The sequence below is a fragment of the Ursus arctos genome, unplaced genomic scaffold, assembly GCF_023065955.2.
Source record: "Ursus arctos isolate Adak ecotype North America unplaced genomic scaffold, UrsArc2.0 scaffold_1, whole genome shotgun sequence".
NCBI classification, from domain to species: Eukaryota; Metazoa; Chordata; class Mammalia; order Carnivora; family Ursidae; genus Ursus; species Ursus arctos.
In genome coordinates this window covers 81,106,615-81,250,793 of record NW_026622763.1, presented here as the reverse complement: position 1 = coordinate 81,250,793, position 144,179 = coordinate 81,106,615, and the positions used below count along the sequence as shown (strand labels likewise).

Sequence of the window (144,179 nt, the reverse complement as noted above, 5' to 3'; positions counted from 1 at the left end):
AATAAAGATAACTGAAATCAATAAAATTGAAAAGAGTAAAACAACACAGAAAATAAAAAAATATCCAAATCATATATAATTTTTCAGGAACACGTCTCTTATATACAAAGAGGAATACCCTCATACAGAGATCTCCCTTATTCACTCCTGTGTTATCCACAATGAACTATCCGTGAGTAACACTGAACACATTACCTTCTGTGCTTCTCACTTTACGAAGCAGGATTAGTATTCCCATCTATAGATGAGAACACTGAGGCAGAGAGTAGTTTATGACTTATGCAAGAATCACATTGCTGGTGATAGCACGAGCACTTGAACCCAGGGCTGTCTGATGCTCTACTCTGTAATGCACGTTCTCCACCAGCCTCCCCCACTTCACTTGGACTAATGATTCTGACACAGAATTTCCATCATGTCGAGTTTGCTACATTAAGATTGAAGTGTATTCACAAATGAATAACTGAAATGTATGAAATATTCACATTGTATGAGTTTAAACATGACACCCAATAACCGAGCCCATGTTGGCTTATCCTTAGTGGAAAATATTGGACACTTTATCATGTTTAAGTACATGATGAGGGATTTAATTCGATTACCCAGGGTCTTAAAGCTAGAAGAGTCTGTATAGATCATCCAGAATCCTTTCACTCAGTTTTGAGATGAGAAAACCCAACCAGCTAACGATTTGGTGAGAGCCACACAACCAATGAGTTGTGCTGCCAAGGAGAGAACCCAGGCCCCCAGGCTTCAGTATTCCTAGGTTCTCTTCTACAGCATCCCTAAGCTTTCACTTTCCCAAATCTTTTTTTAATAATATTTTTTTATTATACTATGTTAGTCACCATACAGTACATCCCTAGTTTTTGATGTAAAGTTCCATGATGGAATCATGGAACTGCACTTTCCCAAATCTTACAGCCAGGGATCTAAGCCCTCTGCCACATCCTGATTGCCCTTTATTTTATAGAACTATTTGTATTGAGTAGATATAAATCAGAGATTTTCAAAGTCCAGCTTAAATTCCCTGGCATCCTTAAGGCACTCCATGATTTTCCTAATGAGAATTAATTGTTCTTTGCTCTCCACTTAAATTATACTTTGAACCTCCATTTTAGCACTGAATTCCTTCTGATTTATATTCATTATTTTTGCTAGTGTCCCATTCTAGATTATAAACCCTTTAAGGACTTGTTTCTTATAGCCTCCAAGCAACTGGTTTGCTCTTTTGTCCAGACCAGGGGTTCAACGTGTATTTATTAAATGAATGACTGAATAATATAATCATATTTTAACATTTTCTAGGATATTTTAATTTTAATTTTTTTAATCAAATTATAGTTGACACCAATGTTACCTTAATTTCAGGTGTACAACATAGTGATTGAACAACTCTATATGTTACGCTACGCTCACCAGCTGCAGCTACCATCTGTCACTACTAATGCTATTATAATGCCATTGATACTATATGCCCTATGCTGTACCTTTCATCCCTGTGAATTATTCATTCTGTAACTTGAAACCTGGTTTTATTAAAGTAGAGTAGTAGAGTGAGTATTTCTTTAAGTGTTTCTGTTTAAAGGTGTGTCTCTCTAGATTTAAAAATAAACAAAACTGTGCTCATCCCTCTATATTAGTACTTTCCATATTGTGCTGTTTGTTGTCTATTTACTCATTTAGAGTGTCCTCCAGCAGAACGCCAAGTCTGCACAAATAGGCTTCCTTACATTTGTTCCCTCCCCTTCCCTAACGCCCAGCACTGTGTCTGATACAGAGCCAGCACCCAAGCATCCAATAAATGGGAGATAAGTGAATGAATCTCCTCCATTTCACAGACATTCATAGGATTCTTGCAGTTTCAATCCAAATCTTTCTGAAGCATATACCCACGGAAGTAAATACCTCCAAACAGCTATTTTGTTCTTCCAGAGAAATTATTGTAGAATGTGTGAGAACATTCAGTGGGCAAATATGCAACATGTCTTAGAAAAAATGGAAGTGTGGTTGTCAAGGAGAAAAGACATAAGGACAAGAGTCTTTGAAGCTGTATCATTAACTATTCCCAGTAATGCTAACTACAAACCAACCACAATACTTCAGTGCCCACACAACAACACGTAATCCCTTCTTGTGCCTCTGGGATGTTTGATCAGACAGCTCTGCTGATCTTTGCTGGGCTTGGCCAGATGCTTCGTCTGGTCTCAGTTAAACAATCTCACAGGAAAAGGAGATATATCAATGTACAGGGGTCAGCTGGCTTGCAGCTGAGATAGAATACTCTTGGCTGGAGTGATTAGGCTAACTCATCTCTGTTCCACGTATCTCTAATCATCCAACAGGTAGCACAGATGTTCTTACGGTGAGGAAGAAGGTAAGAATGGGAATAAGCCTGATCGCACAAGTGCTTTCAAGCCTCTGCTTGTGTCATGCTTGCCAACAACTTATCGGCCAAAGCAAGTTTCATGTCTGAGACCAGAATTAAAAGGGAAGATCACTGTAAAGTTATGTAGCCAACAGGGAGAGGTGGAGAAATGGAGCCAGTGTTGCAAATCTACCACAGAATAAAGACTGAATATTGTTTGCTTAAATTTTTGCCCCTAGCATGTAACCGTAGGCTTGATAAATATTTTTTGAACAGATGTGCAGATCAATGGATGGATAGATGAATGGATGAATTAATGAAACTAGTTTATGGGGCTCTTAACAGACTAGACATCAATAATTCAAGTATTGACTAGATTATGCCAGCAAGAAAACATTCGTCCTGAGATTTCCACAAGGTCCAATATAATACCTGACAAAAGTAGAAACAAGCACACACTTACTGGGTCCATCAAGCAGCTCTGGGAATGCATTCCTCAGGATCCTTCTCTGATGCACATGAAGCACTTTTCAAGGCATCCACCCTTCTTTAGTTATCACAAATACTTCCGTGCAACTAAACTGAGTTTTTATCACAATTGCATTAAAGACATTCTAATATCTCCAATTCTTGCTTCCTTACTACACAAAATTAAAGCATCAAAAAAGTACCTTTGGGAAAAAAGAAAAGTATCTTTGGTCATGATTACAAGCTTTTTTATTGCAAGAGCAGCAATGCTAGAAGCCTCCGGAACCACAGCTAACCTCTGACAAAGCCACACAAAAATCCAGTTTTGAAGGAGATCTCTACTCAGGAACCTTTACTAGAGGAAGAAATTCTCCACTGGTGATTAGATTGTACTGTAAAATTCTCAACCAAAGCTGAGAGCTGCTATAGCTTTTTCCTTTATCTAAGCCCGAAACAGTATACAGCATTCTAGTGAAATGGATATAATAGAAAATTAATTCACCAAGTCAAGGGGTAAGGATGGTGAGACTTCTACATCGTACTTCTAGGAAACAGGAAAACAGCACACTTGTTCCAAGAAATAAACTCAAGATCTTTTGGTGAGTTCTGTATAATAAGCAAGTGGTAAATATTAATTGTTGATAATATTTAATGTTTAAGATTGCCCTGAGGAACATGAAAAATTGGGTACATATAGTTAGTTCAATAACTAACATTTACTGACCCTTAGTATATGCCAGTCTCTGAGCTAAGCACTCTTAATTCGTTGTCTCGTTTACTCTTTACAACATCCTATAACATGGGTATTTTCCAAATGTTCACATTCTCCTATACATATTATAGAGGAAAGAGCTAATACTGCCAACAGTAGGGTGACCTTGCATCCTGGTTTGGCCTGAGTTGCTCTTGTTGTCCTGACATAATTATTGGTAACACTCACTTCACTCTTAGAAGTGCCCTGGTTTGGATGACTGTTATGATCACCCTGGTAAAGAAACTTGCCCGCACAGCTAGTAAATGGCTGAGCTGGGACTACCAGGTGGGTCAGTCTTACACCAGAGGCGTCAATTTCACCTCATTGTCTTACAAGTTCAACCACAGTGATGACTGACACAGTCCATTCCTGGTATCTCTCAACTTAAGTCCAGAAATTGAGAATGTAGAGATCCTGAAGTGTAGTAAGACTAGGAAGTGGAACTCAAGTAAATTCTAGTTATATTCCCAAAACACTGGGAAAAACTGAACAGCCCCAAGAACTGGAACACAAGCAGGAAATAGATGATTTCCAAAGCAAAGTCCCTGAAATTAATCCTTGGGATAGAAATTAAAACATTCTTTTATATACTTCAATATCAACTGATTCATTGAATTGCTATTGCATTTATTGAATATGCACATTGAAGAAACCAAGATTCTGTTCTAGCTCCTAAGGAAAAGAGAAGACAAGTTTACAGTTAGAATATCCTTCCTCTTTCCCGTATATCTTGCTACCAGTAAATAGCAACATTTATCTCCATTTTTGCAACAGGAAGGATAGTCTGTATTTTCAAAGAAGGTCAATTTGGGTAAAATGTAAGTCAACAAAATCAAAATGCATTCTTTCACAGTCCCTCCCGTTCCCCCAGTAGTAAGGATTACGTACGTTAGCAGTACAGAAGATGTAAAAGAACTAAGGAGGAAAATTGTAGGGGAAATGCAAATAAGTACATTTCTTGTATTTATTCATGAGTAGATTTCTTGCAAAAAGAGACAATCACCCAGGTTCCTTAGATCATATTGACTGTTCTTGGCTAATGCACAAGACTAGGCATTCATGTACGTGTTCCTTATGCAAATCAAACTGGAAAAAAATTAACTTGGAGGAGTGGTTGTTTGCTTATAAAAGAATCCCCATTAAGTTCTCTTGAGAAAATATATAGACTAAATCAAAGGAGGAGGAAATAACTAGTCCAGAAAAAATGACAATAGTAGAAGTCGGCCCAAATTATAAGAACAGAGGCCAAATAAGAGTCAGGGAATTAAAAAAGCAATTAGAATAAACACACAGAGAGGCGAGAGGAAAGGAGAGATAGAAATAAGGCCTTCTTACAGCATAATTAGAGAGAGTGGTGGTGACTCAGAATTACTCTTCCAAACTACAGTCTACATAGTGAAGCCAGAGCATCTCCAAACTCGTAGGGGACACGTCCATTGTAGACAGTGACAACAAATGTCCTAGCTGCTTGACTGCTCTGGAAAGAACTGTGCAAACAATAATGCAAACCCCACCTAGGAGACAGAGAGAGAGAAAAAGAGAGAGAAAAGAAATTCAGTGATTCATAAGGGAAGAAAGGAGCTGGGTGGTGGCTCAGCCATCTGCCTGACCTTACCTAGGGCCCACCTAAACCATCCCAAGCAGATGAGACCTCCAGACCTGTAGCTCCATGGTCCCCCTCGGTCACAGAGTCCTGGGGTGGAACATTGTTCAGAATAATTTCCTTTGTACTAATATCAATACTCTTTCACTCTGTTTGCAGTGCAGAGAGACAACAGGCGAGCCCCTCCCACCTTGTTTTCTCGTAGGGCCGACAGGCACTGGCATTACTTTCTAGTGTGGTGATAACGTCTCCTGGCAGAATATTACCAAGAACTCTCATTGTCACTTCCAGGCACATTCAGCCAGGTTGAGAAGCCATCCCTCCTGAGAGGCAATTTCTATGTTTTAAGAACTGGTGCAGTTTGAAAAGACAATTTTAAAAAAATCAATGTTAATGAAATAAAGCTTATCATAATTAGAAACACATCAAGGCAAGACACTTGAGAAATGAGACTCTGTCCCCCTGGTGGCTCTCCAGATATGGGTTCCAATGGCCAGGACCCACCCAAATCCATTAAAGTGTGACTTGCTGAACAGAAAGCCCCCAAAGAATGGCATGCAGGCCAACATTTGATCCAGGCAGCTCTGGACTTCGACAGCTCTCTCTGTTCTACCAACTCCTATTTGGGCCCTCTTTTAAGTGGTAAACGTTCTACTATACTAATACTACAAATAATAATAATGACACAAAATTATATAGTTGGCATTTATTGGTGCTTGCTATGTATGGTAAGCAGTAATGATCCCTGCGCCCACCCCAAAAATGTCCTAATCCTCAGAAACCATGAATATGTTATGTTAACAGCAAGGGAGAATTGAGATTGTTAATCAACTGACCTTAAAACTGGGAGATCATCCCGGATGACCTGGGTGGGCACAGTGTCATCACAACGATCCTTAACAGCAGAAGAGGAGGGCAGACAGTCCGTGTCAGGTGGAAGAGATGGGAGAAAGACCTGACCAGTCACTGCAGGTTTTAAAGACAGAGGAAGGGGCCATGAGCCAAAGAATGCAGGCAGCCCCAAAAGCTGGAAGAGCAATGACAATAGCAAAAACCAGATTCTCTTCTGGGGAGAGAAGAAAGGAAGGCAGCCCTGCCAGCACCTTGAGTTTATCCTACTAACACGTATTTGGGACTTCGGAGCTCCAGCACCCTAAGATACTAAATGTGTGTGGTTAAGACACAAAGTTTGCACAAATGTGTTACAGCAACAATAGGCAACTAATACACAGTGCCAAACTCTGGGCCAAGTGTTTCGTGTCCAATTATCTCTCATTCTGCCAAACACTGCAATAAGGACATGATCAGCCCATTCAACCAATGAAGAAACTGAGGCTCCCGATGTTAAGGGACTTGCCTAAGGTCTCGGCTAGTAAAATGCAGGGCTAGAATGCAATCCAGGCCCGTTTGACTCCAAAGCCCGTATCTCTTCTGTATTCAAGACTAACCCATATGGAATCAAACCCGAAACGACCTTAGCTCCATGTCCAGATATGCACTGCTCCGCCCCAGCTGTTAATCTGGCTCCACAGAAGCTGAACAAAGCACAAGCGTGTGTGCACGCACACACACACACACACACACACACACACACACACACACAGAGTCAATTATCATTTAAAAATAGCTCCCTATCCAAATGGCCAAATGAAAGTATTATTTTGGTCTAATTGGTCCTCATTTATTCACTATATAGGACTCTTCTGAAAAAAAAGGATAGAAGGGGCCAGGGGTGACTTGTGAATGTAGCCTGAATGCTTGGCTGAAAGCACTTTGAATCAATAAGCAAGCCAATGCTTTGGTCTAGGAAATTTACTATAGTCAAGTTTAAAATGCTTTTCACTTTTATAATTAATTACTGCGGGTAATGCTTTTTGTTATTATTTTTATAATTAATTACCAAGCATTGCTAGTCGCCAGCAACTTTTCATACATTGCTTAAGCATACGGAGATAAGAAATCAGAACCGTAACTAGAGCGCATGTTCACGGATTACTAAAATACTCACATAAGAATTACACACTAATTCAACTACAATAAAAAAAAAAATTACACTTGAAGAGCTTATTATATACTATTCCTTCCCCTTCTGAGAAACATTTGAGCAGAAGCCTAGCATGGTTACCATGGCAACTATAATGCAAAATTGTCAGTAACTTTATGAATTGCAAATTCCTCTAAGGGTGTTGGGGATTTTTTTTCCTGCTTCCATTTATAACCATCTCATATGCATTATTCCAGCAATATGTTAAACAAGGGTTTTGGGAACTCATGCATCATTTCAAAACAAGCTATGTTCTAAATGCTCAAATTCCATTATTCTAACAAGAGAAAGCTAAACAGGGAACACCCAATTTGCTGAATATTAAATTGTCCATTGTTTTTAACTGAGTTCTTAACACATTTACTACCTTCACCCTCTCTGAAAAGGATCCAGTTAGTCAAATAAAAGGAATCACTATATTCTCCATCACTGTCTGTATCTCCCTGAGAATGGAGAAAGGGATAGTCCCAGTTTAAAAAATAAATAAATCAAAATAAAAACGTACAGTCCCACAATCTGCTTTTCCCTCCAAGTAACTTCAGTCACTTTCTGCATTAAACCTTTAATCAAGTGAATGGTCAATGTTCACTGTTGTCCTTTCTCAATGCCATCTTCTCCCATGTTCTCATTAGACCATGCAAATGACCCAGAGAAGTTCCTTGAGTGGCAAGTTTCCCAACATGGATTGTTCGTGTTGGGAGGTTAGACACTGGGAAAGAGAGCCAAAACCACTGTGTGACAATGTGAGTGCTTTCTCACTTACAAATACTTGTAATGAGAGGTGGGGGGTAGCCACATAATCATAATTGGTTCTGGTGTTAGCAGTGCCATTTCCTAGCTATATGGCCTTGGAAAAGTCACTTATGCTCTGCAAGCTTTAGCTTCCTCACCTCTAAAACAAGGATTTAAATTTTTGCCCTGTCCATATCACAAGACTGTTGCAAGGATCACATGAGATCACTTATTTGAAAGCCACCATGTCCTATTAAAATATTACTCTCAATTTTTATTTCAGATAACCAGTACTAAGCATCTCCAAAATACGAATATTCTTTATTTTCAGAATCTGATGTCAAGAAGATAAATGCTGATTCATATCTTGGGTGTCTTGGGGTTTAGAAAATAAATCGAAATAAAGGTAAAAACAAAAAGATCAGAATGAAATCCTATTTTATAAAGGAAGACCTACATTTTTGCCTCTGATCAGTTTCCAAGTTGCGAGACCTATTTGTTTGCAAGACTACGCGCAGAGAATGACTGCATTCGAAAGCAGATCTCTAAGACAACTGTACAGCCATGTGCTCACTGAGCTCAAGAAGCAACAGCATTTTGTGAAGCCAAGTGAGTCTACTGTTTGTTCCTCTCTGTGCTGTTTCGTAGCAACTTCTCGAGGTCGGCAGAATCCTAGTTGTTTTCCTATCCTTGAACAGTAGCCTTCAAAAAGGATGTTAAGTATGGCAGAACCCCTGTTAGACATAAATTATTATGTGACCACAGTCAATCAGAGAAACATGGTGGAGAAGCTTTAAAAGGCCGAGACTCTGGTTTCTGGGACTTCTTGCTCATTCCTTCATTTGTTCACTTAACAAACATTCACTGAGAGCCAATTCCACTCTATTCCAGAAAATAAAGGGAAGATTCAAATACATTGGCACTCAGGAAGAGCTCTCTGATTTATTGGAGGAGATTATACGATCTTTTTTTCTAGCCCTAACTGCATCGAAAGGCCATCAGGTCACAGAAATGGCAAAGACTGCCATGAATGGGGCAGGAACAAGTGAGGAGAGACATCCCAGGAAACACGTATTTTCAGCTGCATGGATTTAGGGATTTTCCCGGTGGAGAATTGGGGTTGGGGATTCTGCAGAGTAGAAGGCATGTGGAAATGCTTGGGAAGATGAGATTGGAATGTTGAAGACCCCCGTGGCTAGAGCACAGGATGCTGAGGATGGGCAATAACGACAGAGGAATCTCAAGGAGCAGGTTCAGGCTCAACTCGTCAGCATGCAACATGTGCAGAAGCAATGGGGAGTCGGAATACTTTAAATAAGGAAGGGGAATGACACTGTCAGATCTGGGTTTTAGGCAGGACCTTTTAGGAGAGGCAGGGTCAACCAAAACAAGGACAAGTGGTCAAAGTCACTGCCATGTGCAACAAGAGAGCCTGCTTTCATCAGAGGAGACCTAAAGCCCAATGGTCTCGAGGGCATTAAAAGCCTGGGAAAACTGCGGGAAGAAAGTCAGGATCCACCGGACCCCAAAACTTCCTGAAGAGTGAGAGAAAGTTTGGAAGAGTGTCAGCATTATCTCAGAAGGTGAGCACACAGATTCCACAGTATCTCTGCCTTTCCCACCTTGGCAGTAATACAAAAATGTGGTCGATTCCCTTCACTCCAAGTAACTCACACCAGATGCTGATGCCCTTCGACTCTTCCACAGCTACAGTTCCCAAAATCCTTTCTTTCCAGAGGTCAGGCATCTGGAGCTCATTAAATCCCACACACCAATATTTTAACGGTGTAAAACTTTTTATTTGCAGTGCTATCGAATGTTGAATTTGATTTACACAGCATTGCGTATTCTTTGTTCTGGGAGGACAGCCTGCTCACCTAGGAGCTTAAATAGTGGTTTGGGGCAAAGGGGAGGACCTTTGGCCAAAAGCTGGAATTGGATCAAGCCCCGAGTCGGGCATGGAGCCTCCAGAAAAAAAAAAAAAAAAAAAGCTGGAATTGGAAATCTAGGCTTATGCTAATCATTTGTAAAGAATGGAGAGCTTCAGGTCTTAGGGAAAGTCTATGTGACCTCCTTGTTACACAAACAAGGAAACCAAGACCCGAAGAAGTTAAATGACAGAGGTAAAGGCTGAGACTCGGGTCTCTTGATTCTCAGTCCAGTTGCCTTTCTTCCACTTCCCCTGCCTCTCTACAGTTCAAAATACAAAAGAGGAAAGAGGAGGAGGAAGTGGAGGAGAAGGAGAAGGATGAGGAGGAGAGGAAAGAAAAGAAAAAAAAAAGAAAAGAAAAAAGAAAAAGAAAGGGGAAGGGGGTCTTATCTATGATGAAATTCAAAAATGAAAAAAAAATTACGTATGCGTGGTGTAACCAGCACATTCATATCATAGTATAAAAATAGGAGAAAATTGATGAGATTTGTTTGAAAATGACTTGCCGTCTGTTTGATTGGTACAAAGTTATGGAATATATGATGTATGGCTCTTGGATCAAATCTGAAACATGAAATAACCTGCTCAAAGTCACATGGCTGGTGAGTCTAAGTCTAGGTTTTTTTCATCTGTAAAATGGGCATAATAACACATACATCAAAGTTGGATTGTTTTATTTAATCTTTCAGAAAATAGCTTAAAAGACAGTGGCTAGTATTGTGTTTCAAATATTATATATGTGGGTTTGAGCTTAAAATAGTTTCCCTGGGAACTCACCATAGAGTCATTCCCATGATCTGTCATTGTTCAAAGTATTTGGTACATTTTTCCTTCGGAACTGCTGCCAGAGCGAGCTTTTACATCTTAGGAGAAAATTATCCCTTTAAGCCTACATTTTGGCCAAGAAGAGTTTTACTCAGCTTTACCAACTTCATTCACCAATGTTAGCTGTGAGGGAGTTTTAAGCATTGGTGAAAACCACAGTCAAATGCAAAAGACAAAGTTCTGCCATGACTGAGGAGTGAGAGAAAGTTTGGAATTTGCTTCCTCAGGTAGGGGGGATACATTTTCTATTTACTGGATCAGGCCCAGGAGCCTCAGGAAAGTCACAAGCCACGGAACCAAACCCTGTTCCAGAGTTGAGAAGGTGGGAAAGGGGGTGTTGAGGACTCAAGGTCAGCCCTTGGGAAGCTAGAACTTTCTGGAACTTTTGAGATAGAAATCTTGCCTCTAAGAAACAATTCCATGTAGATTTTCACAAGCAGGAAAGATCATTCTAGCTCTGGGAATGATTAATTCTCATTCTGTGTGAGGGATAGAAGGAAAGAGAAGGCCTGTGAGGGCCACTTCCGACCCTGAATGCAAAGCAGCCTGCAGAAGACATAGAAGGACACCCGGGCTGCTCCTACCCCATCCTTATTCAGGGTAAACTTACCCCCTCTCCTCCCCACGAAGACAGACAGATAAATGCACGCACGCGCACACATGTGATTACAAATAGACTCCCTGCCTCTGAAACTTTCAGGGATTCTAGGGTTAGCATCTTGCTTGCAAATTGCACCTCAAACATTTTCATTCTTCGCGTTGTTATCATTATACCCTATCATTACACTGCTGGTTAATCATGAATAAAACAATAAACAGAGGGAAAAAATCCTTTCCCTGGTGAGCATAAGTAATTGCAGATGAATGCCTGGTGTTTGGGCTCCGCACCACGTTAACGTTCTACGCTACTATGAGCAGTACCAGAAGATGTCTTATCGCAAGGGATCAGTGTTTCTAATTGTCATGTTTACTCCTTTCAGATTTCAGCCTTGTCCTGAAGGCCCTACAAGGTTCCTGGGAGGGAGTTTGCAGCTCCGACCTGCAAGTGATGGAAGAAGGACCCTTTCTCTCTGGGAGTAATCCGCACAGGAAAACGTGAAACCAAGCAGAGGAGGGCAGAAGATTAGTCTTTAGCCAGAAGTTAAAAGAAAAAAAACACATAGGATATGGATTCTAGAGTGAGCTTAGCTGCTGGGGGTGAAGGAGCAAGGGAAGGAAATCCAGCATTTCCTTTGAAAATACATCATGCCCCTGAAAGGCTATTGGGAGGTGAAACCAGCCTTTTGTAGGGCCAGATAGGGCATGGGGCGGGAGGCGGCTCGGTTTTCTGCGGTCCCCTGCCCACCACTGTGGCTCTGCCCGCGCCGCCTCCGCCCCCAGCAAGGACAGCTCCGACTCACCCCAGAGCGGCTTGGGCCGGCCTTGGGTAGAATAGACTCCTGTTCCGGTATCGGAAGTTCATCTACGGACCTACCCTCAAAGCAGTCTAATCGCTCGCCCACTTGACGGTTCCCTCTGCCAGCTCAGTAGTGAGCGAGTCTCTGCTTCTGCCGTCTGTCCATCCTGTCCCTTCTCCCAGTCCCCCTGCCCCACTCGCTGCGCCACTCGCGGCTCCCGCAGGGTCAGGATGGAGACGAGGGACAAGGGATAAAGGCCTATTAACCGAAGACCTTGTATTCTGTGGCGATGCCTTTTGCATGTGGGCTGCACAGATGCTGGCTCCCCTCACATGAGGGAGCGGTGCGGGGTTCTTAGAGACACTGCCACCCCTTTCCCACTGGCTGCCGCCCTCTGACACTACTGTGGCCCCGCCCTGGCCCCCACAATGCTCTCTCAGGCTGACTTGAGAACACTCCCCGGACTCTCTTGGCTGGGTTTGCTACGCCCTGGCAGGAAGTCCTCCAAGGTGATGGCTTTCAGGATAACTCAAGCAGATATTACACATCCGCGCCATTCCCCTCCCCGGCCGGACCTGGAAGCCCAAAGCCCTGTCACGCTGCCCTCTGCATTGGCTCTGCCAAGGAAAGCAGCCCCAAGCGGTCTCCTGCCTTAGGGCTTTTGCAGGCTAGAGTCAGGACCCTATCTCCAGGCCCCGGAATGTTCAAAGGCCTCAAGATCTCAGGAGAATTCTGAGTCAGGGTCCCTGGAGTGTCACTCCATGAGTCATGGCTGTACCTCACTGAGTGAACAATCAGTCCAAGCCACCAGTCATGCCCTCCAGGATGACAGCCATTCCCTCTCCCTTCCTCTCCCTATACTCGGCCCCTGTATGGCAGGTGGCTCTAGCTAGGATTACAGATGTTTCTCTTGAGAATATATCAGCTCTTTGACTTAACCAAATATTTGAAGCATGATATCCATCTCTATTATCATTTTAGGCAATTTATAGAGATAAATATACTTTCATATCTATAACACATGAAGTATGGATTTTTAGATTAATTAGGATATGTAATGCTGACATATAAAAGTTTATTCACATAAACAGTATTTCCACAATACTCAGGTCAAGGATGGTCTCATATTTATAGTAAAATTCATTTCTGCTCAATTAAAGTTAATCCTGAAAACCACGTCAAACATACATAAGGCACTTAATTCTTTCATAAATTCTTATGAAAGTGATGAATAGGTGGAAGGATGGAGAGATGAAATATTTTTAAAGCACCGAATCTAGGAAGTCAACATGAAGTTAGAGACGGGTTTGGTTTCCTATTCTTCAGTATGATAGCTGTGACCTTGGGAAATGTCATTTAACCTCTTCATGTCTCAATGTCCTCATCTGTAAATAGATACAAATACGATCATCACGAAGCCCTGTTCTGAGCATCAGATAAGGTAACCCGGGAGCTCCAGAGCTACATGTAACAGAAGAGTGTTTAGTGAGATGGGGGCAGAGGTTCTGCAGCTGTGGCCTCAATTTCCAAGTTTCTGTGACTCACTTTTACTACCTGCAAAATAGACATTGAAAGACTTCTCTCCAGCTTTCCCTGCAAGGCAGTGCATGCAGGGCATATAGGAGGCCCTTTGATTTCAGGCCCCAGTAGATCTCACTAGCTGTACAACCATGGACCGGCCACCAAAACCGCTGTGCTACCGTTCTCTCAACTGTTTAAAAGGATACTGACTACCCGGGAGAGCGGTCGTAAGAATCAAATGTCTTAAAGTAGCACAGTGCCTAGAACAGAGCTAACAGTACTCAGCCTGGGCAACTGTATTAGAATCAACAGTGTCCTGTGAATTTCCAGGGAAAAATACCATGGGGTTGCCTCTCCTTTTATTGCCTAGATTCAGTCATTTCTGAATAAGCTCTGTTGCTATGGTTACCTTCCAAAGACACCACATTTGAAAATGTGTTGGGAGATAGGGATTGATGGCAGAAGGCTTTAGTGAGGGCACAAAGCAGCTTCAGCAACTGAGACATTTTAATACATGTGAAGTCTTTCTCTTGGAAACCAAAGTCACATTTTGCCAAAATGGAAATGAACTCAGGAAGTGGAGTTTCAGAAGTTCCGCATTTGGCCAGCCTCCTTCCCCCATCACCAGGACCTCAAGGACAGGTATATCTGGCCCTGAACCAACTCCTGAGCATCTCGGTTTTCTCCCCCAGGATCTGGCAGTCTGAAAGGTGTTGGTTGCCAGACAGAATTCATCAGATTCACTTCCCAGATGCTATCGCTTCTGATGCCGAATAAAAAATAGGCTGCCCAGAAATTGAGGTTGGAAAGGACAAGGGTAGCTGAGAAATGCACAGTGATATGCACAGAACAATAAAGGGCTATTCTTGTGAAAATGCATTAGCATATATATTTGAATATTCCGGGGATCTTCACATCCCTCGGATCCCATACTCGGTCCCTGCAGGGGCCAGCACTAATATCCCAGGCTAACCTATCCCCCACAGCAGTGTTATAAATGGTTTTCGATCTGTCAAAATCAGTCACGGCTCTGACAGGGAATGAATAAAAGTTGGCCTGACCACGCTTCCTGTTTCCAACTACAGCGAACCCAAGACCTGATGGGGCCTCACGGACCAGGGTATTGTACGCTCAATCCTACTAAAAAGGCTCTTTCTTCCTGGTCATTTTTTCCCAGACGTCCCAGGGAGCTGTCCTGCTCTTATTTGAAATTCAAACCACAAGGAAGTCACCTCTAAAAATACCAAGTTTCCCACTTGCCTTTTCACGATGACGTAGCACCACCTAGGGGACAGTGTCACTCGTTTCTTGCTATTTGCACAATAAAACTTCTCTTAAAATATTGCAGCTCCCCCCCTTATCTACATGAGAAAGCCACAGTAGTTTCTCCGCACACATTTTTCTAGATTCAGCTCCAGACTTATGTCAACTGGAAACCCTGGTGGACTAATTTATTACACAATGATCACTGTCAAGAATTGTGGCTCACATTTAAAATTGCCATGGAAAATTTGCTTTATTATTATCAGAACTACCAATTATTAAGCACCTACCACATGACAAGGCATGTATGTTAATTTCTAGTATATACAATAGTCCTTCGAATTGAGCATTAGCAACCCCATTTTAGATAGGAAGAAATCAGAGCTTGGAGGAGCGAAGACCCCAGGATCCCAGACCAGGGCTGTCTTACTCCTTCCACTATAAAACACAATCTCTTTATCCTAACATGAGTTGTGTCTACACGGCAGTGAGGCTGCTCATTTTATTGACTATACAGCAGAACATTCCAGTAAGTATTGTCTTTCAAAGAAGTGACTTTGAAGCTTATACTGTCATTCCAATGACTAATGCTCCTAGCATTTCTGAGTGTCTGTTGTGGGAACTGTCTGCAGAGCCCTGAGCTGCACAACACAATCTCCTGTTACGTGATGTTACATGTTTAACCAAAATATGGTGGAGATACCATGATGTCAAGGAGTGTAACTTTTTCAGGCCCATTCTCTGTAGATTTTGATTCAGTGTATCTGGGAAAGGGCCCAGGAATTTGCATTTTCATCAAGACTGCAAGTAAATGTAATCATCAGGAAAGTTCTAGAAATGCCAGCATAATGATACATGCATGTGCTTTGGGGTCAGAAGGACTTGGGTTGTGGATCTAGCTCTGTTTGCTTGTTTGTTAATTTATCATCAGAGAGAAAGAGAGCACAAGCAGGGGGAGTGGCAGGCAGAGGGAGAAGGAGGCTCCCCGAAGAGCAAAGAGCCTGAACTCAATCCTAGGACCCCAGGATCATGACCTGAGCTGAAGGCAGATGCTTAATCGACGGAGCCACAGGCATCCCGCTCTGTCTTTTTTCTAATTGTGTACCCCTAGGAAAGTCAGGGAAAGCCCTTGAGTATTAAGTTCCTCGTCTATAAAATGGTATTAATATTTGCTAATAGCCACCAGACAGGGTTGTGGTATGGACTGAATGAGATTATGGATGTGAAGTGCTCACACAGTGAGTACCTGGCTTATAGGAGTCCCTTCGTAAACGGTCATTGCTATTATAACATAATCAGCCTCTCAGCTCATCAAATTTGCCCTATGTGACTTTTTGCTATTTCCAAATATTAAATCCACAGTACAAGGATATCAGGACATATAAAACATACTACAGTAACATGTGCTTATTTAAAAAATAAACAACAAAAGACTCTTAGGAGAGGAGATGATCGTTAATAGACAGAGACAGAAATATATCATCTTTAGGGCAAGAAAATGCTCTAGAAATGAGAAAACAACATTTAAAACAGTTTGACACTCAAGAGAATAACATGTTTCTGGGGGGAAAAAAACAACCCACAACACACTGATACAAGAGATGGAAGCAACCCAAGTGTCCATGGATAGATGGACAAATAAATAAAATGTGGCATATACATACAATAGGATATTACTCGGCCTTAGAAAGGAAGGAAATGTCGACCGACACCTGCTATCACAGGACGGACCTGGAGGACCCCACACTGAGCAGAATAAGCCATCACACAAAAGGACAAGTACTGCATGATTCCGCTCACATGCGGTAGCTAGAGTGATCAAATTCACACAGACGGAGAGAAAATGGGGGTTGCCACGGGCTGGCAGGGAGGGCAACGCGGAGTCACTGTTCAGGGCGTATAGTTTCTGTTCTATGAGATGAACAGAATCCAGCAGACGGAGGGTGTTGATGACCGTGCATCAGCATGAACGTGATTTATGTACATTTACAAACAGTTCCAAAAGATGTGTATTCTACCACAATTAAGAACATTTTTAAATTAAAAAAAAAAACCCACATGGCCTTCAAAATCAAAGTGAAATTCACGTTAGAAACGTCTTGGTGGGTTTGTGTGTCTTAAACCAAGAGCACCAGGTGCGATACCCAGGCTTAGAAATGCAGAGAGAGTCCATCCTTTTACACAAGTGAGCAAGTCAGTTCCCAAGTATTCCAGCCACAATCTCAAAACCGTGACCGGCTGGGCTCTGTGTTTCTTTGCAGATCCGTCTTTCCTCACGTCACCCAAGAAATATTGCTGGGCAAGGCAGGAGGCTGAGCCTGGAAAACCTGTTCTGATGTCCCTGCCCTGGCCTGAGGCAGGGCTTTGAGAAAAATGGCTGTGGAGCCCGGTGCTCCCTGGGGAGGACCCGGAGGGAGCGAGGGAGCCCTCTTACAGCCCAGTGGCTGCAGTGGGTCCTGGGGGGGGCGCAGCTGGGAAGAGAGAGGGCCCTTCAAAGGCACAGCCACGGGGATCGGACTGCGTGGGCCCCCCTCTCGGCTACAGGGAGCAGGGTCGCTAGCACTGGATGCAACTCGATGTAAACCCCAAGCTGGTGAAGGGGGCAGTGCCTGGTTTCCGTTATCTTTGATTTTCTTTGAGGCTAGCATTTAATAAGGTAAATGGGAGATTTTCTGATGAGTCTAACTGACATCAAAGCACTTCAAAGTTTCCGAAATATGATAGCATTGGCTTTTTGTCTAATTTAACTTAAAAGTTATGACAAGATGAAAGTCTTTATGTATTTAACAGATTCCACGTCTTTCCCCATTCATTGTTTTGTTTTTTTTTTTTTTTTTTTTTTTGGCAAAAATGGGAATGGATTTCCTGAAATAATTGGGCAAAAGTTAGACGTTGTTCTTTCCCTCTTTGGGATGATGTAGGTCCTAGTGTACAGAGTTTGCCTGAGATGGAACTGGCAGAGCTCCAGAGTTGAAAACCAGAGAAGTGTGGTGACAATTGGGTGTACAAGTAGAAAATAGAGAGAGGAGGGCTGGTCTCGCCTTTCATCTGCCAGGGAACATTTATTGCTGCCTGAAAGAACCTCCTGAGGGCGAAGTACGTGTAAAACCAGCTGGCAATGTACACGGATGGCCCTACTGGGTCTCAGTAACATGATGTAGGTCTCTAACCTTGAGTGCGATTCTTTAGCGCAAAATTCAGAAAGTTTCTTTTAAAAGGTATCCTATTTTTGGCTCCACTATAGATAAGTAGATAGAGATAGAGAGATATGTTATAGTATCTTCAACAGAAACCACTCTGTCTAGCTTAAACACATGTTAACTTCTGGCCATTCACAGAAGGCTGCTTCCTCCCTCAAGGTCACTGGAAGGACTTAAAGAGCAGCCTTTAGTCTGACGTCCAGGCGTAACACTCAGACCACCAGCACAAAACCGGCTGTCCAGAGGAGCTCCAATCTCTGCTGACCGCACAGAAGCAGAGGGAAAGCTGGGAAGCTGGGAAATCCTGAAGATGCTGCCTGGTTGTTGGTGCTGGAGACACAGCATCTTCGTCACAATCCCCACCAGCAAAACAGCTGCCCCCCATCCTGCTGCCCCACACCCTGGCACCTCTGCTGTTGCTATTCCAAAAAATCAAATGCTCCACAGTCGTTGGCAGAAATAATGGTTTCCATCTCGTCTGGTCTTCTTAACCTCAAGCAGGCACATCTGCTTGAAGGAAGCCAGGTCACATCTGGAATTCAAGCTGTAAGTGGGGTCAGGAAATGGACAGACTTCGGTTTCCTGGGCCCATCAGTGAGCCACAGCACACCCATGTGCCACAAATGGGTTAAAAGTATATCAAGAGATCACCTCCTAAGCCTTTTGGCCAGTAACTTCCTCACCTAGCGCTTCCTAGAAGGGGCAGCCTGGACAGAGTGGGGCCTGAAGGCTCACCCCTCCGTTCCTATGGATAGAGATGAGAAGCATTGGCTTTCCCTGATGTGCTGTGAGGTGCTGGCTGAAGCCAAGAATGTGTCCAGTTACCCGGACAGTTAGTGAAGAAGCCTGCTGCTGGCTGAGCTGCTGACCATCATGGACAAGGGACACTCTAGTTGCTGGATGGTGAGGTGCAGACAGCTGGGTTTGGGGAAGGCCAGCTCCTCATAGGCACAGGTCCAGGTAGATACCCCAAATCTCTTCTGTTAACTTGTATCTATTTGCTTAGAGATGTCCAAACTAGTTGCACACACACACAATTAGAACTTCATTGTTATTTGGAAATACTTAATATGAAAAAATTCAATTGCATTTCAAACCCATTCAGATTATCACACAGAAAATCAACATCGCATCTGTCAATGACAGAACAAGAAGAGCTGTTAGGCCATAAATAGAATTTTCCATTTTTGAATGGTTTTAAAAATGGTTTAAAATTGTTTCATCAGCTACGTAGGTAAACCAAGTTTCTTGTCAATGGTGACTACCAAGAATTTGAAGACCTCATCGTAAAAATATCTCGATCGAGAACTGGATATAGCCATATCAAGCATGCAACTTGATATTTAACAGTAATGTCTAGAAAGAAAAGTCAAGTTTCTCATTAAGGTGTTTTAAGAATGTATTTGGCAATTTTACGCAAAAACAATATTTAAAATCTTCTCTGATACTTTGGGTTTTACTGATTTTCGTCCTTACTATAGCATATGAAGAAAATATAATATTTTGTTCTACTAAGCGCCAATAAACTCCCAAAATACTCTTTAGCTCAGAGCTATGAAAACACTTCATTTTCTATGTGCACCATGACATAAAAAAGGTCGGGCCTGGAATGGAGTAGAGGAACCACATTACCACAGAGAGAACAAGATTTCACAGTAAATGTAATTATTTACTTACTACATTAACATTCTAAACAGAGGATAATGCTCTTGGCTTCTTTCCCTTTTAAAATTTAGTTATCAGAATTTATCATATATACCACCACCACCACTATTGTTCCATCTCATAAAAAACCTGCAAGAAATGTTCAGATTATATATCATCTCCCTTTGTATGTTACCAAATCTTACTCTCCTCTGTACAGCCAGCTCTGAAAACCCAACCCCGTGACCCTTTCCCCTCGGACTTCCTCTTCCCTTCTGCTTTGAGCCTTTTCATACATCAGGCTATCTTTTGACAAACAATAATGGTGTCTTACCTTGTTAGCAACTTGGAGAGGATCCCTGTCTTAACTTCTTCGTATCCCCCATGATTCTGGGAATACACTAAGTAAGCTCTTCGTGGTAATCACTAATTACTACAATGCTGTTTGGAGAATCAAACAGTAGGAATGAATTGAGGTCAACTAATGATTTGTTTTCTGCGTAATATATACTCATTTTTGAAAATATGAAAAATATGGACAAAAATCACAATTCTATTCAGAAATATCACTCTCCCCATCTTTATCCCTTTTCTTCCTGTCTTTTTGTGCATATGTATGCATTATATAAGCTGCATTTTTTAAAAATAAAATTAGGATCTTAGTATATGGAGTTGGTGTTTGCTTTTCCATTTAATTGTAGGGTTTTCCCCACATCAAGTAAATTATGGCACATGCAGATATCTTACAAATATTAAAATGATGTATTAGAACAGTGCTTCTCAAATTTTAATGAGCGTACACATCACCTGGGATTGTTACAATACAGATTCTGGTTCCAGAGGTCTTGAGATGGGTCCCAAGATTCTGCATTTCTAACAACCTCCCAGATGATGCTGACACTGCTGGTCTGTGGACCACAATCTGAGTAGTAAGGGCTTAGAAAATATATATATCCCAGTAATGATGAACACACATAATTTTCAATGTCTGGTTCATATGTAGTGAAATACCACATGAATGGAGTGATAAGAATCCTTACCCACAATGCAGGAGTAATATGAATATTTAGCAAGTGTGTACTATGTGTGCATATAGGCACAAAGATCATTAAAAATCTAGCTACTGGGGCGTCTGCCTTCAGCTCAGGACGTGATCCCAGGTCCCTGGGATCAAGCCCTGCATCAGGCTCCCCACTCAGCGGGAAGCCTCCTTCTTCCTCTCCCACTCCCCCTGCTTGTGTTCCCTCTCTCGCTGGCTGTCTCTGTCAAATAAATAAATAAAATCTTTAAAAAAAATCTAATTACTGGTCAATGTCAATAAGTATCAATATTTCCAAGACTCTGGACTCATACAGCCAAAGGCCATTCCACAGTGACAAAAAGCAGATCAGTGGTTTCCAGTGAACAAAGAGAAAGGCAAAAAGGGAGGAAACTTCAGGGGTGGTGGGTATGTTCACCATCTTGATTGCAGTGAGTTTCATGGATAATTTATATGTAAAATCTGTTAGAATGTATCAAATTGCACACTTTAAATATATGCAATTATCAGTTATACAATAAAGCTTTTTCTTTTTTTTTTTTAATATGGGGAAGGGGAGGAGCCACAAAATGTATTCCAGAAAGGTGTTTACATTCTACCAGCTGCATATGCAAGTGCCTACCTCATCACACCTTTGGCAGTACTGGATTCTTAAAAGAAAAAAAAAAAAAAAACACTGCTAATTTAAAAGGCAAACATATCTCATTTTTTTGAATGTGCCTGGTTTTGATTAGTAATAGACTGAAATTTTTTTGTGTTGATCAGTTCTTTGCTCATTGTTTGTGTTACATTAGTGTTTCTTATCAACTTATAGGAGCTCTTTAGAAACTTGTCAAAAATATATCATTTTCCCCCTCAGCTTGATGTTTACCTTTGTGTATACTTGACGAGACTGTAATCTACGTAGACATTTTAAAGAAGTGCAAGACTAAAAAAATAATAATAATAATCCTAACACTGCTCCAAACACACAAAAGACTCAGTGAGAACACAAAATTAGACATAAACTGAAGTCTTTTCCAAATACCTAATTTCTTTCACAAGGTGGCTGATTTATTACCACAGACTACATCAGAAGCAAGCCGTCTATCAACACATCAACTCCTACCTTTCACATTCACCCTTTTGGTTGATACAGTAAAATAGGTTAGTTCCATCATTTCTACAGTGTGGAGATAGTGGTACTAAGATACAAAACATTTTGTGACCTGATCGAGAGTAGTCAGAATATGGATTTATAAATTCCCATTTTATTGATCCTCTCTCACTGTGTAAGAAATGGGCCCATGAAATCAAATTGGGGTTGTGCGGTTTGGGTTGGTTTTTTGTTTTTTTTGTGTTTTTGGTTTTTTTTGAGTCAGTTGAATGAATACCAGAAAAGGAGAATATGTAAATATTCTCCTAGAGGAATAAGTCTGTCTATCCTGAGAAGATTTCTATATTATTAAACTGTCCCTTTGCTGTACCTGGAGTCTCACAAGATTTTTTTAGACTACAAACCAATAAAGAATGCCGATACTACACTAGTATAAAAGAGGAATGCCTTTTTTATCTGCCATGCCAATTGGTACAAATGCAAAGAAACTACTTCCCCAAAAAGCAGTTACAAGTATTCATAAAATTGTCCAATCCTTCGAACATGAGCCATAATTAGCCACTAGAAGCAACAGATACACAACATTTAAAAAGTGAATCTTAATTTCTTTAAAAAAATATTTTCAACTCTCATTCTGAAGCTTCTAACAGTTAAATCATTTGGCCAAGGACACAAAGCTAAGTGCTGTCCAATCTGGAACCAGAATCCAGATTTCCTAAGACCCAAGCCAAAGGGCAATAGAGGATGGAATAATGTGGGAATCAATGACGGGGCTGAGACTCCAGGAAAATCAAGTTCTTTGAGTTTTAACTTTCTCAACCATAAAATGAGGCAGGTGGGTTAAATGATTGCCAAATTTCCTTTCGGCCCTAACCTTTTCTAAATGCAGGCTGGATAAGGGGATAAAATCTCTGACAGCTGAGCAGTCCTACACTGGAGCTTTTTTATGGCCACCCCAGGGTTCAACTCTCCCATGTTAGCTCAGGCTCACACTCCAGCCCTGCCCTATTACCTGCAAATAATTTATCCTCATATTAGAGATAAGGAAATGAGGGCCCAACAGGATCCTAATAGCAGCTACACCTCAAAGAGTTAAGTTAATGAAAAGAGAGCATAGGTGTGAGTACTTAGCTGGGTCTGGCAGAGAGCAAGATGTCCAGGAAATGCAGGTCTATATACTTGCGGTGTCTTAGCTCATCCGGGCTGATGTTAACAGAATGCCATCAACTCGGTAGCTTACCAACAACAACAATTTATTCCTCACAGTTCTGGAGGCTGGAAGTCCAAGATCAAGGCTCTGGCAGACTCAGCGTCTGGCTCATAGATGGTCATCTTCTCACTGTGCCCTCACATGGGGGAAGCCATGGGAATTCTCTGGGGTCTCATTTTTATAATGGTACTAATAGAGTTCATAAGGGCTCCACCTTCATGGACTGATCACCTCCCAATGCTCTACCTCAAATACCACCACACTGGGCATTAGGTTTCAACATAGGAATTCGAAGGTGGGGATGGGGGACATAAATATCCAGTCTCTTGCATGGAGGTACAATCATACCAACTTAACACGGTGCTCAGGATTCATGAGTGAAATTCAACTGCATCCGCAGTGAGTCAAACACTAGGTAGACAGCTATACCGCAGATCTGAACAACTACTTCAATAAAATAATGAATAAACATGATTGAAAAACAGTCTTCAGGTCTGAACTCACAACATACTCCAGCTATATCTTTAATCTTAAAGACTTCATGAAATGGTGGGATGGGGAGAGGGGAAGGAAGGGAAAGGAATGACCTCAGCAATGGCAAGAGTGATGCTAGCAACCCACAGCCTAATAAATTTGGACTCCTTGCCATCTCTGCACGGTCTCTTCTGTACGCCTCTCAGTGTGGCCCACAAACTACTTCCACCTTGAATGCCTGTTACGAATGCAGATCTCGATCTGTAGCCGTTCTGCACGTGCGACTTCATTACTTCTCACACACACTGCAATTCGAGCACCCGGCTACCTGCCATGTGGTCGACGCTGAAAAATGTGGTCAATGCCGGAGTCCTAGAACAGCTTACAGCAAGGTGCAGATGTGGAGATTTGAGCACGAGGACTGTCCAAGCCACCGGAGCTGCAGCCCAGCGCAACCAAGAAACCAGTGTTCAATGCACCGAAGCTAAGGAGCAAAAGTAAAACCTACGGCCCATGAATCTGTCAAATACCTGGGCCCTAAGAGGGAACAGGTATGGGTGGAAAAGTGACCCTTCTGGAGACACCTTCTAAAATGCCAAGAACAACATTTCTTCCACTCTTAAAGTTAGTCTTAACGATGGTGACACTTTCTGTTATGGTGAGCGGTCAGGTGAATGCCACCGACAACTGAAGTGAGTCTGCGTTGAAGTTCTCTTACGAACTTACGTCTGCTTTGACTTTAACACGTGCTTTGCAGATTGACATCAGCAGGAAGAAAGCCTTCAGTTGAGTAGAGTTTGGTCTTCAAATATGTGAGTACATCCTTCATCTCCAGCCTTTCCACCTCCCAATTATGGACCTTACCAAAGAGAAGGGAAGATCATCAGTTTGCAAGAAGACACTGACATGTAAAATAAAAACTAGTTTCGTGATCCAAGCATATCAAAGTAATATCAAGCCAACTGTTTTTTTAAAAACAACTGTTATCTAAAATTGACAAGGCAAGAAACAACATATGTTGGAGAGGATGTGGAGAGAGGATCCCTCTTACACTGTTGGTGGGAATGCAAGCTGGTACAGCCACTTTGGAAAACAGTGTGGAGGTCCCTCAAAAAGTTAAAATAGAGCTACCCTATGATCCAGTAATTGCACAACTGGGTATTTACCCCAAAGGTACAGATGTAGTGAGGAGAAGGGCCATATGCACCCCAATGTTCATAGCAGCATTGTCCACAATAGCTAAATTGTGGAAGGAGCTGAGATGCCCTTCAACAGACGAATGGATTAAGAAGATGTGGTCCATATATACAATGGAATATTACTCAGCCATCAGAAAGAACGATTACCCAACAATTGCAGCAACATGGACGGGACTGGAGGACATTATGCTAAGTGAAATAAGTCAAGCAGAGAAAGACAATTATCATATGGTTTCACTCATTTATGGAACACAAGAAATAGCAGGAAGATCGGTAGGAGAAGGAAGGGAAGAATGAAGGGGGGGTAAACAGAAGGGGGAATGAACCACGACAGACTATGGACTCTGGGAAACAAACTGAGGGCTTCAGAGGGGAGGGGGGTGGGGGACTGGGATAGGCCGGTGATGGGTATTAAGGAGGGCTCATATTGCATGGAGCACTGAGTATTATACGCAAACAGTGAATCATGGAACTTTACATCAAAAACTAAGGATGTACTGTATGGTGACTAACATAATAAAAATATAAAAAAAAATTGTTATCTTATAATTACTCATATTTTAAATGTTTAGTAAAACTACGGACTAGAAGAAAGCTCTACCAGTGAAAATTCTAAGAACATTAAAGGCCCTCTATAGGGTACAAAACTCCTTTCTTGGGATAATCTTCCTGAGAATTCATATAATATCCATTACGGGAAAAAAAAGTCTTAAATCATAGCCTATTAAGAGAAACATGCCATCTTAACCTCAGTAATCTGCACGTAATCCGTGTTTGGATACGAAAGTACCACAATGAAGATGAGAATGTTCACACTTCACATTATGTGCAGGACCAAATGAGTGGCATTTAGACAGATCGCAACATTAATATGTAAGTCCATTCATAACGTTCTTGCTCCATACAGACACATCTGGAGAGGCTGGCCAAGCACAGCTGTGGAGCTCAGAATCAAAATGAGGTACGAGAGGGAAGAGGAAGAACTCTCCTCTCACGTCCATCCAGCTTTTCCCGGCAACAAACGTCCAGCAACAGCTTCACACCAGCTCATGAAAACAAAGCTTTAATTCACATCTTTCTTCCCTTGTTTAAGAAACTCTGGAAGCTGAATATCATGTCATGGGTCTTAAATTAAATAAGAAAATGAATTATTCGCATTTTTCCTCTTAACAAAAAGGAATAAAGTTGACCAAACATAGCACTTATAAAACTCCTAGTAAATAATAGTTATCAGCTGAGTAGAAACTGCATCGTGCACAGAAATGTTCTTTTTCAAAGAAAAAATAACTAAGGTACTTATTCCAACTCCGCTGACAATTCCTCTAGAGTCCTCGTAACCAAGTTCAACCACAACATCCCCGGCAGAATGGACATTAGTAACTGAAAAGTGTTGTGCTTGCATTTTTTTCTTACCAAGATTACGTGAAAACCCATTACTTTCAAATGTCGCAATTTCATAGCAAGGAATCCTCTGGGATGGGCTAAATCCAAACAGTAAGTAGATCTAGGAACACACAGTACAGCTACTCTGAAAATGAAAACGCACAAAAGGAGACCCGTTACTAATGAGATTACATCTACAATCGTGCTGTATTCCTGTTCTTGGGAGATTTCAAAGTCTCGCTCTCTGCTGGCCGCAGTTGGCACCACTCCCTCCTGCCCCGACTGTCCTCCACTTCCTGTGACTTGGCTTCTGCAAATACTCCAGTATAGGAAGGCTACAGAAACCAAAAGCTTTTAAGAATGCTTCACATGATTATCCCTCAACCGTCTGTAAGGATGGATATATTCTTGATGAGAAAAATATCCAGATAGGAAAGCATATTAAGGCCTTCCCGTGCAGCGTTCATCTCTGATCGAAATATAATTATTTATGCTACTAGAAGTATTGATGTAGATAAACCAAATGGCAAATGCTCTCATTGTACATATTGTCTCCCAGAGAGAGAAGCGTTTAAAAAGCAGAACGGAGGGACCAAATACAAAGAAGAAAACACTAAGAGAAAGGCCAGGCTGTTAAAGAGATAAAATCTGTATGTGTAACAAAACGTGGAAGGTGTAATTTGTTTTTTCATTGTTCTTGGCCTTTTGGAAAGATTAAGTTGGCTGGGGGAAAAACAAGACCTTTGGATCCTTACTGTTTTCTGTTATACTTTGGCTGTTATCTGAGATAACATGAGATAAATTTTTTTTTTTAAAGGAATCCTCATATTCCTTACTTCTCCTCAGTACTTCAGGCTGACAGCTACTATATTGTTAGGTCCAAACAGTGGAATACCTGAAAACGAAAAATTATCTTTCACAGAGGTCACAGAGAAAGTCCTTCTTTCAGGGGAGATGGGTAACATGTATAGGAGGTCACAGTGAAAAAGATGGCCAAGGAACAAGCTAGATGGATTCAGAAAGGGGTAAAGGTTACAGAGTTGAGGTATGGCAAGGCATGCACAGACGGAGTTTGAAGTCCTACAGATTTCTGTTCTCTACCTCCTTTTACTGCAGTTATGAGCATGTCCTATGAAGCAATGAGGACAGAGTTCCTTGGGGTCACAACCCATGTCTGACTCATGTGTGTGAGCCCCGCAGGGCCGAGCAGGGCCTCTCCACAGAGACTGACTGAACATGGGGTGTGTGCAACAGGACCGGAAGCATCTGCACTGATAGTTTCAATTACGGTAACGCTGTTTTCCTGTAGTCCTCTGCTTTAAAACCTAATCTGTAAAAACCACCTATTCCATTACACAGCTCAACTCCAGTCCACTGGGTTTAAGGAATGTCTGCGTTTACACCTAAGCAGTAGATTCACAGATGAGAAGGCTCTTGGTATATCACCAGCTCTGCACAAGTAGGTCTTAGTATTGCTACTGCTATTTAGTAAGAAGTCTTTGAGAATTAAATTCAGAAAGCTCAGTAAGTGAATATATGTCAGCAACCTTTGAATATCTGCAGCAGAAGTTACCACGTCAGAAAATGGAAGCACTTGACTCCTGTTAATATCCATTCTGACTTCAAAATCTGAAAGAAAAGAATTAATTTTTCAAACATTGCTCAAAGTGATAATCTGTTTCAAAATGCACACTAACACTACCAATAATGATAACATCATCAGACACAAGAAACGATGAGCTTACCATGTGCCAGACTCTAGTCTGGAGTTTTCACGCATCATCTCGTTTATTCCTTACAGGAACCCTATGAGGCGGGCACTACGTTTACTGCCACCTTACGGGCAAGGGGACGGAAGCAAGCTCCTCGCGAACACACCACCAGCACATACAGAGCAAGACTCCAAACCTGGCAGTCCAGCTCTGGAGCCAACGCTCCACTAGCCTGCCATGGAAAACTCATCTTTGCCCGAAATAAAGCAAAATAAATAAAATACAATAGAGGAAAAGCATAGAAAGCCCCATACCAATATGATAATTGTGTGGCAACTGTATGTTTTTTGAGAAGTATCCTTCTCCCAGAAGGCTACTTAGCGCGTCTGCCACCTTCACATTTGGATATAATGCCGAGGACAGCAGCGGTGGCGGCTCCAAGTCTTCAGCCATATGACAAGAAATATCCAGTTTTAGGCAAGCAGCCAAAATACGAAGCTTTTGAGCATTCCTCTCATCACCTAAAAAAAAGAGAAAGAAAATATATAGTTAAGAACAAATATTAATGCCACGCTTAAGACATTGTATTAAGGCACCTGTATTTCTAACGATCTGTGTCTTACCAGGAGGAATCTCTCTGTGTCTCCCTAATTCCCACAGCGCCTACACTGGTGCCCGGTATTTGGTAATGCTTCAAAGTGTAAAAGATCTTTCTAGGTAATTTAGTCTAAACTCATCACTGAATGATGAGCAACACCCAGGAAGGTTCAAATGTCTCATGATAAACCAAAGCCCAAGCTGGGACTCAAATCCACGTTTCCTGGGTTTAAGGCTGTTTCCCTCACTGTCACTGCTTGAAAAAATTAGCATGTGCTGTTCCTTCTTCACAATTTGACTTTGGAATTTCCTAACACTGTTTTTAAAAGAATGTGAACTTCTCTATTCTCAGAGACATTATTAAATTTTGTACATCTAGCCGGATATTGCTTTTCTTTGTTTAATAGTAAAGACCAAAAGTCAACAATTAATTTCGTTCCAAGAGTAAATAAGTTCACTACTTTGGGAACTATTTGCTTGATCTGAGAGCTTGTGTCCTCATTATGGGCCAGGAGTGACAAAGTGATTAGGGCTGCCAAAGCTGACTGAACTCGGCTCCAAAGGTGACATGTAAGGATTCGGAAGTACAAACACCTCTGATCAAGGCTTTATAAAGAACACCGTGAACACGCAGCCTTCGCAAAGGTACAGACAGTATAAACGAAAGGAACACCGGGGATGTGTTTCTGATCCTTGCCTTCCATATCTAAGAGGCTGTCATTAAAGGAGGCTGCATAGGTTTGCTGGTTTGAAGCACCGACCTCTGACTTCACCATTTTGGGTCCTTTCCTCAGTAGCATCTGCTCTGCACGTTTTAACTCACTCTGCTCCAACGATGACCCCATTCAGAATCACAAGGTAGCTAGCTAGTGGGACTGGCTCATTTCAGTCACCACTGTATGCTGACACCATACCTGATATCAGCAGCTCATTGATGACGTCCTTTTGGAGAAGTGGATTAATAAGGGCCATGGGAAAATGGTTCATCAAGCAAAACGAACACACAGCATTCAGGAGATTTTCAGAAGAGATGTGGTGAAGATAACCAGTCAGAGAACTAGCCATAACTTCTTGGAACCTTCAGGGGAACAAAGGAAAGACAGCTTTCAAATATAAATAGAAGACAAGGTTGTGGTAGGGAGAGTAGGGTGCCAGAGAACCAATGGCTTTAAGGAGTCCAAAGAAAGGAAGTAAGAAAATCACACTGGCAGTAAGTATTCACATGTCTTTCAGGTCAGGTGGCTGATCTCAAAATAAATATATAGTCTCAATAAATGTTAGTTAGCCACCGCTACATGTCTTACACAGAGTATTTCATAGGCTGTGACTCACTGAATTACTATGAAAACTTTATGTGGCAGGTACTCTTCTTCTCATAGTAAAGATGAGTAAACAGGGTCAGAGAGGTTGAGGAACTTGTCCAAGAACAAACAGCCAGGAAGTAGCAGAGAAAGTGCTGGAATTCAAGGTGTCAGGCTCCAGAGCCTTTTAACCATTCTCCCGCATTTTTACCATGAGTATGTCTGTAAGGTCTGGAGCACCACCACAGTTTTACAACCCATCAAAATTCTCTAGCTATCAATACTCTGAGTTGAAAGAACTGCAAGCCTAACCCTACCGTGCAGAACTCAGGTTCTACAGCATGACAAAGCAGTGAAGCGTGGATGGAGAAAGCAAAGATCCAATCAGGTGGGCCCCTTGCCCAGGGCGACATGGTAATAAATGGCACAGGCAGGTTCTGACCCCAGGTCAATTTTAGGACATAAGCTATCAATCGTATTGTAAGAAAAAAATGACCAACATGCAAAGTACCATGACAGCACACAGCAAAGGAAGGAGACAGAGCAGCTTTGGGGATAAGGAGAATTTCAGCAACTGGAAAAGATGGAAAAAGGGAAGATCATGTGAAGCCCAGCAAAGAAATGGAGGCCTGCAAGTGCACACTCCGCGCTGCCGCAAGCAGCGGGCAAGGCAAAGGCACAGCGTGGCGCTTCTTCAGGCGACAGCAAGCCCGCCCTGGAGCGAGCCCTCCCGCACAACGAGGCTGCACAGGAGAAGGCCCCAGAGCAGCTGCGACATCCCACGGGCAGCAGCAGACAGCTGAGGGAGTGGGAGGCTGCGGCAGGCTAAGCAGGACTGTGGGAGTTACCGTGGGGTGGGAAGAAGGGAACAGGTCCTAGCGACAGCAGGGAGGCAAGAAACGGTGGGCTGCAGACAACCGCATGTGGCGCCTGGGTGGTAATCACCTCTCGGATTGTCTCATCCCACTCCTGTCCCTCACGCTTTAGTAACACCCAACTTCGTGTCCTTCCCTGCACACGCTCTGCTGTTTCTTTCCTCCCTGACTTGAATATGGTGTCCCTTCTGCTCAGAATCTTCTTTCCTGCTTATCTTCCTATGGTCATCTCCTATCTCCCCACCTTTGAAGATCTGCTTAGGTACCACCTCCTCCAGGCAGACCGCTTGGCATTCATCCCGAAGCTCCATGTCCCCAGGCTAGCGTCCTGGCGCAGCCCTCCTCTATTGTCATATATTCTGCATAAAATCTATCACTCCAATTTTCATGCTGTCTTTAACTGCCAAAATCTATGTGTCTACCTTACCCATTACACAGAATCCTGGCAAAACGGATGGTGTCATGGGGTGCCTGGCTGGCTCGGTTAGTGGGGCATGTGACTCTTAATCTCGGGCTTGTGAGTTCAAGCTCATGTTTGGTGTAGACATTACTTAAAAATAAAATCTTAAAAAAAAAAAAAAAGGATCGTGTCTTATTCATCTTTGTCCTGAGTACCCAAGTGCTTGGTATAGGTTTTCTGGCTAAAAAAAACAAACAAATTTAGATGACAAAGACACAAAGAAGAGAATGTCAGTAGAAAAAGATGAATCAAGAATAATGACGAACACCAAGCTGTGTACATTAAACATGCACAGCTTTTTACATGTTAATCATATCTCATTAAAGTGGTTTAAAAAACCATTTCACATAGTTTTTAGTAAATAACTGACAGAGGAGGAGGAAAGGGAAGAGAAGAAGCAGGAAAAGAGGAGGAAGAAGAGCTATGGTGACCACAAGCAAGCCACAGTCTTTCTGGAGTTCAGGAGCACACTGAGGACCAGAGATGCAAATCTGGGATTATCTACGGGTGGTGACGTACAGATCAAGAAGAAACCAAGGGACTGAAATGACAGTTGAAATGCTAAATGTTTTCTTTCTTGGGTTTCAAACCCAGGAACATACTCTGGATTTAATACACCCTCTCCCCCAGAGGCCACCACATAAATAAAATGATTAATGTACCACATGTGAATATTTAATGTACTAAGCCAAATTTTCTACCACTCTCTGCTAATCAACTTCCAGAATGCTCTGAGTTAGCCTGCCTCTGAAACTCTGCCACTGCAGCCGAAGACACCATCATCCTTTCTCTCTCTTCCCTAAAGCGTTCATTTGGTACCTCCATTTACTATCTTCCTCTGGAAGTCCAAGACTTGCCTCCTTATGCAGACTGGAAGAACAGGGAACACGATATAACCATGTGGACCAAGTTGTCTCTTGGGATGCCCACAATGAGCTGGAAAACTCCCTAACCACCCAGTGTTTGTTCTAATACTACGGAAGCTGTGTGGCTGTTTCTGGAGTTTTGATTACCACTCAGCTTGACAGTGTTTGTCAAGAAAGTGCTGGAGGTACATGGGAACCAACCTCAGAAGAAAACCAATCCAGGGGAACAGAGGAAGATAGAATTTGGGGGATCCTTGTAAGCCTTCATTAGAAGCCTATTCTGTGCCAGGTCTTGTGCTAAGTTCAGAATAACAGGAACCTGGGTCTGACTCTGGAGAGCTTCCCAACTGAGAAGCAGAGACAGGCTTACAGACAATTAATTACAGCCCTGTGTCAAGGCTCGACCAGAGATTCATATAAGATGTGTCAAGCACAGGGGCTCTTGACGGCGACAAGCAGGGAAGGCACGGAAGGCGCAGCATGAATGGGGTTTTTCAGTACAGTGGAGGCTACAGCCGGCGGCTGCTTCTCAGCTGACCTGGCACCACTTCTCTGGTTATATGCTCCGAAGGGAGGGTGTGCGACCCAAACTCAGACAATCGGATCTCCTCTTTTGGATATCTGAATCCTGAGGGAAACCGCAAGGACAGAAAGCCGCTAAGGTCAAGTCACTGACCTGATGGCAAAGAGATGGTCTGTGACTCGTGCCACTGAGACCCTCAGAACTGGCCTCGCTTGTCCCTGCCACCCCGTGACTACCCTGTAATTCTTTTACACAGGTTAACCCACTTAATCCTCTTAAAGACTCAATGTGATTAGGGATAACTTTTATTTCTTCTCCCCATTTTAACAGATGAAGAAACCGAAGCACAGATTCGTAACTCGCCAAAAGTTAAGCAGCTAGTGAATGGCAGAGCTGGGATTCAAACCTAAGCAATACGTCTCCAGAGTCTGTGCTTCTAAAAAAATGACATTTTATATACATTTTCTTTTTCAGTGAACTCAAACTGATCTAGAGAGGAGAAAAGATGTTCTGGGTGGAAAGCAGAGCGAAGAAAGAGCCCAGCATGTCTGAGGAACTGCTGTATTTACTAAAGGAAATGCATGATTGTTGTTAAAAATGAAAATTACAGGAAGCAGTAACTTGGGACCAAATGAATAGTCAGGGTCAAAACTGAACTACGAACTCAGGAGCTGAGGGAATAAACTAGGGGAGTTTGAAATGAAGACTCCTATGCTGAATTAACAAATAACATCATAAAAAGCAAAGAAACAAGCAAGACAAAAAAAGACCCAGCAAAAATAACTTGACAAATAAGGAATATTACACCTTATTTCTTGATATAGGTGACACCATGGATGTGTTCCCTTGTAATGATGCATTAAGGTTATGATGATATGTAACCTTTTCTTGAAGCATGTCATGTGGCAATAAAAAAAGAAAAAAAGAGCAAGTACATACTCTGAGGTCTGGCATTTGTAGACGTGATTGAGAGAAGAATACACATGAAGAATACAAATAATGCTCTTCATGTTCAGGGAGGCGGGGTCGGCTATCACTTTCTTCATGAACAAGTCCATCAAATCAGTATGTCGAAAGCCAAGGTTTTCAAATAAAATGAGGAGAAAGAGAACCTTTAAAAAAGAGTGAATTGAGGGAAAACTTTTTAATAATTATAGAATGCTACCAGTAATTTTTTTAGATCTCAAAAAATTAAAACAGCAATAGAACTGTCCGGATGAAGAGAATATTCCCTAAAAAGAAACAATTCTCTTTTCCTCACAAAATCTGTTCCAGTCATTCCTGAATCAGATATTAAGTTAATAAGCAAACTCTTTTTAGAAACTGAGAACCAGAGAATACGATAGTTTCCATACTTCATTTCATTTAAAAAATAAATCCTTTCTTACATGCTTTTCATACATCAGCTCTAAAAACTACCTTAAATATACCTTTTCTGAGGTTTTTCAAAATGAACAACTCAGTTTTGAACAATTCCCTCTTCCAAACCTAGACACTTTCGACATTCAAAACATGTAAAAGGTTACTCGAAAATTTCTATATTCAATATTGAGTTGTACAAATGAGAACAGAGATGAAATATACTGTGATTAAATTAAAATTTCCAGTTCACTTCTCATTTCCCTCTTGGAACTTCTCACTATTAGTATTTCTCTTTCCAAAATCAATTTCCATGGCAAACTCAATATGCACCTTGCCCTCCAAAGTAAAGTGAACCTCGTGATCAAACACAATTACTGGCGTTTCGTTACAAAAAGAAGTTTTTACCAGCTGCTTCATTAGATGTTTCTATTACTAACACAGCCCCCAAATTTAAAGGTTCTTACTCTGGAAGAAACAAAACAACTGTCCATAAATAGAAGATAGACATGATCATTTAGTAATGACATTTTATTCTTCAAAATGCATAAGCCTGTCACATCACCTGTTTTTATTATTCTAAGTCTAAAAAAGAAAAACAGAAAGACAGAAATAATCCTAATTATCCAAAGTACCATACTATCTTTTACAAAACAAACAGAAGAACAAACTTTGGACAACATAATTTTTCTTCCGGAAAGATGGTCAAAAGATTAAACGGTATATTAACAAGTAACTCCTAGACAGAAATGATAAGGGGCTATTTTTTCAAAAGTCATTTCAACATTGGAATATTTTAATCTCTTAACTGCTATAAAGCTGATAGAGAAATACCCAGAACGTCAAATGAATTGATGTGCTTCTTTAAAGTTTCTGAGGCTTATTCTAAAACGTTAACAAACTTACTTGCTTTAACTTCCAGATGTCAATAGTTGTAGCCACATAATCTGCTATTCCCTTAAAAAGATCTAAATTACGGTACCGGAGGTCTCTGCAAGACTGCAATATGCTGATCAGTACTTTAAAAGGACACCCGTGGATATTACCTTTAAGAATGAGTGAAATAAACAAACATAAATTACCAGATGCCTTTGAATGTAAAATCCAAGATACTCTACACTCAATATGTTTGTTTCTTTAGAAATAGCATTGTATTTTGTAAAAGACAAAAACAAAAAAACTATAGGCAAAAATTAAATTTAGATCTAATCATATCATCAGTTATTGTCTGCATAACAGTAAAGTTTTTAAAACAAACACATACAGTCCAGAACAGTAGGTCAGATGCTAAAAATCATGAAAGAAAAATTCTCCTTACCTATGACCATCTTACTGCATTCATCCAGAATTGTAATAGAGCGGTAATTCATGGCAGCTAATGCCTCAAACATGTACTGGCTATTCAAATCAGAAAATCTGTCTAATTCTCTCAAGGCTTTCATCTAAAGAAAAACAAACTTTAATTAATAATTTCTGGCAAAGTAAATTAAACTTCGATTTTTAAGTAAAAAGGATAAAGTTTGAACAAAATGACTCAAATAGATATCCAGGTCAAATATATATATTTTATATATAGGGGCACCTGGATGGCTCAGTGGGTTACACGTCCGACTCCTGGTTTCAGCTCAGTCATGATTTCATGGGCCGTGAGCCTGAGCCTAGTGTCAGGGCTCCCTACTCACTGGGAAGTCTGCTTGAAGATTCTCTCCCTCTGCCCCTCCTCTCACTTACACATGTTTTCTCTCTCTCTCTCTCAAATAAATAAATAAGTCTTTAAAAATATATACATATTTATATACACAAAACAAATATAAATCTACTTCTGTTACTTCACTTTAGTAAAATTGAACCTAAAAGCATAACAAAGTCCTCCTAAAAAACTGACTTTAGTAACTGATAGCAGGTCATAAGAAATTTTTTTTCAAATCTTACCCACTAGAGAAAATTCAAAATGTGTTTACCTCCAGTTTCCTTTTAAGAGCAATCGGTGCGTCTTTTCCAACACATCTTATCACAGCTTGTAATGTAAAAACACGTTCTATTTTCCAGACTTGCTGATCAGCTAGTATCCTGTAATTAGACACAATAAATACCACAATCCTAAATTCTGAAAACCAGAAGAATTATTTTAGAAGTCATTTGGTCCAGCTCCTACTTCTAGGCAAGGAAGATGAAGCCTACATAAATAACCTACCTGCCCAAGGGAGTGTAAGTAGTTAAAGAGCGAGGACCGATCCAGCAATATTTCCTCTCACATTATTCTGCTATCATGACCAAACAAATCACATCAGGAGATTATAGTGAGATATCCCAATGCATAGTCAACGAAAAAGGAAATTAAATATTATTCTCACTAACCTATGACATTAAATCAGTTGCATCAACTTTATAAATTACAAAACTCAAGCTCTTTTTTGGGCCAGGTCAGCATCATGTAACCTCCACAAAGTGCCCAAATAACCGTTATGAGCTGAATACATGTCAATGCACTCCCAGCCCACATCAGTACTATGTTATAAGATCAATTTGGAATTCAATGTTACCCACACTTTTTTTATGGTGGAACCTAAAAGAAGCATTATTTCTAGCTTTACTTGATCCAGAATCAGGATTTTAAGTTTAATAAAGTATTAAAGACTATAACTACCAACGAAGTCTCTCCCCACCCAAATAAGGCAAGTCAGCTTTCGTTTTGGTTTTTGATTCTAGATATAAATGGAATAGAGAATGCCACATGAAGAAAGCACAAGAGAGTACTTACCGTAATCCTGCTCGAAGAACGTCCACATTCTTACATGGCTCCATTGCCTCTAAAAGAGCTGACAAAACTGAAAGACATTTCTCATCACACTCATTGATACGTTCCTATTGAAATAATTACAAAAACACTGCAGATGATAAGCCCATAGTAGACTACCTCACTTAAGCAAAAGCACTGAAGCTTTCAATTAAATGATTAAGCATCAAACCAATAATTCATAGTCAGTCCACAATATACATCTTTGAGAAACAAAATGTCATATGTAGTGAATTTTCCAAATAACCAATAGACACTTTTACGTATCAACATTTTTTTACATTTACCACTGAAAACCCATCTGATATTGATTGTATTCCTCTGCTTCTGAAAAAACTTTTAACAAACATTATTTTTACTTCTTCTTAGGATTCAAGTTCAGCATGAAGACAAGTGTGGTAATATAAGAGCTACTGAGGCATATGGGGCAATTTGTCCATCCCTAAAGAACCTTAGACAGCTGCCCTCTTATAATTTCTCTATATCCTTTCCTGGTATCAAACTGTAACTTCAGTTGTGAATCTTCTGATCCACATCTGCTATCACATTTTACCACCACTGTCTGGGTCTCAAGGGGAGACCCAGGCCCCAGATCCTTCTTTCAGATCTCTTGGGTTAAGGCACTAATCTAGATTCTAGAAATGGCAGTGGGCGTAATTCAGAAAGTTAATAGTAACAACACAGCTTACTTAGTGCTCTACGGTTTAATCACAATCAATTCATACACCTCACGAGAGTAGTTGTCATGACAGGTGGGAAAACTTAGGCTGAAAGAGATATGCTTTTTCGATAAAATGGCATGACTAACAAGAGACGAAGTCTCAGGTCAAAACCAGGTACTAAAAAGAAATGGATAAGGCTGAAAGAAAAAGAAGGGTCTCATTCCCATGGGAGGGTTTCCATAGCGATTTACAATATTCCATCAATATCTGCTGTGAAAGGAAACACCCTTTGGCTGAAGGGCAAATTCACCAATGACATACTGACCTTTCATCTCTAGCTAAAATGTTCTTACAACATTCCAACAGGTCAGTGAGACACAATCATACATATATATTCTGACTCCAAATACCCACTGCCCATACCTCCCCAATGCAGATGTTCTGCTGATGTGGATACCTGTCCAAAATCTGGTAAAAGCATTACTAACCAGGTAGTGACTTATTCTAATCACTTTTAAATAACGATACAGGGAATAGAGTCTACCAAATAAACATGGATACACACACACACACACACAAGTAAAAATTCATTCGTAATAAAGGACATATGGAAATCACAGTAACATAAAAAATTAAAAACTCATACACTTAATAACTTAATTCTATAATAGGATAGGACTATATATGAGATCATCTTCAAGAAATATAAAAATTATTTAATTCTGATCACTGAGTTTAGAAGTCTGAGATGTCCACCCTTCAAAGGTAAATAATTACTTCAAAGGGTTATCATTTCTTCATCACATCTGGTGCTTCAGGGAGACCAAACAGGGCACTGACTCCCTTGTTTGAAACTAAAAGTGGCTCTCCTACCCAACTTCACCCTTCCTCCAGTCCATTTTCCACTCATACAGTGATCTAAATTATAAAGCTGAACATAGCGACACTTTACTTAAAATACTTCAATGAATCCCCAATGCCTACACACTAACTCCAAATTCTTCATGAAGGCATAAAAGATTCTTTATGATTTAATTCCACCCCCTCCCATTTCCAGCCTCAGATCTTGCCCCTAGACCCATAACCCCTCCTCCCCGGCCACAATTACACAATTCCCTCCCTCTCCCTCAAACACACAACCCCAGCAGTCTATACTTCAGCACCACTGAATTACTTTCAGCTCCCCAAACTTGCCAAACTTCTCTTCTGGATGGACAGGCAATCCTCTTCTTCAAATACTATCCCCTTCACTATCAATCTCTCACTCACAAACTGCTGGTTATTCCTTGGACTCAACTTAGATATCATCTCCTACTGAGCCTGAATCCTTGTTCTACCATGAACTAGGTGTTTGTTAATTCACCCAGCAAATCAAGACCTACAAATAGTGACGTTAACAGAAAGGTAACCTTAGGCAGGTTATTTAAGCTAAGCCTAAATTTCCTAATCATTAGTAAGATGAAAGCAGTATCTGTTTTAAAAGGCTACACTGAGGATTACATGAGGCAATTCTGTTTTCAAACTATATACTTATATCTCTGCCTCAAACACCAATCCTGTATCCTCCTCCCCATCTCCTCTTCCCATCATGAACGCCTTCTCCTAAGTTAGAAGTCTATTATACACTCTTACAAGACTATATTTTTCTTACACTGCACTGAAGGCTCTCTTGTGGCCATTATTTTGTTCATAACTATATTCCCTTGGGCTCAGCTCAGTGCCTATAATGTAGTAAAAGTATGACTTATTAAATGAATGTTGGTTATTTTTGCAATTGCCCACAAAATATCTGTCTTCTCCTTTACATTATAAGGACAAGAATCACATCTCCCAAATCTATCTAGCAACAAGTGTAGTAAATGATACATAACTGACACAAAATAAATGTTTACCATATAAATAAATGAATCCACTAGCTGTTTGACTTTAGCCAAATTGTTTAATATGACTAAATCTGTTTCCTCATCTGCAAAACTGAGGTAAACATCGACCTTGCAGGGCTACTGAGAGGATTAAGTAAGATAAGTAAAAAGTGTAGGTACTCAATAAATATTAGTTCTCCCCTCTTCTCTTCTCTCTTACCTTCAACTAACCAACCTTTCCTTGTATATTTTGCATCTCTCATTTATTACTATTAGTCATCTCTGACAAAGAAAAATGGTGCAAACTTTCATAAATTCCCATAGCAAAAGGAAGGAAAGACCTAGTTACCTTAAGGTCTCTAAATCATATATATGCAGAAATAAATATAAACTACCTACTCCACTGATCATCTCTTCCAAGGAGGATACATCTCCATTTCCCCTCATTCTTTCAAGATATGCTAAACTGTATAAAATAATCTTTAAGTCTCCTTTTGATTTTACCTGGACCACCCTCAGCAAAGTCTGTACCAGCAGAGTGTTCTGAGGAATTCCAAGCTTCACGATAGCATGAAGACTGAATAGCAGGTGGTCATAGTGCATGATCTTGGATTCTCTCATCATTTGTTTACACAGCTGGTTAAATGCAGGGTGGTTAAACATCAGTTGTTTTTCAACACGCTTCTGGTCATCAGACATCCTTTTGGCAATTATCCACATTGCTGAAAAATAGTTACTGCTGGGAAATGTAGGTCCTTCTGAAAAGGTATCTAACACATCACTCAGAGAACTACACTTCTGAGACAGGTTTTTATAGTTGACAGGAGTTGGTTTTGTTTCCTTGCTGAGCACATCTTCACCGGAGGCCTTATGATGAACTGTTATCTTCTTCAATCCATCATCAGGGTCAAGAGAGTGTTTTGAATCAAAGGACAGTCTTCTAGGACAAAGCAGTCTGTCAACTGTAAGGACTGTTTCAGTGCCTATGCCCTTTGTTTGAAAATTGTCTCCTGATCTAAAAATTAAGGCATCCTGAAATAGACATCTAATAGATGACTGCACTCCATTACCAAAGTCACTTACGAGAAGGTTTCTTGGGTTCCAGTTTGAATAAGCAATTTTTGGTCTGGAAAATCCGAAAGGATATAGCCTCATAGTTCTGTTTGTTGGAACTAAAGTACTGAATTGTCTGAGGTTCCATAAAAAGGAACCTGCTCTGTTATTCATTGTGCTATCCACTCAAACACTTTCAAATCACTTTAAAATAGTCTGTATAACACAATGCCACTTCAAGGACTGGAAGAGAAGGCATGACCTTGTTTTCCTGTAGGGGAAGGAATTATAAAAGGAATAAAAATTAAAGCAAAACTTTTACTTAAAGAAAGGAAATGAATTTAATAAACAACAAAGTGGGAACCTATGGAGACATCAACGAATAAAACGGTAAAACTACTTTACCTATACGGGCTTCCTAAAGAAGCCAGGTTACTTTGGAAGTAATCGGCGTATAAATGACGATTATTATAAAAAATAAATGAAGTGAAATTTCAGGTGAAAAGTGTTCCCACACAGTTGCCTCTTATGAAAGGGATTTTATGTTAACACTGCTTTGGCAATGTCTTCAATGAAAAAGTTTTAACGTTGACGGATACTTTTTAACATGAAGATTTAGCAACGGCCGAACCCAGGCTTTAAGAACAGGGACTGGGACAAGTAGAACCGCTGAGGAGAGGAAGCAACAAACCAAAGTGACGCTTGCATGCGGCCTGAGTTGGGAGGGTGATACAATCAGCCAGTATCACCAGATCTCATAGTGTTAGGAGCTAATCTTTCCCAAGCTGGTCCACCCAGTATTAGCCCACCTGCCTAAAGTTAAGGCCCAAGCACCTCCTGAGACCTTTCTCCAAAAGGCAAGAAGTCTACGGTGTAGCGCTGCCAAGTGGTCCGCCCATTCTCGTTGTCCACTCACCTGAGGTCAGAACCCCGCGCTTCTATACAGGCGCAGCCATGACAGTTTTCCCGCGAGCTGGGAGTATCGCGAGATTTTACGGATCCTTCATTGGTCAAAAAGCTTACTTTCGCGGTAGTCGGAGAGGTTTGCTCAGTGGAAAGAAAGCTTACCGAAGAGAACGACTACTTTCCTTGGGTTCAGGGATGAGGACAGGGGAGAGCGTAAAGCTTTAAAAGACAATGTATGATAGTGTGCCCCAACACCTAACCTCTTTAGCAGGGCCCCAGACCCCGCGCTCAACTTCAGAGTGCGCCTGCGCCACGCCGTGGTTGCCAAGAAACCGCCGAGCCGCGGTTCCTGCCCCTGGGTCGAGGCTTTAACATGGCCAAATTCGTGCTTGCGGGTGAGTGATCCCCATGTCCGCCTGTAGATCGCTCAAAACACCGACAACTGCTCACCCCCTTTGGTCGCTGGGCAGTGATTTTCTTAACTGTATTTTTGTTCTAACAATTCCAACCTCTGTATAGACCACCCCAGGCTTCTTACGCATTCATTCATCGATGTTGATTGGATAGGGTACTGTGCAAAGCACTCCCGGACACTGGGGACAGTGGGGGAAAAGGTACACCCGGGCCTTTGAAGAACTTTCAGTCTCACGAAGTACAGAAGCCTGTAAACAAGTAATTTTGATCCACTGTAATTAATGAAATGAGGGAGATGTGCACAGGGCTCTGAGAGGTGTTGCAGGAGCTGATTTGTGAAGGTCTGGGATAGAGACGCCACATCAGATAAATGCACAGAGGCTAGAAGTCTCATGGCCTAATGGAGGAACTAGATATGGAGAAAGTGACTGGACCTGGGGCTAGAATGGGAGCAGCAGCCAGATCCTTGCACCTAAAGTGTACCAAACAGAGGTGGTTGAACTGTTATCTTGAAAGCAATGAGGAGTCTCAAAATTTTTTTAAGCAGGAGAGTATCCTTAATGGGTTTGCATTTTAAGAAGCCCACCTTTGTCAGCAAATGGAGGAAAAGGATGGAAAATGTCGCTGGCATCCTGAAAACCACTAAAGGGTCTTAGTAAAAGCAGCCTGCCTCCGTCCATTCTCAGCAAGTTTCCTGAAAAAGTAGACTGCCTTTGTATCTTCAGGTCCTTCTTCTGCTCAATCCGGCTTTTACTTCTGCCTCCTTTCAGAAATGGCCTTCACCAGAGTCACCAATGACTTATACAGAAGCTGTCCAGTCCTTATTGGAACTTTCAGATGCATTAACACAATTGACATCTCCCATTTGCTTGGAAATCTATTTCCTTTGCTTCTTTATTCATTCAGAAGAACATTTTTGAGCACTGACTGAGTATATGCTGGGAAGGCAGTGATACAGACACTTACAAAGAATGTTGTCTGTGGGCCAGTGGCAGGGCAGGTTCTATAGGAGCAGTGGCAGGAGCCTTTGGTCAGGCAAAGGCTTCCTGGAGGGAGTGGGTTTTTAAGCAGAGTTACCTAGCAGAAAGCAGGTAGGGAAGAAGAGAGTGATTAACACATAGGTGGCAGGGACTGGGGTTGAAATGAGGAAAGCTAGAAAATGGAGATAGATTTAGTAGGATTGTAGCAAAGGGTACAAGAAAGAGAGTATCATAGGCTGAGGCCAGGATTAAATATAGATTCTTGTGAGCCATATTCAGTATTTCAGACTTTATCCAACGTACATAGAAGGCTTGTGGAAGGAGAGGACATAATCAAATTTGCATTTTATCTGAATGGTATTCTCTATGGGAAGAGAAAGATTAGATGCCAAGACCCCAGTTAGTTGCAGTAGTCCAGGAAGGAGATAGTGGTAGCCTGGCCTAGGATGGTAAGCAATGGAAATGGAAGGAACCGAGTGGACTGGAGAGACATTAGGGAGGCAGAAGTCATAGAACTAAATGTCTGGGTGGAGGAAGGCAAAGGAGAAGAAAGAGTTAAAATTTTTTCCCACCAGTGGTTTGGAAAAGTGGGTAGATGAGTCATTGAAAAAAAAAAGTGGAAAAGTAGGCTTAATACTCTGGATACTCTTAATTCTCTTAAATAACTGAACATAAAGAACATAAGAGAAGGAGCAAATTCGGTGGGAGAGTTGTGGCAAAATCTGTCCTAGACATGCTGAGTGTCTATGAGACATTCAGAGGGAGATGGAAAAATACAGGAAGATATAAATATCTATATAAAGCGATAGTTCTGAAGTGGATGTTCAGATTGCTACTTGAACCCAGGGAGTGGTGGAGATCAGCCAGCAAGAATGCATAGAGTATGAAGATGCCTTGAAGGGTGCTAACGTTTTAGTGGATCAATAAAGAAGTAAGAATGTACAAAGTATAGTAAGAATGACCAGAGAAGTAGGATGAAAACCTTAAGAATGACTCCACCATAGTGAGTGTTTCAGAAGAATAGAAGGCAGATGCCAACAAGAAAGTGTCTACAAGAAAAGGATCAAAATGTATCCATTGGATGTAGTGACATGGAGGTCCTTGATACCACGCTAGAGAACTGTGGTTAAAGCCAGATTGCAGGCGAATGGGAAGTAAATGGAAGTGAAGAACTGGAGATGGCAAGTGTAGAGAACTCTCTCAAAAAGTCTTAATAGAAGAAGACAGGTAGAACGCAATAGCTAGAGAGGGACATAGGCTTTTTGTTTCTTAAGACAGGAGAAACTTAAATGTAACTTGACTATGTTTAAATAGGATGGAAAAGGACCATTAAAAATAGGAATAAGATGCTTAAAGAGAGGTTAACCAATTAAGCAGAGTTGGTGGCAGTTCTGAAGGAGCAAGAGGGTGGTGTTCAGAGCCTAAGTGGTGAGGTTAGAGCGGGACAGGAGGTAGGAGCCATCTCCCATGAATGGGAGAAAGAAGGAAAGGATGAGTCCAGATGCAGACAGGCTTGTAGGTATGATGGCAGGAGGTTAGGGGATTTCCCAAATGATACCATTTTGTATGATTTGGTTTTGCTTTTGGATCACTCTTTTTTTTAAAAGATTTTTATTTATTTTTTATGTCAGAGAGTGAGGGAGAGAGCACAAGCAGGGGGATCAGCAGGCAGGGGAGAAGCAGGCTCCCCACTGAGCAAGGAGCCAGATGCAGGACTCAACTCCAGAACCCTGGGATCATGACCTGAGCTGAAGGTAGATGCTTAACCGACTGAGCCTCCCAGGCATGCTTGATTTGGTTTTGGTTTTGTAGAAAGTAAGGTTATCTCTTCTGACAGTGTGGGAAAATGGAGAGAAAGAAGAGTTTGCAAGCAGTGGGCCACGTTTGGAATGGAAATTGTGGAGAAGAGAAGAGAGTGCTGATAAGAAGGATGTTCTGGCAGAGTTGAAGGCCAGTTGAGGCTAGTGACCATGAATTTATAATGGCGCTTCTCTGCTTGCTTCTACCATGTTTCTCCAGGGGTGCCTAGCAGATGGAACCCAACAACAGAAAAGGCAGGTAACTGCATTCATCCAGGGTGAGAGGCTTTCACCAGGCTGATTTGCCAGAAACGTAGTGGGGCAAGATAATTTAAAACCTGAGCCAGACTGTGGTTTGAATTCATGAACCATGGATTTGAACGAAACAGGGAGGCTAACAGGGAGTGGTTGAGAGGGTTGATGATGTAGACGTCGCCATGAAGTGGAAGGACTCATGATTGAGAGTAACTGGGGAAGACTGTTGCAGAGCGGGATCTACGCTTGGCCCCTGCCCCTTCTGCTCCCATCAGACACCCAATCCATCTACTCTGATGGCTTTAACTTCCTGTGTGCTGACGGCTGCAAAATCTGTCTCTCAGGCCCTTACATGGGGCCTGCGCTTCAGACTCCTAGGTACAGCCACCTGCTGGGCATATCCCCTGAGATGGGCTACACCTACCTCGAGCTGCACGTGTCTGTAATCAAACATCTTACCTGTGGTTTCTGTCCAGTTAAGTGCAGGATCATCTACCCAAGCCAGAAACTAGGAGTTATCCCAGACTTTTCTCTCTCCCTCAGCTTCTCCTCCCCCGTGGTACCACCCCCCTCAACACATATCAAATCCACCTGTGATTTTACCATCACTCCTCACTTCATGCTTTGCCTTTTAGTGGCTACTAATGGGTAGTCCATTATTAGTAGTTCATGCTTAGTTAGTAGTATCGCAGCCCCTTAGAGAACGTGAGGTCTAGCAAACTACTGGTGGAGAGTAAATATCCAGTAACCTTTTCTTCTTTCCACGTTTTATTCCTTAAGATTCTGACCTCCTGTGAGATAACTTTATTTTTACTACTGTTGATAAAAATCAGAAGTTTATATGGTGGCAGTTGATACTATAATTCTATGTTATAAAATATATCATACCTATATGAATAATTCTGTAATTATATGACACTTATAACTGCATGATAGTTTCTGTGTGGTATTAAAAAATGTTGCAAATTTGAACTCTTTTAGGTAGAGCAGATTGCCCATATTATGCTAAAGCAGAACTCCTAGCAGACTACTTACAAAAGAATCTTCCTGATTTTCGGGTACATAAAATTACACAACATCCTCGTGTTTGGGAGGTAAGAAGCCTTTGTTGTTTGTTAAACACACACACTCACAAAAATGTGTTCTGATTTAATGAAATGTTAGCCAGTGTATCAGATGGGCTTCCAATAATGAATGTTCATGTACTGCTGATATTTTAACACTAATAAAATTAATTCCTTTTAGTAGTCTCAGAACATTATATGTTTTTTTTTTCCTTGTACCTAGTAAAACAAATGAGGCCCTAACCAATCAGTAGAGTAAATTTAGCTGTTTTTTTTCTCCCAAGAATCCAGGTAACCTATATTATCCTTTTAACCTTTATTATCCTTTTCATTCTCCTTCATTTGATTTCTAACGATGTGACACACTTGCTTATTTGAAATACCCTTCTTTGGGACTGTGTTTCCCCACAAACAGACAGAGGTTTGGGGAAAGGAGTTTCCTTTACTGGGGCGTGCTCTTGGGAACAATGCCCTGGGAAGGAGTGAGGACAGCAGTGTTGTGCAACGGGAGAGGTTGAACCACCGTGCCACTGCAACAGAGGGCTCAGCCAGCCCTGACCTCGGAAGCTGGGCTGGCCCTTCAGAGATACCCCAAATACATGCAAGGGGGCAGGGCTTTTGTACTGACACAACTAACAGTCCTTGGATGCAGGCTGCCCTTGGGCAGGGGACTTAACTCTGGGCAAGGAAACCTCTCTGAGGTCAGTTCCTAGAGAGAGACTCAACACTGAGCCTTCAGCAGTAAGTACGCCTGGTGACCCAGGGAATGAGTATCTCGGTCTCCCCTCAGAAAGGGGGAATCTGAACAACATATGACAGGACCTGCTACAGCTCACCAGTTGTTGTGCCTTTGGGATCTACACGCTCCATATAAGAAGTTCATACTGTCTGGGAGCAGCTCTTCTGGGGTTCTAGGTGGCATCTTCCCTGGGGCAACTTGACAAGACGATCATCAGTGAAAGGAACCATAGTCTCCACCGCATATCATTTTAGGGCTTCACTGACACTCATCACCATTCTTGTCTATGATCCAATGTCAATCGTCCTCACCCTCTGCTGGTCTAGGTGACTTATGAGGTGTGATGACCCAGACCTGTATCCTCAGGGGTCAGAGTCCTAGTCTCCCAGGATGTGACTGGATGTGACTGCGGCACGTGTACATTTGCTGTCAAAATTGAGCAAGGCAGTACCAAGAAGGCCCCAGTGGATCACCTGGATGCCAAATATTCTTTCCTGGCCACATGCCCCTGATCAGCAGGGCCAGGTACTTCTTCTAGGATGGTAACTCCTTTACTTGACTGCTGTCTTTTGGCACAGGAGCTCAAAGGGACCAAGCAGCAGCCAAAGCTTCACGTTTAATGGAACTCTTCCTGATAGAAACACCCTTGCACCTCCGGAATTTAGCACCTCCAGACCCATAGAATCTAGAGTTAAGTGGGCTTGGGGAAGCACAAATTCTCCAAGTGGGTCACTGGGAGTGATGGTAAGCGGGATCACTCAATTCCATCCCTTGGTTCCTGGATTCATGTATCACCTAGTGGGGAAAGCCCTATATTGACTCATGGTGTATATTGCATCCTGAAAGACAGAGCTGTATCCTTACAAGGCAGCAACGTCTAAGCACCTTCAGTGGACTGTCCTATCCCTCTATCAGGCTGCTAGGTGATGTGATATATGATAGGGCCAGTGCATCCCATGGTTACGTGCCCAGTCCCACACACGCTTTACTCCAGAGTGGTTCAAAGTGATGTTATGCAGAATCCCATGTTGCTAGGTTGAACATTCTGTATGCTCCTGGGCTGGCCAAAGACCTATAAGCAGAAAAGGCAGTTCTTTGCCCAGAATATATGTTGATTTCAGTCAAGATGAATTACTGCCCTTTCTAGGGTAGAAGGGGTGAAATGTAATCAACTTGCCCCCAAGAGGCTGGTTAGTGTCTTTGAGGGATAGTGCCATTGTCAGGGGGTCAGTGTTGGTCTCTGTTGCCAGAACATTGGACATTTAGCAGCAACAATGGCTCGATCAGCTTTGGTGAGTGGTGGCTTGTATCTAGGTCCGTAGCATAACCTCTGTCTCTTTTGTGAGTCCATTGTGCCTTCAGCTAAGTCACCTTATCTGCTGGGTTGTTCCGTGCTTTTATCACAATCGATGTTCTCTGGTGGGCACTGCCGCTGGCCTCTTTTATTTCAGGATTCTATCATCCCTGATTCTATCAGGGAGTCCAGCTCTATAACAACATGTCCTTTAATAGCCCTGGCCTCGGATGGGCAGCCACACCAGGCTTCTCCGTGATGCTGAGAACCTATCACCAGTGCAGTTCTTATCATTTTAATGAATGTAGTGTCCTCCAGGCCCTTCTGGAGAACATATTGGACTGGTAGGTTTCCAGCCTTCCATGGTAGCATACCCACTCCAGCGTGCCCATTTTTCTAAGCTTTTTGATTGCTTCTTCCATTGTCTTCTGTGGACGTCCTGGCATTTCTGTTTCATCTCACGTGAACCATCACTTTCTCCAAGCTTTGGAGAGCTGTCCTAGCAATGTGTTACCACTGTCTTCTGAGGTGCTTGCCAGGATATGCACCCTTGAGTTGCAGAAGGGTGATTTATATTGATAAATTCTCCCTCGTCCAACTTTACATTCCACTCTTGGTTCTGTACCCTCAGAGTCCAGTCCTGTACGTATTTCCCCAGTCTTACCAAGACATCAACATGCCCCACTTGGTGCTGAAGGTCTTTGAGGGCAGAGTCCCTTCACTCCAGAGGCCTGGCACTTCACTGGTCAGGCTGTGTAATGACTAGGGGAACCGTGGTGGAATCCTCACAGCAGCATTATTTGCTTTAAGGGAAGATAAAGGCAGAGAGATCTTCAACATCATCAAGAGAAATTAACGTCTAAGATTTTACGTGTAAGGTAGCCTCATTACACATGCCTCCAATGACAAGAATGCTGTCATGTACTTTACTCACAAGATTGTTGCTCTCTGTCTCTACTCAGCTCTTGTTGTTGAAAGGCCTGGTCTACACAAACCAGATAATGATGATTTAAGCTTTCTCTAATGAATACTATTAGAAATCCACAGATAACTTTTAGCTCATTAATTCAGTCAGAATGACAAACAATACCCACATATTTGGACAGCAATATCAAATTTATGTGGCCCTAAGACTGGAAATATCTCACATAGAAGATCAAGGGAAGAACCAGTTGAATTTTTTTTGAAATCAGGTAAGTTGGAAGACTTGGCTTCTCTTTTAAGCTAACCACTTGCATTCCCAGTCTCCTCAGCAAAGAAAGCAACCCTCAGTACCTTTATTTGGTCACCGAATTTGAAGAATAGTCTTTCGTATTTGATTAACTTGTTACTTCATTCACCACTCTTTTCTCTATTTACATTATACAGTGTAAAAATATCTTAATTTTATTATGTATTCTCAGTGGTAGTAAAAAAAAAAAACAAGCTAGTTCGTGTTTAAATTCTGAAGTATGGAACTGAATTCTGAGACAGATTCAATGGATGACTTCTCTTGGAATATCATTCAATAGGAGTGGTTAAAAGATCTGTGTGAAAAGAATAAGTGGAGTCACAAAAAGTCCCCCATCATCTGGAGAGAGCTGTTGGATCGTGGAGGAGCGGCGTTGCTTTTGGGAGGATATAACGAGTTCCTGGAATACGCCCAGGTATATGGATTTAGTTGGTTCGTCTGCTCAAAACATTACCATTCTCTCACATTGTTGTTCAAATGTCTTGCTTTCCAAAGTATTCTCTCTGTTCTCTTTATTCTATTCTGGCTTTAAACAAGAACTTTCCATTATAATCATTGTCAGTGTTGACTTTTTCTTTCCTAATATTTAGCTTTACTATGGTGTTACCTCTAGCATGACCACTGAGCTGATGAAGGTAATTGCTCAAGAGAACCTGGAGACACACACAGAAAAAGAACTGGAGGAAGAAACCAGGAAAGATCTCATCCACGCCTTGCAGGTCTGGATCACCAGGTGGGACAGTCAAACTCCAAGATTCATGAGAGTGGGTGTTATATTTAGAAAGGACAATAATGTGGGATTAAGTCCATGATGGAAGAACATCTGAATGTCAAGTTTGAGATTCGTACGTATAGACATGTACATGTATCGATATGTGAATATATACATACATATCCCCCAATGTAGCTTCATATTTAAGTTTTAGATTATAGGTGTATGTATACACACACACACGAAATCTAAGAGCAGCTGTATAGCAAAGGTCATTACTTCGACAACGCTGTCTCCAGCTCTTGTCCCCTCTCTCTGTGTCTCTCATGCTGTCGGCTGCTTGCCTTCTTGCTCTTTGCCCTGCCGCCTTTCCTTCCCGTTCCCTCACTTTCTTTCTCCTCGCCCCACTCTGGTCTCACGGCCTGCTGCCCTCCCCCTCTTTCCCACTCGCTGGAGCTAACCTCGTGTTGTGTCCCCACCTCAGTAACCAACGTTGTGGCTGGACCAGCCTGTGGTTCTCATTACATTTGCAAGACACCCTCAGCAATAACCATCCAATCTCCCATCAGGAGATGTGGGGAAAAGGGGTTTGTTACTTCCACATCCTGGAAATTACTTGACACCCCTGGAGCCACACAGTGAAGTCACCGGTGAGGGGAGAGAGAGAACATGTGAGCACACATGGGCCCAGCGCTCTGCTTTCACTGGGGTTGAGAGTGGGGGACTTAGGTTTCATCGGCTCACTCACTAGGAGTGGAAATTTAAAGCTTGGAGAGAGAAGCAACAAGCAGCCCAGCTGGCCAGTTATTGACCTGAGAGGTCTCTAGGACAACTGAGCCTCAGTGTGGGAGTGCCCCTGGCTGCTTAGCGGTGTGGCTGGCTGTGTGTTTGTTCCAGATGGCCACCTTTGAAGTGGATACCTCCTCGGCAGTCAAAACTTAGAAAAAGCAGAAAACAAACCTGTCAGGGTTTAGACTACACCTCAGTCTTGCTCCCTCTTCCTCTTTCTCCCCTCTTGCTCCTCACCGCGTTCAGTCTTCGTTAGCAACTTTTGTCTCTGCACTCCATCTTTCTCTCAGTGTCTCTTGCTGTTCTTCTTGCTCTCTCTCTATCCCCCCCCCACTGTGTCTCTCACACTGCCCTTCTTTCTTACTACACCTGCATGCATCCTAATATTCATGCTTTTCTAGAAAAATTATTTGTTATGAAATAGTTCAATACAGAAAAGAATTAAGCATGATATAATAAGCATAAACATGAACCCCACACCCAGATTTAATAAATATTACCTCTCCGTTAGATGTTTTTAAAGGATTCAAATGGTACAGATACTGTTGAAACCCTCATTGAACCCCTCCCCAAACCCATTGTGAACATCAAAAATGCCCAGATGCGTTTCCAAACTCCTGTCAGGGTCATGACACCTCTCGATTGGTAGCCAAGCTATAGAGTACCCAGATACTTGCCGAATTACGGGTACAGATACGGGATAGCTAGCCTATGCTGATCCTAGGCTTCTTTGCAAGGAATTAGAAAAGATAGTCCTTTCCCAAAAAGTGTCATTACTTTGTAGATGAGGGTGTAAAGTAGAAAAGAGCTGTGGTTAAAGAAAACTTATCTCTTTACCTTTTTAAAAGAAAATGTAAACATGTAATTAGAGTACTGTGACACCATTCTTTTAATGTTGCTTTCTGCATATTCTGTTTTATTTGAAAAGTCTTTTAAACAGGGAGTTTGTTATTTGGATATTGTTTTCAGATGGCCAGAGCAAGGGATTAGCAGTAAGAATTTTTTTGCTCAACTTTTGCTTTCTTGCCTTAAAAAGTCTATGCGGTTCTGTATGCCTATTGAAGATATTAAACCACCCTATTAATGCACCTGCAGAAATATCTGTTAACAATAAAGGCTTAGCAGGAGCAAAAGATTTAACCATTCATCATCCGGCTTTGCATTTTTATTAGCGCATCTGCTCCTGCCTGCTACCACCTAATTCCCATCTTGACAAGCGGCGAAGTATTTGGAATGCACACGGAAGTTAGCCTGAATCTACTTGACAATAAGCAGACAGAAGAAAATCTCCACATGATCGTGACAGAGACTCGGGACTTGGTGGCCCCCTTGCTCCGGAGTGTCTCCATCTGCACCCGAGTGGAGGACGCCTTCCGCCAGGCCCACGTGATCATCGTCCTGGACGAGGTCACAGACCAGGAGGTACACACTCTAGAAGACTGCATCCGAAGCAGGCTTCCTCTATGCCGGCTCTATGGGTACCTGATCGAGAAAAATGCTCACGACTCCGTCCGAGTTATTGTGGGAGGGAAAACATTTGTGAATCTGAAAACGGTTCTGCTTATGAGATACGCCCCAAACGTGGCCCACAACATCATCGCCGTGGCACTGGGCGTGGAAGGCCGAGCCAGAGCTGTGCTGGCCAGAAAACTGAGAACAACCCCCTCATGTGAGTGAGCTTCTGGTTCTGGTTCTGGTTCTGGTTCTGGTTCTCAACAACATCATTTCAGAGCCGCTAGGAAGAACACCGTTCCCTTTAGGATTATTCTGGATATCTGGACTAGAAAGTATGAAGCAGATACAAAGAACTCCTTACTGTGTGATTTGACTACGGTGCAAACATTGTTTTTTTACTGTTTTTCGTGGCAGGCTGACTTTGTCCATCATTTTAAAAATGTATAATTTGAAACCTAATGTTTCGATTTTCCATAATAATCATCAACTAAGGTAATCGGTGTTTTTTAAAAAGAAATCATCAGGGGCGTGCGTAAGTTGCCTCCACCCCATTTCCACCCACGTGATGGTGAACCCTTGCAAGGGTGTTGAACTTGTCCACAGGGTTCTGCTAGCTGATCAGTTTCTGCGCGCCACTAGTCTTGGAACTGGTACCACATGAGCATGAGACTGGAGCAGAAAAGGGATTGTTGAGTTTAAAAGGGGAGTGCTGTATTTGAAAATGTTTATCATCTTTGACAAATTTTAGAGTTCGTGCCTTTAGATGAAGCAGATGCAGCAGAGCCCACTGAGAACGCAGAGAGGTGCAAGGCGTTCTCTCAAGACGATGGGGAAACGCTGAAATGTGAGCCTAGCAGGCTCTAAATCGGGGCCATCATGGACTTCAGGCAGCCCCTAACACATTATAGCAAGAGCTGTATCACCCACTGCTTTACAGCGAGGCCCTAGAACCATCACTTCTGGTATTCTTGCACAAAAATCTTCAGTGCCTCACCCCCAGGCTCAGTGATTACCTTAGCCAAATTGCTATAAAATTATTCAGTAGGAAAGGAAAACATTTTCTAATCATTTTTATCTCTGTCCCAACCTTATAGACAGATATGTAGACACTGTTTTATCACAAAAGATTTCTGATTCGCTGATCAAAGTGCCAAGAAGAGGCAGTGTTACAAAATTTAAAACAAGGTGGGGGACTTCAGCCAGAAAGCTGCTCTCGTGTGAGTGTGGTGGTGCTGTAAACTGTAAGCTCTCCTGTACCCAAAGCCAATAAAGCATATGAGAAGCAGAAGAAAGAGAAACGGAGAGACGTTGGGCAGAGGAAAGAGAGACTTTGGAGGGACAGCAGTCGATTGGAATGGTCTGCAGAGCAGCAATGAGAAACTCCGCCCCAACAAAGCCAGTTGAGCAAAGGGACCTGAAATCAGAAAAGCATCAAGGAGAGTCATTCAGAGAAGAGTCCAGATGCCAAGAGAGTAGCAGGTGTTTCCAGGATATCCCTTGAGTTCAGTTCACACATAGGCCTGTTTCTCAGACCATGTGCATTGGCTTGGTCTGAACTCTTTCTGTTGCAAGAGACAGGAGGTCCACTCGAAGCGACGGTAGTCAGAGAGAGATCTTCTTTCAGGCATAGATGGATGCTGGGGCTCTAACGATGATGTCAGGACTGGCTTGCGCTCTCTCTTGACCCATCACTCGGCCCTGCTTTCTTTAGCATTGGTTTAATTCTCAGGCAGGCTCTCTGTACAAAGTGGCAATGTGGCCACTGATGTCTCCAGACTCATACATTCATAGCTTCGCTTGCCCCGTAGAAAGAGGGCTTGCTCTCTCAAATGTATAAAAGTAGCAGGATAATATCTCATTGGCCAGGCTTGGGCCATTTGCCCATCTCCAAATCAATCATCCTGGCGAGGAGTCTGGAATCTGGGACTCATGCCTATTGATAGACCTGAGGGGCGAGGACAGCCCCACCCAAACCATATGGACTGAAATTAAGAAAGGGTAGTTTTTTAAAGGAAAACTGGGATGCTGTTAAAGAAAAACAGTAGGAAGAAATGTTAGGAGGAAAAACAGCAGATGTCCACTGTGATTTTCTCTAGCAGAGCTATCTAGAGCCTCAAGTCTGATAAGAAAAATTCTTTTCCCTACTACCTGCCTTTGAGCCCAATCGTGTGAGAGTGTGATACTTGGAGCTGCTGCAGCTGTTTTAGGACCATGAGGGACAGGCCAAGAGAATAGCATCTTTGAGCCACTGAGCATGCACAAGTGTTACTGCCTACCTCAGCTTGTTATTGTCTGAGAAAAGCGAACTCCTCCTAGTTGAGCCAAGTCAGAAGGATATTCTGTTACTTGAAACCAAACAGCAATCTTACCTCATGCACAACAGTAGAATTTAAAGTGTAGGAAGTGGTATGATCTTGGAAGATAATTAAGTCTTTAAGCAAATAAGTTAAAAATCAATAAAATTATTTATTTTCACTTCAGATACAACATTCCTAGAAGATCCACAGTTTCAGAATCACATTAAATTTTAATCCCTATTTCTCTCTAACCCCTATCCTCTTATTTTCCTTCACGGTACATGTCACTTTGTATAGTAGTTGCTTTCTTACCCACTCCCCTCCACCCCTAGAGCGTTGCGAGGATTTGGGCTATTTCCTTCTTAACCTTCCACCTAAAAGTGCCTCACACAGAGAAGCTAATTCAATTACTTGTTGGTTTGCATGTACCCGGGGGCCTCTTATTATAACACCCGCCTTCTGCAGGAAATGAAACCCACCCAGGAGTTAAGTGCTTTGCCCAAATATCTATTCCAGTCTAGAATCAAGAACTCTTTGTCAGAACCAAAGCAGAGAAAAAGTTTTCCTAGTGGCAAGCAGAGTGGTTAAGTTAGGACCACACCAGTGGTATAATTTTCAGTAGCAATGTCTTTGAGGGAGCCACTGCAGTATTTCTTAAATGCACTCATGTGGCCTACATATGAGCATGAGTAGGAATTGCCAAACCCTGTCGATTCAGGAAATCATCCATGTCGTTTGTACATTCGGGGGAAACATAAACTTAGATCATTTTATAGCAAAAAGATCAATCCTGAAATAAACACACAGACAAAAAATAGACTACGGGCAATTTTTTAAATTAATGCTCATTATTATGTTAATTTTAAATTTCTTTTTCTTCACAGGCATCAAAAATGTGATAGTTTGGGGTAATATTAGTGGAAACAACTACATTGATCTGAGAAAAGCCAAGATTTACAGATATGAGAGTGCTATTTGGGGACCTCCTAACTATTCACGTCCTGTTTTGAGCTTGGTGTTTGATAGGTATGGTATATTTTTAAGTGAAGTATACTCACAATGTTGGATACATACATAATAGTTGTTATGAGCTTTTAAATCATCTTAGAAATCTTTGTACAAAAATGACGTGGCATCGACATTGTTCACACTCACCTTTGTTTATGTGCTCTATTGAAGATACAGAAAATTCTATAGAATCGCAACTGGTCAATCCCCACGCCCAGTATATTTGATTTTGCAATTATGAATTTTTGTATTTCAGACTATCCTTAAAGTAGCTCACATATTACTTTAAATTTATCTCTAAAGCAAGCATCTGCAAAGTGAGTCTTATTTAACACACAGAGAGAGAGATATCCCAATTGAAATCGGTGGAAACATTTTCAAGAATAAGGAATTAAGGGGCGCCTGGGTGGCACAGCGGTTAAGCGTCTGCCTTCGGCTCAGGGCGTGATCCCGGCGTTATGGGATCGAGCCCCACATCAGGCTCCTCCGCTATGAGCCTGCTTCTTTCTCTCCCACTCCCCCTGCTTGTTTTCCCTCTCTCGCTGGCTGTCTCTATCCAGTCGAATAAACAAATAAAATCTTTTAAAAAAAAAAAAAAAAGAGAAGAATAAGGAATTAAGATGGTGAGCAGGCCCAGGCCATGCTGGGTGTTCTGTCTCAGGAGAGACAGCACCGAGGACTGGGGAAGAGTAAGGTCTCTGGAATCAAGCTGCCTGGGTTGGGATTCTCAAACAGCCACGTTGTAGCTGTGTGACTTTAGAGATGTTACTTCACCACTCTGTGCCTCAGGCTTTTCATCTGCAAAGTGGAAATGGTCCCATAGCGTGGGCCTTACAGGGTGGTTGGGAAGATGAAATGGCTTAGTACAGGCCAAGCCCCAAGAACGTCCCCACTGCAGTCAGCACTACCTTTATGACAGGGCGGGGGAGGGGAGAAGAGCGGCTCTGAAGCATCTTTCTAAGCTTTGCAGCCCTTTTCCAGCTGTAGCATTTCCTTTCTGTGCCCCTTCCTCAGGCCAGGGGCGCTTCATCCATGCCCAGGAATGACACGCCCCGAGCCCACCCCCCTGGCACGTGCTTCCTCTGCTAAGGGCAGTGTCTCCTGGGGCTGTAGGCACTGGCTTAGCAGGGGCAGCCCTCTATCGCCCGCTCTAGTCCAGCTGGACTACTCCCTGAATTTAAACTTTAGATGATAACAGCTTAGTTATTTCCCCAGTTCTCAACGTGCATAATTCAATGTCTTGCAACATCCTTTTCTTTAGAATGAAGGATACCACTGGTTCCAAGATAACGTCTATATGGAATAAATTCTTCGTAATGAGAGTAACTGTTCTTGCAGTCTGACCACTTTTCTGTGTTCCATATTTCTATTATCATGTTTTTCGTTTGACACTTCGGGATTCCTTTCTGTGATATTTCATGGCTTTTCGATTGACTTTTTACAGGATTGAAGAAGCTTGAAGAAGGAAGGTACACAGGCAGTCATATTTCTCTTTTATGGAGATGATTTCTTATACTGAGATCCATTGACCCAAGGAACATTATTTTATTCCCATTTCTCCCTCTGTTATAAAATCGTTTCTTTCTCTCCTTATAGTGAGTGGGTAAACAGACAATATGTGGAAACTCTTCAAAAGCAGACGGCCACGGGAAAACAATTCGGAGCCATTTTAGCTGCACACAGTATCGCCACTACGTTGAAATACTGGTACCATGGCTCACCGCCTGGGGAGATCGTGTCTTTAGGAGTATTAAGTGAAGGTAAATTTGCTAGTGGTTTTTTTTTTTTTTTTTTTTTTTTTTTTTTTTTTTTATCTTGGATTACTTTCAAACCTCCCCGTATACGTCATGCTCCTGCTTCTGCGTCCCCGCCTCTGCCTTACCTGGTCTGTAAGCTGTCTGGACTCCCACATTTCCATACTCGCTTATTCGTTCATGCACTCACTCAGCCTTTCAGAAATTCTGAGATGTTTTGTGTGAATGTGCAGGGAACACACAGGGATGAGACCTGGCCACTGCCTACAGGAGACCTAGAGCAGTGGGAAGAAGAGCTGGCTATAGAAACTCCAGAGTTCCGCTAAGCCGTTCTCACTGTATCCCAGCTGAGGAAGGGAAAGCAAGGTCAATTTGAGGCAGATGGCAGGAGCAATCAGGACGGACTTCAATAAGGAGGTGACTCTCCAGGAAGCCTTCAAGTCTGAGTTAGTGTTTACCTGGCAGTCTAGTGTGGAAAGATCATCTCTCAGGAGCCACGGCGGCAAAGACGCAGGGTCGGGATACGAAGGGCACGTCAAGACGCCGATCTTAGGGCGCCAGTGGGAATGTTGAAAGCTTGCTCTCCAGCCGCAGATACTGTATATGCAGTTTTACAACCTTACCGCTTTCATCTGCTAAAAACTATCTCAGAGGACTTCTACCATTCTTGAAGAGTAGGGAAGAGAGAAGAGTTGATGCTCTGTGTTCTGTGGGTTCGATCTAAATCCTCTCTTCCCTTTGTGTTTTACTTTCTCCTTGTGCAAACTCATTCACAGCTAAAGCTTCCCGCCTGGGCCTCTCTGCTGAGCTGTAGCCTATGAAACACTGCCACCTGGACATGACACTGTCACCTCAGACCCAGACCGACATACACCAAACTGAACTCATTGTCTTCCTGTCCGATTTGATCTCTTATGTTCCTTATGCTGTTAGGGGAACCACCATCCTCCCTGGTATTCCAGTGACGACAGTGCAGCTCAAGGAGATCTCCCCCAAGTCCCCCAAGTCCCCCAAGTCAGAATTCATCTGTCTCTCCTCCGTACGGGAATAGCATTTTTTTCCTCCATCAGAGAGCACATTCCAGCCTGCTCTCATTGGTGGTATGGTTAAGTGCATAAGTCCCCTCCGTTAGAGGGCGTGCACCCTGAGGGCAGGGCTTTGGCTGGATCTTCCCGTTGCTACTTCATGGTTAGACACTCTACGAATCTTGTTTCAATTGCAGGAAGGTGCATGAGCACGCTTTTAACGAATAAGGTGAATCAAATCAGTATGTTACTTTTTTAGGGTAATAGACATTTAAAACCTTATCTTGATTTGGTAACAGTTTAATTAATCCCTGTAGGAGTTCACCAATAAACAATGCAATATTGGACATGAAGGGCATGTAATCACTGTCTTCCTGAAGCCATGTAGGTAGACTCTCTTAGGTTGTCCACTCATAAGGCTGGCTCTTTACAGATAAAAAAAGAGAGTGAACAGAGAACCTCAGATGTCCTCTAAGGAAAGGCCTTTTAGGTCCTGGTTTCTTGACTATCCTCACATTTTTGTTCTACTGACAACATTTTTGATGACTAGAATGGCAAGAATAATTTTCTCATTTGATTGAGGCACAAAAGGGGGGGGCAATTTTATCTGAATGTTGCACAGTTAGTAGTAAGTATTGTCCATCTTTTTATTTGCAACACATCCAAACTGGGCCCTGGGAGCTCCTGGGAAATCATCAACTTCCCCAGCCCCTCTCCCTCCTAACCCAGGCCTCACACCGTAGCTATGGGACCACCGCAGCAGGCTAGAAGAGTGCAAGGCCAGGTGGACAAATATCTTGGGGTCTTGGACTACCAAGAGGGCAAGGAAAGGCCAAAGGGAGCAGGAAAAAAAGGAGTCTAGACAAAATGGCAGAGAAAGACATGAGCCCCTGAGGCACAGGCAGGGGGTCTGAACCAAGCCAGAGGGGACAGAGAGGGTAACAAGAGGGAGCAGTGGTTCTTCTTTCAGAGAGAAACACAGACAAGAGAGTTGTCAGAACCTGGAGAGATGCTCAGTCAGTACTTCCAGAGTAAGTGTTTCAATCCTCCCGGGAGAGGAATTCTCAGAAATTTAGTTCACCATCACAATTAAAAATCATGTACGATCTCTGTCCTTTTCTACAATGCTGAACATGAAGGGTTTGTTGTTCTGAGTGCTTTCATTTTGCTTTGCTTCCTATTTGCTCACTACAGGCCAGTTTGGTATTCCTGAAGGGATCGTCTTTTCTATGCCTGTGAAATTTGAGAATGGAACTTGGGTAGTTCTTACAGATCTCGAAGATATTGAAATCAGTGAACAAATAATGACCAGAATGACAAGTGATCTCATTCAGGTAATGTCCGAATCAATACGAGAGCGCTGATTTGATAATGACCGTAAACTGATTCCTCTGGGCCAAGGCATACACTGATTTTCTGTGGGTTCAATCTGCATCCTCTTCCTAAAAACAGTCAGGAGGCAGTAAGAGTTTGAAGACATCAACAGAAAAACGCTACTCATTAGGTTATGTAATGTCTGGCATGTTAAAAATATTTGTTGGTTACTTAAAAATCAAGACCCAAATTGTTTTTCTATTGAAGATTGATTAAATTAGCAATTGTGGTCATTTACTTCTCTGATTATAAAATTTTTCAACAGGAGAAACTTGTTGCACTTGGAGATTTGATCAGTTTTCAGCCCTATCAATCAGGTAATCTTTTCGATGTGATGTTTTATTGAGCTGCTACTAAAAGACAATTAAAATATTTGTTGGGGCACCTGGGTGGCTCAGGAGATTAAGCGTCTGATCCTGGGGCTTGGGTCATGATCCTGGGGTCCTGGGATCAAGCCCCACATCTCCCTCTCCCTCTGCCCTTACCCCCTGCTCGTGTGCTCTCTCGTACTGTCTCTCTCCCCCAAATAAGTAAATAAAATATTTTAAAAAATTTAAAAAATATTTGTTAAAACTGAATTGCTATTGAATGTTGATGACTATAATCCACATTTTATCATTTCTAAATGAAATTATTGACAAGAGAAACTGCCAAGTTCAGTGTGTCCTTCTAAATAAAACATCTCGTAAGAATGCTAAAGAAATCACATCTTAAAAACACAACGACCTTATAAATGTTGTGTGTAGCATATGCCTTCATGTCCCAGGCCTGCTGTAACAAGTGACCACGAACTGGGTAGCTTCAACAACGGACGCTTACTCCCTAGTGAATAAATGAGACTAGCAGACCTAAATTAAAGTGTGGCAGGGCCATGGTCCCTCAGAAGGCTCTAGGGAAGCACCCTTCCCTGCCTCTTCTGCTGGCAGTGTTCGGAGTTCTGGGCTACGGCTGTGTCACTCCAATCTCTGCCTCTGTCTTCACATGCCGGTCTTCTCTCCATGAGTGTCTTCTTTCTTCTCCTTAAAAGACACCAGTCATTGCAATCCAGTACGACCCCACCTTAACTTGATTAAATCTGCTAAAACCCTATTTCCAAATAAGGTCACATTCACAGGTATCAGGGATTGGGACTCCAACACATCTTTTTGGGAACACAATCCAACCCACAACATTCCATTTACTTTTAGATTGCTTAAAAAAAATCAGTACATTTCAATAAGCCTATTTTTCTGACTGGCAGTTTCTCTAATCCTAAACTCACAAGGAAGTGCTATCATCTTTCTTTAATCTCTAAATATTGAAAATATTTAACAACCAGTATGGTACAGATTCCACCCAATCAAAATAGTTGCTGCCTCTCAGAGTGAATTAACTGGTAAAAAGAACCTGGCAGGGGACAGAAGACTGTCCTTGGTCCAGACCAGCGACCGTTTAGTGAGGTCAAAATATGGCAGTGTGGGAAGGGCAGAGAGACCAGACCTCCAGGAAAAGAGGTTCTAGGCAGAGGATGGGCTTTGGGAATTCAGACCTGGTTCTGCCTAGTGGTCAAGTCACCAGAAATGGGCAAGAGCAAATAAAAGCCAAAGGCAGCATGGACTCCAAGGGCACAGACGCAGAAGTCCGAAGAGCAGCTGGTTTTCACTGAAACACTTTTATTCCCAGTGTTCAGAAGCCCTTTGTGTGGCTTCCTGCTTTTGCAGAGTAGAGCTGCAAATTCCTTTTAAAGGAATGGGCTATAAAGCAGTCATTCTAAATTTGACTCCTTTGGTAGTTAATCCTAAATTTTCCATAATACTTGCCTTATAGAGGGTTTGGTGAAAAAGATAACCTGATTTTATGCTGCTTTCATTAACAAAGGTCAAGGCATAGATAGATAGATAGATAGATAGATAGATAGATAGATAGTAGATATAGAGATCTTGCTTCTGTCAACTTCAGACCTTGCCCAAAACACCGTTCCAGAGATTCCAAGATCAGAGCTTTGAAAATAATCAGAATTTTGCACAGTTTAGAGATCTCTGCTTATAGCATATCAATGAGGTGATTCATGCATGAGATTTGCTTAATCTTCTTGGTTAATTTAATGCTTAATCTCTTGACTTTTAGAGACTGACTTAGCCAAAAGAGATGAAAATACCACTTTACCTACCACATACAACAACCAGGAAAATCAAAGAGTCTCAGATGGTAGGTATATCAATTGGGGAAAAAAAATGTCCTTTTTATCCAACGTTTAACACTCAATTTCAAAGAAAGGAATTTGGTCATCTATTAGCCACAAAGTGGAATTAAGTCTTTTATCACCGTCATCCTATATTCAAAATCAGATCGCATTTAAAATCTATTAAAATCTTGAAGGAAATTAAGAGATATTCATTGAGCACCTTCTGTATACTGGTCACTGTGAGAGACACTGGGGGACACAATGACAGAGTTATAGCCACACAGATATGTCTGGGGAAAGGAGCCCCGAGAATACAAAGAAGTAAATGCCAAGATGCACAATGAATTAAAAAGCTCAATAAAACAAAACAAGACAGGGCAAAAGGAAAGAGAGTATATAATAAATAATCTAGAAACGCACAAGGAAGAGAGTTCCTTGTAATATATAAAGGAGAAGACTTATATCTTCAAATCTAGTTGGGAACTTAAGATGGCTAAAGATAATCAAACGATCATTTATTTATTCAGAAACTCTGCTAATTCTGTCACACAATGTGAAAATATTCTAGAGATCTGTACAACAGTGTGTACATAGTTAATACGGTATACTGCAAAACATGTTTAAAAGGTAGATTTCATGTTTTATGTTTTTAACACAATAAAAGGAAGAAAGAAAGAGATCACACTAGATCCTAGGGATATGAACATAAAGCAAATGTTGTTCTTACTCTCAAAGCGTTTACCATCTAGTGCTGAAAACAGCAAAACCAATCAAAAACTACCCTGTTGAGGGGTGCCTGGGTGGCTCAGTCAGTTAAGCATCTGCCTTTGGCTCAGATCATGATCCCAAGGTCCTGGGATCAAGCCCTCATCAGGGAGTCTGCTTCTCCCTCTGCCCCTCCCTCTCCCCCCGCTTGTGCTCACTCTCCCTCTCTCTCTTGCTAACGCTCTCAAATAAATAAATAAAATCTTTTAAAAAAAAAAAAGGGACTCCTGGGTGGTTCAGTCAGTTAAGCATCTGCTTTCAGCTCAGGTCATGATCCCAGAGACCTGGGATTGAGCCCTGCATCAGCCTTCTTGCTCAGCGGGGAGCCTGCTTCTCCTTCTGCCTGTCTCTCTCTCTCATTCTTTCTGACAAATAAATAAATAAAATCTTAAAAAAACAAAACAAAAAAACCTACCCTATTGAGAAGGAAGTGGTATGTAGAGAGAGGCCTGAGTATAATGGAACCACATTGGGGGCCTCCTGACAGGGACAGGAGTGTTAGGAAAGGCTTTCAAGTAGAAGTGACATGGGAGCTGAGTGTTGAAGGATGCGTAGGAATTACTCATGTTGTAGTGAAAAAGAAGCCTGCAGGTGGAGGAGTCAGAGAAGCTGTGAAAGGTGCCCCACCAGAAGGAGACATGTGGGCAGAGGAGGCATTTCAGGTGGCCAAGGCGTGACCAGAAGTGTGAACCCGAGGCAGTCTAAAGTTGTATTCAGAAGACAATAAACAGAGTAGCTGGGCTAGAGCAGAGGATCTGGAAAGGATGAGTAGAACCAGAAGAGGCACATGAAGGTCATCTCTAGTTTAGTTGGTTGAGAGCTCAGCAAAATGGCTGGTGGGTGGCAAGACAAGCATGAAATAGATGCCGTCAGTCTTACAGACCTAAGCTGGCTTTCTCATTGGCCCCCAGAGGGTGATGGAGCTGCCCAAATCACTGTCTGGAGGACTGTGTGGTGAGCTCAGTCCCAGAGAGAACAGGTATTTTAAGAGGCCCAGTCAGACAGTATCTCTCGGTATCTGGGTGGCAGCACTGTTGTTCCAGTCGGCGCAGCTGGTACTGAGCAATGCTCAAGGTCACAACTGAGGGTTCCAAGGCCCCTGTGAAAGAACTGAGGAAAAACTGCCAGATCTGTCATGACCAAGGTGACTGGCAGCTTTCCAAAATGGTTGAAAAAAAGCCAAATTGTGGAGTATGTATTTCAGAGTTTAGGCATCAGAACGATCCAAGTTGTTAGTTAAAATGTTAGATTCTGGGGCGCCTGGGTGGTGCAGTCAGTTAACTATCTGCCTTGGGCTCAGGTCATGATCCCGGAGTCCTGGGATTGAGTCCCACATCGGATCCCTGCTCAGTGGAGAGCCTGCTTCTCCCTCTCCCTCTGCCTCTCCCCCTGCTTCTGCTCTCTCTCTCTCAATCTGTCAAATAAATAAATAAAAATCTAAAAATAAATAAATAAAATGTTAGATTCTTAGACCCTCTACTAAGTCATAATTTTACACAGACTGAAGAACATTAGTGTTGATAAAGTAGAGAAAATGGGGCTGATTTCAGGTTGTTTGAGGGGCTATGTGTTGAATGAGCATTAGAATCGGACATCACTTGATAGTGCTTTCCACAGTGTGGGCTCAGTGTGTTGTAAAAAATTTTTGTGGGTGGGACACTGGCGGCTCAGTTAAGCATCTGACTGTTGATCTCCGCTCAGGTCTTGATCTCAGGGACGTGAATTCAAGCCCTGCTTTGGGCTCTATGCTGCGTGTGGAGCCTACTAAAAAAAGAAAAAATATTTGGGTGATTAAATCAGTTTAACAAGTGGCATTTTTTTCCTTGAACTGGAATAAAACTGATAAGAAAAGAGTAAGTGAGAAGACCAGATTTTTTCCCCTAATGCACTAGAATAGAAAAGAAAAACAAAGATGAGTAGAAAAGAAAAGAAAAGAGTAAGTCCTGTTTCATATAACTTTTTTTGTTTTATTGTAAGCATGCAAGTGCTCGTACTGGACTATAATGTAAAATTCATTTTTCACTGTGAGTCGTGGGCAACAAAGTTTGAAAAACACTGACCTAGAACATTTCATAGTTGTTAGTTATATTCTAAATCCAATATGTTTTATCTAATTTTGATTTCAGAATATAAGGATAGAATGTGTTCTGATCTAATCCAAGGTGAGGAAAAAGACCTGGTTATGTCGGACACTAGGTCAATCAAGTCACAGACCATCTCTGTAGTGCTAATGGTCATGACTCATGTTGTCTGGTCTGAGAGAATGATGTTATGGTCAGAAGAATGTAGTCCAGTTCTCAAGACTCCATATAAAAGTGATCGGGCATCTTGCAGCTCCCCAAGAACAGGCATTCAGAGAAACTTGGAGTGGAAGGAACAGGATAGGAGAAAATGAGACTAAATTCAAAAATCAATGTGCTTTAGATACTAAAATCTCCATTCTGCCCATTCTCTATTTACAGAAGTGGATTTCTTAGATCTAGTTCCTCAGCCCATCTCTGGAAAGCCATACAGTCAAGAAACCATAAATGGTAGGTGGGGAAACAAAATATTAACTAGTCTTTTCTTATTATACTAATAGAACTGAGTAGAGATCAAGTGTCCCCCATATGTAGTTCTTTTCAGACCCTCCTCCCACCCCTCACATCCCCAGCTTTGCTTGTTGACGCTTTTGGAACCTCCCTTCCGACATTTATAACCAGGGCTATGTCAATGGCAACTGAATTCTTCCCTTAGGATGAATAAGAAAGTAAATGGACACAGATAAATCTGCAAGTCCAGATTTTCAAAGTCTATAACTTAGTTGGCATGGTATTTTATGAAAACGAGGCTGGGGTTGACCAGTCAGGATATTCACCCATGCCTCCACACTCTTATTTGAATGTCCAATAAAATGAACAAATCCTTGGTACCTTCTGTTCTGAAAACGTATAGGATGATGGGCTTTGGAGTGGGGCTAACTATGGGGAATTAGAATCAGTACATAGACGAGAGGCAGGGCCAAGAGAAGAAATGGAACTGACAATGTAGCTGCAAACAAGATGTAGAATGAGAAGCAAAGGAACCAAGCAACACTGCACATAGAAGTAGATTAAGGTCAGGAGGGAGGCCAGAATTTAGTTTTGCTATATGAAAGTGTCTAATGACGGTCTTGCGGTTTGATGTCCCCCGCAGATAGAATCCCTCTCACACACACTCCCTCAATTGAATCAGATTGAACACAGGAATCCAGGAAACAGAAGAAAGAGGATAGCAAATGAAAAGATAATGAAAACGTAGTTTACTAATGGATTTTCAAATAGTTACACCTTCTCATTCTCCTCCTTTTACAGATTCTGAAGACAAAAGTGTGGAACACCAACAGATAAATTAGACCAACTATAAAGTTACCTGGTAGTGTAATAAACGTGGAAAGACCCACGAACGCCTGTATTTAGGGAAGAATAGTTTGAAAGATTGACTTCCATCTTAGATGATGTTATGCTAGACAATAACAGTGACAGCACACACACACAAAAGTGAGTTCAATCATTTTGTGTTACCTGAATCCGCTCATAGGTTTCCTTATTGTCCCATTTTCTCATATAGTTTGGTGTCAATTACTGTTTTTTTTTTAAACTACATTAAAATACAGTGGCCAGTCATTGCATCCTTGCCCATATATGCTTCTAAAAGAGCCTGCTTCCTCCCACAGGCCATACCTAAGGCATGGACGTGAGTGGCCATGTTTGCTTGGCTGTCCTCACCACCTTGGCTTCAACTATTGGACTAGAATAAACACACCTTACTCAAGGGGAGCCAAATAGATTTTCTCTAACGGTGTCAAAAAATTTGCACTGAGAAAAATGGCTGAGTAAGTTGGTGTCTGGATAGTGACTTAGAGAGGGCCACACAGCTCTGCTTGAGGTCTTCAGAGCTAGTCAGGTTCACCAGCTTCATGAGGTCTGGCTGTGTATTGTTTTCCTTGGATTTGCTTGGGATAATTATCTTTACAATGAATCACACTTCTACTTTAGCTCAGATGGAATAGGTTTCTGTTTCTGGACACCAGATGTGGCCTGAATAAATGGAATTTTAAAAGGAAAGCCTAATATTTTTACCATATAATTACATGGTTTAAAAATTACAGTCTTTATTAAGACTGTAGTAGTAGTCAAACCAATATGCTCATATATTTTCAAGCTAATAGAACCCTTTACAAATACCAATTAGGAACTTTTGAGAGCCCAGGAGTCACTTTAAAAACTGCTGATCTCTATGCTTTTCTCTGTAGTTTAATAGCACTTACAGTACAAATTACTTTCTGAAAATTCAGGAAAATTTCAGATGCTCCTTCATTGCTTCTGTACCATTATGATTCAAAACTGTGACTAACTTTTGTTGTTTCCAAAGTCGGCACCTCATTTGATGTTATTGTAAAGAAAACTTAATGTCTGTCAGTGTTAAGGACTTTGGGTAAGGTTTTGTGCCCTAATCCTACCGTTTCCCTTGCCTCTCCTTGTGGTATCCTCAATCAAGGGAGTGTGACCACAAAGAACACTAACTGGATGGGATGTCACACAGCGCTCTACACATAGCTGGGCTTGTGGTGGTCATTCATCTACATACGGGGCTTCTTCATGGTAAGACTGAGCTAGATTGGAGAATGTGACTCAGATCAAGAAACCCAAGCAAAGCTTCCTGTTCCTTTCCCCTTGAATCGGGTATGCCGGCCACATATCAGTGGGAACCAGATGGCAAAGCTGGACTAGAGAATATAGCTATGAAGATCCATCACCTTTCAAGGCAGTACCCTGCTCCTTTGTGATATACTTTCCAGTGTGTGAAGCCCTGACCATTCAGATAATCAGCAGCTTCTCTAGGTGGACATCTAGAAGGGGCTAGAGAGAGACAGGGGCAGAGTTTCTCCTTTGTAGAGACACTGTAGGAAACATTCAGCCCCATCCCCAGCAGGCTGTTCTTTCCAGCATGAATACGAGCTATCGTATGTTGGAACCACTATAGGATTACCAGGATACTCTAGCATAGACTCCCCATAGGAGCGCACAACAAATTGATATTAATCATTACACATAGTATCACACATTTGTCCCAAATTAATATAAGATATGGAATTACACCAAAAGGAAAGTATTAGCATTTGCTATTTGTTTAAAAATAGTGCAGTATCACTTCAAAAACATCTCTTAGAGAGTTTTGTTTTGTTTTAGCTAATGCACTAGCTGTCATGGTAGCCTGATGTGAATAATAGACCAACCTGGGAAATCTCAAGTCTGGTCTTTCCATTAGAAATAACTTTAATATGAGGTTATTAAAAATAATTTCTCTCTATTATTAAAACTGTATGATAAAGGCATGAGGGAGAAATATTCGGTAGAAAATTTACTCAGACAGAAGCTGTATGCGAATAAAGTAATCACCGGTCACGGAAATATAGGTTAAGTGTGTATGTCCTTATAACCATAGCAAACACTGCTACTTGCTCTCCCTACAGCCCTGCCCCATTATCCTGACTAACAGAACTCTGATTTTGTTAGGATGAGCAATAGGCCCAAACCCAGGGCATGGATCTTGCTAGAGCTAATCCAGTTCCGTGTGCTGGTAACTGGTCTGGGGGCAGGCATGTGATCCAGTTTTGTACAATGATACATGGGAAGTCTTCTGGAGGTGTATGGAGGGGGCAGTTGGGGTTGGAGATGAATGAATGGCGTAGGAAAAGAAAGCACTCTGGCTTCCACCAACTTCCGTCTTGTGTAAAATGAACTTCTACCAGGATAATGCTTGCAGCTTGGACAGCCATTTCTGTGGCCATGAGGAGACACATCACCAGTATGGTGCCACCAGGTGGGTGGCAGTGTGGAAAGAGGAAAAGGCTGGCACCTAGGACCGAGACCTTGATGAATTAAAAGAGCCTCTGAACCAACTCTGGACCAACTTCAGAATTTCTGTCAAATAAACAATAAACAACTTTATGGTTTAGGCCCCTGTTAGTTGTTAGCAAGTAGATATGGAGAGATACATATACACAACTGTATACACTTAACAGCCAACAGCTATATAATTTGATAGAGAAGTGTCTTTCAATTTGTTGTTATTTGTTTCAGAGGAACGAATATGAAATATTTTTAGATAATTTGAACGACTGACTTCTCCCACTCAGCCAGGATCAAAACCTTTATTGACTCCTATTTGTAATATTCTCCCCAATTTCAGTTAGTAAATGCCTAGTTCAGTCCTAGTCCAGTGTTTTTCAACATTGGCATGAATTAGAAGCACCTGTTAAAACAGATTGCTGGGCCCACCTCCAGAGTTTCTAACTCAGTAGGTCTCAGGTAGAGCCTGAGAATTTGCATTTTTATCACATTCTCAGGTGCTGCTGGTGCTGCTGATCAGGGGACCATACTTTGGCCGCACCGCCCAGCCTATGGGCCATCACACCCTAAGTCAGCCACATCCCCAGTGCCTTCTACTCACTCCTCCACCCCGGATAGTTTAGTCTGCATTTCATTTTCTGACCACAGGATTCCTCTCCATACTTACCAGTAAAATGTTTCAGGCCTCCTCAGTGCTCTCCAAACTGTGGTCCACCACAATCCTGTGAGCCTTAGGTTTGCAGCCTGCCCTGCTTTTGCACGCACCATCTGCCCTTCCTAGAGTGTCCCCAAACCTTATCTCATTGAAGCGTCTTTAGGTCTGACACAGTGGGTGGCCCTCCCTCTCTTGACCAAATCATTATTTCCTTCTTTTTATCTCAGAGAAATGAAAATCATGGGACTCCAACATGTAGAAACAGATTAAAGAGCCTTTTTCCTCCCTCTACTCCCTACCAGGTACAAGTGGGAGATGATGTCCTTTGCAACTGTCATTTGCTCCTTTGCTGGCCTTAACATAAACATCTTTAACTCTAAAATTTCCTTGTCCCACAGCTGAATGCTCACTCATTCTGTAAAGGACACAGAAAAGTTACCCAACCTTATAGCTGAGCTGCTGGAAGGAAAACTAGTAACCCTCCCAAGAATGAGCGGCTGCTCTGTCCTTCACATTAATTTCTTCTGGGCAGAAATTATGAGCCCACAGAGACATCTAATCACAACTTTCTCACTTCATTGGTACAAAGAAGCCTGATTTCCATACAAAGGCTCCATAAGCAGGGATTTTGCAGAATACACACAGTCTCCTCCTTTCTCATAGTTATGCTACTTGTCTCTGGGACAGTGGTCACAAACTGGAGTGTGTCTTGCTTAAGAACAACACGCAATGGTCACACTCAAGTAAGGCCGCCAAGCAAGCTTTCATCTTCGTTCCCCAAGAACTACCTCAATGTTTGAAAAATCCCATTATGGCTCTCAGTCCCCAGGCTGACTTGACCTACCATCAGTGTTTGACATGGTTGATCGTTTACTCTCTCTGATATACTTCACTTGCCTTCCAAGGCCTGACACTCTCATGGTTTTCTTCCTATTGAATGTCCATGAACTAACCCTGCTCTGTCTCAGTATCCCTTGCTAGTTCTTCCTCTTCTCCTCTTATAATGTTGACGAGACCCCAAGGATCTGTCCTTGGTTATCTTCTCTATTTACACTCACCTATTCATGATCCCAGCCTGTCCCATGACTTTACATGCCACCTATACGTAAGTAACTCCCAAATCTGTGTCACCAGGCAGTCATCTACTCCAAACCTCAGACTCATCTATGCTACGTCATATTTACAGTCGAATGGCTAACAGGCAAAGAAATTCACAAGTCCCAAATTTGTCTTTTAACTCCAACATCTCCCACCCCAAAGCTACTCTTTCCACAGAATCTCATTAAAGGGAAACTTTATCCTTCCACTTGCTCAAATCAAACCCCTTGGAGTCATCCTTGATTTCTCTTTCTTTCACATTCTGCACTCAGGCTCTTAGAAAATTCCATCGGCTCTACCTTCAAAATATTCTTCTGGTTTTGCCAGAAGCCAATCTCCACCATTACCACCCTGGGTCTAAGCCACTGCAATCTGTCTTCTGGATTAATGCGGAGCCTCCTGATTGGTCCCCCTTCTATCTTTGACCTCCTACAAATTATTCTCAGGATGATAGCCAAAGTGATGCTTCCTTTTAAAATGTGAATCATATTGTACCTCCTCTGCGTTAAAAGCCTATTGAGGCCCTCCATTTACTTCAGAGTAAAAGCCAAAGTCCTTACAATGGCCCCAGAAGCCCTATGAAATGTTTCTACTCCCACCTTTGCGTCTCTCTACTACAGCTCTCCCCCATTCTCATCCCACTCTGCTCTGACCACGCTGGCTTCTTGGCTGTATCTTACATCTCCCAGGCACCCCTCCACCTGGGAGCCTCTACTTGGAACACTATTTCCCTAAGTGGTATTTAACCAGCACCTTCTCTTCTTTCAAGTCTTTGCTGAAATTACGCTTCTTAATGAAGCCCACATGTACCATGCTATTTAATACTGTAATCAGCCCTTCTTAGCAATCTCAAGCCTATACTTTGTTTTATCCCACAGCACTTTAATAGTCTAAAGTTATATAGTTTGTTCATGTTATACTCATATTTTCCATCTCCCACACTAGAATGAAGGGATCTTCATCTGTTCTAATGTTCTCTAAGCACCTATGACAATGCCTGACACACAACTTTGACAGATATATGTTTTTGATCCCTCTCTTCAAAATTCTGAAAATCTGCATTCATTATTATTTCTTGAAGTACAAAAGAAAAGGAAAACCAATGAGTTTCCAAGGAAGTGGGAAGGTTACTACTAGGGTGACACTACCTTGGTAGAATCCACCACCAAAGCCTATTCCTCATCTTCACAGGATAAGGAGTGTAGTTTCCAGGCACCGTTAGTGATCCTCATACAACCAAGACGACGAGACAAATGATGGAACAAGAATACAAGAATTCCAATTTATAAATCTGAGCTTTAAAATAGAACTACCGAGGATACGAGATGTCCACAGATGTAACAGTGAATTCACTTCCTGTGCAAGCTAGATGGAGACAAAATTATCATCAGAAGGCTTGGAGTCAGAACGAGGAAAAGTGTTTAGATGATGTGGAAATCTGATGGCCTCATACTCTAATTTTCATCTCCACAGTAAAGCCATATACAATATAGACTGGTTGAGATGGGCAGGGCATTCTCTTCCTGCTTACTGCCAATCAGTCTCTCCTGATTCATTTTTTCAACATGTTTCTTGAGTGCTTATGACAGCTCATGCAATGTGGGGAGAAAGCACTGAGGATACAACGCATAATTCTGCTCCCGATTCTGAGATGTGGGGGTTCCCCCACCACCAAGCAAGACTCCAGTACCATCTGGTTATCCTACAATTCAATTCAACTCCGACACTGTCTACCCAGAGATAAGATCAGATCCCACAGGTGAAGAGCTCAGTCCTACAAGACTGCCCCCCCCCCCACTTCAGATACTGATCAAAAGTCCAGGTTGTCACCTGTGCTTCTGACCCACCAGCTTACAGATCAAAGGTCACAACAACCCTTTTTTTGGATTCAATTAATATGCTAGAGGGGCTCACAGAATTCAGAGAAACATTTTACCTACAAGAGTACCAGCTTATTACAGATGGGTATAACTCAGGAGCCAGATGGAAGAGGTGCATAGAGCAGGGTATGGGGAAAGGGCACAAAGCTTCCATACCCTCTCCAGTGCAGCACTCACCCCAAATCTCCACATGTTCACCACTCCAGAAGATCTCTGAACCCCACCATTCTGGGTTTTTATGAAAGCTTCATTGCATAAGAATGAGTGATGATATCACTGGCCATTGGTGATTGATTTAACCTCTAGCTCCTCTCTCTTCCCTGGAAATCAGGGGTAAGACTTAAAAGTTCCAATCTTCTAATCATGGGGTTGGTTCCCCTGACAACCAGCCTCCTTCCTTAGATGGGGCCAAAAGTTACCTCATTTGCATAACAGAAGACGTGCTAGCCCTTCTATTCCTTAGGAAATTCCAAGGGTTATTTACTTATTTGAGAGAGAGACAGGGTGCAAGCAAGGGGAGAGGCAGAGGAAGCAGGAGAAAGAGAATCTCAAGCAGACTCCACACTGACTGAGTTCAGAGCCCAACGTGGGGTTTGATCTCATTGCCCTGAGATCATGACCTGGGCCAAAATCAAGAGTCAGACGCTTAACCGACTGAGCCACCCAGGTGCCCCAAGAAACCCCAAGGGTTTTAAGAGCTCTGTGCCAGAAAGACAAAGACCAAATATATATTAATTATTACAAATCACATTGTCATACAGGGACAAAGAAAAGAGCTTTTGTTCCTGCCTTTGAGGAGCTTGCTTTCTAGTAGAGAAGAAAAATAATAAACAAATTAACATATAAAAAACTGAGATGACCACAGTTTGTGTTTATAGCTGTGAATAAAGTAGAGTGATGCATAAAAGCTACTTCAGATAGGGTGGTCATGGAAGACCTCAGTGAAGCCTAAAGGATGAGCTTTGCTCAGAATCTCCCACCCCACCCTCCCCCCATCTCTGGTAAACACCATCCTGCTGTCTGTTACTATGAGGTCAACTTTTTTCTTCTTTTTAAAAAAAGTCCATATATAAGTGAGATTGTGTGATATTTGTCTCTGTGTCTGGCTTATTTCACTGAACATAATATCCTCTAGGTTCATCCATATCATTGCAAATGGCAGGATTTCCTTCCTTTTTAAGGCTGAATAATACTCCATTGTAAAAATATACCACATATTCTTTATCCATTCACCCACTGATGAACACTTAAGTTATTTCTATATTTTGGCTATTGAGAATAACGCCGCAGTGAACATACGAGCGCAGAGATCTCTTTGAGATACTGATTTTGTTTCCTTTGGATATACACCCAGAAGTAGAATTGCTGGATCATATGGTAGACCTATTTTTAATTTTTTGAGGGATCTCCACATTGTTTTCCATAATGGCTGTACCAATGTACAGTCTTACCAACGGTGTGCAAATGTTCCCTTTCCTCTATTTTATCTTGAGTCAATTTTAGTACTTAATTTTTCCTTGAAATTGTTCATACATATGTAAATATGTATATAAAATTATCTTGTAATTTATATAAGGGACTACCTACGCATTTTAGGGTGCAATGTGTCAAGGCTCTTCTTTCTCTCTGGGGAGGTGGAGTCTTCAAATGCGCATGTGAAGAGCTAGCAGATAGAGGGTGAACAGAACACTGACTGCCTCCAAAAAACAGTACCCGTGAACAATAAGCAATGGTCACCCAGTTTCTGGTTCCTGTGGATCCTGTTATGTCCAAATCAGGGCACGTTGTGCAGGAAGTTTGAACCTTCTTCCTACCTGCTTCCTCAGGGTGGGGCTGCTCTGTTTCAGGAGGTGAAGTGTGTCAATTACAAATTACGATTTACAGAACTTACCACCATGTCAGCAAAAAAATGCCCCCCAGCTGGTTATCTATGATGTAGTAAAATTGCAGTAACTGGTTTATAATCTAAACCGAGTTGAAAGAGAAAGCCTTAATGTGGCTGAGTCTGCCTGAGCTTGAACCAGGAGGTACAACAGTAACTAAAACTTTGCAGTTAACAGAAGTAAGTGAAACCAAAACAGTCCTGGTAGCTTTTATCTCACTCTGTCGAAAACAGCCAGACTGAGAGCTCAGACTATCAATTGCCCATTTGCTTAAATTACTTTCCAACAAACCTTAGTTCGTTTGTATGTCCTTAAATATTTGTCTATCTGATTATGTCATTTTGACTGGAGCTTCAGACAGTATTTTTTTTTTATGGTGCTAAGATTCTTGAGCCACGGAATTAATCAGAACCAGAGGGCTGCTCAGATCTCAACAAGGCAACATTCAGTAAAACATCTCAATGCCCTCTATTGCCAAGATATAATGGAACATAAAACTTGTAAATATGATTTCAACTTTGAGTCTCTAGCACTCAAAAGACATAGATTTCATGTGAGATAAACTTACTCTTTTCCCACATTGTCTTATCTGTTCCCAGAAAATCAATATAATCTATATAGGAAAAGGTAAATGATGGGTTGTTTTCTCCCCTCCTCTTAATCCATTCTAACCCCATTATTAGTCCATTTTTCATTCTTTAAAATGTCCCAAGTTTGTTTTCAAGAAACCATAGTAATACTTTTCAAAAAGAAAGGAACACAATGGCTATCCTTGGATATCATACTCACTTTCGAAAACTGATTTTTATCAGATTTTTATCCTGTATCTACTGGAGTAGATTAGTGACCATTTATCATAATTGTTTTAAGTGCTTCAATTGGGACCATGCGCTCCCAGACATTCTGGCTCGCCAGGGCACAGAAAAGTAATATACTCATGAAGTAATAAACCCGTGCTTTTCTAACCCTTTTGAAAGATGTTAGCATCAGCTCCTCACTTCCCCAGCAGTCTGACAACACTAGTGGTGAAGTTCTAATACATTGGTTCATGAGACATCATTTTTTAATCTATAAATCCTTATTAGGATTCCAACAGGTTTATTTTTAATCTGAATTTCTTAAAAAACATTTTCAGATGATACTAAAAACTTCAAAGGAAATGTGCTCTTGTAACAAATCCTTACCATTTTGAACACTTGCCTTATATTTGTTGCCTTTTAAAAATGTGTAGCAGTACTTCCGTATTGATGAAAGAATTAATCAAATGAATTAGATTCCATTTCTAGGTCACTCTTCTCTGGGATGGTTAGTAAGGTGGCCATTTCCTGGGATATGGAGCCCTTCTTACCATACCCCAATCTCTAGGGCATCCCTGTTCTCCACAGCACCCAGAAGGTGCTTTACTTGCCTCTCCCACACATGAAAGTAATACAGAAACAGTCCATTGAAACAGAGGTAGGCGTAGCTTTAAATTATTCAAGATCTTTATTACTAATGAATGTACTTTTGTGAGGCCTTAAAAAGGGTTGAAGCCTCAATGTCACTGCTTTGCCTGAAATTGCTGGGCAGTCAGAATAAGACATCAACTCTCCATGGGAACGCCACATCTGGAAATCTGTTATTACTCAGCTTTTCCTTCTTTCAAATCTGCTGACTAACCTATACAGGCTGTTTGGCTAACCTGCTTCCCAATAAAGTAAGAAAGGTAAGGAGCTGGCGAGGAGGCAAATAATTTTATTTCTAGCTGCACTGTTGATGGAGTGGAGGCTGGCCCTTCTGTACCTACCTGGGGGCTTTAGGAAGAGCTCAGGGGAGCAGTTCTACACCAAAAAGAGTTCTGATCTGATTGCCTTGCTATAACTTTTCAAAACAAATCTTACTTGAATATATTTGGAAACTTCCTAGTTTGGGGCAAGTCTGGGATTACCCCTATTGCTAGCATATTTTCAAGTAACTAATGTTGTCGGTTTTTGTTTGTAAAACTGTTTGCCATTAATTAATTCCTTCATTAGAAGAGGAGGAAAGTATTATTGAAATTTAATTATCATGTAACTTTTAAAAACAGTTCTCAACTGCTTATGTTAAAAATTATTTTTCTTAGAACCATATAAGATTTCTTACAGCATAACCCATTAACCCATTCTTTTTGTTGTCAGTAAATACATATATGTGTGTGATTTGAACAATAGTTGCAACATGAAGCAACAGGTGACTAATGGACTACTTTTTTTAAAAAAATAGTTTTTATTTATTTATTTGAGAGATGGAGAGAGCATGAGCAGGGGGAGAGGCAGTGACAGAGGGAGAGGGAGAAGCAGACTCCCCTCTGAGCAGGGAGCCCTACACGGAACTTGATCCCAGGACCCTAAGATCATAACCTGAGCCAAAGTCAGACGCTTAACCAACTGAGCCACCCAAGTGCTCCTGACTACTCTACTTAAAATAATATGTTGATTGAATTCTATGTATACACACACATATATACATATATATGTGATAAGTGCTTAGTATTTGTCAGAAATTTGAGATGTAGATTATTTAACATAGTACTGTTAGAAATTTAAGGATTGAGAGCTTCAAATTGTGTCCTTAAAAATTCAAGTAAGTTTACATTTTCTTGAAGTGAGATTAAAATTACAATGCCTCAAAAGTTCCAAGTATTCACATACTAGTTTCAGGAGCTGTTGCTAGTTGCGGAGATACAGCCCCAAATCCCCACAAGGGTGGCCAGTGTGAGAAGTGTCTAGCCCCACATTCCTTCTTTTTATCCTCCCAAGAGATTACACAGGCTCCTTGAACACTTTTCATTCATTGTTCTGCAGGTGAAATGACTTTGCCCAGTGGTCTTTTTGTTCTCCCATCCTTCCCCTTCTACTGCAAAACCTTCTACTAAAAATATTGGTTTGTTTCCAGTTCCAGGGACCCTCTTAACCATCTGCCATTCTAAGAAATTCCTGAAATGGACCCAGGTAAACAAGGTGGGTATTATTCTCAAGGTTCTGAGCACAGTTTGTAAACAAAAAAACGAAGCACAGATGTTGTGTTTTCAGACTTCTGAGTTGCAGAAGAGTTGACATTTGGCATCTGGCAGAAAAAGAAACAAGTGGGTGATTAAAAAGATTTTCTTTTTTTTTCTAAACAGAAATTCATAATGTATGGAAGAGTATTTGGTCTGTTGTTCCCAAAGCGCCAACAGTAATTTAACAAAAGACTTGTTCTCGATATAATTACACCTTAAATTGCTATTCAAATATACAAAAAGTGGCTTATCTTATTTTTGTATATTTTCATGGTTTACTATTAAAATGACTTCACTGTAGATATTTTAATGTCGGGGTACGTTCACAATACTACGTGGGTCTCACAGCTGTCACTGTATAAATATTTGATAAATGGGTATGAAGACACTAATTCCCCTTTCTACCAATATCTCTGAATGCCGTGGAAAGCCCAAGAGTGGCTTGTGACTTTTTTTTTTAAGATTTTATTTATTCGTTTGAGAGAGACAGTGAGCAAGAGAGAACATGAACAGGGGGAGGGAGAAGGAGAAGCAGATTCCCCTGCTGAGCAGGGAGCCCAATGTGGGGGGCTCGATCCCAGGACTCTGGGATCACGGCCTGAGCAGAAGGCCAGTGCTGAAGCCACTGAGCCCCTCAGGCGCCCCTGGCTTGTGACATCATTATTACTGAATCTAGTTTCAGCCTTATTCTGCTAGCTGAAATCTAATCGTTAACTTCACTTGCTTTGTATAAAATTCTATAATATCTCAAGTTATCTATCTAAAACAGCACTATGAATGATCCAGATCATCTTTGGGTTTCCCTAACTTAAGCCCTCATTGTACTAAGTGTCATACAAAGCCGTAGATAATCCATTCAAAGCCCAAATTTCCCTAAAGGGAGGCTTCCCAAGTTGAGTGTGCCTCAGAATCAGCCACAGGGTGTGTTAAAATGCCAAGTTCCACCTCCAGAGTTTGTGACTCACTAGGTCCAGGCTGGGGTCTGAGAACATGCATTTCTTTCTTTTTTTTTCTTTTCTTTTTTTTTTTTTTTTTGGCTTAAAGATTTCATTTATTTATTTAAGTGAGAGAGACAGAGACAGAGAATTAGCAGGGGAGCAGTGGGGGGAGACAGAGAAGCAGACTCCCGCTGAGCAGGGAGCCTGAGGCAGGACTCGACCCCCGGGCCCTGGGATCCTGACCTGAGCTGAAGGCAGACGTTGAACCGACTGAGCCACCCGGGGGCCCGAGAACATGCATTTCTAACAAGTTCCCAGGTCATGCTGATGCTGGAGCCACACTTAGAGGACCACCGGCCAAAAATATCTATTTCTGGATCATCCCCCTGGAGATGACGGACAGTTTATTACATTCTCAGAATCTGGAGAAAGTGACAAAAATAAGAACAGTTTAAAGCAAAACATGTTTCCCGGTCAAATTGCTTTCATGAACAAGACCGTATATAGCTTGTATGATTATTTCTTCAAGTATCTAAAACCACTTTCTTCGTAGCTTTGGGCCTCATACATCAAACGACTTCTTCCTTTCTTGAGTTTTCTCCCACCAGCAGGAAAGGAAAAAAAAAAAGGCAGCCTTCAGGAAGCAGAGCTGGTAGTGAGTCACCTGGAATGCTCATTCATTTTCCACGTTGTGCTCGATCACAGCTTGCCGTGTTATGCTGCATAACTTCATCAGATGACACTGCAAAACATAATTTGACAGGAGTGCCACGGGCCAGATGGTAGAGCAGTGACACAGTCGCTCTTCCGCCAACGGCAGCATCTGGGAACCCGCGGAGCCCCGAGTGTGCTGATTCTCTGGATTCACTGGGTGCATCTGAGAGGAACCGGGGCACAAACACTGGCCAGTTTCCAGAAGGAAAGAAAATGTTGGGCATTACAGTTTTGTAAACTAGTTTCACACCATTCTGGCTGCTCTCCATTGGTTTTCCTCCTCCAGATAGAGGGCAGAGTGCTTCTGACTTCTCAACATACTCTAATGCTGAAAACTGAAAAGCATTTTCAAAACATAAGGAAATATTAAATAACAAAATATTTAGAGCAAATTGTAGCTTCTTTGATATGGTTGCACCTGCTCAAAAAAAGGGGGGGGAGGATGGGGAGGGTTCTTAAGATTGCTTGTTTAATGACATTTTTAGGCACATTCACCTGAGGTACATGTCTTCCACTCATGATCATATATCAATCGTTGAATTAGTCTGTGCCCCAGGAGAAGCTTTTGGCGTGTTCTAACTCCCCAGGGGTGGCTCTGACCTGGTTTGGCACCATAGCCCCTCAGTGGGTTAGCACAGTGCCTGGCACTCAATACCCATACATGTAACGGCTAGGACTTCTCCGCACAATACTCCAGGACAAGAAACACTATTTTCTAAACCAAAACCAAGTCATTATAGCTTGGTATGAAATTTAATTTGGGAAGGAGCCATTCCTTAAAGACACGATAATAACCTTTAAGGTTCCGACGCTGAACCTCTGATCTGAAGTATTCAGGACTTCTGTCCAGGCTTCAGCCCCTCTCCACGTTCGGCAAAGAGACAGCCATAGCTAGAGCAACACTGACATCAAGATTGGTTTTCAAGGCAAGGGGAGTCCAGAATGTGTGTACGGGTCAAGGAGGAGGAGCTACGAGAGAGGATGAGGTTGCGGATTCAGAAAGTGGGGGACCCTGGTGGTATTTAGGTAATGAACCCACTCCTCTGGCCACCCAACCCCCATCCGACTTTCTTCTGGTGAGCCAGTGCACTGGTTCTGCTTTGGAAGAACAACTTGCCCTTGATCTTAGTCCCTGAAATTCTATTAGTATTGAGTCAAACTCTCCCATTTCCATGAGTGGCTTTAGTTCCTCGATGGGCCTATCATACGAAGGCCTGGGTGCGCTGACTTCAAGGTGACCCCTTAAACACGAAGAAGCTGTTCAATCGTCCAGAGGAGTAAGAAGAGTTTAGACCTTGGAACATACACAGGAATGAATATGGAAAAATTGCCTCTTCATCCTCTAAATTCTCCCACTTCTGCGAGAATAAGAAAGAAATTAATAGCGCCAAAAATTACCCTGCCCTATCCGTTTGAATCGATGGAATCCACTGAGCAGCCCCTTGTTTTGTGACGCTTCAGGGCCTGCTTAACAGCAGCTAAAGGGCTGCCTGTGTTTCTAGTCGCAAACATGTCTGCAGCACACGTACCTATTTATCTGACGAAGGAAATGAAGATCAAAAAGTAAACTCATTTCCCCAAAAGAAAAAAGAACTAGTTAATGGCTCCAAAGCTTTCTCTTCTCCACCATGCTGTGAAATGGGCGGACAAGCACTCTGGGCCTGGTAAGGGCTCGGAAATGTTAGCCATTGTTGTAGTGATGGTGCTGGGGGTAACTCTCAAAAGAAGGTATATTAACAGTTCTTTTCTGATTATAAAAATAACATATGCTCTTTATAAACACATCGAGGTGATATCAACTAGTAGAATGAAAATAACCATACTAAGAATTCGAGCAACCAGAGATAACCTCTATTAACAATTTGACAAATGCCCCTAGAAATTAAGCTCCACGTGACAGGGATTTGTATCTGTTTTGTTAACTGCTATATTTCAAGGGCCTGGAATCATGCTGGGGCCATATAGTAAGCGCTCAGTGAATATCTGCTGAAGGAATGAATGAATGGAGAGCTTTTACGTCATTTTCATATATGCATAAATACATGTGTGTACATCTGACTAGAATATATTAACAAAAGTGAGTTTATAGTATACACAGAATTTTTTATCCTATTTGTTTCATAAGGCTGTTTTCTTAAAATATTTTATTTCTTTATCTGAGAGAGAGTGAGTGTGCGTGCATGAGCGGGGGTGGGGAGAGGAAGGGGCAGAAGGAAAGGAATAAGCAGGCTCCCCCCTGAGCAGGGAGCCCTGACGCAGGGCCAATCACAAGACCCTGAGATCATGACCTGAGCCGATGGCAGACCCTTAACTGACTGAGCCACCCAGGTGCCCCAAGGCTGTTTCATTTTTACATAAAAAGTTTAGTAGACTCAGAGGATGTCTTGTAGGGTCACTTGCAGCCTGGGACACTGTAATCCACTATTTTTTGTTCCCAGATAGGAAAGAGAGCTCTAGACTTTGATTTGCTCACCTGCAAAATAACTACAGGGCTACATGATCTCTAGGATTCCCTTCTCAGTTGTGGGATTTATCTAACGAGATGTTCCTTTATCCATGATATTTCATGTTTTCTTTCCAGATGCCCTTAACAGCATTGAGAATTCCATTTACAGAACAGCCTTCAAATTACGATCAGTGCAAACTCTGTGCCAACGTAAGTACAGACTCTCTTTAAGAACTTGAAACAATCTGATCTGAACAATTTCTCTGTGTAAAATTCACAGAGAAAACAAGAACTCCCCCATGCGAGTAACCACTGCTCCAGAAGGCTGATCTATGCACTTACCCCATTAGTCACAGAGAAGAGGGAGCGGGGGCGGGGTGGGGGGGTACACCTGGACGTGTCACTCATGTAGCTTCGCTGCCCGACAAGAGAAAATCATTTTTGGACGAGGGTTTAAAATTTTTTGTAATTTTTCCTACTTGCTTCCTGGACATTTTTTGTTTGTTTCCTTTTCAGAATACCAATACTGACACAAAATAAAATTGTAAAATAAGCTATCTACACTTGTAGATTTAAGCATGAAAATAAAAATTCCTTCTACCACGTAAGATTTGCATTTTGAAATCGTACCCCTCTTTCTGAACATACAAAACTATGTTCAGATGAATCATCCTTGGGTTACAAATCTTAAAACTATCCCAAGAATTCTCTGAGAACTGCTTTTTTTGCATTAAATTTATATCTGGTTGAAAGCTCTGATTTTCTTTTCCTTCACTGTTATCGTGGGCAAAATAAGGCAAAATATGGTAAAAATGTTTATTTAGTAAAAATTCTCCAAAATGAAATAAAGTGGGTTCTATATATGAAAAACAACAGGGATTCAACCTAGCTAAAGTTATTGATTTCTAGTAAGTTCTGTATTGCATTAAAAAAAGCATTTCACGTGATTTATGACATTTATCAGATGAGACCTTAAAGAAGTTGTGTTATACATACATTTCTCCTAAAGTTTGGAATTCTTTTCATAGTTTGCCTTCTGCCTAATAAGTTATTTAGACCAGTGGCTTTCAAACTGTGCTTCACAAAGTGCCTAGGGGTAGGAGTAGGGCAGGAAAGGAAGTAGAGGCAAGCGAGGAAGACCCAAAAGACCAATGCACCCAGTTTTCTCTATTTTCCCTACTGCATTCAGTAAAAGGGTCCTTGGAAGAAGAAGATTTTTGACAGACTCACTTATAACTATTATTTATTATTCCAGGGATCAACAAAAGGCAGACTATGCTCACCAAAAATTTACCCTCGATTTTGCTATTTTCCTGGGTATCTTTCCCATTAAAGAAAGTTAGTGGCAAACGTTGGCCCAAGCCTCCCCTCATTAATGCCTGGGTGTGGACCAACCGCAGAATTTGAGGATATACTTTCTGAACGTTTTATGACCCCTGGCCTTAGACCCTGAATAATACTCATGGGGAATATTAACAATACTCAAAACCAGTAGTTCAAAGTTCTACCTAGAAAAGATATCTAGGGGCGCCTGGGTGGCTCAATCGTTAAGCGTCTGCCTTCAGCTCAGGGTGTGATCCCGGAGTCCTGGGATTGAGCCCCACATTGGGCTCCTCCGCTATGAGCCTGCTTCTTCCTCTCCCACTCCCCCTGCTTGTGTTCCCTCTCTCGCTGGCGGTCTCTATCTCTGTCGAATAAATAAATAAAAATCTTAAAAAAAAAAAAAAAGAAAGAAAGAAAAGATATCCAAATACTAATCTGAAAACAAGAAAAGTCCCAAAGCCCGAGATAAGCACAGCGTGAGCTCCAGGCGGCAGGATCTCAGGGCACCGCATAAATCTTGCGGAGCGACGCACGCGCACCACCATTATCTGTTTCGCTGTAACACAGACTCGCAGCTCGCGTGTCCAGCACGCCGGCGGAGAGGATGAGTTCTGCGATTGAATAACGATAAAGCAGTTTGCACCTTCCACCACCTGCAGCCAGGTTTTTATTAAAGTCACATCCCAAAATCTACTCCTCACTTCTGTAGACTCTCCCGTTGAAAGCAGGATTGAGAACAAATAAAAAATTTTATTATACTTGCTAGATTTCTTATCTGTGAGGCTGATTTACGAAGGAGAGAAAAGCGCAGGGTTTTATCATTCCACAGACAAGCATTTTCAATGCCAGCCGCTCTGGGCGCCCCTGACATCCTCATCTCTCAGATGGTACAAGTGGGTGTTTATTAATTTTGTCTGTTATCCTCTGTCTGCAAGAAACCATAGGGTCAGCTCTATTTCATTCTTCCTTGTATTCATTGCCTTGTAAAATTTTTAAGAGGTGGTAAAAAAAATAACATAAGAAATAAACCATTGTTTTTTTGTAAGCAACTTTGGCTTTATTAAGAGCCGTCCCTAGATAACAATACCGATGGAACCAAGATCAACAAAAAGAAATATCATTGAGGCAAGGGCGGGACCTGAAGAGTCTGATAGTTCAGCAGCTGCTCTTTTATGAAGATCACTGGGGTTTTTCTTTAACTTAGGCTATTGCATCTTAGCACAATATTCCTTCTGAAGCAAGGCTGTAGACAGGGAAAACTATATTTGAACACGAAAGGTAAATTTGCTCAATTCACTTAATAAAGAGTCTAAAAAATGTTTTCACCACTTCTCAGCACAGTGCCCTAACTTCTTGGAAGGCTGTTTTTCAACTTTCTCATTTTCTTCCCCTTTCAACTTCATTCTACAAAGCAACATCCTGGAGGTTACACTGGGAATAATGTTATAACCTGGCTTTACCAACAGTGCGCTTTTCCAAAATCAAATCTGCTCTCCGACTAGTAAGGCCTGAACTCTACACAAGAGATATGCATCCAAATAGTGGTCATATTCGAATTCCCTTTCAAGAAAATAGCTGCCATTAAAAAAGTCTTATTTAAACACTAGATGACATTTGCTTTATTTGAAGCCTTTATTTGAAGCCTTTGTTCCCATTGGAAAATAAGACAATTTCTTGTTTGCTTTCCACAGTGGACTTGATGGACAGCTCTCTGATTCAGCTCGTCCTCCTACATCACAGCTCCTGCGAAGCCAGAGAGAGCCCCCTCCCTGTGCAGCAGCTCTCCCGGGCTCTCCAGGAGCTGTTTCAGAGAGTCGGGGAGGAAAAACCAGGACAGGTGCATCCCAGAGCTTCAGAACTCACTCTGAGCCTTCTCACAACAATGTATGACAGGTGAGGCTGTGAAGGTCATGCTGTGGCCTCAAGGACAGTGTTTAGTCACCACCGGTCATTGGCCACGTGGTGTCGTCTAAGGTTTGCTTGATGTTTGTTCCATAAGAAGGCTTCTTTGTTTTCCACAAATGTCTTATTCATCCAGGAGGGGGACGAAGAAGTATATGTTTATCAGCTTCACTAACATAAATGACCCGTGAATAGCCAAAAAGGGAAAAACAAATCCACATTACTTCTGTCTCACGCAGACTCATTTCCACTCTGGACACATGCACTCCTTTTGCTAGAGTGGTTATCGAGCTATACATACAAAAAACTACACTTTTCTCTTGGGTCCCTGGTAGCTTATTTCTTTGCTCATTTCTTATAACCAGGTATCAGTTTTTGTTTTGTTTCTCAGGTGCGGTAAGGTTGATTAACCTAGGCTCGGGTAGCTAAGCTCTTGTCTTAGTCTGTTTGGGTTGCTACAACAAAAATACGGTAGACCGGGTCGCTCAAACAACAAACATTTATTTCTCACGGTTCCCGAGGCCGGGAAGTCCAAGGTTAAAATGCCGGCCATTTCAGTGTTTGGTGAGGACCAGCTTCCTGATTCACAGAGAACTATCTTCTTGCTGCGTCCTCGTGTGGTGGAAGGGGTGAGGGAGTCCTCTGAGTTGTCTTTTATAAGAAGAGCACTAATCCAGTTCATGAGGGTTCCACTCTCATGGCGTAATCATCCCCCGAAGTCCCACCTCCAAATTTCATCACATTGGAGGTGAGAAGTTCGACATATGAATTTCGGAGGGATCCACACATTCAGTCCACTGCACCTGTAAGCCAATTTAGACCATGCCAAACGCTTGATCATGCATGCCACGGAGTAAATGATGTGTGTGTGTGTGTGTGTCCGTGACTGTGTGTGCCCCTGGCTCTCGGGTCTACCATTCCTCTGTCCCACTTCATTCTGTTTACCTTATGTGGCCTTGACCCAGTAAGCTTCATCTTTTAGGGTGGACTTTTAAAAAATCATAGTAAATATAAAACATTTGGAAAGTGCAGAAAAGAGTAAAGAAGAAGAAATGCCACCCCCAATCCTGCCTCTCAGAGGCAAGCACAGTTTAGCCATCTGGCAAATTCTTACAGCGTTTCCTTTTCTAGTTTATTATTTTTTTGTCACACAAATAATATATAAACATATATTCAAGTTATTTTTTCATTATTTCACACTCCTTAAGCATTAAGCTTTTTTTTTTTTAAAGATTTTATTTATTTGTCAGAGAGAGAGAGAGAGCACAAGCAGGGGGAGAGGCAGGCAGAGGGAGAGGCAGGTTCCCTGCTGAGCAAGAAGCTTGATGTGGGGAGCTTGATCCCAGGACCCCAGGATCGTGACCTGAGCCGAAGGCAGACACTTAGCTGACTGAGCCACCCAGGTATCTTTAAACCTTAAGCTTTTGAGGGGGCACGCGGGTGGCTCAGTCTGCTAAGCGTCTGACTCTTGATTTCTGCTCAGGTCATGATCTTAGGGTCGTGAGATCAAGCCCCACTTTGGGCCGTGCACTGGGCTTGGAGCCTGCTTAAAATTCTCTCTCTCACTCTCCCTCTGCCCCACCCCCTCAAAAAAAGACTATCATTTCTAATATCAATGCCTGCCTCTAACAATCCTCCTGCCTTTGCGACATTGTTTTGCAGGCTCGAATCTGCCCAGCCAGTGAGCAAAGAATGATTAGGCTCTAAGTGAGGGCCCGTGAGCTGGTGGATCTTTTATACGCATCTTTGTTCCTTTTGCATTCCTTTTGTGCTTGTATCTTTGTTTGGCGTCTAGGCATGTGTGTCCTAAGGAAGTGACACTGCCTGCTCCGTGAAGACAGGGTGCATCCCTGTTTCCCCAGTGTCCAGCGCAGTGCTTCGCACAGAGGAAGCACCCAATAAATATCTGTTGGGCACATGAATGAATGAATGATGAAATATTTTAATTCAATTTTTAGTCTGTCAAAATCTAGATATAGGAAAAGAGACCATGAAAATGTGAACTTAAAAAATAATAATAAAGAAATAAAATAAAGAAAAGAGAAGAAAAGCATGAACTTGGAAAGAGATGTCAGAAGTCTCTGTTAATAGTTACAGTTTTTATAAAGCACTTCGCCCGGAATCACCCTGCCTTTCCCATTCTTGTCTCTGTGTTTTGTGGCTGTGCAGCACGGGGACGGGTTTGCTCAAGCTTGTACCTGCCGCTGCTGCCCTGATTGCTCTGTCCGGGGACAGCGCTCTCACAAAATACAGAGGTAACACATGTAGGAGTTTGCGTGCATCAGGGGCAGTGACCTCCAAACCGCCAACACACGATCTTCTTCCCTCGTTCCTATTCCCCTGCCACACGGCTTTTCTTTGTTGTACACTCAGCATGATGGGAGTTTTCAAGATGTCGATCTGTGCTTTCTAATTATTCATGACTTGGTCGTCCTTGCTATTTATTTGTGTGGGAATTTTTCAGACACAGAAGAAATTATTATTCCTTTAAAGCCTGGCACTCTCCTCACAATGCCATTTACCAGCCTCGTGGGCTTCATCACTGATGTGCTGAATTATCAAGAGGTTGAAATGTGAATTGGTTTTCATTAGTTATTAAATTACCTCATTTGGGAAGCCTTCAAACTAGCAAGCAAATAATCAAGAAATAGAACTTTCTCTTCCTTTCCCCTTCATACCTAGAAATAAGCTGTTTAGAATTCAAGGCATGTACTCTTCCAAGACGTATTGCAAGTATTCAGTTTAAAGATTTCTTTCCCCCTTCGTGTGTCTAGCTCTTTTTCAGCTCTATGCAGAACAGAACAGGGGAGGTTATGATTCCAGGGCACGCATGACTCGAAGCGTTTTGAGAAACCTACTAACAGACCTACAGCAGGTAAATGTCTAATACTTGAGGATTCTAAATTTGTTCCAGTTATTTTAGCCACCTTTGTTATAAAACAATCTGATTTGTACAGTGTCATTGTCCCTTAATACAGTTCTCCACGCCATTCCTCTCTCTATAGCAACTGCTGTTACCTAAGCACAGGTGTGATCCACTACAACCACTTGTAACTCAAGCTTTTCCTCCCTCCGACTCTGCCCCCACACTGCAGTCAGCGACTTGTCCGAAATGCAAATGTCACCCTTACGCCTAAAATTCTTCATCGGCCATATACGTCTCTAGAACAAAGCCTAAATTCCTTAGCATCATATGAAAAGCTTTCATGATTTGACCCAATCCTTCTCTTTTCAAAAAGAAGTAAAATCATGATTTTTATAGGAATATAAAATGAATACAAGTCCAAAAATGTATTTAATTTATGAATTAAAAGAGGGTAGCGGTAAGGTGTTACAACTAGTTAAAAGAAATAACCAAAGAGTGGGCAAACTGGTAGATGAAGAATATAAAATGAACTTGCAGGTGGTTGCAAGCCTGGCTTTTGGGGGAAGTTGGGGGTGGGCCCCAACCGGGCTGAATTTATTTGCATGTCTATAGATGAGAATTATTTGCATTTCAATCCCTTTTCTGCAAGTTAACTTTAATTCTCTTGCAGGTTGTAAAACAGCCTAGCCAAAGGCAATGATGCATATCTCTATACATTCAGGTATCACCATTGAAATGATCGCCAGTGGTTTCTTTCGCTTATTCCATAGTGTTTAATTTTTCCTTGCATTTTTTATGCCGATTTCACTCCTACATATCAAAATCAAAATTACTCTGCCCAACATGCGCCAAGTTCCCCACACCTGATTTGCGCAGCTCCATCTATCGGCAGCACCACTGCCTATCGCTTGGCAAATACTGTTCATCTTTCAAGTCATTCAGATTATTAGTCACCTCCTCGCTAAAAGCTCTTTAACTCCCTGTGCATAACTTTGTTATAGCACTTGTCGAATTTTGTTGCCATTATTACCAGGTATATGCCTTCTACACTAGACTGCTTCTCAAGGGGAAGGATTGTATTGCATTCTTGTTTATGTCTCCAATGGCTTAAAAAGTGCCTGGTAGTAAGGCCTTCGACCAAAGATTAATGAAAGCATAAATGAAATACAGTGCTGAAGACTCAAAGAGTTCGGAGTTCCATCATTTCCTGTGCTTTAAGAATGTACAGATTTAATATTGTTTTTATCCTTACTAGGCAAGGGAATTTAGCCCCCTTAAAGTAAATACGTTTCCTAAATGTTAGAATGATGTTAAATGATACATCTGAGCAAAAACTTCTACAAACAGATGAAGCAGGCTCCAGATTGCCTTGTGTGGAAGTGGTTGCTGTCCCAGTGTACCTTTTACCCCTGCTTCAAGGATGCCTCTGCTGTCCAGCTCCTGCAAAATCCCCACACTAGGTTTTCCGCACTGTGAAGCTCTAATAACTTTCTGTCATTTTTCTCTTGGGTCTAGGCTGTAAAAGAGGAAAAGAATAATCTTCGTAAGGTTCTCTGGCTGGGGCCCTGTCAATTAGGCTGACAAAAGACAGATTAACAAGAGGAGAACAAACAGAAGTTTATTAACATGTATATGGCACTACACAGGGGAGTGCCCAGTGATGAGTAACTCAAAGGGCTGACTAGAACTCAGGCTTATATACAATCTTAAGCTAAACAAAGGGAAAGGGGTTCTGGGCTTCCTGGTAGGGAAGGAAAGTGATGAGAAAGTGACCAGGAAAAGTATGGTGAACGAGGCTTGTTTAGTAAAGTTTGTTGTGAGGATTTAAGTTGGTACCTTCTCCATCGATAAGAGTTGTTAAGAGTCCTCTTCTTCCTGGTAGGGAGAGGGAGACAACTTTGGCAAATGAAAATGTCCCTCATAAGTGTACATTTTCTTGACAAAAGGAAAACTTGTGTCCTGCTTTTAGAGCTTTTCCTTCATCTGATGGTTTTCATTGGCCTTTAGCTCAAAATAATCCATATGCCAAAGAGGCACATTTGGGGGTGGCATATTCTGATAGTCTTCAGACCAAGAGTTCTGAACTGGGGATAGTCATGAAGGGGTGGGTAAAGAGGAAGATAATTAGAACCCTAGGACAGGGAGTATGGTTTAGAAAAACCTATCCTGGGGCACCTGCGTGGCTCAGTCTAAGCCTCTGATTCTTGATTTCAGCTCAGGTCATGACCTCAGAGTTGTGAAATCAAGCCCCACGTCAGGCTCTGTGCTCAGCAGAGAGTCTGCTTGAGATTCTCTCTCTCCCTCTGTCCCTTCCTCCTGCAATTGCTCTCTCTCTCTCCAAAATAAATAAATAAGTCTTCAAAGAGAGAGAGAGAGAAAGAAAAACCTATCCAAACTTACCTGTGCTTTGATTTGGTCTTAATATCTTATGTTTGTATTGATCATAATAATTAATATTTAATGTATTCTAGAAATTCCCAATAATATTCAATATGTTCATATTTTTTAAATGGAGTGATGATTTTTTTTTTAATTTAGGAAGTTAAACATCAGGCACAGTTATTTCAAAGCTGTTCTGGTGGTGGTGATGGCACATAGATCCCATTGCTGGCTTTCTGCTGACTCTCAGGCATACCCACCAGAGCCGAGGTACTACCCAGCAAACCTCACATCTCAGGGCTCAAGCTGGTGGAGAGGTGGAGAGAGTGGAAAAGCCTGTCTATCCATTTATGCTCAGACTTAAAAGACTGGAGGGCTTAGGTGAATATCATGAAAGTAGGTGTTCTGAGGGGCATTTTCCTTCTCCTGTAGAAATCCTTATGCTCACTTTCTAACTACTGTAGCCACCGACTAGCACCCCATTCAACAAGCCCTAAAACTGTGCCCTTGTTCTGGGCTTCCCTGAGGTCAATGAGCTGCTGAAATGGCAGCTCTGGCAGGTGCTCTGTCTCCCGCCCGCGCATTAGTGCACTCCTGAGAAAACTCTTAGGAAGGTGGAAATTTGCATAGCAAATTATCCTCCCATTGACTTCCATTAAGACCTCAGAGATAGATTCCCATAGAAAATTCCAGGCCCCACCGTGTGATTCAAACCACTCCCCCAAGAATCCTAATTATCCTTCCAAGGGGCGTTCTGCCTGTGCTAGCATGCAGCCTGGCCACGTGCAATCTTCCATAGCACACCTGCAAGAAATTAGTCAAATGGGCGATTAATCCACCAAATCTTCGTGCACATACTTAGAGCTAAAAATGGAGGTTACAACCCACTACAGAAGTGAGTTTTCTTTTGACGGATGTCAGAATCGCAGAGCTGGCAAGTCAACCCCATCTAATCCCCCGCCCTTAGTTTACATGAGGTTAACCCCCCTTTCCAAGGGCGTGAGAACGCCCTCTAAGTAAGTGTCCAGTTAGGTCATCAGCACTCACAGGCCGAAGTATGGGCAATGAGTTCGTTTTTCAGACAAAGGCCAAATGATGTAGGGAGTAGTTACTTCTGCTCATCTGGTGACGGGGTAATTATCAATTTAAAGTACAGCCATCTTGTCACTATTACGCAAATGTTTGTTGACTCCTGCCTGGCTAATTGTCAGCAAAGTGGTTCTAAGTGCCACTTTCCTGATTAGAAGAATGTTTATTCGAGTTGATGGACTCAGCAGGGGGGTCTTCGAAATCACTTTTGAGCTTGCAGGCAATGCCGCCTGACAGCCTGTGCTGTACAAGCCATCGGACGGGAAATTAGGACTCGCGACCACATGGGCATAAGTGGAGGTGACAGGTACACGTATCTGTGCATCTAGATAATGTCAGAGCCAAGTCCCTGGCCATCTTGGCTGTCACAAGGGGTTCTCAGTCCCCGAGTGAAACTCCTTTTGGTCACCGTGATTGAAAGGTGGAAACCATCGCGTGAGGTAGCACAGATGGAGCCATCGGAACCCCTACGACACACATCCAAAGGACAAAGCTTTGTGAGCCCCCCTCAACAGAGCAAGGAGTCTTGAGGTGAGATCTCAATTCTGCAGCTAAATCACGTTTTGTTTTTACCCAGAGCAAAATATTTCATCTCAAGCACCGTTGCTTTAAACAAGGATAATGATGACTGCCCTAGCTCAGGAATTGGTGTTTGTTAAAATGAGATGATATGATAGTGTTTGGAAAGGTTTTCCTTAAAACTGCTCCGAACGTGACTACAGTATCGCTGTGTCATGCAATTCACAGGTAAATGAGGGCAAAGCAAGGTGAAAATAACATCCCTGGGATCATAAGAAGTGAAACGATGGAAGCTGTCCCCGTACTGCCCCAATTGCTAGACTCTTCTCAGTCTCCCTTCCTCCCGGCCCTACTTCTTCCCACGTGTTCATTCACTGTCCCCATTCAGACGTTGCACAAAACCCACACATTTCTTGTCTGCTCGGATGGGGCACTTCATCCAGTCTCAGACACCAGGTCCTTGTGACTCCGTGGCTGGAAGCACCACGACCCAGCCCTGCTCATTCCAGCGGTCACATATTTCTCCGGTTTCTCACGACTGACATGGGGTTTCCTGCCTTTTGTAGATCCCTGCTGTTGTGGGAGAGAGTCGCGCTCTGTGCTCGGTGGAGAGCGCCACCCGCAGCTGCTTCCAAGGGGTGAGTGCCACGCAAATGTCCCCCCCGAGCTGGGGGCAGACACATGTGCTAACCCGTTCGGATTACAGAACTAATTCGTAGTTCTGCACAGCATCCCAGACAGCCTCCTCTAAGATACAGCCTTGCCTCTAAATGTTCATGTGATAAACTTCTTTGGCAGAAACAGCCAGAAAAGAAGATGAAAATACATTTTCCTCTACACTAGAGACCAAAGTCATGCCTGGCAACACATCTGAGTGAGCCGTTGTTTTTCAGGTGTTGAGCCCAACAATCAAAGAAGAAAAATTCCTGTCTTGGTTACAGTCTGAGCCTCGCATCCTCCTGTGGCTCCCAACCAGCTATCGGTTATCTGCCACTGAAATGGTCACTCACCCTGTTCGCTGTAGAATCTGCAGGAGCTTTCCAATCACGGGACTGAGGTACAGTCATTCATCAATATTTCATGGACAGTCATTCTCCAAATGGGTCCGGGGGTGGAGCTGCCTCTCTCCAGATTCTTCTGTGGTCTTCACACATCTGGAACTCAGTTGGTATTTCCGGGTCAGTAATTTTCTGCATGAGGGGGATCTTGATTGACAATAAATTATATTTATCTTCTACAATTAACAGAATGTTAAATTCTTCCATTGACACATGGTCTGATCAATAGACATTTTTATTCCTCTAAGAGGAAAATGTTTTTTCTTTTGTTACCAAAAAAATTTCTAAATATTTTAGAATCATTCGTAAGAATTACAGAATAATAATAGTTTATCAAGTGTTAGTGTTAGGTTGAATGGTTCACATGGATCATTTCAATTAAGGACTTGTTACAACCTCTGTAAAAGGTGGTATTATTATCCCCAATTTGCAGAGAAGCTAAATAACTTGCACGTGGTTAGCAAGTAGATGCTGGCGGTCTGAAGCCCTCGTCCCTTCTTTGCAACCATGATGCTATGCTGCCTCCCAGTGGAGACAACTGGGAACAGGGTCTCAGGATCCAAAGGAATAATGAGGTTTTGTGGGGGCAGCTCACACCAGATCTTCACTCTGATTAGAGGGAAGGGCAGATTTGGAAGGTAGGTTTGGAGGTAGGAGATTCAGATCTTTCTATAGCTTTGAGGATGACAGTCAGAACCCCACCTTAGGAAAAGGGTGTTGTTGGTCTCTCATACGTAAAACAGTAAGGAAGAGAAATTAAAGTCATTAAAGACTTGGGGAGGTAAGAAGGAAACCCGCAGGTCTAGACCAGGCACAGGGATGCCATTATCACGGTGAATGAATGCAGGGAGGGCCTGAAGGTGTAGTAGGACTGCATTGCTGGGGCAACAGGGTTGCTAGAAACAAGTCAAAGAAAAAGGTGCCCAGAAGGGGCAGGAGTGAGGACTTGGGAACTCTGTTCCTCTTCTCGTCTTACACTTTCAGATCTTAACTAACCCAGATGGTAGAGGTGCTCCCCACGGATATAAAATACATCTGCTGGGTCCACTAATAAGCTGGAAGATTTTAATGTTGCCGAGAAAATGAAGTGGGTTTGCAGAGAATTCTGAGGACATGGTGAAATTTCACTCATGAGAACCTCTTTGAAAATAACTGTCCTTTAAACAATAAAAGATAAATGGGAAGGACCATTAGAAACCAAGCAAACCGAACCAAAGAAATCTCCACACTACAATGAAAAATAAACTTTTTGTATTAGAACGTGGAGGAACATGAATATGATTTATCATATTAAATGCATGCTACAATCATTTAATCAATAAACAAGTACTAATTAAGTAGTTACTACATGACCTGCACTGGACTAGGTACAGAATTCACTTCGCAATTATATAAGACACAACTTCTACATTGAAATATTTTTTTCAAAATTATTATGTATAATGTAAAGCAGATATTATTATTCCTATTTAATAAAGGAGTCTTGAAGAGCTTAAATGACTCAGGTCATGCCAGGGAAGAGGACAAGAAGTGCCGTTCTTTAAGTTTCAGGTTATGTCCCTTCCTATTGAGAATGAAATTCACCTTCTCTTAGAAATGCATCCGTGCAAACTGTCTTTCCTCCTAGACGTCTGAGGCAGTGTACAGTTGTCATATATGCAGACAGCTGGGTGACCTGTGCAGGCCATTAATCTCTCTGGACCTCAGTTTCTTTATATAGAATAAGGAAGACTGGGTGCAATGGAGCACTAGGCTTCTTTTAGCTGTAACCTTCTATTAGAAATTGTTTGAATTTATTACAGCCCTAACCTTAAACTTGTGTTTTTTGGCTCTCATAAACTCTAGCAATAGCCTCAAGGCTTTAAGTTTTAGTGAGATAAATAAAGTCATTTTAGAGCAGAAGTGTTTGCCGACCTGGAGGTAACAGGAAGAAGGCAAAGGCTTAACCTTCTAAAATCAGAGAAAGTGCAAAGACCAGAGAGTGTTCCTGAGCCAGTGTTATATTTTAGCAGGACACATCACATTCATGCTCTATAATAACCATGTAAGGTTGAGATGAGATTGGGGGGAAAAAACCAAACTTGATTCTCTCTTGGTAAAGACATCAACAGACCAGTCTCTTTATTCACACCTTTCCTCATACACCTGTAGGTAGTTTCTGAGCATAAAGGCATCAATGCAAGGTGAGGGTCAGTGTACTGTCCTAGACGAGTCAATGGCAGCCTTATGGTATAATGCCAGATAACGCAGCCAGTACTTTTAAATAGTCCTTATTAAAAATATTATGTTATACATTTCTTGCAAACAGTGATTGTCTTCCCAATTACGCATGTTGAGTAATTTTCAAAGCTTTGTAAAACTTTGCAAAGCAAGAAGGCAGGGTTTACTAGTCCCATTTTCCTCGTGAATAAACTAAGTCATTCCTTTAACTTCATTCAACTAATGGTCATTGAAAATCTGCTATGTCCTCCACACATCTGAGCTTAGATTCCCACTTCAAGGTCACTAGTAATGTGGTGTGTGAGTTCAAACTCCAGCCTCCTGCACTTCTGGTCTCTTCTAGTGGTTAAAATAGCTGCTTCTCCGTTCAGGTGATATCCCTGGGCTCAAAGCCTACTCCTACCACAGACCAAAAGTTGTGTAACTTGGTGCAAGTTGCTTAAAATCTGATGGATTCAATCAGTTTCTTCATCTGGAAAAATGATAATCATAAGAACGCCTTACCTGAAAGAGCCTTCATGGCGATGAATCATGTCAACACATGTATACTGCCTGCCCTTTAGGAAGAGTTCCACGTTAGCTACTACTCTAGCCATCTGACACTATTTATGAACACCCTACTGTGGAACTAGGTGTGGGGTACTGTCAGAGTACAGCAATGAACAAGGGCAGCTGACGGTCGATCTTACAGAGCTCACATTCTCTTGCTCTGCCTTCAAACGACTTTGGTCAGAAGCCCTTCTGCCATCCAGCCCTGGGGCCCTTGCAAGTTTTGATTTCTCTGTTCTTTAGAATAATCAGCAGGTCTGACAGATGTGATGTGCTTCAAACCCTCCTTCTTGGCTCCAGCCTCCTTCCCTGACTCTTCCTTCTCTCTGGGATTTCATCCTCATTGGTCTTCAGCCCAAAGGCACACTTCCTCCATGAAAACTGGTCACCAGGCCACAGGGGTCTCCCCCTCCCTCCTTCCTACCGCACTTGCCTTCCAATGCCTCATACTTGGTGCATAACCACGTGTCGCTTAACTTCGCGAGTTAGTACCGCAAGCTTCCCTATCCTCTTTCTGCAGCAAGACATGAAATTTAAAGAGCACGGGCATCTGGTATCACCATATTTTCCCTGAGTGTTACGAGACACCCCTCCTTCCCACAGTGTCTCAAGGTACCCTCCTCACCTGTAACCACTGGAGACGTAAGGGTGCAACTGTTCATATAAGATGGATCACAGTGTTGATGTGTTAAGAAACTTGGACGTGGGGGTCACTCCCCCACACCCTGGCTGAGGGAACTAGCCCTCCTCCACTGCATTTCTTTCCTACAGAGAGACTTCTAGAAAATCGCAAAAGTTTATTTCAAATTCTTTGTCTACAATTTTATTTTCCCCAGTACCATGCAGGAATGCAAGTCCTGTATTATCAGATCTTGACAATTTTCAAGAGAAGTCAAAAGTCAGAATTTACTGAAAAATATCCCGGCTTATTTTATTTTTTAAGTTGGCAGCTAAATTCAAAATATATGACTGCATTGTGCAGCCACAGAAAATGTGACTGCAGACTTAGGGGTCTAGCCCAAGACTTGTTGTACACAGTACCCTGTATATGCAACGTGCTTGGTATATTCATGGGGGCATGAATCCATACTATAGTTTGTTGGGTGAAACCATGTTAATATAATACCATATTATAAAAAGTACCACCAAAAGAAGATTTCTTTGAGTAAATAAACATGTTAGAGTCATTTAACATCCCTACAAAGTTTGGGAGAAATTTTACACTTCCTTGATAGCTTAGATGTCTCCTGTATGTTTGGGGCGCTCATTCTGCACCTGACTGTTATTTTCTCTGCTCATGTGCTGGTTGTGACATTAGCTGCCCTTCCACTGTAATTGGCAGATACCGGTGTCTGAAGTGTCTCAACTTTGACCTCTGCCAGGCGTGCTTCTTTGCGGGGCTTCACGGCGGGTCTCCCCAGAAGGTCCATCGCTGCGTCCAGGTAACATCTAACCCACTGTACCCACGATTCGTGAATCCAATCAGTAGCAGCTGCAGCCGCTAAAGAACTTTCCCTGCAGTAAAACCACAGATTCTGCTCTTTTCGCGAGTGATAATATATTAAGTCTAAGGGAGTAGCAAACTCCGCCTTAAATATCTCTCAATATGCATTCTCTACATCACAGATTTTAATAGAACTTTTGGGACAAGAAAAGGCTGAACAGTGTTCAGTCTGAAGCTGCTGGTCCCACACTATATAGCAGAACGTATCTGAGGAATAAAAGGGGAGAATCATTGGAAGTGGGTAAGGATTCAAAGAAAAGGTTTTGGTTTGGTTAAAAAAAAAAAAAAAGAGGAACTTAAGTTTCTAGTTACTAGTACCTTTTGGGAAAACTTTTCTCTTTTCACATATCTTTTCCTGAACTTCCAGTATTTTTTCTTTAGGAAAAATGAAAGAGAAAGATTACTATCTCCATTTTGACTGAAAGAATAGAAAACTAAGACTTCACAGCTGCCTTTCAAGTGTTCTTTAAGAAAATTCTAGGGGCGCCTGGGTGGCACAGTGGTTGGGCATCTGCCTTCGGCTCAGGGCGTGATCCTGGCGTTGTGGGATCGAGCCCCACATCAGGCTCCTCCGCTTTGAGCCTGCTTCTTCCTCTCCCACTCCCCTGCTGTGTTCCCTCTCTTGCTGGCTGTCTATATCTCTGTCGAATAAATAAATAAAATCTTTAAAAAAAAAAAAAAGAAAGAAAGAAAGAAAGAAAAGAAAATTCTAAATACTCAGCAAGAGAATTCAGGTCTTTTGAAGAAAAAAGAGAAATAGGATAGTCAATCTTAAGCAAACAGCATTTTCATTTTTCCAGAAAGAACACTTTCTTCTCATCACTAAGTTCCTATGAATCAGTTTCTCCGCAGAGATGGTATCACCCTCAAACGGCCGTAGTGAAGGATGTTGGTTAGCTAGCCCTACGAGGACAGCTTTCCCTCATTCTCTCTCTAACATGAACGGTCCACAAAAGTCAGGTGCTTGGAGCATGCCAAAGAATTCCCAGTGGGCATTGTTTTACTAAACTTATATAACCCAGGTGCTCGGTTTCATTGGCCCACCGGCTCTCTGTTTCTAAAAACCTGGGGAGGAATAGGGCTTATTGATATTAGACTGACACCGTGTGGTGGCTTTGTTATTACACTTTAGATTTCAAGGGCTGACAATCTTTTAATAAGACATCTCATTCCTTTGTTCCTTTTGGCAAAGATTCTTAAAGTGGGGTTGATGGGTGGACTTCAGGTGGTCTGTGAATCCACTGAAATTTTATACAGAATTAAATTAGCATTTTTCTGGAGTTAAGTCCACAAGTGATCATCCAGTTCTGAAGAGAATCCGCACCTCAAATATTAGCAGCTCTGGACTTAGCCCTGCTCCGCACCCCTTCCAGCTCTAGAATTCCACGTTCCTGGATCGCTCTCAGGAAGAGGGGTTAATGTGTCAGGTGAGTGGTATATAATTTGGAAACTTGCACTATGTGGACAAGCAGAGAGGATGGGAAGACATTCAGGTAGGAAGGAAGGAGGATGATTTTTCTGAGGACATAAAAGTGAGTGAAGTAATTCCAAAAACTTTCACGGTGGCCAGTTTGCCCAAATGAGGAAAAAAAGACCCCTTTAAGTCTGATAGGACTTTCCTTTTTACTGGTGGCCATTCCAGCAGATGTCAGCGAAGGAGAATACAAAATGCCTCGTCGGGACCCTCAGAAGCACTCTGCTCCAAGGGCGCAGTAGGAGAAAGGAACCTTCAAGAAGGCAGTGGCTGCTGGACCAGGGGACTCCAAAGGAGCCGGCTAACGGGGCACAGGCCAGGTGAGTGGCTGTGAGTGCCAGGCCTGCAGAGCGGCAGCCCGGGGCCCTGGGACTCAGTATGCATCCAGCACGGCGCACAGAGAGCCGCTCTCGTGTTGCTGAGCCGAAGGAAGGCAGCAGGCGGGGCTGGCCGAGGGCTGACGATGCTCTTCCCTCGAGAAATGATCTTAAATTTTAAAATAGAACAAGAGGCAATAATACCTCTAAACAGCCCATCCCATCATTTAGAATTATTCCAACTAAAGCATCAAACACAGAAGACTTTTAATATAAAGGTATTGAAATGGCTTGGGTTTACAGCCCTAGTTTTGTTTTGTTTTGTTTTTCTATCTTTAGTTTTTGTTGGTTTGCTTTTGAAAGCCTAATTTAGAACAAATACATTATTTTTATTAAAAAAGGAAAAGGGGCGCCTGGGTGGCTCAGTCGTTGGGCATCTGGCTTCGGCTCAGGGTGTGAGCCCAGGGTCCTGGGATCGAGCCCCACATCGGGCTCCCTGCTCTGCCGGGAGCCTGCTTCTTCCTCTCCCACTCCCCCTGCTTGTGTTCCCTCTCTTGCTGGCTGTCTCTCTCTCTGTCAAATAAATAAATAAAATCTTTAAAAAAAATAAAAAATTTTAAAAAATTAAAAAGGAAAGAAAGACACTCAGCATCCCATCACTCACAGATGAGTGCTAGTCATGTGTTAGTATTACCAAAACAGGAATTATGCAGGAGATACAATATTTCGTTCTTTTCTTTTCTTAATGGAGATTATTTCCCATGTCATTAGTTACCAAAATATTATTTTTAATGGCCTCACTCTCATCCTTATAAGGAAGTATCATAATATACAAGCAATCCCCTATATCATGGAGTATTTCGGTCACTTTAAAAATTTGCCCCCTGAAATTCTGTCATCAACATCCCCATACATGCATTTTCCTATAGTTTTACTATTTTACTAGGATAAATTTACTCAAATAAAATCGTCAGATCAAAAGTTAACTCTCAAAATTCCGAACACCAAATTGTGCTCCAGACGGTACCCCAAAGCACACCCAGCATCACTGGTGTATGAGGTCACCCACCACTTACCTAAAGATCACAAGCCTAAAGATGACTTTTTAAGTCTTTGTGATGGGGACACTTGGCCAGCTCGGGTGGTGGAGCATGCAACTCTTGATCTTGGGGGCTGTGAGTTCGAGCCCCACACTGGGTGAAGAGATTATTTAACATAAAATCTTTTCTACAAAAGTCTTCCTGATGTTAATTTTGGAAGTAACCACGTCTTCAAAATGTAAAATTGTATAAAGTAAAGCAAAGAGATACCGTTTCTGTGAGTTTATGATCATCAAATTTTGGGGAGGAAAAAAACCCCAGAATTGTTAATTCACTCTCATTTTATCCACTGAGAGTAGAAGAAGAGATCAATTTAAATCAGAGTGGTATTCATTTATTAATTTCTTTTGGAATTTCCAATCTTTTTTCAGACACCCACCAGCATATTTCTCTCTCAATTCCAGACCTTATTTCTAGGGTCATTTTGTCACTTTCCAATCTAGATATGTTCTTCTAGCTCTTTAAAAGAAAAAGTATATGTTGATATTGTAATTACATGTCATTTTCATGCCTGTATCACATTTACCTAGCAGGTGTTTATCAATATATCTTTAAATTAGAGAATTTGAGTATCTTCCTGATGTCTGTCTTTAATATAGTACAAGGAATTTAAAAATAAGAACAGAGATATCAGGTACCAATTCATCTGTCTTCTTCAAGACAGATTTCACCTTCCCCAGCAAAGGAACAACACGATGTGCCCATTAGTCATCTGGATGTATTGAATACTTAAGATCTTGTCTAAATTCCTACATTCTCATACTTAGAACACAAAGATCCATACTCTTAATTTGATTTCTTTTGGCTGCTGAAGCCATACTGATGTTTTAAAAGCACAAATATGATGGCATCCCTCATGTGCTCACCCCCCCCCCAAACTCCCATGCCTTAAACCCCTCCATTATCTTCCCATTGTTTTTAAGCTAAAAACTAGAAGTCATGATGACTTAGAGAAGTTCTGCATATTTTGGGCCCCCCCAAAGACCTTCATCTCCCCACCCCCACATTGTGCTCCAGCCATCATTCTTTCCCCCTCCCCACAAGACTAAGCCAGATCATCCCCTCTTAAGACTTAAACTTTTACTTTAAGGAATTTGTTCTCCTAGCCCATCTATCTGCATGGCTTGAGCCTCTCCGGTAAAGACCTACAGAGGGGGGCTCCTGGGTGGATCAGTTAGTTAAGCCTCTGACTCTTGGTTTCGGCCCAGATCATGATCTCGAGGGTCATGAGATGGAGCCCCACATCGGGTTCCATGCTGGGTGTGGGACCTGCTTAAGATTCTCTCTCTCTCTCCCTCTCTCCCCTTGCCCCTCTCCCCCTCACACATACACGCTCTCTCTCAAAACAATAATAATAATAATAAAGACCCACAGAGGTCTTTGCTCAAATGCCATCTCATCCATAAGGCCATTCCTGACCACTTAACATTTCAGCCTCTGTCCCCACTCTGGGGCTCCCAATCCTGCTCCCTTGCTTTATTTTTCTTCAGGGCATTTCATCAGCATCTGACACCCTATACATTTTATTTTTATTTTTTGTTTGTTTGCTATAATGTAAGCTCAAGGGCGGGGGTGGAAAACCTTTTATTGTTTCCAGCTGTATTTCCAGAATCTATAACAATGTCTAAATTTGATAAATGCTCAATAAATTGTTATTGAATGATTGGCCAATGGACTGAATAATACAACGATGGGTGTGTAATGAAGGGATTGATTGGGGTAATAAAGTAGGTCATGAACTCTTCTAGAGTGGAGCATGGGAAAGTGTCACAAGAGTGATTACACAGTGTTGGGAGAAGGTAGTGAAATTTGATTGAGTTTTGTTCTCAGTCAAGTGTGTGGCCTTGGAGAAGTCACTTTATGTTTCTGTGACTCAGTTTCTTCACCTGATAATAGAGATAACCTGTCCTTCCTACTCCCAGAGTAGTATCAGTGGAGATAGGAGGATGAAAGGGCATTGCAAGTGTTATGCAAAGCTGAAGTTTTTTAAATGTCACTGTATTCCGCCTGAGTACAGCAGAGTGTTCCCCAAAGTAGAATTCTTATGTAATAATTTTCAGTTTCACCCAGATACCAATGAGTTTAGAAATTCTGATTAGTGGCTAACCTAGGAGAAATGAATATGGAACATTATTTAACAATGTGGTAAGAGGCAAAAACACATCCCCAATATCTATTAAGTTGACACATTAGTACTGACCATCTTCTAAGAGATTCATGATTTTGCCAAGTGATGATACTAAATTCATTCATTGATTCAGCAAAAATTCTGCAAGATAACAAGCCTCCTCCTTTTAATGTGGATTCACTCAGTTTCCATATAATGGTTTACACTGAGAATATTTTCACTTACAAAAAACATAACCGAAAGTCAGGTGCCAAATATCACCACTATTATTAAATACTTTGGGAAGTTCCTACAAATATAATAAAAAAGAAAATGAAAACAGTGAAACAGACACAATTACTTTCATTTGCAGCTAACATGATTGTAAATACCCAAGAAAGCTCAAGTAGCTCTAGCAAAAACTACTAGAATTAATAGGCTTTGAATGGTGGGAAATAAAATACATGCACACAAATTAGTAGGTCTTCACTATGATAGCAATAGCCAGCTAGAAATTTTATTAAAATACCCTTAATAGTACCTGTAAAAATTATTTTAAAGAGAAACTTGGGGAAAAAGCTTAGCAAGAAGGATACAAAAGCTACATAAAAAACTGTAATATTTCAGAGTACAGAAAAGAAGACCTGAATAAAGGGAGAAACATAGCAAATTCCTGAAAGAGAAAATTCTAGCATAAGAATTGTACACGCTCCAAAAATTAATATAGTTGATCCTCATTATTCACAGATTCTGTATTTATGAATGCACTTACTCAGGAAAATTTATTTATAACCCTAAAATCCATACTTGCGATGTTTTCCTGGTCATCTGCAGACAGGCACAGAGTGGCAAAAAATTTGAACCACCTGATAGACAGCTGAGGTCGAACTGAGAGTCACTCTGCCTTCTTGTTTCAGCTCTCATACCATAAATACGTCCTTTTCACATTTTTGTGCTTTTCAGCGGTGATTTCACTATTGCAAATCCCCCCCAAAATCATGCTGAAATGTTTTCTGCTATTCCTAAACACAGGAAGGCTATGATGTGCCTTAACAAGAAAATACAGGTGTTAAATAACCTTTGTTCAGGCATGAGTTATAGTGCTATTGACCATAAGTTCCATGCGAATGAATTGACAATATATATTAAATAAGGTGTCCATCTATAAGACACACATAAAACAAGGTTATATCTTGATTGGATGACAAAAATGATCGGCCAGACACTAGCAAGAACCTAACCCTGTATTTCCCCTTGGAGCAATGGGTCAATTTTCCCTAATTAGTTGTTGACAGTGGCTGTGTAGAGTATAATGGCCATCAATAACGAAATCCAACTATATTTAAACTAAGTGCATTTCCAAATAGAATCATGATGCTTTTTATTTTTTTATTTTTATTTTTTTTTAAGATTTTATTTATTTATGTGACAGAGAGACAGCCCTCGAGAGAGGGAACACAGCAGGGGAGTGGGAGAGGAAGAAGCAGGCTCCCAGAGGAGGAGCCCGATGTGGGACTCGATCCCCGAACGCCGGGATCACGCCCTGAGCCGAAGGCAGACGCTTAACAACTGCGCTACCCAGGCGGCCCATGATGCTTTTTAAATAGGATAAAATGATTTTGAAGACATTTTTGGAATAATAAATTCTACAAGAATATTTAAAATTATGAAATTGAAGAATAGTGGGAAGGGATGTTCTTCAACAGATATTAAAACTTACTATAGACCACTAGGAACGAACAGTATTATATAAAAAAGGAATGGGGGGCACCTGAGTGCCTCAACCGGGTAAGCGTCTGACTCTTGATTACAGCTCAGGTCATGATCTCGGGTCATGGGATTGAGCCCTGCATCTGGCTCTGGGCTGAGTATGGAGCCTGCTTGAGATTCTCTCTCTCCCTCTCACTCTGCCCCTCCTCACTTGCTCTCTCTCTCTCTAAAAAAAAATAAAATAAAAAAATAAAAAATGGAGTGGGCATGTAGAACTGAGGTCAAGAATGATTGATCTAAGCATAAATGAGCCCCCAACATATGGTAAAGTGGTGTTTTGATTCACTAAAAAAAAGGGGGGATGCGTAATTGGCTATCCATCTGAAAGAAAACAAACTGGCCCTTATTTCTTCATCCCATAAACTAAAATAAATTCCAAATTGTTTGAAATTTTAATGTAAAAATCATTTAAAAATAGTAAACCTGGGATTGGAAGAGATCTTCCTAAGCAAGACAGAAAAACAAGGAATCACAAAGTAATAAGACACAGATATGATAACATGCATTTTCCTGTGGTCAGTGATATAAAGAAAATCAAAAGATCAACCTGAAACTTAGAAAAACATTTTCACTAATAAAACAAACTACATTATAGAAAGACATCTGCATATTGATAAGAAAAACTCAAAAAGAAGGAGAGGGAGGAGGAGGGCGAAATGAGGAAGAAGAGAATGAGGAAGAGGGTAAGGAGAAAAATCAACCAAGCACATAAATAGGCAAGCGCAGAAGACATATTGCAAATGGCCATTAGACACACAGACGCACTCTCAACCCCACTAGCGGTTAGAAAGATGTGAATTAAAGGCACGATGAGCTGTCATCATTTTGTGCAGCAGAGTGCTGCAGATGACAGGGGTAACAGCATCCAGTGGCAGTGAATATGGAAGAGGACAGGTGCCTTTGAAATGTAATAGGAGTACAAGTAGCCGCAGACCTTTCAGAAAATAGTCCGAACAATAGTCATTCATTTATTCATTCAATTAATCTTTAGCCAACACTTTTCTAAGCACTTGGGATATGTCAGGGACAAAGATCTCTGCCTTCATAGAGCCTTCATTCTAGTGGGGAGACCAGAACAATAATAATAATAAGTATAGAATTGAATTCTATAGTACATTCGAAGTTATAAATACTAAAGTAAAAGAAAAAAGAAGAACCAGGTAAGAGATATCCAGATTTAGAGGAAGAATTGACAGCAAATTCATTTATATAGGGTGATCATAGTGGACCTCTGTGAGAGGTAACATTTGAACAATGCCTTGAGGGAGGTGAGGGGGTAAGTAATACAGGTATCTGAGAAAAGCCTGCTGCAAATTGAGGAGACAAGCAGTTCAAAGTGGGAGTGTGCTTGGCGGGTCCAAGGAACAGCGAGGAAGCCAGTGTGGCAGACTGCAACAAAGAGGAGATGCTGAGAATAGTCTAGAGGGAAGGCAGGCGTGGGGGCAAGAATAGAAGCAAGGTCACGTAATAACTTTCTAAATGTTCGTCTAGTGTTTCTATTTTGAACGTTGAATTTAAATTTCAGTCCATTTGGAATTTATTTTAGCAAGGGTCTGGCTTTGCTTTCTTTCAGATGCATAGCCAATTATGCTATCTTTTCCCCCACTTAATTAAAATACCAACTTTGTCACATATTAGATTTCCTTATATACTTGGATCAACTAAGAGAATTTATATTCCCTTCCTCAGATCTATGGGTCAATTCTTGTATCTATCCCAATCTATATGGTCATGGCGGTGTTACAGTAAGTAGAAGGAGAAATCAGCTGCCATCTGAAATAGGGAGATTGCAGGTGGAGCGGGTTTGGGAGGAGTGACCAGGAGTTCAGTTTTGGGGTATGTTCAGATGGATATGTCTCCGACGTCCGCATGGAGATGTTGAATAGGCAGTTCCCCATTCATGGCTGGAATCTGGGCAAACGTCTCCCGGAGGTACAGATTTGGCAGTTGTTGACATCGATGGTTCGTTAAGCCATGAGATTGTATGAGATCACCAAGGAGAGTGTAGACAGGGAAGAGGGGAGGATAGAGGATTGGGCCCTACAACAGTCCACACTACAAAGCTGGAGAACAGAAGAAGAGCTGGCAGGGGAGACTGAGAAAGATGAATGATCTGGGAGGAAAACCAAGAAAATGAGGAATCGTAGAAGGTAGGTAAATAAAGTGTTTTAAGGAGGGGAGCATGGTCTATTCTGTCAAATGCTGCTGCTAGGGCAAGTAAGAATTGGCCTTTGGATTTTGCAATGAGGGAATCATTGACAACCTCAAAAAGAGCAGGGTAGGACAGCAGTAGTAAAAAAAAAAAAAATCAGACTAGAGGTGGTTTAAGAGAGAATGGGAGCTGAGGAATTGAAGATACCAAGCACAATTCTTTCCAGGATTTGTTGCAGTAGAGGGAGCAAAGAGATAGGGTAGGTGGCAGTGTGCCTGACATGAAGAGAATGTTTTGTGATGGAAAAAGTAACAGCATGTTTGAGTACTGAAGGGGATGATCCTATGGGAATGAAAGCACCACTACATAGTAAATAAGGACACACATGTTAGCACTGGAGGGGTGGGGCAATAAACCAGAAAGAACCTAAGGGTCCACCAGTAGAAAAATGGCGGAACACACATGATACAGACAGACAACAGAATATAATGAGTCCACTTAAATGAACAAATTTAAGCACCTATCTATGAGACTAGAGGACATTCATCATCATCCATTAGCGAAAAGGGCAAGTGGCAGAAGAGTGTGCATATAATGTCATTTTTGTTCCAAAAACAAGTTCAATATATACTTGATGCTTGTATGAGTACAGAAAACGGTATGGAACAAACCAAAGGTATCAACATGATCTCACGCGGGGGAGGAAGAGAGTGTGTCACTCAAAGATGTGCGACAAGGAAGTCAGGCATTATCCCCAAATGCCCCGCTGCTTAAACACATAATTAAGTGTACCACATAATAATCACTTCTCTCCCTGTGCGCTCATCACATTCTGTAGAAATAAAATCCCATTATGTCAATAACAATCGTAATGATCATCTGCTCATTAAGTGTGAAGTCTCTGTGAGCAGGGAGTTCTCTGCTTTTATTTTTCATATTTTATCTCAATTATTCAAGATGATAAGATACTTTAAAATAGTTTTTGAATAAAGAAATGAAACTAAGTGGAACTGTATAAAACTGTATAAAATGCCTGACCTTAAACCAATCTGCTCTATTCTATGTTCTTTCCAATTTGACACACCTGTGCACAGAACCCCTAGTATCTGACCTGAACAGGATGACCTGGGGGACTTTATGCAGCCATCCCTAAGTTTCTTTGCATTCTCATTTCTAGATTGTCAAGAAGGAGGGCAGGAAATAGAATCTCCATTTCCATCATTGGCTGATTGCTCTCTATCACCTAAGCAGTTGGACGGGAAAAAGCATAGAAAAACAACAACAAAAAGTCATGCTACTTTAATGCTATTTTGAGTATCAAATTTAATATGATTTAATATTTTCTAAAAAGACTTTCCTCAATGTCATACCTGATAATGAAATGTTATTACAATGTCTTATAAAACTCTGCTTTATAGCAGGATTTCTATTCAGTACAGTAGCTCTGAAGAACCAATATATGGAAGTTGGACTAGCCCAGTGGAAACAGCAGCCACAGAGCCTTCCAAACAAGTATCTCCAACAATATCTCGGGCTCAGCACACTGATAACAGCAGCCCACATCACCAGGTGAGTCCAAAAGGGAAAAAAACCAATGCACAGTCTGGACCACTTTGTACGGATGCAGTGGGATTCAGTGTGGTGTGCGGAATATTTTCAAGATGTTAACGTGATCAAAGAAAATATTGTTTAAAATAATTTTTTATCTCCAATCATAAGGTGTTACATATCTATTATGGAATATTTGGAAAAGCTAGCAAAGAGCAAAGAACAAAATTATAATTAAAAAACCATGATATAACCACAATTTTAATATTTTTCTTAAGCTTTTTCTTTTAATTCCAGTATAGTTAACATACAGAGTTATATTAGTTTCAGGCGTTCAATCACAATATAGTGATTGTCTAGAATTCAACAATTCTAGACATTACTCAATGCCCATTGAGATAAGTGTACTCTTTACTAATATTAATATATTAATATTAATACATTAATATTTTGGTGTCCTTCTTTCCCTGCAAATACTTTTGATATAGTTTACATCATACTGCGGAACGTATTGTTGCTAGAGTTCGGTATCAGTGTAGGTTTTATTGTGAGCATTTCCCATCGCCGTTACGATTCTTCAGACACTTTGTTGTGCGATTTTTATTTAAACGGATGTAACATTATTTATTTAACCCCTTTTCCGTTGATTTGAATTATTCCCAATTTTTGTTAGAATTTAAAATTTTACTATTGAAATCTTTGTACCTTATTCTTTGAATGTGATTCCGCAAATAGTTGGGAAGGGTATATTTCTTTAAGTGGGATCACTAGGATGAGAAGTGGGGAGACTTTTAAGACTCTTCACACTTAACTGCAAAATTACTGTTCAGAAATGATACACCAAACTGCACTGACAGTGAATTCAAGTAACTATCTCTCTTGATCCTTGTTACTGTTACTTGTAACTTGTTGCTGTCACCAAATTTTGAATTTTGTTACTTTTATGAGCAGAGTATATTTTATTTGCCTTAACGTGCATTTCTTCTTCATGTAGAAGACAGTTGTATTTGCTCTTCTGTCAGTGTCCTCTGCCCAGTTTTACCAATGCATCAGTTGTTTTATTAATGTATTTGAACTTTTAAAACTTTAGCTACGGGAAACCTTTCTTCATGGTGATTTCCTTTTAGTCAAATTTATAATGTAACTTTCTATATAGACATTTTTAATTCCTATGAAAATATTATTAATCTTTTCCTTTCTGACTTCTTACACAGTTTCATGCTTGGAAAATTTCCTGCATTAAAAAAATCAAATGAGCCTTCAGTTGTCTTGCTATAACATGGATTGATTTCTTTGAGGGAGGGAGGGTATCAACGTGGCTTAATTTTTTTCGACATTTAAGGTTTAAATCTACCTGGCTTTTATTTTGATGCATGTTAGAAGGTAAGGGGATTCCCCTACTACTACTTTTTTGCTTAAATAGTCAATTCTTCAGGCAACCCCCAATAAAATCAGAACTTGGACATAAGGTCCAGTCCTTCCCCCACTTCCCCAGGCAGAAGCAGAACTGAAACGATGTTTAATCCGTGTGGCTGGGGGAGGGTGGTGGAGAGGCGAGTCTAGGACTTCCTCTTCTGGTGACTTGCTGACATCGTTATTTCGATCTTCTTAAGTTTTAGCTATTATTAAACAATTATTCATCTAGAAGAACTTTAAAAACATTTCTAAGATGCCAAGTTAATCTTACTGGTATTTTGGTTTGATTTGCATAAAACCTGTATTTTGAGGTGCAAACACCTGTCAGTGACGGTCGTATGTGGCTTACTTCTTACCAGTCTAGGTTTCTCACTGAGGGCACCTGGCTCTTTTATGCTTATTGTTCTTATTTTGAATAAAGACCTTTCCCATTGTACCTTTTTCTTAATTATTGATGATGGTATATTGGAAAGTTACGGATTTTTTAGTGGTTTTCTTATAAAGAGAAATGCTTCTGAACTCTCTTCATAATTTCAAATACTGGTTTAGTTTGACTCTCTTGCTTCTAACTAAACAATCATACGGTCTGAGGGGGGAAGATATTTTGGTCTCTTTCTTTCCAATATTTAAACCTCTCATGTCTACTGCATGTCTTCATTCCTGAGAGAATCTGAATTTTCCAGAACAATACTGAATAATGCAAGAGATGACGGGGCAGCTTCTTTTACTTTAAATGGGAGGAGATTTAATGAGGGCATTTCTGTCATGCTTCTCCATTAAATATGGCGGTGTTAGTTGCTGGATTAAAATTCCTTTTAATTTGGCAGAAGTCATTTTCTTTTCTATCCCTTTAATTTTTGTGTGGGGGGGAGATAGGCAATCAGAAGTGATTTTGAATTTATTTATTTATTTTAAGTCTCTTGTAGCCTCATTTGAAATGATCTCATGTTTCCTCTTATTGGGAGCATTGCACCGGTATTCCCTGAGAGGCAACACTCCCGGCATTGCTGAAATCAACAGCTGTATTTGTTCCTAGTGGATCACTCTTTAAATACAACTTAAATCTGCTTTGCTTATTTTTTATTTAGAATCGCAACATTTATGAGTCAAAATGGTCTCTCTGTCTCTCTTCAATACTGTCTTTGTCAATTTTGAGCATTTTCAGCAGCTACTCATTTTTCATCTTCTCTTGTGTTTGAAGCAGTTTATCTAAGATAAGAACTATTTTATTTTTTTAAAGATTTATTTATTTATTTATGTGAGAGAGAGAGAGCGGGCGCGCACAAGCAGGGGGAGGGGTAGAGGGAGAAGGAGACAGAGAGACCACAAGACTCCCCGCCCAGTGCAGAGTCCAATGCAGGGCTCCAACCCATGACCCTGAGATCACGACCTGAGCTGAAATGAAGAGTCGCACAGTCACCTATCTGAGCCACTCAGGTGCCCCAGAACTATTTATTTCTTAACAATTGCCAGAATTTAAGAGTAAAACCCTAGGACACTGGAGCCTTTATAATATTTAGATAAATTTTTCTCTTTCTTCAAAATTAATCATCTATTAATGCTTTCTTCAGTTAACTTTGATAATTTAATTTTCTTGAGAAAATTATTTACTCCAACAAGATTTTCAAATTGGCTAAGTAAGGTATTTTAAACTTATCATTTTATTTCTAAAATTTTCACATTTCTATTCTAATTCACTCAAATATGCTCAACTTTAACCCCAAAAGAATTAAAGTCACATTTGTATCAGAAGGATCAAATCAATATCTATTAAGAAAACCTATATTCTCAGAATACATACCTACTGGTCAGTCTTTGGCCTATTTCATACCATCAGTTGCAGAGTTTTTCATGAAGAGCAGCATGTATAAGGTTAATCTGATGTTTGCAGGCGTGAAGTTCATTGTAAATATTCTCTCCAGCTAAAAACTAAGAATTAATGGCTACAATGGTACACACAATTAGTTATGTGTATTGTTCTTTGTGGCATGTTTTAGAAGAGTCAGTATTAACACCCTTAGGAAGAGACAAAACCGACCCTTGTTTACAGGTAGCTGAGCAACATGAATTTTCTCTTACCTGTTGCTCCCCAAAGTGGGCAGTTCTCACCCCAACAGTACAAGTCCCCTTTGCAAACAGTCACCTGGATTGTCCACTTAGCGGACCAAGTTCAGATTTGAGGGGACTGTTGCTAAGTCTACATCCTAAAGGTAAGCGGCATTCAACTTTGATGTCTTTAAAGATTTTTTTTTTATTCGACAGAGATAGAGACAGCCAGCGAGAGAGAGAGAGAGAGAGAGAGAGAGAGAGAGGGAACACAAGCAGGGGGAGTGGGAGAGGAAGAAGCAGGCTCATAGCAGAGGAGCCTGGTGTGGGGCTCGATCCCATAACGCCGGGATCACGCCCTGAGCCGAAGGCAGACGCTTAACCACTGTGCCACCCAGGCGCCCCAACTTCCATGTCTTTAAATTACTCCAGTGTTCATAGATACGAAGTCTCTGCCCCCAAACGTGCCCATATAACTAACTTACAGATAAAGATTCCTTCTGCCCGTACGGGCCTTAGCAACACAATGTGATGCTATTCAAAAGTGGGGTGTGGTGGGGTGGGGAGGGAGGAAAACCAGTGCATCCACACATAAGGAAAATGTCAGGAAATTTGGAAGGGAAGAGACGAGAAAGAAGAAAAAGAATCCCAATGAAATTTTTCCATCAAAGGAATTAGAAATGTCATCTTGGTTGTGTGTGTGTGTGTGTGTGTGTACACTACGGTCTGCAAATACTTTATCATGTTTTCAATCAGTTGTTTATTTGCCCTCAGGTGTGTGACTGCACTGGTAGGCGTTCCCCCCAATCAGTGTAATCAGTACAGTCTGATCCTAAGGAAGGTCTTCAAAATAGTATCTGGAATGCTTTTCAATCACCCAAGAAAAATTAAAGTTCCCATGCTGCAGTCGTGCTGGGGAGAAGCGTGAGCCGAGACTAGAGCCTGCGGACACCCACCCCCCCCCCACCCCCCCCCCCACCCCCCAGCGACCAGAGGCCGGCTTGCACGTTAACCATTCCTAGCGGGAGGGGAGCCGCCGCAGGCCTCGCGCGCCCCCTCCTGGACGCCCGGCAGAGCGCTGCGCTTACACATGCGGGGACGCGGTAAAAAGCTCCTCTAGCGCCCGCTTTGAATAAAAAAGGAAGAAGAACCATTTTCACACTTCAGCCTTTTTTCCACTTTTACGTTTCTTCTTCCCGAAGGAGGAAATGTAACAGAGGTTCTGCTGTTGGGTTTCTCTCCTTTACTTCACTCTCCTTTCATTCCGTCTCACGTCTTTCGTGTTTGTAATTGCTACAGCCTCTTATTCATGCAGTACATTTCTTCCTTCGATTAAAAACAACAACACATTTTTAGGGGCTCCTGGGTGGCCCTGTCGGTTAAGAGGCTGTCTTGGGCTCAGGTCGTGATCCCAAGGTCCTGGGATTGAGTCCTGCATCCGGCTGGCTCTCTGCTCAGCGGAAAGCCTGCCTCTCCCTCTCCCTCTGCCTGCCGGACCCCCTGCTTGTGCTCTCTCTCTCTGTCAAATAAATGAAATCTTAGAAAGAAAAGAAAAGAAAGAAGAGAAGAAAAAGGAAAGGAAAGAAAGGAAAGAAGGAAAAGAAAAAGAAAGGAAAGAAAAGAAAGAACATTTTTAATTATACAAATAAGACCTGAATTAGTTTGCCTTATAACAAGTTAAAATATTGCAGATAAAGGCAAAGTCTTTTTCAACCATGATTCCCAACCCAGGTCGAGTTCCCACTTCCACGGAGGTAAAACGGTTGTAGTGATCTTTTGTTTGCAGGGTATGTATGCGTTTTCAAAGACGCGTACGTGTGCGTGTGCGTGCGTGTGCGTGCCCAAAGGGCGTGGAAAACGGCTAGTATCGATTCAGCTTAAAAGCTGAGACTCCTGGGGCGCGTGGGTGGCACAGTCGTCAAGCGTCTGCCTCCGGCTCAGCGCGTGATCCCCGCGTTCTGGGATCGAGCCCCACATCAGGCTCCTCCACTGGGAGCCTGCTTCTCCCTTTCCCACTCCCCCTGCTTGTGTTCCCTCTCTCACTGGCTGTCTCTCTGTGTCACATAAATAAATAAAATCTTAAAAAAAAAAAAAAAAGGATTCAGGCTCACCTGTCATTCACTTATAAAAAAAAAAAACCAAAAACCTGAGACTCCTGCCCGCATATGTAAGCTCAAGGAGGCAGGTAGAGCTTGGTCTGCTGCAGCGTTGCCTGGACTTTTGAAAAACTGGAAACAGCCTCACGTCGGTCAGTTGAGAATGACTAACTGAACCATAGGACCTGTTCTATGATGACCCATGGTAGGCCCGCATGTGCTAACCTGAAATGCTTCTCAACTGCCCAACGATGCATGCCACATGATAACATTGATATTAATAATATAAAGTTCACTGATTCAAAACAATGCGAGGCATTGGAAGCTGTTTGAGCATTTGAGTGAAGTAGCAGATGGGCCCAGGTCACTCAGAGGGGACACAGAGTGCACACCAACCAGAGTGTGACTTTATGTCTATAGGTCAGCTCCTTCTTCCTGCCCTTCGATCTTCCTTTTTCAGGCCGTTCCCCTAGACCAATGTTCCCAAGGTGGCCAGCCCCTCTTCACCTCTTTCGCAGGAAGGAGATGAGGCCACAGAGTGTAGGCACGGCTGCTTATTACATAGAGTAATGAAATCCAATCTCCCATCCAGAACGGTAGGAGCCAAGGGCCGGTACACGGTGCCCCAGGAGCTGGGCCAGGCTGGGTCAGGTCAGGACTAGCACTTGGGTGCCATTCAGGGAGCAGAATGTGATGTGAGGAGAGGCAAGGTTTGGGGAGAAAATCCTCAGTGAGAGCTGAGCTGATCACTATTAATTCTCAGAGCCTTGGTGACTTCAAAGAGAAGCGGCAACTCCAGGTACACATCCATGCGGAAAACAGTGGAAAGATGAGAAAGTTTAAGTAGAAGGTGGCGGATAGAAGGGAAGGAGTTCTTTCTTCTTTTTTTAAGATTTTATTTATTTATTTGAGAGAGAGATCATAAGCTGCGGGAGGGGCAGAGAGAGAGGGAGAAGCAGACTCCCCGCTGATCAGGGAGCCTGATGTGGGGCTCAATCCCAGGACCCTGGGATCAGGACCTGAGCCAAAGGCAGATCATTAACCGACTGAGCCACCCAGGCGCCCCTGAAGGGAAAGATTTTTTGAGCCAAGGAGAAGAAAGTGATTCAGCTGTCTTTTGTAGAAGCCTTTGGGGAAGGAGGTTTTCTGGGCAGGAACCTAACTTAAGCAAAGGACTATTGCCATGGATTTTTGAAACCTAAAAATCTTGTTAATGTTGAAATCCTGTAAAGAAAAGCATCATATAAAAATGAGATCGTGAATCTGCATTGTGAGCATATGAACATCGGCATCATTGTATCTGAACCAAAACCTAACACCGTTCACTTTTTGAGTATATGTAATTAATATGTATTATAAATAGAATTTATACAGATAATTATCATGTTCCTATGGTGAATTTTTAGGAATGTGGCTTAAATTCAAACCAAAAGCCAAAGATTTATTTTCTGTACTTCTTGCTTTAGAGTGTGGCCAGCATCAGGAATGAACTGTGGAGAACTCATGAGTCCATTAACGCACTCCGCAAGGAAAGAAGGTAGGACCGACGTGTGAATGCACAAACACGGACAACAGAGACAAACCAAAAGCATTTCCCCTCTGCTTTTATGGGAAAAAAATTCTACAATGTTATCACCATGCTTTTTTTTTTTTTTAATTTAGAAGAAATTCCTTAAACAGAGAAATAGTAAGCCCAATAGGAAGGTAATAGGGGACATTGGCTCTGTTCGAGTTGTTAAGGATAACATAAATCATCTGGCTAATTATATCAAGATTGGGGGATGGTGGGGAACAGCATGGGAAAAAGAGAGAAACTGTTATCACTGGTGGTCATTATAAGCACAACACTGCCTTAAAAATCTGTCCAGAGATGACTACTAAGAATGTATCTTTGTTGTCTGCTATCAAATCCCTGGGCTGACTCCCCTGTGAAAAATCCATCATAAAGATACATTTGAAACTCCAATTATGATCAAGGATTTTAGAGTCAGACTCCCATTTCACCTGAATAGTTTGAGGGCTCTCCCTTCAGAGATGCCCACTTTGGGCGGGACCCCAAACAAATTCCAAGACCTCTTCAAGATCCTGGAAATTGGTACTTGGTAATTAGGAATTTCAAAGATTCTAACATTGAGAAATCTTGTTGCATTTCCCATCAGTGACATAATTTCTACAAATTCCACAAATATGCCAACCACACTGATTAAAGATAAGATTGTACTTTACTCAGCCCATTTTAATTAATTAATTAATTAATTAATTAATATACTCCACAACAGGGACTGGTTTAGGCCTGGGCTGGCAGGTATATGGCAACAAAGAAGAAAAAAGTTGCCAGAATAAAGAGGCAATAAGTAATTATTAAGTAATAGAGTAGTTAATATATGTCACATGTCATATAATGTGACTGTCTAGAGGTTTGAAAACTGGAGACCAAGTCCAAAATCTCAGATCGTATCAAGCTCTGTAGCAATTAGCCATGGAGACAAAAAAAAGTAGGGAACTGGGGCGCCTGGGTGGCACAGCGGTTAAGCGTCTGCCTTCGGCTCAGGGCGTGATCCCGGCGTTCTGGGATCAAGCCCCACATCAGGCTCTTCCGCTATGAGCCTGCTTCTTCCTCTCCCACTCCCCCTGCTTGTGTTCCCTCTCTCGCTGGCTGTCTCTATCGCTGTCAAATAAATAAATAAAATCTTAAAAAATAAAAAAGTAGGGAAGGAAATGGGAGGTGTTGGAGGTGAGGTTGGGGGTCCTGGTTTGCAGTTTCAAGTAGGACAATCAGGGGTGGTCTCATTGCAAATACGATGGTGAGTGATGACTTGAAGGCTGTGAGAGGTAAGGAGGGAGAACCTGGGGAAGGAGGGTTCCAGGCAGAGAGGCCAAAGAGCAGACTCCCAGGGGAGGACATGCCTGGTGTGTCCAGCGTAGCCAAGAGCTCTGTGTGGCTGCAAGGCAGTGAGTGAGCAAGAGGAGGCAGAGAGCGGGTGAGAGAGGAAAGGGGGTGTTGGCCCACTGTTGGGACTTGTCTGCCTCTGAAGGACTTTGGCTTATTCTAAACAAGGAGGGGGACCATTGGAGAGTTTTGAGCAGAGGAGTGACATGATCTGGATTATGTTTTATTTTATTTTTTATTATTATTTGGTTTGTGTGTGTTTGTTTATTTAAATGTTTTAAAAGAATTGCCCTGACTGCTTGGCTCATTCTTAAACCAATAAACCACTAGACTTAGGAAGAGAAGCCAAAACAGACCCACAGTTCATGAATTGCCTGCCTTGTTGTCCCTTCCCTGTCCTGGTCAGGTGTTAGGTGTTTAGCCATGACATGTATGTTGTCGTTCTAAACAGAGTGATTCCAGACAAAGGGATAACAAATCAAGTCAGGATTCAAATTTAAGTAGCCAGTGCAGGTATGCTGTCAAGAGGACTCCATAACAGGCATCATGAGTTCTCCAAAACACTTCTAATGCCAGTGAAAGGCCAGCAGTGCATGGCGAACGGTCGAACTGATCAATGTGAAATAATAGCGGAGGCACAGAAGCCTCCAGCGTCTTCGCCCACAGAGAGGACTCACAGCACATTTCGCTAGGGAGCTAGTTAGTGTGTTGGCCTCTTGCCCTTCCGACTCACTCAAACGTGTCCTCTTTGCAGGTTCCTTAAAAAACAGTTCAACCAATACAAAGACAAGTTGCAAGCCATCTATGCCTCGCAGGAAGAAAAAAGTTGCAGATTTGAAACCAAGATTCACAGACTTACAGCGAGCCAGGATAGCCTGCGGACCCAGCTACAGCAGATGGGGCAGGATCTCCAGGTATGAAGTGTGGGAGACCCTGGCCATCCGGACCACCCGGAAATCAGACCTCAAATTCTCTGGCAGTGGGAGGACTTCAGCCTGAAGCTTCTCACCTCACTTTGACCAGCCCTTCTCTTTCCCTCTTCTGTCCAGACCCTCACCTCCTCCCACTTTCATCCTCCGCACTATATCCTTCCCCTTCTTGAAGGCAGTGCCACTTGAAGAATTGGCGGCACCATATTTGTGCCATTAGAAACTACGGATCTAGAGTAAAGCGGTCCTTTCCAGCTTTGATGCTTAGCCTCTTGGTATCTGCATCCTTTTTTACACTCTTAAAAAATTTTGAGGATCTCAAGGAGCTTTTGTGGGTTGTAACTATTGGTCTTTACCACGATAAAAATTAAAAGTGAGAAGTGGCTTAAAAGTGTATTAATTTAGGGGCGCCTGGGTGGCACAGCGGTTAAGCGTCTGCCTTCAGCTCAGGGCGTGATCCCGGCGTTATGGGATTGAGCCCCACATCAGGCTCTTCCACTATGAGCCTGCTTCTTCCTCTCCCACTCCCCCTGCTTGTGTTCCCTCTCCCGCTGGCTGTCTTTATCTCTGTCGAATAAATAAATAAAATCTTAAAAAAAAAAAGTGTATTAATTTAAATATGAAATAAACCCATTATATATGTAACAATTTTAAACAGTAACTACATATTTAAAAAGAAAACCTTAGAAGAGTGACACTGTTTTATATTTTTTTTTACAAATTTCTTTAATCTCTGGCTTAATAAAAGACAGATTTTTCATAGCTATTTCATTCAATCTGTTGCAAGATGTTTTCATTGAAGTACATGAAGAAATCTGGCCTCACAGAGATTTGCAGTTGAAAAAGAATAAGAGTTTAATAGTCTTTTCAAATCATCGAAGATCTTTTTCTTCGGTCGTACACAACACATAATAAGTGCTTGTTTCTTGAAGGATAGTTGCAGCATTATATCTGGAACCATACCTTCTCACACTCTGTTTCATTAAAATACAGTGTTCTGTTGTGCTCTTTGAATGAATCTTCTACCCATGCTTTTGCAGCATGATACACTGGTAATTTGGAAGTTCACTGAGCTATGCCAAACTTCCTAATGCTCATTATACAATATCCACCGCCCCCCCCCCCCCCGCCTAAAAAAAAAACACATTCATTAATATCACCGTTAACCTCATCAGGAAAGTCTTTAGGAATTAGAAAGCTGTTATGCACATGGTGGTGGATGCAAGTTTTCTGAAATTCTGATTTTTGCTTAAAAACTCAACTGTTAAAATTGGCAATACATACTGTCAATTGTGTCCTTACTGTGCCAATCTCACTTCACCCATTTTTGAGAAAATATTTGCCAAATAGCCAAGTCTGAATAACAGTCCGCAAGTCATTCTTTCACATAGAAGGCAACTTTTGTGTTTCAATAATATTAAAGGTATTTTACACACTTCCCATTTCATCATATACAATATTAAAAAGACAAGTTATGATTCAGAAAAGTAAGAGTTTTTGTTAGACCTTCAAGGATATTCTTGGGGCGCCTGGGTGGCTCAGCCAGTTAGGTGTCTGCCTTCGGCTCAGGTCATGATCCCAGGGTCCTGGGATGAAGCCCTGTGTTGGGCTCCCTGCTCAGTGGGGAGTCTGCTTCTCCCTCTCCCTCTGCCCTCCCCTTTTGCTTGTGCTGTCTCTTGCTTTCTCTCTCTCTCTCTCTCAAATAAGTAAAAAAAGTCTTCAAAAGAAAAAGGGGTATTCTGAAGTGGACCTCGTTGTTGTTATTTGGTTGGTGGAGTTTTAGCTGGGAGAGCACGATGTGAAGAGCACCGTGACCACCAATGCTGTTTGGTGCTGCCTTGCTTTGTACTAAGGCACCAACAAATTGAGCCTTACCTACTTTTGACTTTTCACCATCCGGGCAAATGTCAACACAGTGACCATCTAAGTATCATTGTGAAAATAATTTTGACCTCACAGGCCTCTAAAAGAGTCTTAGGGATTTCTGGGAGTCTGTGGACCACACTTGGAATTGTGGTTTGTAGGAAGCATACGCCCTAGATTTTATACCTATGGCCTATTATGAACCCCCCCTCCCCAACATACCTACCTAGGTGGATCATTATGAACATGTTTTATCATAATGCATTTTAGCTACCAATTCAATATATGCTGATGTTCTCAGAAATTCCTTATGAGGGGCGCCTGGGTGGCTCAGTCGTTAAGCGTCTGCTTTCGGCTCAGATCATGATGCCAGGGTCCTGGAATCGAGTCCTGCATCAGGCTTCCTGCTCGGTGGGAAGCCTGCTTCTCCCTCTCCCACTCCCCCTGCTTGTGTTCCCTCTCTCACTGTCTCTCTCTGTCAAATAAATAAATCTTTATTAAAAAAAGAAGAAGAAAGAAAGAAAGAAAGAAAGAAAGAAAGAAAGAAAGAAAGAAAGAAAGAAAGAAAGAAGTTCCTTTTGATATTTTTAGAACTTGAACATTTAGGACCTAGAATTTTCCCAAATTCCTCATGATTACTTCCTGTGATATTTTAGAATCTCAGCTGTTGTATCTTTTGTAGATAGTTTTAGAAGGACATTGAACTAACAGCATAAAGTAAAATCAATAATAATGGATTTAGAAAGGAGAAAAATCCTGCATTAAAATTTCTTAATAGAAGATTAAAACTTAATGCATTTATGAAAAAGGTAAGATAAATGTTGATTTCTTCACAAAGTGTTCTTTATCCAGGCAGTGTTACAGCCACCCCATCCTTCAGCTTCTTCCTGTCACAGTATGATTTCCAAGGGTGTCCATGGAAAGGGTGAAAGGTTTGGCAGGGAAGGAGATTCTTCCCAGGTCACAAGTGCCACTGAGGATTGTTCAGAATGGGAACCTCTTGCTGACCCAACCACCGTTGACAGAGGTCACCAAAGTCAAGCGAATGCAGAGCATCCTCTACCAAATTCAGAATCGCCAGAGGCCGTTTTGCAGCTGATGTCAACACAAAGCACCCGGGCACAAAGCCAAGCACAAAAGATCTCAAAGGAAATCTTTAGCTCCCCACCTGGTTCCCAGGAAGGACCGCAGCAGGACACCTCCCAGATTGTTCCCGCTGAAGCGAACCGTCCTGCTCTGGCACCGGCAGAAGGGAAAGAGACACTTAACATCCAGGAGGGAAAGGATGAGCAAGAGGAAAGGGAACTGCAAGAACTGTTGTCAAAACTTGCAGATGTCTTCACTCTGGAAATGCCGTCAGGTAAGATTTTCGCAATCAATGGAGATAGTGATGGCCAGGGATTCAGGCTGCCTTTTAAACACTTAATTTTTTTAAGGGCAGGGGGAAGGGGGGCAGAGGGAGAGAGAATCCTCAAGCAGACTCCCTGGTGAGTGTGGAGCCCTACACAGGGCTTGAGCCCACGACCCTGAGATCATGACCTGAGCTGAAATCAAGAGTCAGATGCTTAACTGACTGAGCCATCCAGCTGCCCCTAAATACTTGATTTTATAACATTATCCCAACAGCTACAACTCATCTAGTGACAGTCAGAGTTGTGAACCTTTTTGACATCGGTAGCATCTGTGAACTTGATCTCTAGTATTGCCCAATTCACAGGGTTTTCTTGAGCATTGATGGTGATAGACCATAAGAGATTTTACCTGACACAATCCAAGCATTCAATAATAGGAAATAACTACAAATACTTTAGGAATCAGCAGCTTTCATAAGCTGAACTGGAGAAACAAAAACAAAAAATAAAAATGAGATGAAGATGTCAAAGACTAAAAGACTTTTCTAGAAAAAAAGCCAAGTTTGTATGTGAAATTTAAATTATATAGCATTTACATTATAAAATATTAAATTATAAAATATAAATAAATAACAAATACTAGATCATTTTGTTATTGCAGTTATAATTATCAATAGTACTACAACAAATACCACTGAGCAGCTTGATGTTACCACTTAAAAATGAGGGTAATAATTCGCTCTTTTCTAGAGGATCATTGATTACGTTTCAATAATGTAAGTAGTACCATCATTATCATCACCATCTTCTTCATAAGCTATGGCTCATTGCTAAATTCTGAAGGCTCTTTTAAAAATATTTTTAAACTACAGTTATTTCTTCTGTTTTGGACTAACACTGTCTTAATTATAGTGTTTTGTTACCTTAATATATCTATATACCTGTATCTGTGTCTTTTTTGAAAGCCTCAGATCTTTTATGTTCCAGGAATCATCTAGAGATTTGTGATAAAACAAAGGATAACATTCTCACGTGTTTCTGAATTGGAAGACACCTTCTCAAAATATTTCTGAATTGGTGGATGAGTTTGCTAGAGCTGCCATAACAAAGTATCTACCATAGCCTGGACAGCATAAACATCACAGATTAATTTTCTCATAGTCCTGGAGGCTGGAAGTCTGAGATCAAGGTCCCTCTGTAGGTGCCCCTATCCAAATTTGGTCTTTTTATAAAGACACTACTCATACTGGGCTAGGGCCCACCCATATAACTTCATTATAATTTAATTAACTCTTTAAAGAATCTACTCCAGATATATTCACATTCTGAGGTACGGGGGTAAGGACTTCCACCTATGAATTTAGGGAGAGAGACACAATCCATCCCATTGGAGAGCTGTAAAATCAGGACATCATAATGTCAGTTATATATTGAAGCTGACAGAGCTGAGTCAATGAAGTAATCATTTGGTGATTCTAAAAATCTCTACGTGAAGCGTTGGGGGCACAATCCTTGTATTAGAGAAGACAAGGTCACAAAGAAACCAGAAGCATGCTCAGACTGCCCGAGACAAAGACAGGATGGGAACTCCTTGTGCCTGATTCTGAGGCCGACACAAGATTCCACCCACTGTGTTTCCATCTTAACTTCTCTGGGGTCGTGATGAGTACTCAAAGTGAAGTCAACATCTACTTGAACTTCTTAGGAAAGTTTTACATAAAAATTTGACTTCTTTTCTACAAGTCTTTTAGTCTTTAACATCTTCATGTTGTTTCTCCAGCTGAGCTTATAAACGCTGCTGATTCCTCACAGACCTCACAAATCGAGTAGGCTGTGTTGCACGTTCCAGATTGCTAATAAGCTAGGTTGACTACACACATTGGGAAGACATTGTCCTAACGCTCATGTAGCTTGATAACCTGAAACTAAAAGATTCATGCATATTTTAAGTTATTTTATCAAAGTCTATTTATAAAAAATATCTGTATATCTATATATACACATATGATTATATTATTAAAAGGAAAATCATGAAAGGGTAAAGCTTATTTCTACATTTAGATGATGCAATAATGTATAACGATGCAATTAGTATTGTCCAATCTTGTAGAAAATGCAAAAAAAGGTCTCAAAATATTACCTCATCTTCCACTTAAAGTTTGAATTAAACTATTGAGATGTTTCTGCTGAAAGTATGCATTATTATACAAAAGTGCTTATGATGTTAGCAAGAAGGCGCACATTTTCCTTTCTGTTGTTACAGTAGTGTATACTTTGTGATGATTCAGCAAATGTTAATTTATAAGATTTTAATTTACAATCTTATTTCTCTTATATCAGCTTTGTTTCCTTAATGTTTTTTAAAAAAAGATTTTATTTACCTATTTGAGAGAGAAAGTGAGCGAGTGAGTGACAGAGAGAGAGCATGATGTGGGGCGGGGGGCGGGGAGCCCGATTCCAGGCTCTGTCCCAGGACCCTGGGATCATGACCGAGCTGAAGGCAGACACTTAATCAACTCAGCCACCCAGGCGCCCCCTCCTTAATGCTTTTAAGCGTAGGATCTATGTTGATCTCCATGGCTATTTGCATTTATTAAACACTGTCACTCCTAATTCAAATATTTCTAAGTAATTTATGTCTCTGTTCAGTCTGGTTTTGAATATGATCCTGTTCGCAAATTCTACTTAGCCACTGGCATTTTGGATTTTAAAAGTACACTGTACAACTTATGCATAATCTATGCATGCTTACCAGAATTACACCAAACCTAATCAGAGCCAGAAGTGTGATAACTACAAATAAAGAGGTGGAAGGGCAAACAAACTAAATCAGGGTATTGGTTACCCTTGTTTTATTTCTCTGTCATGGATGCATCAGATAACAGCTCCATTTTTGTCATTTTGGTCATTTTACTACTCCAGTTTTTTTTTTTAACTTGAGAATTATTCGGAAAATTAGAAATTCCCTTGTTCGTAACATGCTAAGATTTACTCAGACAGTGTCAACACATCCAGCCAGTGTTGTGATCGTCCTTGTGATTCGGACAGGCTGGACCAGCTTCATCCAGGATGGAAATCAAATGCGAGCCAGCAGGAGGCAAAAGCAGAGTTTACCGAAGATATATATAGAGAGAGTGACAGAGTGTCCAGGAGACTCAGAAAGGAAAAGAGGGAGTCTTTTCTTTGCTTGGGGTCTGGCTTCTTCTCTGATTTCTTCCCATTCAGCTTTCCCTCGCTTCCCCTATGATCCTCTGCACTGTTTCTTATATTCCACATATGCGTGAAACCATACGATAATTATGCAGAGCAAAATAAGTCAATCAGAGCTGACTGTCCCTTTAGACTGGAGTTTTGCTAAGGAATCAACACATTTAGGAAATTAAGATGCACTTTACATTACTTAAAACTTAATAAGACTAAAACAGCAAGCCTGATGGTCAGTTTGGAGGTAGTTGTAGACATTTACTGAATAGCGTCATTCAGTATCAAGACAGGATAACAGGATTTCAGGAGACTGCGAGAGTTTCATAGAAAGTCTGTAGAAGAGTTGCCCCAAACCTCTTGGAATTCCAAATGTTGGGTTGAAAATCAGTAGCAAACAATCTGCTTACACTTTCAGTAAAGGAATTCAATTTGAAAGTGTCTAACACAATCTGCTTCTGTGGTGACAAAAAGAAGACATAATACTCTAGTTTTATTTTTTCATTAAATTATTTTCATTCCATTTGTGAGTGAAATTTCCCGTGTCCTCTCTGAAACCCTTTCCCCAGCTCCTCTCCCATCCCTCTTTGTCATCTGAGTTTTCAGGATGAGAAGGGAAGCCCAGGGAGTGGATGTGGGAGGGTTAGTCCTGTTCCTTTCTTCTTCACATGAACCCATCATCAAAGTATTATTATAAATAATCAGGAAATGAAGCTTGAACTTTATAGCAAATTCTAAGGAAATGAAAAGCAGTGCAAGCTCAGGGAGAGAAGTGCAACGCCTTTTCTTTAGCTCATTTATTTAAGAAGGTAGTCTTCTCAAATATTGCCTGGAGGTCCTGGGAGGGGGGAGGGGGGGCGGGATACCGAAATCTTGTTGAATCTTTCTCTGTCTCTCTCACTCTGTCTCAAACATATATATGTGTGTATGAATGTACATATGTAAGAAAAAGTAGAAGCAATTGTTCTCAATGGGAGAAGATACAGACTTCCAGCAGCTAAGCTCCACGAAGGTAGAAAAAAATTTCTAATGGATTCATCATTCATTCACTCATTTATTCATTCAACAAATATTCCTCCAGGGTTTACTATGTGCTGGATGCTGGGCATTCATTTTGAAAGGGGTACATTAAGTTTTTAAGATACTCTAGCATTAAAAAAAAAAAAAGAGAGATACTCTGGCATTGTGTGGAGAATGGTTTGGAGAAGGGCGAGGGGAGAGCACAGAGACCCCGTAAAAGCCTGTTGTAATCTAGGCAGGAAGTGGTGGTGGCTTGGCCTGGGGGGATGGAATACACTTATTGTAATGGGGGAGCTGAGATGGGGGACAGCACATCAGGAGTTCTGTCTGGATCACATTAAGTGTGAGTTTCTTGAAAGACATCGAAATGGGAATATCAGAGTGCCCATCAACGTGTACAATCTGGAGCTCACGGGAGAAGTCTTAGTACAGAGTAGATATACAGTACATATGGGTTTGCTTAATTAGTTGTTGTTGTAAGGAAGACACGGGCTCAGCATTTCTGTTTCCCAGCAGAGTAATCCTAGGACCAGATAACCTAAGACTTTTTAATCTCTATATCTATCATTCTGATAGCCTGATTCATTTAGACACCTGATAGGTTTTTAATTACATTGAAGTGAATTATGTTCCCATTTGTATTTCCTTTGGACTGTCGATTTCACAGGTATTTCTAACGTCTCATTAGGCTACCACCTGTGCCGTACATTAATTCAGTCCCAACATGTACGGAATCCCAGGCGTATGCCAAGCATCATGCTAGGCGCTAGGTGGATGTATATCTTTGACTTTTTCAACATTCCAAGGGACTGAGGCTTAAAAAGAAAACAGCCAAATAATAAGAAAACTTCCCATGAATGAAATGGATTATTGCTTTTCTATTTCTTTATTGCTGTATTTTAAGTTTTTATCACTGTGGACTGAGAAGCAGAATATCCTAAAATAAGTTTGCCTCCGGACAAGGTTTTTTATTCAGGCAATAAAATATTGTTTATTTGAGGTTCTTATAGTTCTAGAACAGTGTTAGAGAATAGATAGGTTCAAAAAGCCATGAATCCTCTCCTCTTACAGTCAACAGAAAATAGCACAGAGGAAGCCGTTATACAAATCATAAAACTAAATTATGTAACTATTAAGTCTTTCATTCCCTGTCAATTCCCATTTCATTCCCATTCAAAACTATTAAGTTTTCATTCCCTGAGACTTTATATTTTAGTTAATTACACAATTATGTTATACTACATGTTCATCACAGTATCGAGATGCCTGAGTGGACAGGATTTTTAAAAAATGGATTCATTCATTGTGTCCTTCACTCCTTGCCACCAGTTTCTCAAAGATAATGACTGTTAACAGTTTAGTGAGTTTTCCCTCCAACTTTTTTCTGTATATTTGTATGTCTTTCTTTTCTCAACATAACTTAGATTGTTCTTTTGCTTTTTTTTCACTTGATAATATACCTTAGACATTGAACAATTTCATTTTTTATCACAGGGTATAAATGTAGCCTAGCTTATTTATCGGTCTATAATAAAATTGCTTCCAACTTTTTATGACCGTAAGAATGATTTGGCGAGTATCTTTATGACCTATATCTTTGTAATCATATGTGAATATATTTGTAGGATCAATTCCTAGAAATGTAATTCTTAGGTTAAAAATTATGCATATCAAACTTTTGGTTGATAACTGCCACACTGTAGATCTTTCTACAACTCAATCCCTATTATAGGAGATTGTGGGGGACCACTCCAACCATTCGTCAGTAGCTACACAGCGGAGGTTCTCAAAGCATGGTCCCTAGACCAAGGGCATCAGAATCACCTGGGACTGTATTAGAAATGCTACTTCTTGGTTCTCCTCCCTAATAAACTATATTAGTTAGGGATCTCCAGGGGAACAGAACCAATAGGATAGAGATATAGAGAAATAGAAAGAGACTTATTTTAAGGAATTGGCTCATGTGATTATGGAGGCTGACAAGTGTCAAGATCTGTCAGTAAATTGGAAACCTAGCAGAACAAATGGGTGTAGGGCCGGTGCAAAAGCTGGCAGGCGAAGGACTCTGGAAGAGCTGATATTTCGACTGGACGCTGAAGGCAGAGGAAGACTGATGGGGCAGCGGCAAGGCGGTCAGGCAGAAAGAGTTCTCTTACTCAGCTTTTCTGCTTAATTCAGGCCTTCCACTGATTGCGTGAGGCCCAACCACATTAGAGAGGGCAATCTGCTGTAGTCAGTCTGTAGATTCAAATATTAATCTCATCCAGAAACACCCCACAGCACACCCAGAATAATGTTTGACCAAACCTCTGGGCACTGTAGCCAAGCAGGTTGACGCATAAAATTAATCACCATGTGTACTGAATCAGAGCTCTTAGGGTAGGAGCCAGCAATCTGTATTTACTCTCTCCAGGTGATTCTGATATACATCAGAGTTTGAATACCACTGCTCTGGAGTGGGCTTTCTGGCTACTCAGATTTGTGTTCAGGTCATGGAACATGCCCTTTAAGAACTCACAACCAAGTTGTATTAGTAATCGGTCATGGCAAATAATAGCCATCTTATTCACCAGCTGGTAGAAAAAGGGCATTGTCATCAGGAACTGGGGAGAAATGGTTTCTATATCTTCTCTGTGCCAGAGCTTTAGAAAGATCAGCTTGAAAACCTACAGGCACTTTCTCTGAAAGGCTCTCCTGTTTGTTGATTCCAGGCCCGCAGCCTTCAGTAAACATGGACCTGTACCGTGGAGCTGAGCTGGTGTGCAAGGCCTTCTCTGCCCTTGTTGATCAAATCACCTTGTCCAGCTTGAAGTGATAAGGAGTCCAGGCTCAAAGGCCCCTTGGGATGATGATGAAACATATTTTCGAAATCTCTACTGAAAGAAGTAAGCCTTTTGCTTCTCAATAATTTGGTGAGCAGCATGAAGAAAAAGAAGCTTTATTTTCTAATCTCCCTACTCCTGTGTCTTAGTTCTTCACTTCAGAGTGAATCCTTGGGAGTGAGGGGTGGTAGAGGGAAATGGAAAGAAGAGGCCAATTAAATCTGGATATGCTGAGTTTCCCGTAGAGGGCTGTTCTTAATGTGAATACCTTGGTAGTGATATCCAAGTGTGTGACTTACATGGATTCATGCCGCTCTTCTCTTCAAGTATCATTTAAATTAGTGAATCGATGACCAGCTTTTCTATCTGGATGCTCTTGATGGAGAAAAGGCAAAGAAATAAACACACACACACACACACACACACACACAATTGAGTGTATGCAAAACTGGTGAAATCTAAATAAAGTCTGTGGATTGTACCAATGTCAGTTCCCCGGTGCATTATACTATAATGATGCAAGATGTTACTACCATTGAGGGGAACTGGATGAAGACTATACAGGACGTCTCTGTATTATTTCTTACAACTGTATGTGAATCAACAATTATCTCAAAATAAATTTATTTTGAAAACATAACATTTCTCACTAAAATCCTATATCCAATGACTTTGGCTGAAGTACCTGTCAGCCTCCTTTCTCCACGTGTATGATTGGGGTATAGATGTTTAATTTAATAATGTCCGAGATATAGCTAATATTTTTTGACTATTAGAGCACTTAGTTTCTATTTTTTTTTAAATGATTTTTTATTATATTATGTTAGTCACCATACAGTACATCCCCGGTTTCCGATGTAAGGCTCGATGATTCATTAGTTGTGTATAACACCCAGTGCACCATGCAATACGTGCCCTCCTTACTACCCATCACCGGTCTATCCCATTAGAGCACTTAGTTTCTAAGCACCTTATAAGTACTAACTCATTTAATCCTCTCAACAAAACTAGCAAGTAGATATCTCATTTTATGAGGGAATTATGGCACAAAGAGGGTCAGGAACTTATCAAAAGTTGCTTGGCCAGTAGCTGATGAAGTTGAGATTTGAACCCGGCTTCTGAGCCTATACTCTGCTCTGCACTTTTCACGATATAGTGCTCTGATTCCAGTCTTTTGCCTACTATCTCGACGTGCAATCCATGTTGCTCTTAGAGAGGCTATGGGTTTTTATTTATATGATCTATAATTTCTAGTACTGTTCCAGAAGAAAATAATGTCCAACTGAATAGGATTAAGACTAGGTTATCCGCAACTAATGAATCATCGAACTTTACATCAGAAACCAGGGATGTACTGTATGGTAACTAACATAATAAAAAAAACATTAAAATTAAAAAAAAAGACTAGGTTATCCCTGTTCAATCTCATGCCAATATTTGCTTTTCAGCCTATTACAAATTTTTTATTTTGATCATATTCACTGTCCTTCTCACTTTACTCCAGCTTCTTCCTTATAAGTTTAATAAGCATCCCCTAGAACACTGATCAGCAAGGTACACCCCACAAGCCAAATCCTGCCCACTGCCTGTTTTGTCCAAGCTATGAGCTAAGAGTGGTTATTAATCATAAAAAATGGTTGAAAGAGTCAAAAGAAGAATATGTTGTGACACCTGAAAATGATATGGATTCAGATTTCATTGTCTATAAACAAAGTTTTATTAGAATACAGCCATGCTCATTCATGCACGTAGTGTCTATGGTTACTTGTATTCCACAAAAGCAGAATTGATTATTAGTTGCAACAGAGAGCAGATGGCCTACAATCATATGATATTGGCTATCTGATCCTTTACAGAAAAAATTGGCAGCCCCTGTTGTATAGTACCCAGGGGAGGCAAGAGCAAAGGGCAGGCTTTTCTGTGAGCAAGAGCGGCATTTCTTCCATGATTTATAAGAGATAATAAGTTTACATGATGGTTTTTAGGAATGTGATGAAAGGTATTAGAGAAAGTGGCACGAAAGTAGAACCACGAGTCCACGTAGAAATACATACAGCGTGGCAACTTTGAACATGCTCGTTCTGCTAATGAAGAAAAGCTGAGCCTCGTCCCCTCCGCACTTCCTTCCCCAGACTCGTTTCCCCTGTTCTTAGGACTAGGTTAATTCTCAATTGCAGCCGTGTCTTCCAATAACCTTTTTTTTTTTTTTGGTCTTTTATCATCTTTATTTAAGTATAATTGGCATACAATAAACTGCATATATTTAAGATGTGAAGTCTAAGTTTTGGCATATTATACACCTGTGAAACTGTCACACAATCAAGTCGTGAACATATCCAACATCGCCAAGAATTTCTTCAAGCACTGATTGCTGAAAAGACTACCCTTTCTCCACTGAATTGCCTTTGCATCTTTATCTAGGGAATATCTAAATAAGTATATTCTGATAACCTTTAGATGAGGTTTTGAGTTTAAGGAGGCCCCTCAACCTTCTGTGAAAAAACATTTCCCGACACTTCCTTTAGATCTGGAAAAGGCAAATAAATTGCTAACGTATCTAAAATTCAAACTGGTTGTCGAGTATTGGTTGTGATAAAACAATTGGAAAGATGAAGTAATTAGAGATAAAAAATCACATCGTATCTGGATCTCAAATACATTTGCTCATTGGACTTCTCTGTTGTGAACCTCATCAGGTCTGTTCATTTTTCAGGGAAAACTTTTTTATGGATTCTCTTATTATAATGCTGTTCATTTTACTTTTTGCTCTGCAATGCAAAGTGTAACTAACCACTTACACAGTTTTAATATCTAATCAAATAGGAAATACGCTAATTGGAAAATACTTATAATTACTGCTTTGATTAGGGTGTAGATTATCAGTAATGGAGGGGCACCTGGGTGGCGCAGTCGTTAAGCATCTGCCCTAGGCTCAGGGCTTGATCCCAGCGTTCTGGGATCGAGCCCCACATCAGGCTCCTCCACTAGGAGCCTGCTTCTTCCTCTCCCACTCCCTCTGCTTGTGTTCCCTCTCTCGCTGGCTGTCTCTATCTCTGTCAAATAAATAAATAAAATCTTTTAAAAATCTTTAAAAAAAAAAGATTATCAGTAATGGAAACATCAAATGTTGAAATAAAGAGCCTCCAATAATGTTACTTGGGGTCCAGAGCTTTTATTAATTTTTTTTCCATTAGAAGAATGCTTTATTTGCCATTTTTGTGCATATTTTTTGTTTGTTCTTTGTTTTATATAGTACTCAAAAATATTGTTTCAAACAAGATTTAGGTATTACAGACAGTCAGTAACTGGTAATTAATAAATATAGTCCTTTGTATGCCTGTACATAAGCAGTGGTTAAAGGCTTGGAAGTCATGCAGTGCATTCAAGTTAAATGTGTGGCCCTCTAGTTCATTAACAATACCCAGCATTCCAGAACAACTTATCAGAGTGAATACAAACAGTCTGACTTGCCCAATCCCCTGGTCCTCTTTGGAAGCTATTTTACGTCTCTCAGACAGTGGGATGATCTGACAGGAAAGCTACCATTTGAGGGAACATGCTAGCAGGCTAGAAGAATGAAACCTTAAGTAAGTACTCTGAGAGATTGTGGCTTATGATTTATCTCTGGACATTCCCACCATTTCAAGTAAACGAATGATCAGTAGTTAAGAAAAACATATTTGTTTAATTCCAAGATGTGAGTTAGTGCTGAGGTGAGATTTATTTTCTCTTTATTTCCAGACCACTGGTGACTTTTCCGATGACCTTAGACCCACTCCTGTGCAAGTACATGCTTATCAACCCCTCAATCAACTCTTTCTTCTTTAGGAAAGGTGTTCTTAGTTGCTGAGAATATGCACCTGAAAGTAGAGAAAAGGAACTCGTTGTTAGAGCACCAAATTATTCTCAGGTTAATTAAATAGCAATAAATTGGTTTTAAAAGAAAGTTTGTTGGGGCACCTGGGTAGCTCAGTCAGTTGAGAATCTGACTCTTGGTGTCAGTTCAGGTCATGGGATCAAGCCCCATATCAGGCTCTGTGCTCAGCAGGGAGTCTGCTTGAAGATTCTCTCCCTCTCCCCTCTCCCCACTCTCTCTCACACTCTCTCTCCCCCACCTTCTCTCTCTCAAATAAATCTTTAAAAATAAAAAATAAAAGAAAGTTTGTTGTTTCTGTCACTATCAAAATTCTCTATAAATTTACTGTCAGATATGTGTTCTATGCAGTTTAGTTAAATAACAGAAGTTAAGTAAATTATAAGAAATACATTTCCTTGTTAATTAATGTGTATGTATTAAGATGTTTTCTGATTAAAAAGGTAAAAATGGTCATTATATAATTTATGTATTAAAGTTTTATGCATATACACTTTACACCATAATTTAGTTAACCATTACATTTAAATCATTTCCGAGTTTTCTGCTGATACAAACAGTATTGCAGTGGAGATCCTTGTACTGCATTGTGGGCCACATCTCTGAATGTTTCCTTAGGATGGATTTCTAGGTGAGTAATTTCTGAAGATCTTACTAGGAAATTTCTTAGAATAAATGAAGTAAAAAATCAAGCATTTGTGAAACTAATTATACATATATATATATATATTTTATATATATATATATATATATATATATATATATATATATATATATATTCCTGAAGCATTGTTTTCTCTAATGCTTGGTGTTTAAGAAATAAACAACAGGGGCGCCTGGGTGGCACAGCGGTTAAGCGTCTGCCTTCGGCTCAGGGCGTGATCCCGGCGTTATGGGATCGAGCCCCACATCAGGTTCCTCCGCTATGAGCCTGCTTCTTCCTCTCCCACTCCCCCTGCTTGTGTTCCCTTTCTCGCTGGCTGTCTCTATCTCTGTCAAATAAATAAATGAATAAATAAATAAATAAATAATAAAATAAAAAAAATAAAAAATAAACAACAAATAACATTTGCCAGCTAGTTAGACACCAACTGCAAATATCATCAAATTATAAATCTAAATTTTAATTTTCTCATCATGAAAGAATGCAAAGACTCACAACTTCTCTGGAACATTAAACTGCCAGTTTTAGGCAGGCAGGTTTTTCTGCTTCTCTCACTGGCAGAGCAAGGTTTGTTGAAGGAAAAGGCCATATTTTTTGATACAAGCAAGGATGTATTTCAAAATCCCTTCATTTGCATTGAAGCCCTTACTAACCTATGAGTTATCCTTGACTGTTATTCTCTATTTGGAAGTTATCAGCCTACTCTTTTCCTAAATCAATTAATAACTCTCTCTTTCACTCTCTCTCTCTGCCTTGACATAACGCATCATAATTTGTGGTTAAGCTGGGTTACACCCTCTTTACACCTTCTAGATATTTCAGCATTCAGTTATTGACTCATATCTTTCTAGACTAAATAACAATGATCTTTTGAGTCTTTCCCCAAGAGATGATATCTCTAGCCCTCAGAATTTTTGGAATTCTCATATCTGGATGCGCTCTGCTCCTGCTGAGCGTTGTTACAAACCACGATAGTATCCAGGTCATCACCTAGCTCAATAAACTGTCCTTGAGCTAAAGCTCTTCCAGACTCTAACCATAGTTAAAGATACGCCTTTCATAAATTCCTTTTCTATAGAATCACAGAACATTAGAATGGAGAATGTAAAGAGACTTTACGGGCCTTCTAATTCTTTCCACACTCCTCTATTTCAGATGAAGAAACTGAGGGCTAAATAAGTTAATGAAGTTAATTGAAGTTATATAGCTATTTAATATCCCTTGTTTTCATACTTGTTTGCCCAATATTGACAAATATGATATATTAACATACAAAATTATATAGGAGTTTTATGTTTTTAACAAAACATGATTCATAGCAACATTTCTCAAGTGTCTTTAAACTATTTAAATTTGAGGACATCAAAATAACAAAAACCTTTCTGCGTATTATGTAGACACATTAGTTCTTTCCTTCTGCTCTGGTGATTTGATTTCCCCAAGAACTATAGAGACAAACATCTCTTCACCCTCACCCCCATCCCAAACTGGTAGTATATTATCCCCCAAGGACAATAGAAAAAGTTAGTGGAGAATCTGTGCAGGTACATCCAGAGCTCAGTTGAGCCACTAGAGATTTGATCAAGCCTCTTGAGATGAAATCTCAATGTTCCAGCAACTATTTAACTTTTAGACATGGTGTCTCCTTGACCCGAGACCCTATTTGGCTGTGATTATACAATCCAAATGGAAAGTCTTGTTTCCTGATCCGCAAACAATTGTTTATGTCAAACATTAAAATAACTTCAATAAAGTAAAATATTCCCTCCTGCTACATAGCCACTCTGGCTAAAGTTTGCAGACCAGCTGAGTCAACAGCAACTCTGTAGCAAGAGAAAAGAAGTGGCTCCCAAAGCTGAAGACAAATCTACTACCTTTAAAGAAGAAGAAGAAGAAGAAGAAGAAGAAGAAGAAGAAGAAGAAGAAGAGAAGAAGAAGAAGGAGAAATGCTATGTTGAAATATGCTCAAAAAATTACACGTAGCTTCAGACTATTCCGATAGCAACATTGCAAGCAAGCAAACTGAAAACTATTTTAAAGAAAGACCTTGTGTGTGTGTGTATTTTTGTATTTGTCTGAACACAAATATTATTATTTTCATTTACTCTGTAGATACTTTAGTAATTTAAAGTGAGTTCAAGATACCAAAAAAAAAAAAACCCCAATAAATATTGGTATTGACTTGAGTATGACAACTAAATATAAGAATGGAAAAGAGTCCTATACTACAAATGAAGAAAACATTCAATTCTTGTTGATGCTGATATCTGAACAGCCTCTGTTTAAAGTAGTTTTTAAATATTGGTAACCAACACTGAAAGACACTTATTTTTGTATTTCTTTAGTAGCTAAGCTGGTAAAAGAATGTTTCCTCTAAAAATGGAAATTGGTTTAAGCTACAATAACACTTGCCAAAATTATAAATGTATCTATAAATAATGGCAGTGGATTATCTGGTTTAATGGATCAGCAAATCATGAGGATTTTTAGCTAGTGAAGTTAAAACAAACTAAATATATAAAGGTTCTATAATATCTCGGGAAAGGATTGATCTAGAACTATTACTGTTATGTATGGTGACTAACATAATAAAAATATTATTATAATAAAAAATAAAATAAAATCTTTTAAAAAATAAAAAAAAAGAACTATTACTGTTAAGTGCTATTCTAATAGAGAAATTATAGGGATATATAACAAATCTCACAATAAAATATACAAATATAAAAGTTATGTCTCAGGTTTGGACTAGTGCATAAGTAATTCTAAGAGTTACTACCTCCCAAACAGCCCTTGCTGCAATGATTGGAAGCTCATTGGTTGAAACAACATTAAAAAAGGAACAAGAACAATATGAATAGGGCTATGTTATCTATTCCTCAGCTTACTCACAGGGGCTCATTTGCTCTAATCCTAATTCTATAAAGGGTATTTCTTTTAGTGCCCCCAGAGAAGACTGTTTTTGAATATAATATTTGCACCAGTGAGAATCTCTAATTTGTCGGAAGTTCCAAATCACTAGAACTTAATCATTCTGCTTGCTGGAAGTTAATTACGTATTTGAGATTTGTTCAAAGAGAAACAAGGAGTGAATTTGCAAGCCACCCAATTTTTCTGCCCTTCATTTCGCCGACTAAAGACATTGCAAGGAGCCCCTCCATTTACATGGAAGCCATTTTTTTTCTATTTAAAAAGGGTGAGAGCTTGTGTGTTATGAATATTCCCCAGATTTACATTCAAATCTTCTGAAATCCATAGCATGTAAAGACAGGTTATGACTGCTACTATTCAGGCTAATCACTTTATACTTTTGTGTTGTGTTTTGGGAATCATGCTTTTCCTTACTTGTCTTTTTACTCTTCCTTGCTGCTGTTCACATGAAGTATGAGAATGAGGACAATATGTTGATATACACAGCTACCATGAAATACAAAAGGAAGTGCTATCTTCCTATCACATGTGTGCTCTTGTGTGCTCTTGAGTTCACTCCTGAGAGCGTAATGAATTCCCTTAAAGCCATTTCCCTCTTCCTCATAATTGAGCCCATTCATACTTGATTGACCCTTTTGAAAGATATGGGACCTAGAGTTGACCACCTTGTTTTCGCCCTGTGTGCTGCAGATGCACTGCTGAAATCTTCTCTTCCTTCCCAGCCAATTGCCTCCTTCCTAAGCCATGGTTCCTCGAGAGGACACAGTCCACATAGATGTCCCAGAACAGTTGGGCCAGATCCCAAAACAGTGCCCCATGCTTCAAGTTCTCAGATGACTTCAAGTAGAGCATAAAATCCCAGAAACCTGAAACAGTGTTAGAAATTCGAGGCTTCCGCATTTCCAGGAGGAGCACTGAAGAAGATTCCCAGCACTGAGGATCAGCTTGGTTAAGAGCCAGCAGGTCTGTCTGGCTATGGCAGAAGAAAGGAGACACACAGCACATTCCCACAATGAGCAGGGAGCAGGTAAGAGTCAAGGGGCGGTAGATCCCTCTTCTGTTCCCAGGACCGGCCATGGTGCTGAAACTGCATAGAATGGAAATATCTTACACATCCTTGCTTGAGCTCCACTCAGTAATGAAAATAATTATGCCTTTAAAAACCTTGGTGCCAGCAAAGGAAATACACCATTGTCCCTGGGAAAAGTCTTATCATACCTCCCCTAAGTCCCATTCTATCTAAAATGACTCATTGCCAAAACAGGTAGTATAAAACCAAGATATTTAGATTAGGAAGTGTTTATTCCTAAGACATGTTCCTTTATGAGATGAATAAGTGAGCTTGTTTTTCCCTAGTACAGAGGAACATAATTTAAAAGAATATCAAGTAAAAATTTAAAATCTTGCTGCATGGCTTTAATTATTCTATAATATCATAGTTTAGCCTACCTATTCTAATCCAGGACTCCCATGCAATTAAGAATTTTAATATATTTTATCCTTAGACATTTTCCTATTTGGGGTGACTTTCAATTTTTAAAAAGCATAAGAATTATAAAATGTTATAAACAAAAATGAACATAAGGTAGTGTTCTAAAAGTATGGGAACCAAGGGATATATATTCAATCCATTAGAGTAGAATCAATTGACATTTTATCAACACCTAAAATGCTCTACGATTCTTATATAACTTTCATAAAGATGGTGTTTTATCATTTTTTTCTTCTTGCTATGAATCTCAAGAATTTTAATGAAAACATTTGCCTTTCATTCAACTTTTCTGGCTCTCAAAGCCTGCTGCAATAAAATTAAACCATATAGGGGCCCCTGAGTGGCTCAGTCAGTTGGTTGGGCCTCCAACTCTTTGTTTCGGCTCAGATCATGATCTCGTGAGTCCTAGGGTCAAGCCCTGTCCCCCACCCCCACCCCCTCTATGCTTAGCAGAGAGTCTGCTTGAAGATTCTCTCCCTCTGCCCCATCCCCCCACTCTAATAAATAAATCTTTAAAAAATTAAACTATATAGCACTTTGAGATTATTATGTTACACTTCAGACAAGTGCAATGAGAAATAACATCCTTAAAATAATACTAATCTAAATTTTCTTTTTTCCAAGGGAAAAAAGCTTAACTGACTCTTTAAGACTACACAAAATGTATATCACACTTAAACAACTCTAACATAAAGAAAAAACAGGAGGACATATACAGCTCACTTTCAGTTTTATCTTATATTTCCAAACCTTTTAGATGTGAGTATCACAAAGGCAAGCAAGACACAGCTCATGGGAATACGTCTATACTGAAACATTTAAGGATGACACCATAAGATTGAAACTTTCTCTTCTACACAGCAGCAGAACAAACTGAGGCACCCTTAAATCAGTATTTCAGAAACACCTTTGAACATGCACGTTCCTATTTGGAAGAGGCATGTTGAGATACAAGGTTACTCAAAAATATTTCAGATCACTTACACAGGATCTCTCCCTGAACAAAATTATATTCAATATGTCCTCATCTGAACTAAAATATCAAAGTCGAGTTGCCCCAAATGCTGTTTATCCTTAAGGAACAAGTCCAAGTGTCAACGCTAAGTTATTGGAAGAAAGGGGGCGGGACGCTGTCCAGTGTGCTGAAGTTAGTGTCGTCCAGGACTCTGCTCGCACCACAGCACTCATATTGGCTCCTTTAGGTTCCCTTCTCAGGATAGTCTTCCCCGAACCTGGAAGTTCCTCAACCCTGGGGTCTTTCGTGCGCCCCGCTACAAGCCCCGCGCTGGACTCGCTGCGTCCCGATCCCACACCTGGTTCAATGGCCTCACCCTCTTTAGGGCGGAGCTGCCAAGGACCCGCTGAGTCCTTTGTGCCCCATTATTTTCTTTACACAGAGGCTCAACTCCCAGGTCTCAGGTCTCAGGAGAGCACCCCTTCGTACTTACCTGCTCAACCTTCCCTGGATTCCCTGGAGTGTGTGAAGAGGAAAAGCTCAGGCTGCTTCCCCAGCGAGTGACGGTCCCCAGCCCCGGCGTCCTGAAGGCTACGGTGCCTCTTAAGCAGTGGGAGTGTTCGGCGCCTCTCCAAGTCTACGTCAAAGCGCCGGGAACTGCCGCCACCTCTCGCCCCCAAGTCCATCTCCGGAACCCTCTTCCTCCCTCCCTCCCCTGGAGATCTCACTTCAGGTAACAAGCAGCTTAGCTGCACACGCCCTCACTGACCCTGACGCACACCTACCCTCCACCCAGTGGAACTGAGTCTTTATGCGGTTTGGCTTCCCGGTCTTACCTCGGAAGGCGCGACGCCCCTGGCAGGAACTGGAAAGTTGGGACCCAGCTCCGCGGCAGTCTAGGAGCGAGTGGGGCTCCCCAGATCCCCACTCTTCAGGCGTGCCTTGTCTGAGAATAAACAGATGTGAGGGAAGCCCCGGGACTCTTGGGGTCGGAGAAGGCACGTGGGCGTCGGGACAGCGGACGGAAAGGGCTCAAAGGAAATAGGGCGCCTCCTAAAGACGTCTGGGTGTGAATATCTCCTGTTTGCCTGTAGTCCACAGCTGGGAGGAGAAAAACGCACCTGGGGCAAAGATAGAGGGTGGGAGGGATACGGCGTTGCTGGCAGCTCCCCCGTCTGGGGAGAGGAGACCCCATTACCTCCAGGCTCTGTGGCCTGGATCCCCTCAGGAGCCCGGGTTGTTGCTGGCATCACTTGCGTCAGCCCGCCGCTCCAGATTCACAGCCACGTCCCTGCTTTCCGCTTGGGACTCCCTTTGGATGCTCCACTCACAGCTAGTTAAGACCTTAGTGTGGGGCTAAGCCCTGTCAAGTGTCCAACTGAAACACACCCAGCCTGGGGGCCTGAGGCAAAAGTCCTACCTTTACAAGTGTTTCCAGGGTTTGCCCCTCACCTCAAACCCCTCTAAGTGTCCTAAAAACCACTTGTAGTCTCCATTAACGGAAGGCTTCTGTGCCAGTTCAGTAGTATCCATGGTTACCTTCCAGAGGGGCACAGGGAGGAACCCAGGCTTGTAGCCAGGTTTACTAAAGACAAGACCAGCTACCCAAGGGATAGAAATAGAACTCCAAAAAGGATTCCTGAGGGGTTCTGGGCTTTTACTCTTGCTCTGAAACTGGACGGAGTGTACTTCAGTTGCTCAATCTGTAAACTGAGCATGCTAATGCCTGCTTCTAATTACACCCTCAAGTTGGGGGGAAAGATAATAGGTGAGGTCTTGAACTTGCTTCCTGGACTTTAAGATGCTCTCAGCTTTTTGGAGAAGGTCATGAGGGAAACACAGGTGTGTGAGCACAGGGAGAACCTTGTGGAAAGGAAAGGGAAAGGAGAAGGAAGAGCAGGTATCTTTGAGGAAGTGACTGATGAACTTCTTGAAGAAGGAGTTATACAGTTGTCCTGGGGCCAAAAGGAGAGGGGATAGTCTCCTCTAGGCAACGAAATCAGCATGAGCAAAAACATGGAAAGAGCACTCAGGAGTTCTGTGTTTCTGGGGAGAAAAGGAAAGGAAAGGAGTATAGAAAGAGAAGGGAGAACAGAAGTAGGGTTGTGAGGATTTAATTCTGGTTTGGGGTATATTGACATTACATTTGACAACACTGGTGTCTAAATATGCAGTGCTGACTTTATTTTCCAGTGCCTATGTGCCAGGTAATATTCTAGATGTTATGTATGCGGAAGGAACAAAACAAAGTCCCTCCACTCATGGAGCTTACATTTTAGAGGGAGTGGGGGAAGAACACTTATATTTTAATTAAAAAATATATATATAGGCACCTCGGTGGCTCAGTCTGTTGAGCATTTCTTTTTTTTTTTTTTTTTTGAAGATTTTATTTATTTATGAGAGAGAGTAAGGGCAAGCAAGCTGGGGGTTGCTTGGGGGAGAAGCAGAAGAGAGGGACAAGCGGATTCCAAACCCAGGGTAGAGCCCAATGGTCAACTCCAGGCTCGATCTCAAGACCCTGAGATTATGACCTGAGCTGAAACCAAGAGTCTGGTGCTTAATCAACTGAGCCACTCAGGTGCCCCTAGCATCCGGCTCTTGATTTCAGCTCAGGTGCTGGTCTCAGGTCCTGTGGTTGAGCCCCACTTGGGGCTCCATGCTCAGTGGGGAGTCTGCTTCTGTCTCTCTCTCTCTCTCTCTCTCCCTCCCTCCCTCTCCGCTCATGCTTCTCTTTCTTTCTAAAATTAATGGATAAATCTTTTTAAAAATTACATATATTTATAATGATTTATGTTTCTAGTTTCTGTGTTGAACATTGAGTTTACAGCTATATATCAAAAACACATAACTAGCTAATTTAATAAACAAATAGTGTCATGTATGAGCCAATAATGAGAGTCTATCATCCCGAAGGCCCCCCCCCAAATATATGTGTAATGTGTCAGATATGATAAGAAAAAGCAAAAGATCATCACGGAAAAGTAAAGCACAATTGGAAAAGGATGTGGAGAAGAACTGTTCTATATGGAATACTGAGAAGACCTTCCTGGTGAGGAAATATTGAGTAAATTCTATTAAGGTAAAAGAGTGAGTCATACATAAACACAGGAACGAATGCTCCATGTGGGGTACAAGGGAAGCAGGGAACAAGTGTGTTGTGAGAAGTGTTTTCTGTGTATAGTGGTAGGAAGTGAGGCCAGAGAGGTGGTCAGAAACCCATCCTGGCTGCTCAGGAAAGAATTGACTGGATGGGGCAGGGCAGGGGCAGGGAGCACAGTTGGGACCTTCTACAAAAATTCAGATCAGATATGGCGAATTCAATAAAGGTGTAGCAGTGGACTCACTGAAAGTAAGTGGATTCTGAATATATTTTATTGGTAGAAAAAAAAAGGGACCTATTGATGGGCTGGGTGCAGAGTGCAAGAAAAAGAGAGAAATTGAAGATGACTTCAAGTTTTGGGGGCTAAGCAACTGGACATTTGGAATTACCACCAGCCAAGGGATGAAAAATGTTTGAGGAACAAGTTTGAGAAAGAAACATCAAGAATTCAATTTTCAAAATGTCAAGTTTGAGATGACTGTCATCCAAGTGGAAACGCTGAATAGGCAAGGCAGAGGTGGGGACTAATGACAAACACTTGGGATGCGACCTTCAGGAAAGAAGTCTAAATTTGGGATTTAGGTTTACCTGTAGGCAGTAGTTAAAATGCTCACAGAAAAGTATGTAAAGTTGGTAAAATAGTAGCCAGAGGATAGAAACTTAAGATGTGCCAATATTTAAGTGATTAAGAAACAGAGTTAAAAGGAACCAGAAATGTGTGGTGCCTTAGAAGCCCATGAGATAGAGATTTTTCAAAAAGAAGAAGGAAATCAACCATATCACACAGATTCAGAAAAGGGGTCAATAAAATGAAGACAAAGAATTTTCCATTGGATCTGAGAGAAATTAGGAGAAAATTTCAACTGAGTGTTCGAGGAGGAGGAGTGGTGGGCTGAGGAGAAATGGAAAGTAAAGAAATGTGGACAGCCCCTATGAAGCACTTTCTATGAAGTTTAGAAAAGAAGAGGAAGAAGGATTGGAACAGAATATTGGGGGTTAGATCTTTATTATATTCACAGGCTGAGGGAGAGAAATTGCTAGAGAGAGAGAAGTTGAAGTTCAGGAGAGAAGGATGACTAACAATCTCAGAGGAAACAAGAAGCAAGGGGAATAAGAGAATTAAAAAAAAAAAAAACCCAGTGGTTAACAGAAAGGGGCATAGCTTGCTCTATGAACATGGAACGAAGGGGGCTATTTGGATTTGGATAAGTCTGTAGGTAGTATAGTGGGAAGGGGTGCAGGAGTTGAGAGAGATGGTGAGAGAGATGGTCTCAATTATCTTAATGAAGATGCACGTTCAGCCACAAGAAATGAATGAGGGCAGATATTAAGGAGGGAACTGAAGACTGAAAAGACTTTGGAATAATCATTGAAGAGAAGAGAAGAGAAGAGAAGAGAAGAGAAGAGAAGAGAGAGAAGAGAATAGAAGAGAAGAGAAGAGAAGAGAAGAGAAGAGAAGAGAAGAGAAGAGAAGAGAAAGAAGAGAAGAGAAGAGAGAGAAGAGAAGAGAAGAGAAGAGATAAGAGACTAAAGACAGTACTAAAAGCTCAGGCAAAGTTTGAGACCATTAACTTATAACAAACCATTTTGCATGCATGCCTGGTTTTTATGAGGCAAAATAACAATGAAGACCATTATGCTCTGTACCCAAACTGCCTGGGTTTACACCGTAACTTTCTCATTTGCCATATTTCATTGATTCTTAGATGTGGGGTTTTTTTTTTCACATTTAACACCACTGAAATCAGACTGTATCTATCAGGTGATGGTACCTTGCAATTAGAATTGCAGCATTTTCTTTTGCTTTTTCAAAATAATGGGATGTCTACAGTTGATTGCATCTTTGATTTGATGTAATGTTTTGGGCAACTTGACCTCTGTGAAACAGTTTTCCTGCCTCTAAATGGGCAAAAATCTCTCTTATGGCTAGTGAAGATAAAATGAGCTAATACATGGAAAATATTTAAAATGGGGCTGCGTGTAGCAAGTAATTGAAAAATGCTGGTCATTACTTTTATCCTGCAGTGTTCATCCCACTGAATGTAGGAGAAAAGGATGATCATTATTACCTTGATCTAGTGTTAAAGTTTTGTTGAGTAAATGCCGATGAAGAAGGATGCAAAGGACTGAAGGTCATAAAAGCAAGTTAGAAAAAGAGAAGAGGCTGGGATGGAGGAGGAAAGACTAGAAGGAAGTGGAGGAAACTGGAGGTCTCAGTGAGGCAGGAAAAAGGGCAGCTGTGAGAGGAATAAAGAAAGAAGGTTCTAGTCAGGGAGAGGGACACTTATGTTTTACACTTTAGAGGGGGAATAGCTGAAATGAGTGACTGAAATGGAGTGAAGGTAGAGCCCACTGTCGATGAGCCCCACCTTCCCTGTAAGTCTGCAGATAATGAACTGAAATGGTTGCTCCTACTTATAGAACCTGAGGGTACGTAACGCCGCTGTCCCAACGAGATGGCCTACAACAACTCTTACCTATGGGAGTAAAGGCTTTAAAAATATAAATTTTTAGAAGTCTAGCTCATGCTTATTCATATACTTTTTTTTTTCAATATAATTACTTGGGACTGGAAGTTTTGACCTTCGGTAAAACTTTTACAGTACCACCCTGGAAAATAATGCTCTGATGAAATATTTCTCATAAACACAATTTGCCACCTTGCACTTGAAAATTAAATAGTCATGTTATTGAATATTTTTTATTTAGAAGAAGATCCTAATAACTACATACTCTGTTGTAACGTATATTTAGTAATCCTTGGTTAACAGAGAAATCTGGAGAGATTCTTGGGAAGAAATATATGTCTTTAATCTGAACCTTATAATCAGTTCAATAATTGCAAGAGAAAAATAACAGACTAATTCTTGAATTTAGATAAAATGAATGCTGCCACTAAATGATTTGAATAAGACATTTTATACTCTGTTTAACATATAAGAATGTTTTGTTTGATATCTTACCCTTGTGGCTTCATTTCCATAGTCTAAACTCTCCCTAATAATGGGATATTTTACACAACATCATTTTCATATACTTGGTTTCATGTGACCCTAAGGAAAACATATTTCATCCCCCTTTTTCCCCATTTGCTGTTAAGTTAAGGGATTTTCTTTGGGTGACATAGCTGGTAAGAGTCAGACCATGGTCTCTCCCAAAACTTGGCTTTATTCATTGTCATTTATTTGTCCTAAATAGTGTCCTTGTACAAACACACGTACTGTCACTCTCCATTCTCTTCATCGTATAGTCAGTCTATCCTCACTCCCCTACTTGTGTCCCAGTACCAACTGGGGGGGGAGCATATGGCAGGTCCAACTTAGAGAATCATTTTAATAAGCTTACATCTGGAATCAATCTATCCCATCATCATTCTAACTTATTTAAAATATTCAGGAACCCAATGGGTCATTTAAAATTACATGATACCAAGCAAGTGGTTTGACTGGCATTTGTGATCCAACGAGTTGTTTCCGTTTTATGCAGTTGCAGCCTAGGGCAAAAGAATGACTAGTTGAGAAGTAAATCGCAATTAGCTGAATGTGCCCCATGGGTAGATTTCCTGATTTTTGCCACTTGAAGCAATTCTCAAAGACATTAAAAGGGACTTCCGATTAATTTTAATGAAATTCGAGAGCAGTTATATAGATAGCTTGCATCTTCAGCAGTACATTAATTTGCAAATGATGGGGACAGCCTTTAAGAATTGGGAGCTTCTTTAACATTTAGGATCAGATAGTAAAAATAATTACTTTCTCTCATTCTTTTATGCTTTTCCATAATTTGAAGATGGCAATAAACAAGGACAATTTCCTGGAATGCCCATTGGGGTAAGTGGATGAGTCATTCCTTAAGTGTTATCAAATTCATAAGGACACATTGCAGTGAAGTAATCAGATGATATTGGACATTGATTCTAAAAGTGCAGAAAAGGAAAGTTACTACAGGGATACAGGAATAGTTCATTCATGTTTTTCCTGCTTGTACAAGTAAAGATACTGTAGTTGTGATCCTAGGCATAGTGGTGGTTTTTTTCAGATACTTCTCAAGATACATCTATCCTTTGCCGATTCTTTCCAGTAGGTTGCAAAGCCCATAGGGATTCTTACGGCTTTGTCAAGAGTCGAGTTTCTCTTGTAATAACCCCAGTCATTCAAAAGTGACCATAGTAAGTCCTGTCTTTTGGGCTACTCCTTTCCAAAGGAGTCTACAATACCAGTGATTTGTTTTCAATTTGGTTTATCTACCAAAACAACAATAACACGGGTCTAAAATTTCAGTGAATAAAGTGAGATGGTCTCACTTCAATTATGATAGAGTAGCAAAAAACAACATAAAAGCTCTACTTCACACAGGTAGGAGGAGTAGAGGCATTCACGGCCGGAAAGTCAGGGGTCCAGTAGCAATCATGGATTTTTGCCAAGAAGAAAACAGCTGTGAGAAGATCGAATAGGGGCATAAACCTTTATGTGGAAGGCGTAAAACATCTCACTCGCACGGTATGAGCAGGGCTCCTGGGATGAGGGACTTTACCTTGACTCATGTGCCTCTAAGGGAGTTAGCTATTTTCTGCATCAGATTTTGTTCATACTCTGTTCTGCCACGACTTTGTTCAGACTTTCATTATATGCACTTACCATATTTTAACTGACATACACACCTACCTGTTTCTTCTCACTTTCCTACTCCTACCCCAACCATTCCTTCAGAATGGGAATCATGTCTGACGACTCTCAGCTTCAGAGCCCAACACACACACAATAACTTCTTAATCAACGTGGGCTGAATTTATTTATGAGAATAGTCTCATTTTGAACCTGAGACTGGAGTAGTGAGTGCCATTAATCAACTTCGCATTGGTCAAATTTCTTATGTCTGGACAAAGAAATTAAAATGTCAAACA

The 144,179-nt window shown here is 41.3% G+C and overlaps 4 protein-coding genes across 5 annotated transcripts; 2 read left to right on the top strand and 2 right to left on the bottom strand.

The window, feature by feature from the left end:
• Positions 1–23,123: 23,123 nt before the first annotated feature.
• Positions 23,124–41,400, bottom strand: FASTKD2 (FAST kinase domains 2). Of its 2 annotated transcripts, none has more exons than XM_026492096.4 (12): positions 41,134–41,400; positions 39,669–40,488; positions 36,605–36,708; positions 35,805–35,913; positions 35,162–35,285; positions 34,750–34,889; positions 33,424–33,596; positions 29,374–29,537; positions 28,177–28,383; positions 27,698–27,779; positions 26,181–26,295; positions 23,124–24,427 (listed from the first exon to the last, which is right to left on the bottom strand). In XM_026492096.4, the coding sequence occupies exons 2-12, from the start codon at positions 40,389–40,391 to the stop codon at positions 24,308–24,310; spliced, it is 2,061 nt and encodes a 686-aa protein (XP_026347881.1). In that variant the 5' UTR covers positions 40,392–40,488; positions 41,134–41,400; the 3' UTR covers positions 23,124–24,307. The 2 variants fall into 2 exon arrangements, with proteins under 2 accessions (XP_026347881.1, XP_026347882.1); XM_026492097.4 differs by having other exon boundaries at positions 41,027–41,141.
• Positions 41,250–66,328, top strand: MDH1B (malate dehydrogenase 1B). The gene is made up of 12 exons (XM_026492099.4): positions 41,250–41,518; positions 45,553–45,665; positions 49,180–49,314; positions 49,490–49,632; positions 51,573–52,069; positions 55,037–55,178; positions 56,757–56,920; positions 59,134–59,273; positions 59,579–59,630; positions 61,420–61,500; positions 64,705–64,773; positions 65,575–66,328. Exons 1-12 carry the CDS (start codon positions 41,497–41,499, stop codon positions 65,613–65,615), a joined length of 1,599 nt encoding a protein of 532 aa, XP_026347884.1. The 5' UTR covers positions 41,250–41,496; the 3' UTR covers positions 65,616–66,328.
• Positions 66,329–76,590: 10,262 nt separating this feature from the next.
• Positions 76,591–126,818, top strand: DYTN (dystrotelin). The gene is made up of 12 exons (XM_026492100.4): positions 76,591–76,609; positions 80,884–80,958; positions 83,763–83,964; positions 86,143–86,228; positions 86,748–86,848; positions 91,393–91,464; positions 91,720–91,883; positions 95,996–96,095; positions 97,803–97,951; positions 115,828–115,987; positions 118,718–119,225; positions 126,150–126,818. The coding sequence occupies exons 1-12, from the start codon at positions 76,591–76,593 to the stop codon at positions 126,251–126,253; spliced, it is 1,740 nt and encodes a 579-aa protein (XP_026347885.2). The 3' UTR covers positions 126,254–126,818.
• Positions 126,819–129,980: 3,162 nt separating this feature from the next.
• FAM237A (family with sequence similarity 237 member A) lies at positions 129,981–134,806 on the bottom strand. Its single transcript, XM_026490338.2, has 2 exons — positions 134,395–134,806; positions 129,981–130,120 (listed from the first exon to the last, which is right to left on the bottom strand). Exons 1-2 carry the CDS (start codon positions 134,804–134,806, stop codon positions 129,981–129,983), a joined length of 552 nt encoding a protein of 183 aa, XP_026346123.1.
• Between the last annotated feature and the right edge of the window lie 9,373 nt (positions 134,807–144,179).

Excerpts from the sequence above, each read along its gene's own strand:
- FASTKD2 (XM_026492096.4), bottom strand. The coding sequence starts at position 40,391 with ATGAATAACAGAGCAGGTTCCTTTTTATGGAACCTCAGACAATTCAGT. Across the intron at positions 35,286-35,804 it reads CTCTTAAAAGGAAACTGGAG|ATGAAAGCCTTGAGAGAATT; the intron begins GTAAACACATTT and ends GTTTTTCTTTAG. Across the intron at positions 34,890-35,161 it reads ATGCAGTAAGATGGTCATAG|GTAATATCCACGGGTGTCCT; the intron begins GTAAGGAGAATT and ends TCATTCTTAAAG.
- MDH1B (XM_026492099.4), top strand. The coding sequence starts at position 41,497 with ATGGCCAAATTCGTGCTTGCGG. Across the intron at positions 59,274-59,578 it reads TGACAAGTGATCTCATTCAG|GAGAAACTTGTTGCACTTGG; the intron begins GTAATGTCCGAA and ends ATTTTTCAACAG. Across the intron at positions 59,631-61,419 it reads TTTTCAGCCCTATCAATCAG|AGACTGACTTAGCCAAAAGA; the intron begins GTAATCTTTTCG and ends CTTGACTTTTAG.
- DYTN (XM_026492100.4), top strand. Across the intron at positions 86,229-86,747 it reads CGCTCTCACAAAATACAGAG|CTCTTTTTCAGCTCTATGCA; the intron begins GTAACACATGTA and ends TCGTGTGTCTAG. Across the intron at positions 119,226-126,149 it reads CACTCTGGAAATGCCGTCAG|GCCCGCAGCCTTCAGTAAAC; the intron begins GTAAGATTTTCG and ends TGTTGATTCCAG.
- FAM237A (XM_026490338.2), bottom strand. The coding sequence starts at position 134,806 with ATGGCCGGTCCTGGGAACAGAAGAGGGATCTACCGCCCCTTGACTCTT. Across the intron at positions 130,121-134,394 it reads GCACACAGGGCGAAAACAAG|GTGCATATTCTCAGCAACTA; the intron begins GTGGTCAACTCT and ends CTCTACTTTCAG.